The sequence below is a fragment of the Aquila chrysaetos genome, chromosome 18, assembly GCF_900496995.4.
Source record: "Aquila chrysaetos chrysaetos chromosome 18, bAquChr1.4, whole genome shotgun sequence".
NCBI lineage: Eukaryota > Metazoa > Chordata > Aves > Accipitriformes > Accipitridae > Aquila > Aquila chrysaetos.
This window is the reverse complement of record NC_044021.1, coordinates 221,324-365,502: the sequence shown is the minus strand read 5'-3', so window position 1 is coordinate 365,502 and position 144,179 is coordinate 221,324. Positions and strand designations below refer to the sequence as shown.

The 144,179-nt window shown below is 41.0% G+C and overlaps 1 protein-coding gene across 5 annotated transcripts; it reads right to left on the bottom strand.

Moving 5' to 3' along the window:
• Nucleotides 1–72,466: 72,466 nt before the first annotated feature.
• Nucleotides 72,467–135,072, bottom strand: TENT4A (terminal nucleotidyltransferase 4A). 5 transcript variants are annotated; one of them, XM_030041798.2, is made up of 12 exons: nucleotides 133,847–135,072; nucleotides 119,350–119,473; nucleotides 117,777–117,823; nucleotides 116,687–116,807; nucleotides 114,988–115,095; nucleotides 114,137–114,265; nucleotides 112,822–113,035; nucleotides 106,308–106,434; nucleotides 98,362–98,462; nucleotides 97,929–98,101; nucleotides 85,984–86,142; nucleotides 72,467–74,723 (listed from the first exon to the last, which is right to left on the bottom strand). In XM_030041798.2, exons 1-12 carry the CDS (start codon nucleotides 134,668–134,670, stop codon nucleotides 74,547–74,549), a joined length of 2,304 nt encoding a protein of 767 aa, XP_029897658.1. In that variant the 5' UTR covers nucleotides 134,671–135,072; the 3' UTR covers nucleotides 72,467–74,546. The 5 variants fall into 5 exon arrangements, with proteins under 5 accessions (XP_029897658.1, XP_029897657.1, XP_029897660.1 ...); XM_030041797.2 differs by having other exon boundaries at nucleotides 72,467–74,726; nucleotides 133,847–135,071; XM_030041802.2 differs by lacking the exon at nucleotides 72,467–74,723 and adding an exon at nucleotides 86,590–86,646.
• Between the last annotated feature and the right edge of the window lie 9,107 nt (nucleotides 135,073–144,179).

Below are 144,179 nucleotides of genomic sequence, written 5' to 3'. Positions count from 1 at the left end.
CCTATTACCTTTCAATATCAAAATGTTAGACATTGTTTAAAATGTGGTCTGTAGTGCTTTGATATTTCATCATTTTTCATCCGATTACATTATATTCCCATGCTTGGTTTTTTAGAAGTATTCAGAAAGCCTGTCAGTTCCCTGGAAGGACTGTTTTCTCTATCAGCTGGAAATACTTAAGATTTTTCAATTTAATTTTTGAAATAGATTTAAACATGTCCTTTTTATAGTTCCAAGTTTCCTTAATTTCTCGATCAGTTAACAGCCATGACAGAAAATGTATTTGAAACCTTATATTAACTTGATATTTCACATTTATCCAAATGCTTTAATTTAAATAACATTTGAAGGAATTTCATTTATCACTTGAAACTGTAAGCACAAACACTTCAAACATGAAAGAACCCCAAGGTCAAATCAAATGTTTTGAAGAAGTTAAATGGTGAAAAAATCATAGTCCTAGAGTTACATACAACTGCCTCAGAGGATGCTCCCATTATTATACACATTTTCATAAAACTGATACACCATTTTAGTAACTGAATTCCCATAATGATTTAAGATAGTTGCTTAAAACTGTCATTCCTCATGGTTAATTTAATCTATCAGGTTCCAAATTGTCTAGAATAGCAAAGAAACCAAAATATATGCTAAGCTATTTCTACCTAACTCAATTTCTATATTAATAAATCCCTCAGGTTTCAGTGCAATTACAAACACTCTGCAAAGATGTTCTTCCACAAAGGACAAAATCGTTTTGGAAAGATCACAAGAATACTTCTGTTTAAAGATTTAAAGAGAAGTATTAGCTTTAAACTGATTTTACCTAACACTTCACCAAGGGCATGACACCTACCAGAAAGTGATCAAGTTCACTTGCTCAGGAATTCATCGCCTGTCATCCAAGACTTCATAACAGGCTGTAAATCCATTTTTAGCTTATTTCAGCTGTGGTGCTCAACACATTGGCTTAAATCACTTTGGGTGCCTAAGGTTATGAACTGAATGTGGAATAAGAGAAGTCTGGGTGCATGAACAGCCAGTTACTGTCTGCCAGTTGAGGTATAGTGGCTTTGCTGAACTGCTGGAACCAGTTTTTATACTCTTTTGCTCTGTATTGCATTGCCTTGTATACATCAGTGTTTGTCACTTCAGTATCCATACAAGAAGCTTTCACAGATATGTTTTCTTGCTTTCACTGGCTATGGAGATCTCTCCTTACAGCTTGGTCATATTCTTACAACCTCCAGGTGATATAGATGTGCACATACTACAGTTTACTATTTTTTTGTCTCTCACTTCCCTGTGGGAGCCCCAGGAGTTCCTCTAAACCTATGCTGAGACTCCAAAGCATCTATGCTTCCCTGGGAGCTATGACATCTCATCTCAGAAAGGTCAGCTTTGCAGCAAGCCTTTCACCTTGTTCTGAAATTGTCTTTTCAGCAAGCTGACAAAAAGGGATTTTGCAAAAAGAAATATTATCCTTTTTCCTTCTGCCAAAGCAAAGTCTCTTCCAGAAGCCTACCCAGGTCTATAATACTCTACTGTTTGCAATTATTTCATTTTGAAAATGCACAGCTACAATGTGTAGTCAGGGGAGTCAGGAATTTTGCTATTTTGGGAGGCAGCTCTTGAAAGGTGTTGTGCTAGAGACGGCTGAGGGATGAGCTTGGTACTCATAATTGCTTTGTAATTAACACTGCTGATATTTTAAACTGGTGTACTAGTTATTATCTCATGTGAGAAAAGGCCCAGTCATGTCTCTGAGATAACAGACTGCTTCTGAATAAGAGCCTTCAAAAATGAATGGGCACTGCCACAGATTTCGGTGCTCAGTGAGCAAAGAATTTAATGAAGTGGTAATTTAGCACTTAAGAGGACTGGGTTTTGGAGATGTTACAAATCAAAAGCATTCCTCCTGGAACTAGCAGGGTACGTGGCGCAAAATTAAGCAGGGTGAATATTTTATCTTAGAAATCTGAGAAAGCAGATTTTATAGGAAGCTGATCTTAAAGAGAAGGCTAAAAATCAGCTTTGCTCTTCACCGATATGAAAAGTCCAGAAAGTTTTAAGACTTTCCTCTAAGAAAAAGCTACTTTGCAAAGATAATTATTTCAATATATGGGTAGTGATAATCCACAGAAATGAGTGCACAAATGAATAGAATGAGAAGTTTTAAGGGAAATGGTTCAATACCTATGGAAAACATGAAAAATTAATTAAATAATTCATTCATTTTCTCCCTTATTACCATTTAGATGAGCTCAAAGCAAGCAGTTAGCACAATAAAATGTGATTACTTTTTAAACTATTCAAAAAGATCTGAATAAAAGGCAGTGTCTAAGTATCATACCACAAAGTATTTAGAATGCCATTTTTGCTATGAATTTACTGAATATTATGTCTGAATAACAGCTGTTTTAATGATGAGAAAAGTGCTAAAGATCAATTTCCACTTTTGGTGAATGAGAAGTCTTACATTTCACTGGTACAGCAGTAGCAATGTCAGAACTCAGGCTTTCAAGCCAAGGCTGACCCCAGCAATGGTGGTAGTGCCTCTGGGAGAACAGACTTAAGAAGGGAAAAAAAACTGCTATACAACAGAAACTGCAGCTGGAGAGAGGAGTGAGCCTATGTGAGAGCCCCAGCCCTGCAGACCCCAGGGCAGTGCAGAAGGAGGATGAGGAGATGCTCCAGGCGCCGGAGCAGAGATTCCCCTGCAGCCCTTTGGGAAGACCATGGTGAGGCAGGCTGTCCCCCTGCAGCCCAGGGAGGTCCACGGTGGAGCAGATCTCCACCTGCAGCCCAGGGAGGACCCCACGCCGGAGCAGGGGGATGCCCAAAGGAGGCTGTGACCCCGTGGGAAGCCCGTGCTGGAGCAGGCTCCTGGCAGGACCTGTGGCTCTGTGGAGAGAGGAGCCCATGCTGGAGCAGGTTTTCTGGCAGGACTTGTGACCCCACAGGGGACCCACGCTGGAGCAGGCTGTGCCTGAAGGACTGCAGCCCGGGGAAGGGATCCATGCTGGAGCAGTTCGTGAAGAACTGCAGCCCGTGGGAAGGACCCACGTTGGAGAAGTTCGTAAAGGACCGTCTCACAACCCCACGCTGGAGCAGGGGAATAGCGAGGAGTCCTCCCCCTGAGGAGGAAGGAGCAACAGAGACAACGTGTGATGAACTGAGCCCAACCTCCATTCCCCGTCCCCCTGCGCTGCTGTCGGGGGAGGAGGTGGAGAAAACCGGGAGTGAAGCTGTGCCTGGGAAGGAGGGAGGGGTAGGAGGAGGGTGTTTTAAGATTTGGTTTTATTTCTCATTATCCTTCTCTGATTTGATTGGTAATAAATTAAACTAATTTCCCCAAGTCAAGTCTGTTTTGCCCATGACAGAAATTGGAGAGTGATCTCTCCCTGCCCTTACCTCGCCCCACGAGCCTTTCACTATATATTCTCTCCCCTGTCCAGCTGAGGGGGGGAGTGATAGAGCAGCTTTGGTGGGACCCTGGCATCCTGCCAGGGTCAACCCACCACACATCCTTCAGAAATGAGCTGATGATGTACAGGCTAGATAAGTATACAGCAAAGTGGACTGAAAACTGGCTGAACCACCAAGGTCAGAAGGGTTGTGATCAGGGGGGTGATGTTCAGCTGGAGACCAGTCACTAGTACTGTGCCCCAAGCACTGATAATGGGTCCAATCCTGTTTAGCATCTTCATTAATCACCTGGATCATAGGACAGAGGATACCCTCAGCAAGCTCGCAGACGATACAAACCTGGGGGGAGTGGCTGATACACCAGGCAGTTGTGCTGCCATTCAAAAGGACCTTGAGAGGCTGGAGAGATCTGCAAAGAGGAACCTCGTGCAGTTCAACAAAGGGAAGTGAAAGCCCTGCACATAGGGAGGAATAACCCCATGCACCAATACATGCTGGGAGCCAATTGGCTGGAAGGCAGCTTTGCCGAGAAGCCTTTCTTAAATAACTCTAGTAATTCTATAATTTGCAGATCTTATTTGGAATAGCAACATGGTTGGATACAAGCAGTGAAGGAAATTTTTGGTGTGTGTCAAGGATAACTTATTCACAGAAGCACTTGTTGGGGCAGACAAGAGTGATGCACGATTGGATCTGATATTCACTAACAAGGAAGTCTTGCTGACTGAGACAAATGTTTTATTCATAGCTGACAGATCCTAATGAGGAGGTCACCAAGAAGATGGAGCCAGGCTCTTCGTGGTGGTATATAGTAGGAGGACCAGAGACAATAAGCATAAGTTAAAATGAAAGAGTGGCTGGCTATAAGGAGAACTTTTTTCACCATGAGGACAGTCATGTAGTGAAACAGGTTTCCCAGAGAGCTTGTGTAGTCTCTGTCTCTGGAGATTTTCAAGGCCAGACTGGATAAAGCCCCAAGTAACCTAACCTCACCTTGTATAGCTGACCCTTCTTTGAGCTGGAGGTTCAACTAGATGACTTTCTGAGTTACCTTCCAGACTGAACTTTCCTATGGTCCTACCATCTCATTTTTCTATTATTTTTTTAACAAAATCCACACTTTACAAAGGAAGAGTAAAACTACAGATTTTTTTTTAAACTGATCTTGTTAATTAATACTCATTACATAAATCCCCCATACTAAGGGGGATACCCTGTGAAATACCTGTGATATACCTGTGAAATACCACTGTATTTCACAGACACCTCATTAGTCATTCATGCTAATTGATTTAAATAGCTTTAAAGAAAACAGTTGCTATCAGTGCTGACCTTGCAGAATGCATCATCTTTTAGATATCCTGTTCTGTTACATTTTTAAGAAATCAGTCAAACACTATGCAAATAACCTTGTGTTTCTGATTATTTAAAAACTCTCAGCTTTGAACTTGTTTTCCTGCTTTGCTTCAATTACAGTCTGTTGAAGAGGTTACTTCAGCCCTCAGAATTTTGTTCTCGGCTGCACATGATGCTTTTCAAACTTTAGGCTGAACCTACCCAATCTGGTTTTGAGTTGTTCAGTTAAACAAGACATTGCCTGTTGCATGTGCTCCTCAAAGTTATAAAAAAAAAAAGTGTTCTGAATAACTCCTGGTGGTGATCATTATTTGAAATGCAGAACAAGTAACATTTATTTTGCTGCTAACATTTCAGATTTCTTAAAAAGTTCACAAGAGAACTGAAAGGATGTACTTGAAGAGCTGGACTCTGTGGGACTTTCCTGTCACATTTGCAAGGTAGAGAAGGAATATCAGTAAGCATGGAAAACTTCATTTTGCAAATTTCCTTTTTTAAAATGGGGTTAATGATATTCTAGCCCAAACTTTACACCCAGTACTAAAAACATATGGGTTGGGGGTTTTTTGTTTTGTTTTGTTTTTAATTTTATTTGTTTGTTTCTCATACGGGGCATGGCATTTGAGGTTGAAATAAGGAAGTCTTAATGAGTGTCGGCTACTCTGCTTTGCCCTGGTTGGGTTTAGAATCACTGCTAGGCAGCATTAAGAGAATCAAGGGAAGCTGTTAGAAAGGGGGGGTACCATTGAGAAGACATGAGGTGGGAAGGGTAAGGATGATTATAATTTGGGAGACTTCCAAGGGAGTTCAGTGGGAAGCAGATGTCTGTTTCCTGAGAGAGTGCAAAAAAGGCACAGCACTTGCTCCCATTCTTAAAGCTTAGAAACCTCTTTAAAATGTCATCTTAGCCAGTGAAGACAGCCACACTGATCTGCCAGAGATGGGGGAAAAAAGGCATTCCCTGGGAAAGTGTCATAGTAAGCTTGGATGTATGGCATGCTCTTGTGTAACATACACTCTTAAATATCTGAACTGGAATTATAATTTTCAACCCCTTCCAGTTTAATAGCAAATACTGTTAATTATTTGAGATGGCAATCTAGAAATTGAGCAAGGCTTTTTTTGGTGAACATATGCTTCCAAGATATGCCAGCAGACTATTTTACTGTCATGACCAGTTTTGTTGCCTGTGCAGAAAGCAAACACAAAAGGGCAGCCTAAGGCACAGTTGGAAGGTCTCTTTAATTACTGCCTTTGGCAGAATTTATTTCCAGAAATGTTATCACAGAATTGGAAATAAAAATGTCTCCTGGCACCACAAGAGCATTTTCAGACATTAGTCTCAAATGCGACACTTCTGAGCAAGTTGGAGGAAAAAAGAGAGAATATTGTGCCCACTGACTTCTGACAAAATGTTATAACCCCAGAAAAACTCATTTTAAGAGACTTTCTGTATCATCAGCACTTACAGTACAGAAGCAAACCTTAATCCCTCAACAGCCCTGCTACACTACCATGGCACAGCCACGTTGATTCAGGTTCTGCTAGTTTATTACCTTTTTTTAATTTCTGCTGTTGGACATGGAGAGGGTTCTCAGGCTTCTCAGTACTAACCTGCTTAGCTTTTGTTTCTGTTGTGCACAGAGAAGACTTGAGTCCCTTTCAGACTTAGACTAAGAGCAGACATGGCCAATATCATGTAAGATATCAGGGGGGGTAAGGCCTAGAATGTAGAAGAAAGCATCTCTGGATGTGTTATGAGAATACACTTTTTCCCAATATGCTGCTGCAGTGATTACCTGCCCGTAAGTTGTTGATGGGTGAGGTCCCAGCTAGTGGTGCCTGACGTAATCCTGTCTGGTGTCTGCATTTCTGGCTCCGCATGTGGCACCAGCCGAGGCAGAACTTGCTGCGGGTGGGCAAGGAAGGCTTGGTGGGTGGGCTCCAGACTTCAAGGCAGAAGGTGAGGGTTTATAGTAGGAGGTGGTGAACCTAGGGTGGGATTCCTGGCTTGGACAGGCGAGACCTGTGACAAACAAGTGGGAGAAGTGGGGACAATGAGCCTGGGGTCCTATTTTAAGAAGACAGGTTCTTGTGGCTCCAGAAATGGGTTCTGGAGCTTCTGCTTCTGCTACATTAAGTAATGCTTGCCATGAAAGGTGGTCCCAGAGCACACCACATCGGAGAGTCCTGGGCTACAGAAGCATGACTCTTCTGCTCTAGGCTGATGCATTTCCCCCGCAGGGAGGCAACCAGACCTGGATCAGTGGTACATCAACTGAGAACCACAAGATCAGAGAAAGCATAACCAAATTTTTTCCATGCTGTAACTTTAAATTACAGAGATCTTAATCAAAAATTAGAGGAGAAAAGGAAAGAAAGAGGGAGAGACAAGTTTCTAACAGAGTACTGAGATCAGTGAAATACTTTATGGAAATACAGGCATGTTACCCACTCATTGCTGAGGTTATCCACTTACCATTCTCTTCACACAGAAGCTGGCAGTACCTGGGTTTGACAGGAGAAGGGAATAATGCTTTTGGACATTTTTAAATTCTCTCATTAGTCTAATTTTTGTCTGTTCTAGAAACCTTCTTTATAACTTAAGCTAATTACAAAATAGAGAGTCACAGCTATACAAATTGTGTATAAATAAGGGTCTTCACGCCTCTGTGTTTTTCATACAAAAAAAGCTTTTCTCTGCATCTCTATACATCAGGTAATATCCAAAGAAAGACCAGTAATGTGAGCATGTTTTTTCTGTTCTATTCAGTTACCTTCAGATCAGATGTCGACTGAATTTCTCATAGGTGAGAACACTTTTTTAGAAAATAACTGGAGAGATGTATAGTCTTCTCATATCTAAAACTATGGATACTATTCTGGAATAAAATGTACTGTCACAAATACATTAATTCTTCAGCATAAAATCTAGACTAAACTTTTCACTAGCTCTTAAGAATTACCTTTAGAAATTACTCTAACAAATTCAGAAATGCATTACTCAGTTGCCATTAGTTTTTGTAATGTCAGAAATTCTTTGTCAAAAGACTTTCAGAGGATCAAAGCCATTTATAATAGCTCAGTTTCAAATGTGATCCAATCTTATTGATAATGAAAATTATTATAACTAAGAAACGAGGAGATAGAGGATATATGATATGAACATAAAAGGAAACTGATAGAAGTCTTCCTCAGCATACATTTCCAGATCTGAAATAAGTTGAAAAGTTCTTGTCAATGCTTATGCTTTTATTATCTTTGATCAACACTGTGATCCATTCCAGACTGCATGTTACATTCCGATGCCATGAACCATTGATGTTTATTATAAAATTACAGTCATATTAGCTTACCTTTTACTGTAATCCTCTAAACCTGAAAGCAAATAAAACACCCCCTTAGAAGAAGAATGTGAAACCTGCTGGCTTTGCTAACCCAAGAGACCAACAGTGCTGCAGCAAGACATAACAGCTGCACGGCACGCTCAGAAAAACAATTCATACCAGTGAGCAGAATACTGCAGGCAGGGATGCCTTTGCAATTTCAAAACTATTGCTTGCATCTTATCTTTTAACAATCTTTTTTGCTGCACTGACTGTACTGCAAGTGTAGAAGAAAAAGGAGTGTATACTCCTTTCTGATTTTGAATACCAGCAAGACTCACTTTCATCACAGGGCATGGAGAGAGCTTTCCTGGAATTCTCAAAGGACGCTTGCCTACAGGCATCTAATTTGCACAGACAAGCAAAGAGAAAGAGATAGTTAGCAATAACATTTGATAGGATCTTACCACTGAATTGTTTATCTTAGTGTTCTGCTTTTCATGCTCACATCTACTACAGAGATCTGAAAAACTGAAATATTTAAGTAACTTTCTATCTAAAAGCACCTGGCATAATGTTTAGTGTCATAAATGCAAAAGGTGCTACAGGTAATCAGTTTGTATCTCAAAATGTAAATATCAGATTGCACCTTGCTTGGCATTATGGAGAAGCGAATGTCATAATTTTTCTATACAGCTAACTAGATACTGCTTTACCTTAATAAGTCACATCATGACTTCCCAATGCAGAAGATTCCACACACTGATCTGCAGTGTGTGAAATACTTCCATGTATTTCTGAACTCAGGAGCCATCCCTGTCACAGCATGCCCCCTCTCCTACTTCTTTTCAGGACTGAATGCAACACATTTTGCTGTTTGCTCCTCATGTACTCATGCAGTCCCATGCCTTTTCTCAGCAAAGTTGGTTATTAGTTCTGTTGGGTTTTGTTTACTTATCACTCAGTGGTATAACTGAGATCATTGGATAATAGAAGAACTTAAACTGGAAGGAACTCTGAATGTCTTCTGACTCAAGCACAAGTCCAAGCAAGACTGTCTTCAAAGATAATTCAGGTTGCTCAGGGTCCTGTCCACATGAGTTTTGAATATCTCCAAGGATGCCAATTCCACAACCTCCCTGAGCAACATATTTGAGTGATTGAATGCTCTCGTGGTGAAGAATTTTTTCCTTACATTTATTCAGAATTTCCCCTTTAAGTGCTGCCTCTTCCCTTTTCTCTGTTGTGCTTGTGAGAAGAGTCATGCCCCTGTTCTCTATAATCCCCCTTTAGGTGGTATAAGACCGGATCATTCATGCAGGGTGAAAACAAATATAGAAAAATATACTATTCTTGACAATAGGAGTCACTATTAGTACCATTAATTCTGATTTCACAGGTAAGAGTTGTTCTGCTAAAGATATTTTTGCTTATGAAAAAAATTAATGCAAACAATTATTAAAATAGCCCTGTCCCTTTCTCTTTTTCATTAAAATCTCTTGTCTCCCTGTACCTGTAATCTTTCTACAGGTCTTGCAAATCTCAGTGAATCTCTCATCCAGTTTTGTTGTTGCACCAAAGTCTACTAAATAGGAAGCTGGCAAAATTAATTCTTCTCCTTTGCATTCTGATAGTATTTTCTCAATGGAATAAAATAATTCAGAACATACATTTATATGCAGAATATTTGACTGTTCAAATGTCTGAAAGAAATCTATCATGAAAATGTGTGAGCTTGTCCAAATAAAAACATATCCATTTTCTCTAAAGCAATTATGCTATATTTTCCAAGTCCTGATATTCATTTTCTAAAAGGCTTTATGACTGTTTGGATACAAGGTACTAGAGACTTGCTTTTTAAGACTGTTAATTGCAGGACTACTCTGCAGAACACTTAACCGCAGTCTACTCTCAGAAGACAAGTACGAAATGTACATCATTTCCATGGAGACACCATATATTCTCCTGGCCCTGGTGGAAGAGTCCTCAACCCCACTGAGCTCACTTCAGCTAGGAATTTGCAGAACAAGACACATGACTTTACAGGGGAACTCAAGCTCATCTTCATCTAGGAAGAGTTTATCTAAGAGTTTTGAACTCCTTGATTTATTTCTCTTCTTTATTGAAGAAAAACTGTAAGAAAAGTCAAATTCCTAAGATAGCTTCTGTTTTTTCTTGGATAATCTGAAAGCATAGTCTGAATGCATATACTAAGACTGAGAATTATCAGCTAAGATTTGGAGATAGCAATATATCGTATCACAATATCTTCTCACTAATGAGAGTTCAGCATGAGAAGAACCTGCTGCTGAATCAAAAGTAAGTCTCTTCTTAGGAAGGAAAAAAAACAGGGCAGCAAGACAAAAAAAAGAGAGAGGCAAAGAGAGAGAAAGTTCCTTTAAGTGATAATTCGGTCTCCCTGGGCTTCTTTTGTGTTTGTTTTATCTAGCAGGCTGAGAAATATACTATTCTCTCCAGATGAAAAGGTGAAGATAGACTTCACTGGAATTGAAAGAGGTATTTAATGAACTCTGCTGATGATATCCCTGGTAGTAGAACAATGGATAGCAGTGAAATATCTGACTTGCTTTGTATTCATAGGAGTTCAACTTAATAGTAGAGCTTAATGTTCTACTAGTAGAAAATCAGGTTATCCATCCTGAAAGTGCTTTCTAAGTAATAGGAAGAATAAAACAAACAGGCAGGCAGTGAGGCAAAAATGTTTTGTTCTTGTGTTGATTTTTTTATTAATAAAGGAGCCGTACACAATGCTCAGCTTAGATGCAAATGCTGAAATGCTTTCTCTACAAAGTGATGTATGATACAACCTCCCCACAAAGTCTTGGAGCTACTCCCCTTCAGTATGCAAGAAGATGGAAAGTGTCATGGGGGAGTGGTATGACAACACATATGTTTCTCACCATTCCTTCACTGTACAGTTTAACAACTACATATCACAGGAGGCACTCTACCCCTCAAAGCCTTAAATGACATGTCCTGTCAAAGTCCTTAATGTAAACAATATGAACTATTTATATATGTCATAAAGGAACTGCTAACTCCCCTCCTCCTCATTCAGCTGTGCAGTTGCTCTGTGCCAGGAGGGGTGCAGGGTTCTTTCTGAATCTCGGTAGGAAAAGCACAGCAGCAAATGGTGTAACAAAACTGCTTTAATAACACCACCACCACAATAGAAATTGGAAGAGAAATATAGTTCATGAGTAAATCTTACATGTCTTCAGGTGCTGGGAACCCTACTCACCTGCATCATTGGAGAGGCCCCAGATGCAGAGCCGCCGCACGCTGCGCAGATCCCACCCGTGGCGAGGTTCACTACCATCCAGTACCGTGTCTCCTTATATCTAGTCTAGCAAACAAAACTATGTATCTTGTTTTGACAGGTCTCTTTCTTTATGCCCACCGGACCATGCCTCAGTAAACATATCTAGGAACTGTACCCAGTAGCGGTACATATTCAGAGCCTTCCAGCATGTTGCCCTCTATTGCTATATACCTGGGGTTACGCAGCAGTCGCTCATGCGAACATACAGGTATATCAAGCACAAGACCCAGTATGGCTGTCAGGGCTTGCTCAAGATCACTGGCTCCTCAAACAGAGTGTCTTCCATAAGACTCACAATGCAACAGTAGTTCTCGTTTGCTTCCCTTGGGGAGCTAAGACAGAAAAAGTTATGCAAGAGAGAGGAGCACAGACTGGAAACGAGACTGCGATGGGATGACAGCCTGTGGCAATTAGTGTATCTTTCCACTCTGGAAAGTCTAACGGTGCCTACAGTTCCCAGGTTTTATCATTCCTTTGCTGTCAACAAACATCTGTGGAATGAGGGCTGATTTAAATAGAAGCTAACACCAGCTGTTGATGTTAGTCTTTCCATTATCTCTAGTAACAAACAGGTGTGCAAGAGATCTTCTTACGATGGGCTCTGTGACTATCCCTTCTGTGACGGGATCTGTGCTCTTTTAGAACAGAAGAAAAGTTTACAAATGTCATACAAAGGAAATTATGAGTAGACTCAAGCACAAAAAATTCAGAAGCAAGAACATTAATATTCGCTGCAAAAATCCTCTTTTTTTCTCTTAAATATCTAATTCAGAACACTAGGTGTATCTGTCTTGTGGATGAAACAGGACAGTATAATAACAGAGGCAGTAGAACTGCCTGAGTTTGAAGGTATGGTGTGAGCAAGGCAGGGGGCCATGTGAGACCACATTGGTCTCCTGATCAAGGAAATTAAATGCTAATTAGTAGATTTAATATGCAGCCTTGCCTCTTCAATGTTCCTGTAAGGATGCTTGTTAAATTAGTAAATGAAGTTACCTGAAGGTAATAACTCACTTATGTTCCTCTATTCTTGGATTCCTTAACTGAGACTGTATTGCCTGATTTAAATTCATTTTTCTGATTTGTGACTGTAGCAAGTACTTGCAGCTTGAAATGAAATTAATAGTGTGGTTTCTCTGAATCTATGAGAGTTTCCTTCCCCTCAGGGGTACTGTGAAGGTACAATAACAATGGAACATGCATGCTCATAATATTGTGATGAGTTCTAGACAATGGTTTGTGAAGAAAATATTGGTTTTTTTCATCAGAGTGAGTTCTGAATGGTGTATAGTAAACAAGGTCTCATTGAAAAATAAGGAGAAAAAACAGATCATGAAGTGTGCTGGTTTTAGCTAGGAAAGAGTTAAATTTCTTCATAGTAGCTGGTATAGGGCTATGTTTTGGATTTGTACTGGAAACAGTGTTGATGATGGTTCAGAGATGTTTTTGTTATTGCTGAGCAGCGCCTGCCCAGAGCCAAGGGCTGTTCTGCTTCTCCCCCCACCCCACCAGCGAGGAGGCTGGGGGGGCACAAGGAGTCGGGGGGGGACACAGCCGGGACAGCTGACCCCGACCGACCCCAGGGATATCCCAGACCGTAGCACGTCATGCTCGGCAGATAAAGCTGGGGAAGGAGAAGGAAGGGGGACGTTGGGAGTGATGGCGTTTGTCTCCCAAGTCACCGTTCCTCAGCGTGCTGGAGCCCGGCTTTCCTGGAGGTGGCTGAACACCTGCCTGCCGGCGGGGAGTGGGGAACGGATTCCGGGTTTGCTTTGCTCGTGTGCGCGGCTTTTGATTTCCCTGTTAAACTGTCTTTATCTCAGCCCACAAGTTTTCTCTTCTTTTTCACTTTTACTCTTCTGATTCTCTCCCCCATCCTGCTGTGGGGTAGGGAGCGAGTGAGTGGCTGGATGGGGCTGAGTTGCTGACTGGGGTTAAACCATGACATGAAGAGGTAATAATTGCTTACATTAGCTCCAGCTAGTCTGTACACTGGAAGAGGTAAGATGACCATGGGAAACATCTAATGAAGTTCTAAGGCTCACAGTGGATTCAGAGGTAGTCAACTTCAGGGTCCAAAATCTCATTATCTTCTGTTTGTGTAATGTTAGTGACAGTCCTTGACAGTTGCAAAAAGTGTCAGAGCCCTGAGGGCACAAAGAGGCCTTGGTCAACCTCACCCATGGGCTCCATCCACCCCTTCTGCTCCAGGCCCATTTAAGCTCCATCCTGGGCTGTTAGTCCCTGTTAGTCTGACCTATGCTGTAGGTTTGCTTGTCTCTAGCTGTATCGTAGCATGTCTGTGCCCAGCCCTGAACCTGACTGCTGTGCCTGAGTTGTGGACTGACTACCTGGTTTGACCTCAGACTTGTCAACTGCCTTGAAACTGCTTGACTGGACCTGACAAAAAGCAGCATTAAATGATTTGGCTTACATTCATAGATGACTCCTTGTCTTGCTTCAAATATGGTCGTGGATTTTTGCTTTGATATTCAAGTCTGAGGAACGCACAGTTTTGTTGGGGCTTGGGAAAGAGCTACATATGAAAACAACATTAGGTCTCAAAAATGACTTGTGATCAAGTCCTCTTTGGATCACAATACTCTTTAGTGAGCTGGAGAGCAAAACACTCTTCCTTGAGAGATGCATCAGTCACATCAAATCTTCTGATAGTAGTCAAGAAATTCCAGCTTAGACTTTTGAAGATAATCAGAGGTCAGGGAGGGGGGGTTGTTTACTTTTGTGGCTTTGAAGGAGATTTTGAACACTGTATGAAAATGTGCTGTATGAAACCAGAGTGTGCTTCAGGCATAGAAAAAGCTCCAATCCACACTGATATTATTCAGTCACACTGCCATTTATGCCTCAATCCTTACAGAATCTAATTAGTTAAAATTAATGGATGGGGTTCTCGTTTTCTTAAATTTATACGAGCACTTACTCTATGTAATTTTTCACAGTTCACAACAGCTGCAAATCTAGTCAACAGGCAGTCCATACTTCAGCCAGCGTAGGATGTGTATTTCTTTCACTCTTTGACAGGTAACCTTGCTCTTATCAGATAGTTTGAACAGCGGACCATTAAGAATTTATTACTCCTTGCAGAAACTTGGCTGTGATAACAACAGAAGGCAAAACAGACAACTGCCATAGCCCACAGCTGAAATCTTTTTGTCTTTTCTTTATGCAGCTCATGTGAATCCTTCCTTATAAAAAACCAGATTCTTCAAACTGAGGAAGAAAATATTCTAGCTATTCTGTTATTCTAATCTTTTGTTTTTAGAAAAAAATAACAATAGCAAAAATATCATAAATTTTGCTAAAGAAAACAAGGTAGTTTCTATCTACGCATTCTGTGAAGGCAATAGTTACAGGCAGAATACTCCAAAGGATTCTTTAATGTGAACTGTATGTTGACACATGATTTCTCAGTTTAGGATGACATATCCTTTTTTTCAAAGTAGCAGTAAGTAATATTTATCTAGCATTTATGTAATATTTATCTACAGTTTCTCCCAACTTTCTTTGGCCAATACCAGAGAAAATTCTTAAGTAGGTCTGTGAGATATTATGTGATGATTTTCTACAAAGCTTAGAAAAGACGTTACCAGATACCTTCAGTTCACAGGATGCTATTCAAAGAATTATAGAATACTTTAGGTTGGAAGGGACCTCAGAAGGTCATCTAGTCCAGTCTTCTCCTCCAAACAGGACTAACTTCCATGTTGTATCAGGCTTTGTCTCATCACATTTCAGAAATCTCCAAAGATGGTTACTTCCAGGAGGAGTCTGGCTCTATCTTCTCTGCCACTCCCTTAGGTAAAGGAAGACTGCAGTGAGGTTTCCTCCCCCCAACTTTCTTTTCCCCAAACTTATAAACCCAGCTCCCTCAGCTCCTCCACATGCATCACATGGTCCAGCCTCCTAACCACCTCCCTCAATGAGACAGTTCACCTTTGTAGGCAATGGCAATCCAGGGTGGCTGCATGTCACTCTATCCTGAATAGCCAGCTCCTGATCCACCCTTGAATTGACTAGGAAGCCCTTCAGCACAAGAGCAGCTGAGAGGTGGGCCTCTGGATGCACAATAAACCAGAGCCAAGCTGCTGTCACAAACTGATAAAGAGCAAGCAAGGTAGTAATATATATATATATATATATATATATATATATATATATATATATATATATAAATTATTTTTTTTTACATATGGATACAGAATTTAATACCAAAATACCACTTTGCATTCAAAAAGCACAGAGTGCCTAGAAGCAAGAAATTAAAGTGAGCTGCTCTTAAAGTCTTAGCAAATTGGAGAAGATACTTTAAGGAGTATCCCATATCTAGCTTTGAAGTTAGCCCTGCTTGGAGCAGGAGGTTGGCCTAGAGGGTATCCAAAGGTTTCTTCCAAATTAAATTACTCTGTTTTTATTCTGCACTTTGAAGCACTCAAGAAAATTCTATACCATACTTAAAAGAACATTATCTGTAAAGACAAGAGCAACTGACTGACTGGATGAAGGAAAGAACTCTAAAAAACTTTTTAAAATTGAGATAAAAGAATACGTAGATACTTGAGTCCAACATTTAGAAAACACAGGATGTTCCTAAAATACCCACTAACCTGTTACTTAAAGCTACCAGTCTGTTTTCCCTGAGTTTTCACTCCAACCCCAGTATCTCAGGTTCATCCCTGCCTCGCTCACTCCACTGTGTCAGCACAAATGCCTGTGGAGTGACATAGTAAAAAGGGCATGTCTTCCAAAAGGACATCCCAAACCCTGCTATTTTATATCCTAGCTAAGAGCCCTGGCTCCCCTGCTCAAGCCCATTTTATTTGCTCTCTCCTTAGCGTGATGAGATCTATTTTGTGCAATACAGAACAGATTCAATAGGATAAAGTAAACAAAGACTTTTTAATCCTGTCTGAACTAGACTGGAAGTTGCGGTATTTTTCTGAACTGACTGAACCCAGAACGGAAGATGCAATGGTTATATGACTGGGAGAAGTATATGTGGGGAGGTGTCTCTCATTTTTGGTATGAAAGTGATGAACTACCACAAGTGACTTGTCAGGAAGAAAAGTAACTTTGAATCCTGACCACTAGACCAAGTGACACAGCTGGAAACATTAGGCAGATCTTGAACACAAAAGCCCTTCCCTAGGGCATTTATGAAACCTTGCTGCTAACCTGTAATAAGCCTCACAAACTCACTAAATTCAGCGGCACATTTCCAATGTACAAAATATAGCAAAGGGACCTAGACTGTGCAAGAAATCTGTTGCAAACAAACAAAATTTGTCAACAGAACACCACTAATACCATGATGTGAGAGAATCATCAGTATAAGGATGGCCACGTTGGGTCAAACCTAAAATATATCTTCTTGGTGCTGATTCCAATATTCTGCTTCTCCCGACCAGGAGCAGCTGGAGGGCTGAGCCTGCCCCCCTCACATTGCTCCATTTGTTTTTCAGCCACCTCAGAGCACCAAGCTGACATATGCATGGAAGCATCTTTTGTAACTGCAAATTCTCACTGCCAAGGGGTAACAGTCAGCTCAGAGCCATTCTTTTTATATGTGTAATTAGGATTATTCTTCCTCTCATGTACATTACTTCATGTTTGCTAACAAGAATTTCATGATTCACTGTGGTGCCCAGCCAGTACCATGATGAGTTTCTGCTGTAGTAAAAAAGCAAGCACTTTTTTACCACTCTGGTACCTCAGCATCAGCTGCGAACTTTGTCACCTCACTGTTTATTTCCCTTTCTAGCCTGTTGACAGATGTGTTGAATAGCACAAGCATAAGCCCAGATCCCCAAGGAACTCTCCCAGTGACCTTACTCCACTCGAAGATCTGACCTCTGCACACTTCACCCAGCACACCAAAAGCTCTCAGGAACTGTGGAGGTGAAAGTAAGCAGCCACTCTGAGTCGGAATTAAATCCGGTGGTAGTGTGTAAAGGATGAAACAGCCAGCCAGCAAGGAAATGCTTTGCACAGAACAAGCACTTCATCTCTCAGTCCTGATCCTCAAGGCAGACTTACAAACCACTGTGCACAGATGCACCTGGGAATTAAATGCATAACACTAGGACATCAAAACCCATGGATTCAATAGAGATGCTTTTTATGGTACATTATAGTCTCCTTCTTCCCCCTCCAACCTTTTTGTGCTCCACAGCATACAAAACCTCTCTCTCCCTCTTCCTTTCCCCCCTTGCACTAATATCCTATCTGCTCTGAAGACTCCAGACAACTTTCCTTGCAAAGTTAGTCTGATAAGTAACTGACCTCAGAGGACATAATCTGAATCCCTAATTATGTCTGATGTCTGCTGCTCCTGGAGAAGGGATTGCCTGCTCAAAAATTGTCTACTTTTCTCCTCATTATACCACTTCATCTGATAAGACATTGCTGCCTATAGGCCTTATCCAGATGATATCTTTAGACCATCATGTTTATAACAAAATGCAATACTTTATTTTGGTTTTGCTTGTTTGTCGTTGGTTTTTTACATTCACAGGGGATCCAGCTGGATTGTGAGATCTCCAGTCTTGAATACTGCCCTAATATTTCGCAAATATATTTACACTGGGCAATAGCCCAGTGCAGTGATTTCAGGCTACGCCAACTTAGTCTGACCTTGAACTTCTGAAATACTTCCAGCTGTCTTGTGTATGTATGTAAAAGTCATCAGCTAGCTTAAACCTTTGGCCGTCACTCAACACCAGAACCCAGACTGTCAGGTACCCAGAATGTGAATCTTCAGTAGAAGAATCCCTTGATTGTCTTTCATTCCCATGAAAATCTGACAGATAACAAGTGCAGGCATCCTGTTTCTCACAGACAGTGAATGAAAATGGAAAATGACACTCTTATTTGATATACTGAAAGGCACAATGGAACTGCAAGTTCCATATGTTCTTTATGCAGTTCATTTGTTTAATGGCTTACAAGGAACTGCAAAAGGAACATATGACACAAAAGATGCTGACCTTGCGTGTCCTTTTGAAAGAGGTCAGAGGTCGAACAAAGTTATTGTGCTTTTCCTTGCTTACCTTCACTCAGAACAAATGTGAATGCAATAAGCAGCCACAGCCACATTCAGGTTACACATCAGTGCTACAAGTGCCAGCCAGGAACTAAATTATGTACAGCAGCAACCCAAGTGCCTTCCAGATTCACAGGAAACTGCTGTCCAGACAAATACACATTTCCTAGCACAGTCTGAAACTAAACCAACTGTCATCAGGGAAGATAATATCGATATAGGAAGTATTCATGCATGAAAATTTCCCTCATAATATCATTTATTCATATCCTTTTAAATTGCTATTATGTTTGGGGATTTTAGGTTTTAATTTTAACAGTGACATGTAAACAGGTAACATGTTGCTCTTAAGCATTCAGAAATGCAGAAACTAAGGACAGATAGAAAGGAATGTTTAAAGATCTGTCATCCTCTCTAAGCAGAATTTCAAGAATGATGCAAAAAAAAAGGATGAATATTACATAGGTACTGGATGCACTTTTATCCTAAGCTAAAAATCTTTGCTGTATTGTATTTATGTTGTTTTACACTTTTTTACTCACTTAAATGGATTTATTTACTCTACATGCCCATGAAATGAAGCAAGAAAAACAGTCCTGTGTTAAGGTACTTCTCTCACAACTAAAACCAATACAAGATCTTCATTTTACTGGCACTGAGAGATTAAAGTAACAGTTTGGTTGTTTCCCACCTGTTTCACTTTTCAGCTTCAAATATAATTTATCTTCAACAGGCAAGTTTATTTGCAAATGACATCTTTTGTTTCCTCTCCTGTAAAAATAATTTTACACTTAAGTGCACTTTAAGACAATATTTAGACAACTAATAGCACTGATAACATAGAATATTGTAAAAAGCCACAGTCCTTGAACAAAATGCTGAAAACAGTTTCACTGGGGTGGGATCAAACTAATGTGGATTCAAGGGAACTAATTCCCCATTAGTCTGTTTCTTCTACACCACTGCCAAGTCCCTTGTTGCCAGAACAGAGCCACAACTTTCCGGCTTTCTGACCCCATGTAGTAGATACAGGGAGCTGGACCATATGTGTCTCTCACCAGTAACAGCCTGTAGCAGTTCGTATCAGGCATGGGAATAGTAACTATTGAGTTTAACCTTTAATACTAACATGCCTGGAATTCCCACCATAGGAAAGGTCTAGGGTTCAGAGAGTTTTTCCTTCTTTCCTGAGATGCCTCGAGGAGATAGAAGAAAAAGGAGGTGGAAAAGGACACAAAACTTTAGGAGAGAGGTGGACATGATATATCAGTACTTCCTCCCACAGCATCCTCATTTGAAAACTGAGAATTAGTGTAATGGACAAGACTGTTAGATGGGCTTAAAATTGTCTGGACTAACACACTTAGAAGGCCGTGATCAATGTCCAGCTGCAAGATGACAGTGAGTGAAGCGGAGATTCGTACTCATGCCCACGTGGTTCAACATTTTCATCAGTGGTCTGGATGGTGACCAGGTCCATCTTCAGCAAATCTGTAGAGGACACTGACTGCGGGGTATGGTTATGACTGTTAGGCTTTGCCAAGCCAGTAGCCTGGGAGAGAAACACTGCTGCAGCTCCAGGCCTCCAGGACCAACCAGGAGCAAGGCTACGCGTGTATCGGCCACAGGCACGCGCGAACAACACGTACGTACATACGCACACGTCCAGCCACACGCGTCAGTGCAGACAGACACACTCAGCCGAGGCTGAGGACGATTTGGCAAAGAGACTGGGAGGACTACAGGATCGCTGCCTGCGCTGCCTGAAGAGGCAACCACAAAGTCAAGGGGAAAAACCATTTCTCCGTAGCGCCAGGCAGTGTAAGGAGCAGCAGTAGCTGTGTTCGGCAGCTTGGGGGCTTCACCAGGAGGGCAAAGCCGCACCAGAGCAGGTCGCCCGGGGAGCGGTGGAGCACGCGCGGCTGTAGGCTTTCAAGCCGTGGCTTGGCAAAACCCAGGCTGACAGAACCTGGGGTTGTCCCGCTTGGGAGGAGGAGGGCGAGGAGGAGCGAGCCAAGCGCTGCCCTGCAGCCGTCAGGGCAGGGGCTCACCAGCCCACCAGCTCCCAGTCCCACAGCGTCCCAGCGGGGCGAGCGGGGCAGGCTGGGGGGGGACAGCCACGTTCAGCCAAGAGTCCAGGCAGGTCTGTAGCGGTGAGGCAGGTCCAAGGTCGAGCTGGGAGGACGGTCTGCAGGTCAGGGTCCGGGTGGGCATGAACATGGCTGGAGACGAGCACTCCTACAGCGGAGCTCAGGCAGGGGCTGAAGCCCCCAGGCTCAGCTTGAATTGGGGTTCCAGGGCCATGGGCAGGGTGGGGGGAGGCCCCAGGTGGGGCTGGTCAGGTCCGGGAGGCTCGGCAGTGCCCTCAGAGATCTGGTGGAACGCTGAGCTGGAACCCTCCGGAGGTCTCTGCCAAACAGCATTTCCATGGTTCTTCAGATGGTGCTCAGTTAACCGGGGGTGGCAGCCACATAACCTCCATCACCGTTCTCCTAATCTGTGTTACTGGACCCGTGGAGCAAGCCAGAGAACCGAATTTCTCTTCTCTTTTTCCCCTCCCCCAAGGTAAGCTGGGAAGAGCAGAGAACCTGCTTAATCTGATTTTCATAAAGTAAATCTGATTATGGAAATGGAGAGTGCTTGCTAATGCAATCAGCATTTCAAAATATGTATAATTTTAATGAACAAACCCGACAAAAGGTTCCTAATTTCGCTTCTAAGCATACCTTCATCTTCAACTTTCTATATTCCTATAGTGTCTGCCATGTATTTTCTACACCGATGTATGTATTTTCTGTTGTATTCCCTCTTGGCTGTTTCTGTGAACCGAAAGCCCTTGGTCATCCAGTAGGGAGAAAAGAAAGAAGTATCAATTTAATTGTTTTTACATATACAAGTAGCAACTAGGAAAAAAGAAGGACCAAGTAAACCATGTGAGGAAGTACACTTCAGTTTCAGCATTAAGACGGTATACACAAAGGCAAAATAAATACTTCTGAGTGATCAGCTACTCAAAATTATTGTGAAAGAGAAGGGATTGAAAACTAATTATGAGATGCGAAAGCCAGATCTGTAGTGGTGTGTGAAAAAACTTGCATAATGAGGGGCAGAAAGGGAAACATGATGAGAGGTAGGCAAGTTCAGCACTATGTGAAAAGGGAGGTGTATACGAGATATGCCAACAAAACCTTCTGTGCTGCAGAAAGGAACACATTCAATGAGAAGCAAAAAAGCAATGAGATGCAAAAGAGAAAAAATATTTTCTGAGGAGATACAGAATGAAAGGTGATATATAAAAACGAACATGTGTGTAAAAGTGAAAAGTAAAAGCTTTAAAAGTCATAGGTGTGTAGAAAAAGGCATGATGAAATGGAAAATCATAATGAAATGCAAGTATGTAAGAAGAGGAAAAGGTGAAAGAAATGCAGAAAGCATCGCAGACTGGTATGTAATAAAGAAAAAAGTGTAAACAGGAGGAAATGCAAATAAAAATATACATAATGTTATATAAAAAAAAGGAAACATAACAGCCTGTGGAAAAGAATATTCTTAATATTAAATAAAAGGTAAAAATGAAAAGCTGTAGTGTGATGCCTCAGTGGGATGGGGGAGAGAATCGGAAGGAAAAAGGTATAACTTGTGGGTTGAGAAGAACAGTTTAATAGAACAGAAAGGAAGAAACTAATAATGATAATAATAACAATAATAAAATAATTGGAATATACAAAACAAGTGATGCCCAATGCAATTGTTGACCACTTGCCAACCGATGCCCAGTTAGTTCCCGAGCGGAGATCCACCCCCCAGCCAAGTCCCCCAGTTTATATACTGGGCATGACGTCACACAGTATGGAATATCCCTTTGGCCAGTTTGGGTCAGCTGCCCTGGCTGCGTCCTCTCCCAACTTGTTGTGCCCCTTCTTCTGGCTGGGCATAAGAAGCTGAAAAATCCTTGACTTGTTATAAACACTACTTAGCAACAACTGAAAACATCAGTGTGTTGTCAATGTTATTCTCATACTAAATCCAAAACATAACACTATACCAGCAACTAGAAAGAAAATTAATTCTATCACAGCTGAAACCAGGGCAGTAAGCAATGCATAAGGACTTGTAAAATGGAAATGTGTAATGGCATTTTAAAGACAAATGGGGAACAAGATGTGAATAATGGAGCTGCATGATGAAATGTAGAATGGATATAAACATTAAAAGAGGAGACGCAAAAATCTGAAATAGGTATTGTTATACACTGAAGGAGGTAGTGTATAAGTTAAAAAATCAAATCAGGTGACTCATTCAGGAAAATTTCTAAGAAAAATTTAAGCTTTGTGAGAGACAAAAAGGAAAATTAATTCTGAAAAGGAAAACTCATAAGACAATGCAAAAATAAAAGTGCATAAATAAAGAAGAAAAGCATGAGAGTATTCAAAATTGGAAATGTGTCATGAGCTATAAAATATGAAACACATCATTAGAAATAAATCAAGCTGCATAATCACATGCATTAGGGAAAGTGCAGAAATAGTTCTGAAAAAGAAAACACAGAAAAAGATGCACAATCTGAAAAGGCAACATGGGAGGACTTGCAGATATGAAAATGTATGCTAAGAGATGCCACCACCCCCAAGTTTCAAAAAATACAAAAAAGGAAGTTCATTATGCATTTTGTAAATGAAAACCTAGTATGAGATACAAAAATGAAATTTGCAATGCGATACCATTCAAATGAGTAATGAGATATTAAAAGAATATGTTTATTGAGGTGCAAAAGAAAAACAGTTTACTCAGGTATAAAAAAAATGACAGATTTGAAAAATCATAGTAAGGTACTAGTAGGAATATATGAAAATTGTCATAAGATGTAAGAAGTTAACTGAAGAACATGAGGAAAGGAAAATGCATGGGGAAATCTGAAAGCTCATGCTCAGAATGCTATGCATAGTCTGTAATGGGCAACAAGAAGGAAATTGGCTAATAAGCGATGATACATGAAATTCCTAATTAGATCTAAAAGTACATAATGAGATGCTGAAGCAAAACCAAGCAGTGAAATAAAAATGAACAGGCACAGCAAAAACCGAAACTGGAAACTGGAAATGAGATGTAAAAAAGCATTCATATTGAGAGGCAGAATCAAAAAAGTGGGTAATGAGATGTGAAAAGGAAAACTCATAATAGCATTTGACATCAGAAATGCATAGGAAGTTGAAAAATTGTAATAAGCCATGAAATACAAAATCTGAAACACTAATGATAGGCAAGACCAGAAATGCACCTTTGAGATCGAAGAGGAAAAACTAAATAAGATGCAAAGTTAAGTAGTGAATCATGTGATGCAGTAGGGAAAATGCAGAATGAATTATGAAAGATTAAATGCATGATGAAATGCAGAAGGAAAAATCCATAACAAGTTGTGAAAAATCAGTATTTGACAGGAAGCAACCCCCCCCCAGTGTATGATGTAACATGAACACTGAAATCCACAGTGAAGGTCTGGAGAATGAGTAATGAGATGTGAAAACAGAAATAAAATGATTTGTGATAACGATCATCCATAATGACAAGCAAAAACAAGAATTGAAATGCTAATGCAGCATGGCATGTGAAATGCCAAAGGAGATATACAATAGCTGAGGTGCATAATGGAATATGGAAACAGAAATATATAATGAAGTGTGAAAAAAAACCCATGTACCAACACAGGAAATGTTCATAATAACACAGGCATTGCAAACCAGTTTGTCTTAGAAGGACTGAAGCACAAAAAGCAGCATGAAAATGGAACAGTATAGATGTTGAACTGTCAGAACTGAAACATTCAAGAGGTTCAGAGCAGGAATTTTACTTCAATATTTGAACAATGGGGTTAATTACAAAGTCACTAGATGTTCTGGGCTTATTTTACCCTTTTTTTCTTTTGAGCTTGCCCCACTTGCCTCAAGTCAGATAAAAGAAGGATCTGACCCTCTGTTCGCACATGAGTTCTTAACATCCAGTGATACGATATCGTAATGTGCCAGCTTCACTTTGTGTGGCATCGTGTCTTACCATGTCACAGCAATAGGCTACACTGGCAGATTACATAGGAGAAACAGCCTTTGGGAATTCTCCCTCAGGCATGTCAAGGCCACCAAGCAGCTTATTAATTGCCTTAAGGCATTTGTGCCCAGCCCCACCAGCAGAAATGTGGATGACTTGGTTAGGTCTACAGAGAATCAGACAATAGGTACACAGTGATTTTGAGCATGTTAATGGTCTATATAAACAATAGGCTTAAGTGCTTAAAGAGGAAGGCAAACAATTGCACTACATTTTTACTACCTCATGCTTTAGTTATGCCAGGCAATATATATACAAGGCTAAATTCCCCAAGCAGCAACAGCATACTTGGTCTTGAAGCACACTTGCAAGCCTTGTGAGGGTGCTGTGTTGAAATGCTGGGTCTGCTTGGCCCTGACAGTGCCTTCTGGGCTGTGTCCAGCCATTGGGCTGTGACCTTGACTTTCACCTGTGAATATTTAATGCTAAAGCATGTCTGTTCTCCAGTACACACCCCAAAGGCAACGTGACATTGGCATCATCTCATGTCCCCAGGATATTTCCATCCCACAGGTAATTCATTTTTGCAAAGACTCTGTAGCACAGGTAGGTTGCAGGTACTGCTCACACAGGAGGCTCATCACCCCGCGGAGTGTGCCTACGAACAGGGAAACCTCTGAATCACAGAGAGGAGCAAGATTTGGATCACGCAAGATGCGTGCCAGGGAGGCTTACACAGGCAGGTTGGGACCATGCTTCACCTTAACAAGGATGAGCAGAAGGCTCTCTGGGATAAAGGCGGGGATGCAGTAGCAGTAACCCCAGCTGACCCGTCCAGGGCCATCCTACCCCTAAGCCAAGTACTTCACAGGCTGGTCTGGGAACACACACCAGAAATGCGGTGTAGCACAGGCTGAGTCACCCCTGGTCTGTGGCCTCCTCAGGAGGGGTCACTGCACTGAACACGTGTTGCCTTACTTCTGTTGCCAGTTGTCCCTGCCACGGGCCATAAAAAAGGCACTGCTCAGAAAAGACCTGGTATCGAGGCCACCACTGCTCTTTCCATTTGGAGTAGCTTTTTGGAGAAAGGGTCTCAAATTCCTCCAGGGAGCTGGCTAAAGTAGGAGGGCGGTGCTGGCACTCACCTCTCTTCATGAAATCTCCCTGTCGTAAAAATATCATGGCATGCCATGGTATCCACCAGCTGAGTCATCAATTCTGACTGTACAAGGGATCAGCCTGGCGTGCTGGTGGTGCTAGAGCAGGGTCCCAGCTGCTGGGCAGAGAAAACCGCGAAGCCCTCGCATGGGATCCCTAGGGTATTTCCTTGTTTTAGTACCTGGCACTAACAAGAAGTGTTCCATCATCTTCGTAACTGCCCACTAAGATGTAGGGAGCAATTAGATCATCCATCAGCCTCATCTTTGTCAGAGCCCCTCAACATCATATGCTTCCTCAAGTCATATGTTACAGGTCTCTGATCATCTTTATCTGTGTATCGTCATATACGGACAGCTACTTTATCTTATGCTAAATGTTCTGCCTAGGATTACTGAAAGAGTTGCAAATAAATGACACACCTTTCTTCCTTGCAGTCACCTGAGGTCAGAGGAGCAGAGTACAACTGAGGCAGTTGTTCACTGTAACCATGACAAATATACATCAGAGAAAAGGCCTTTGCAGTCCTGCCTTGGACCATCTGCCAAAGGCAGCTCTGCCTCAGCTCCAGTCCGAACACAGGATAAGAGGCTGCTGGAGTTCTAGAAGTGGTGGCTGAGGAAGGACAGCTGCCAGGACAAGCGTGTCTGAGGACCCTGATCTCATACGGTGTTTCGCTTGAGAGATGCCTTGTGCTGTAAGGTCAGGACAACAGTCGTGGCTTGGGGGCTAACATGAAAGAAGAATGCAAAGTGGCCTTCTTGGTGGAGCTTTGCAATGGTTAGTATCAAATGTTTCGGCAGAAGTAGTTCAGGAGTTTCTTTCAAGGGAAATGGTTGGAGAGGGGTTTTTAATAGGGAGAGGCTTCTATCTCCTCACTCTTGATGCTTCTTTTCGTAGTGCCCACACAAATTCAATCCGACCCCTGCTTTCTTGAAAGGATCAACACCAGATTTGAAATGTCCGAGCTCTTTCATCTTATACCCATCCCTCAAAAATGAGAAACTCCTCATAGAAAGCTGAGTGTCATCTAAGATTAGGGGAAACTCCAGCTGACTGCAAGAAAATCAGGATTTCACCAATAACTCTACTTCAGAAACTCTGATCCTTCTAGTACAATAACCTGTAGAAATTGATCTGAGAAGAGGCAAAACCCTCAATGGCATTAAGCTTATTAGACTGATACAAAAGCTAAAGTAATACTGTGATTAGTGTACATTGCATGCATTAAGACTGTAATAAATAAGAATGCAATCAGTTGCCAGAAGCAGCTGGTAACTTGTCTTACGCTGTAGAGTCAATCCAAATTACTCACTGAATGGCAGAACACTTTAAAAATGGATAATGTTTTGGATGAGAAATAACACAGAAATACGGACTCTGATAGTACAGATAATAAAGTTAACAGCTGAATCGGATAGAGATACTGAATGCACATATAGACTCTATTATCTTTCCACAGCATGCTTCCCTTCTATATATCCGGAAGCCTCCATTTATACTGTCTGGTAAAAGGCTATTAAAACCATGCTCAGTCAGCTACAGAAAATGCTCACAGATTATTTTAAATAAATAAGCATTCAGCAGAACTCCACTTTAATGGTGCAAGAAGCATTTTGTCAGAGCTAAAGAGCAACATGAGGATTGTATATCTCTGATACAAAATTTAGCATACAGTTGATTAGTGAGTGTTCCACTTCATGAAAATGTTGAACAACTTATCTTTTTTGAGAAAATCAAAATGTCATTACAAAATAGTCTCCTTGTTTCAGTTAAATGTAAGCCATCTTTATGCATTCTCTGGGCACACATTATTCCTCCTATAAATAAAACAGGCCCAAATCTTGGAAAGGCACATGCACACCTCACCTAAACCTCCAAAATTTTAAGGGGTTGTTACCATAAACTTTGTTTGTAACTCCTCTCTAGCTCACCATTTTGTTTTTCTTCTGTATGATGCTTTTGTGGTTCTCCTCCAGGACATTGCTTGGGTGACATACTGCAGCACTGCAGTCAATTGAACCTGAACAGAAAGTTGCACCAAGGTTAGAAAATGCCTCAAAGAAAACTGGAGTCTTTGGCTGGGCATTCCTAAGTAAAACATATGAAATATGCTCTTGCCTTCTGTATTTTAAATTGTCATGTTACCATGAATCAAGGATGTGGATGAGAGGAGGCTAGTATTAAACCTCTTATCCTCTGATACATAGCCTAACAGTGTTCCAAGTGAGTTTACACTGGCTGGCAAAGACCACTTTGAATCTGATTTAAAATGAGTATGAGGGGTTCTCTAGAAGTGACACTGAACAGCACAAGTAAAAATTAGGGTTCATGTAGAAGTCATGACTCCCACATTGCACATTGAATGTATCCACTAGCACTTTATTGGAAGTAGGGGCAGGCTGACTTTTAAATTTTTCATGCTCATAAAGAAGTAACAAATTGAGTAGTTAGCATGTAGTTAATATTGAGTAACATTTTTTTGTTATAGAACTTGGTTTCTGCTAATGTCATGATTTAGCTGAAACCAGGATGGCTAATTACGATTTTGCGAACCTTAAGCTGTTCGGGCTTGAATTCTCTCATTTTTGTGCTTGCTGCAATTGACTGTTATCTTTTTAATTTTTAGCTCATGTAATACAGCTATTTCCAAGACAGATGTGCCAAAACACAATTTCTGAAAGTAATAAGTTAAAAAAAAAAAAGCCAGAAGAAAAAAATCCCTTCTTATAAATGTTTTTCTTAAAAGCTTTAGTACTTCTGCAGATGAAGGAGTTGCTACAGTCACTACCTATGTAACAAGAAGGCTTTTTTGGCTCTCAAGGCTGCCCAATTACATTCAAAAGATAATCATTTGGAAATGAGACATCGGAAGTTCACATACATTCAAAGGCTACAAAATTGTCTAAAGATGTGCCCTTCACTGAGTATGGTCCATCCCTTCACTGCTTTACATATCAAGCAAACAGCAACTGCTCAATGAGCCACAGAGCAGATCCGTACGTATCGCACTTCAGCGCTGGGCTGAAAGGACTTTGCCTGCTGATCCTCCTCCTGACTGACAAAACAGAAAGTCCCCCTTGGAGTTCCCAGTGCTTCCTCCTATGGCGAAGAGCACGAGGAGAGGCAGATTGCTCTTCTGCTGGTCCTTCTTGCAAAGGGAAAGGGAGTCCTAGAAGCAGAGACAGGAACAAATTCCCATCGTCTCTCTGCAGACATATGGGAATACCACCAGGAAAACATGTGTCTCTTTTTTTGTCACGGCAAGTTCATGTACAAGCATCCCTTTTAATGAAGGGATAGAGGACTGTGCTGTGGCTCTTCAGGCCCCCAGCCAGCCAGTGACTCATGCTTTAAGGAGGACTGAGTTCTTTTTAAGTATTTCCCACCAAATTCTAAGGCAAGAAGTCTAACTGCACTTTATACTTTAGCTCACTTACTTAGAAGAACAGCATGATTTGGAAATGGCTTTGTAGAACACATTTGAAAGCAACTGCTTTCCTGAATGCAAATGTATGAATTCCTCTAATTATATAACTGGGGAAAACGAAGTGTTTTTCAGACTGCCAATATCTGAAGAAACTGTGAAAGGACAGGACGGCTTCTCCCAGTATTCCTCTTTAGTATGTTTTCTATTCTAGTTCTAAATACAAATAACCAGTGAGATTGACAGCACTTTCTTTCTGTTATTTAGTAATTAGGTGTCACTCTTTAAAAAAAAATAAAACACAATTTAAGTTTCAGCTTGTCAATCCTAATTATGCAACATTGTCACACTGAAGTCTGGAGCCCCTAAACACCATCACATGGAGTTCAGAGAAGTAGAAGGAACATCTCCAGGACTTCCTATTACAAACCTTAACTTGTCTTTACCCTGACAGGTAAATAACATCCCTGTAGTAAGTACAGCATCTGATTGCATGAAAAAGCATGTAATAGGAAGTGTATTTTTAGTTTCTTTTAATGTAATTTCACAGCAGGAAACTTGAAAAACAAGCATCGTGACGGCATCTGAGCTCCTTTAGAATATGATTTAGAGACTAAAACAGATCCTACCCTCACTGCTTACAGGTAGGAGCATCATCAGGACTAAATCTAGAGACGTCTGCTCGGTTTTCCAGGGTGGGTACAAGTGGGGGGAACCACTGCAACTTTTATTTAAAACTCTGAAGGGAACGTTCAGCTGCAGTCAGTCAGTCCCCACCTATCTCACTGACCCTTCTGTTGACAGTATCAGGCAGAAAAAGATGGTCTGCATGTCTTTCCTAACTGCAGGAGCAGGTATGCCCTGTAGGTATTAAGAACTTGGTCTGAATGCGTATCATATGGGTACCGGCATATCAGAAGGAGATATCTATTCTTCTCATGATTGGCACTCGTGAGGAACCCCTGGTCTCTCGGCCAGTTCCCAAGGTGGCTGCCGTGGAAAGCTCAGGTACAGATGGGGTCTGAACAGCCCCTAAAGCAGCTGTCAGCCCTGCCCCTGCATCCTTATCTTCCAGCTGCCTCTCTTCCTATTATCACACTGTTTGCTGTCATCTGTGCGCTTGAACTCCCATTTAAACAGCCAGTCATCGAGATTTTCACAGCTGGAGACCAAGTCTCTTCAGGTTCCCACGTTAACCCTCTCTGATCCTGCTACCTCATTATTTTGTAGCCGATAGGACAGAAGGCAGAATAGTAAGAGGTTTGCTCTGCAGGTCAGCAGAGCTGTGCTTTCATGATAGGTGTGCTGGGATTTGTCGCAAGGATTTCTCAGCATGTAAGAGGTCTTCCCATAGAGCAGTTGGCTTGGATAAAGGAAAGTCATGTCTGCACCACTGTGTATAGACTTTGGTAAATTACTTTTTGCTCTATACTTGGCTTTCTTCCCCCAGCCACTGTTTGGCTTACTCTGAATTGGATGCAGAGGATGAGCTAATTTGCACTCAGGGGAGATAAGGAAAGGACCAGATATCTGGAACACCCCAAGCAGGTGAACTGACGGCACGGTGGCACCAGGAGCATGGGGCAATTCTGGTGAGTCCCAGAGGAGCTGTGGCAGGGGCAGCGCACAGGCACCGACAGGAGCTGCCAGATCTGGCAGCCCGACAGAGGCAAGGCAGCCACAGCTCCAGACCTCCTTGTCCAACAGCAGCAGGGCTGAGCCTGTGTTCGTCCCCAGCAGGCACATGCACAGCTCTGCGCTGGCCGCCACGGGGGTTACGGTCAGGTTCAGAGCAAAGCCGGGGTCAGATCCAGCCTGGAGACAAGCCCAGCAGCAGGGATCACATCGAGACAGACCCGTCTGCACCCCGGAGGTGCACTGATGGTGCTCATCCAGGGCAGACCTGGACTGTGGCTGGAGGGTCCCAGCTCCTTTGCAGTGTCCCCTGGGTTCAGCGACAGTCCCTAGCACCGCCGGGAGCATGGCCAGATTCCCTGCAGGGCAATCGCAGGGGCACGCTGCGGGCACTAGCAACAGTATTGACATGTACACTGTCTGCATCATTTACAGGGTAAAGTTCAGTCCACGGGTGGATATAGAGACACAGAAGTGAGGAGAGGGCTGAAAGCATCGAATTCTTCATAGGATGGTGAGGCTGAAATTTGTACATTTTGGCCCTCCTAAGGGCTCCTTGGTTTTCCTGTACAAATCGGAGCCCTGTTACCTGATTCCATGAATGTTGAAATTCTTTCTGTAAGTTGAGGAAATTGCTTTACAGCTGTTTATTTCCCATTGTAACTGGATTTCTCAAATTCTACTGGGCAGTTTGCAGAGAATCCTGTCTTAGCTTGTTCCTCTCAGGTCTCTATCTGCTTCATGGCTGTCACAGTTTAGATCTCCATTTGTGGTGGGCTACCTGCTTTCAAAAGACCCTGAAAATGTGCCTTTAAGTATACATTTTCTTCAAATAAACCAATTCCACCCACAAGAGCCAATTTATGTCTCATTTTTGACAGTAAGCTAGATTGTTCTCAATTCAATTACTTGAGTTGTCCCAGCATTTTCCCTCACAGTCATCTAAAGTTTTGGTGACTAGTTCTAGCACATGGGACACATTTGCAAAAGCATCAGTCCCTTCTACACATGGGAACTTTGCCTCGGTGATGGGCATCACCCCCAGACCATAGAGCAGAGTGTACTCCTGTGACAGCCCTGGGAGGACCTGGGGCAGGGGCTCTGTTTCCTTGCCATTGGCCTGTATATTGGGTGTAGATATCAAAATTTGGCAGCGGTGGGGCTGCGGGGGCACCTTCTGTGAGATGAGCCTCATTCGTCCCTGTGCTGCTCAGGGTGGGGGTAGAGGAGTAGGGAGTGAAGGAGTGAAATTGAGCCTGGGAAAATGGGGAGGAAAGGTGTTTTAATGTTATTTCCCTATCCCACTGAGTGCGGGAAGTAAGTGAGCAGCTGGGTGGGAGTTTGGCTGTTGGCTAGGGTCAACCCACCACAGCTTGTCAGTAACTTGCCTGTCATGTTACACCTGTGCTCCTACATGTTTGTGGAGATGCGCCTTTTACAGGCTGATTACTCTCCTGTGATAAGCCTGGGAGTAGTCTGGCAGGTATTATTTGGGTTCCCACCATCACCGTTGTTCCTTCGTGCACCTTTGTGTATGTGAAGACAAACTTTTTATAACATAACCTAGCACTTCCTAACTTGATATTCCCTAAAAGGCATGTCTTCCACATCCTGTGCTTCAAATCCTACAAGAACAAACATCTTAAAGTCAGTTGCCATAAGATATTCTCCAGTGTTTTTCTGTGTCTATTCTTAACATTCCCTTCTCTGCAAATAGATCCAGCAGCAAATTTCTCTTCTGCTGATTCACTACCCACTCCTGCACTCCAGTTAACTCAGCAATTGAGACTAAGACTCTGCCCCTTTCCTTAGTAGACAACACAGAATGGTAGATCATTTCAAATCTTCCAAGTCTTATTTTTCTAAGGAATAACCAAGATGTTTTCCTTCCTGGCCAAACATTCAGCACTGGATATTTAAGTTATGCAGTTAAGTCTGCATATCCTGCAAGATGCAGCTAGCTGAAAGTATTGGCCAGCTGCAATCCTCCAGTCCCTTTAGGACAGGCTATCCTCTTCCACTATCTGAAAGTCTTATTACCTTCCCATCTTCTTTAGATGTTTTTCATTGCAGACCAAATCTTTCTGGTCAAATAATAATATATACAGTTGGCCAGCTCCTTCATGCTTTCAAGGTGCATAGCCTCAGCAATCTTATACAGTGATCTGCCTCCTGGACATGAAGATGAGGGCACAGGCATGCAACTTTTTGTATGTTAACTGTTTCCTATAATTTCTGGTGTCTGGAAATTCATAAAGCCAAGGGAGGGCTGAAAAGCAAGAAACCATCATGGAAACATGTCTATCACATTGCAGCAGATAAACCATGCTACACTAATCCCAGTGACTGGTTCTGCACAGACCAGTGATCCTTGCTGCTCAAAAGTCTCTCCAACAATACCATACAACCATACAGTAGGTGGAAAACTGTTCCCTGTACTTGATCCCAGGTTCTGAGACAAGCATGTATGCATATCTATGTGTGGTTTATATACATATAGATATTGATTTTTATATATGAATGTGTGTATTATGTAATCTCACACGGCAATAGAAGTGCTCTAGCTCTACTTAAACATTTTTAATATTAACAGTTGTGGCACAAAATATCCTCTGGTCTGTTTATAGCTTCCTATCCTATTTTTCCCATTCATCTATAATGGTTCTTCTTATCATCTAAAAGTTGGTGGTGTATTAGACTAGAAAAGTAAGAAGGTACCATCTAGCCATTTCCTCTGTTGTTACCACAAAATCTGGATTTCCTCACCCTTCTCATCTGTCCTGTGAAGGAGGTAAAACCTCCCTCTTTCCTGCACACCAGATTTTTTCTGTTCCCATTAAAATATCATGAAACATTGTTGGTTAAGATGTATAAAATATACACACATATACAGATATATGTTGCTTCATCTCACATTAATAATGTTATGAACTTAGAACTCAAAACTCATCTTAAACATTAAGAAATACCACAACTGGATTTCAACCGCCAATTAGCAAGTCTCTCATTCTTCTTCTCATGCTTAAGCATAATTACCTGACTTTTAGCAAAATTAAGAGATCCAGATCTTGAAAGTAGAGAATAGAGGCCAATGGTGTGGTCTGTCAGTATAATAAAACAGCACAACAGAACATTTCAGAGCAAAACAGAACATTTCAGTGCAGTGTAGTATACATTCAGCTGCAATATTAATTACGAAGCCTTCAGATTAAGTTTGACTGTGGTGGAATCTGAAAACAAACAAACTATTGGACTTCTAGTCATGTGTTTAACTTCACTCCTGAGCACATAATTTAGGGACTTCATTCTCTGCTGTGGTTTGTAATTTGGGAATACTTTCCTCCTTCCTTCCCCCAATATCGACAATTAATTTTCCTGTGAATCAGCATAGCTATCACAATGCTATATACAGACTCCACCGACCCCTGTGAAAGTACCTTGTCAAACACAGAAGGAAGAATACTCATCCCAAACAACAAAGAGAGAGAAGAAAAGTCTATCTTACTACAGCTGCTTCTTTGTAAATCAGCCTCAAGAAATGGGAGGAACTCTGATGTCTTCTCATCATACCCATTGTAATTCTAATGCAAGATCCTTAATAGGAAAAGATGATGAGGGACATACAGGAGAGACTTCATCAGTGCTGGAGCTGGAGAAGCCTGGCCAGCAACCATTATTCCTCATACACAGTTAATAAAATTTCTCTGTGTATGAGTTAAACAGGTTGTCCAGTGTTTCATTTCTTAATGTGCAGAGTAGCGGTGTGTTGGTAGACATGTCTATGCCACAGCTTCTGTTAGAAGACACTACGCTCCTGGGAAAACGGAAAGTTTTGGAGCTATAAATTACCTCTTCGAAGTAGCTAAAAAGCAAATGCCCTCTCCAAACAAAAGGCATGTGGCAGTGTGGCTTGCACACCAAGATGCTTAAAGCTTATGCAAGGCAGCCAGAAAGCACTTTAAAATAAACAAGGTGATTGTGGCAGAGGTGGAGGCACAATGGCAGCCTTGGTGGATGTTCAACACTTTTCCAAACACAAGGAAGGCATTAAGTGCATTTCATGGTGACAGGTATATTATGCAGGCCACTACATAATAGCCAGGGCTATTTTAGAACAATTTTTACCAAGAGCACACCACCTCAGAAGTTACAGACTGAGCGGGAAAAGATGTTTTAAGCCATCTTCAAAAAAGCTTTTAAAGCTGTATAACATTCACCGCTTTGTTACTATTAATGAAGTAAAAACCTGTATCACAGAGCACTTTAACAGGGCACTCAGAACCAAGATGTGGAGATATTTTATAGCACACAACATTTTTTGCTACATTGATATATTATCAGGGTTTATAAGGAGCTATAAACATAGTTGCCTCAGAACTCTCCCAGCCACAGAGCCTGTGGAACTGAAATCTTTAAACTTTCTGGGGGTTTAAATTTAAAAATTTAAGTTAAATTTAAATTAAAGAATCTTCACCTTTCATCAAAAAAGGAAGTTGTGTAAGGGTGTCTGAAAGGAAAGAGAGATTTGAGAAGAGTTATAAGCATTCATGGATGAGATTTTCAAGGTAGCTAAAATTGTGAAAAGGGATACCCATGTACAACTCAATAGATCAGAGTCACAAAGCAACTAAAGGGACCTTTTACATGGAAGAACCTCAAAAAGTGAATCTAAATAAGGGCAGGCTCTACAAAATTGAGAAGGTCATCACTGCAAAAGGGAAAGGAAGGAAAAAGCAGGTGCTGGTGATGTGATGTGGCTCACCCCAGTTATTTAACAGTTGCATAGAAGCCTCCCAAGACCAGGACATCTAGTGATTGGGTTGGAGAGAGGAGAAAAGAAGGATGATGGACAGTGGTTTATACGTCTCAATACCCAGCAATGCCAGCACCAGAATTTTCCCACAGACCACAGTCTTAGACTTCATCATCCAGCTGGTGAGGTCCTTGGAGCTCATGTGAGTCAGAGATGGGGCTAGCAGAAGTACGATACCCACACAGCTGGAATAACATCAGTGAAAACATCACCTTTGAAATATCACTGCTGGGCAGTAGACATGGCACTATACCTTGCGGAAGGGTGGTCCGTTTTGGTGGAATATGTGAACCATCTCTCACAACAAGCCTTCAGCCATCCAGTCTCCAGCCATTGGCCTGGTCTGCAATCCTGTCATATGGAAAACAAAGCTTAAACCAGATGAAAATCCTTACACTTTTCCTGAAACTGGGATTTTAGCACATACTGGGGGGAGCTTTGCCAGGGGCTCCCGCAAAAAAAGTTCACTTTGTGGCAGGCATCACCAGAGGGTTTAGCTTCCTCTACCTCTACACACATCTTGTAGAGTACCAGCTTGTTGGGGACTTCTTGGTTGCATTATTGTGCTGTGTTCCAACCAGCAGTAATAACAAAGCGATCATTTCTGCAGTTGGGTGGTAAGCTGTACTGCCTGCCAGTATACTGCCTGCACATTGACACAATTGGGGTTGAAATAAAGACTAACCAGAACAAGCACCTCTTATTTTGCTTTAGAAAGTTGGTTGTAAAGTAACATCTGCAGCCCTGGAAGTCTGATATTTTAATAAACCCCACCAACATGGTAGAAGTAAATTGTTACAGGGACCCAGCCTTGTAAATGAATTATACAGTTGTCCTGGTTTCGGCTGGGTTAGAGTTAATTGTCTTCCTAGTAGCTGGTACAGTGCTATGTTTTGGGTTCAGTATACGAAGAATGTTGATAACACTGATGTTTTCAGTTGTTGCTAAGTAATGTTTAGTCTAAAGTCAAGGATTTTTCAGCTTCTCATGCCCAGCCAGCAAGAAAGCTGGAGGGCACAAGAAGTTGGCACAGGACAGAGCCAGGGCAGCTGACCCAAACTGGCCAACGGGGTATTCCATACCATGGGACGTCACACCTAGTATAGAAACTGGGGGGAGTGGGGGCGGGGGATCGCCGCTCGGGGACTAGCTGGGTGCCGGTCGGCGGGTGGTGAGCAATTGCATTGTGCATCATTTGTACATTCCAATCCTTTTATTATTACTGCTGTCACTTTATTAGTGTTATCACTATCATTATTAGTTTCTTCTTTTTATATTCTATTAAACCGTTCTTACCTCATCCCAGAAGTTTTACTTTTTTTTCCTGATTTTCTCCCCCATCCCACTGGGGGGCGGGGAGTGAGTGAGCGGCTGCGTGGTGCTTAGTTGCTGGCTGGGGTTGAACCACAACAACAGTCCAGGCTAGCAATGGTCTCCCTGATTTTCCAGGCTTTCTTGCTATGTACGCCACAAGTGTAGGTGGTATACTCTGTAGCCTGCCATATAATCCGTGTATGTAAGAAGAGGTACATTCCATATACTTCAGCTGCAGAAAGGCCAGACAACTTTTGAAAACGGGGTTGGAAATTGTTAAGTCACATGTTGAAAGCATGACTGAAGACATTGCTGAAAATATGTTTGGACACATTTCCAAGGCCATGCTCGGCAGGTTGGAAACACCAGCAAATCAAGGAGGGTTTGTGGCTTATTTACATTCAAAGAAAAAGTTTTAAAAGAAAAAGAGACATGTCATGCCTTCTGGCACAGGGACAGCCTGTGCCTGCCCTTTAAAAAGATGAGGACAGGAGGCAACAGACAGCAGTCTGGCTGCGGAGAAGAAAAGGAACAACCCAGGCCAAATGGTGCAAAAGAAATTGAAAGCCCAGGAAAAAAAAGGCGGCCTGTTCTATGACTATAAAAGGAGATATATTTTTAAAGGGATGGTTTACATTTAGAGCCTCTCAGAATAATATAGCAAATCAAAGCTGAATTTGTTTGAAGTGTCCCCAGCACAGACTAGCATTGAGAAAACCTGTTTGTGGAGGTGACTCCACTTTCCACCATGGCAGTCCGCACCTCTGGACTTTTTCATAGCCAGGACTGGTGAAGATTAGAGAGACCTGAACAACAAACTGCTGTACCTTTGCTGCAAAACTATGAAATCTGGGGGGTCCAACCTCAATGCCAGTGAAGCTGTGAGCCTTGTCAGCCTCTGTTTTCCATCAGTTACACTGGGAGACGGACTCATACACCAGAGCAACAACTGCTACCCCTCCTGCACACCAATTTTGTCACTCCCCAGTTACAGCAGCGACACTGTCCACGCATTTCTTCATGGGACTGTTCTGCAGAGACACAGCCAGGCATCAGAAAGCAGAAAACGGAAAGCAGTTGAGGCAACGCTCAGCTCTAATGGCCCAGAGTAGGAGGATTGAGCACTTGGGACCACTTCACTGTGAACTGTTCTTTCAAGACAAGCTTTTGCAGAACTGAGTGGATGTAAAAAATTAGGCTGATATGCAGCAAAGACAGCATTTATTTGATGGGCTCCCTGGCAACAGGGGCCTGCAAGCCACTTATTACCTATGGCTTGCTGTTTGCGAAGAGAGTGTGGGTGGCACAGAGGGTGCATTTGGGACACATTGAGTCTTTACACATGGCCAACACTAAATACCTGGTTGACCGGGTGGGCATGAAAGCATTCAGCATAACAGGCAGGCAGCCATGTCAGTGACCAGGAAAATTTGTTTCTGGGACAGCTGCCTGAGCTTGTTGTTATTGTGTTGACAGATAATGATGCTCTTAGCAGCATTTATGCTTAGAACCCTTTCAACTTTAAACACTAAGATATAAATTTTGTGGCTCTATATGTGGATGGTGAGCAAACCCTAGCAAAACCACTGCAGCTTGATTTTAGGAATGGCTGTTGTGTGAGAGAATACCTGCAGCTCACAGAGAGGATTGGCAACCATATGAAAGACCACATATGCTGTCAACCAACAGGGAAGAGTTCACCCCTGGCTATAACCTGTTTGCCTTCAACCTGTCTCCAGATCAGCAACATGCTGATCACTATTCCTTGATTAAACATGGAAAATTAAACACAAAACATGAGAGTAGAAATGCACTTTGCAGGGGCTTTGACCACCACTGTTAATATGATCGTGGACAGCATATTTGGCAATGTGATAGAAGTAAACCAGAGGAGGTATGTGCCTTTTGACTAAATGTGAAGATGGACACCAAACAGCTCTCCTGTTTTTTTTTTCAGCAAACCCCTATGCCAGAGAAACATTGCTAGGCATGTACCCAACTGACTGATGGCATAGCCCTGAGGGCACTAACAGATCAACACCTCCAGAAGATACAGGTCACTCATCAGACGGTGGGACATCATGCTCCTAAGCCTACCCTGATAGCAATGCAGGATGTTGGGTATTGAGAGGTATAAACCACTCATGCCCATGGCCCCGGGGCTCCATTTAAGCTCAGTCCTGGGCCTTCAGTCCATTCCTGAGGTATGTATTAGGTGTGCCTATCCCTAGACCTGTTCCTGGGGTAGTGTTTGGTTTCCTGGCTCGACCTTGGACCTATCTTGTTAACTTTGCCTACACCTATTGGTCACAACACAGATTTATGCCTGCTCAGGTCAACTGTTCCGTGGATCACTACCTTCTTAATGGACAATAGTCTTCTGGTTAGGTCCACTACAGTTACCCCAAACTGCGTACAAACCATGGGGGGAAAAAAAAGTTAAGGCTAATTACCAACCAAAATCAAGCTCCACTTCATATGGTACCTACATATGATTGTTATTGTTTGGAGGTGGAGTTGTTTGGAGACAGCAAGCACAAAGCACAGGAGAGAGCACCAGCATTTTCAGCCACTCTGCAGTGAAAAGGCCTGTGGACCAAGTGTAGTTTGTGGCTGTTGGAACATTGTGTTCACAGAGGATTTCCATTAAAATCAAACTGAGATCTAATTTCATGCTGGCCTGCAGCAGAGTGATGGCCAATGTCCTATAAAAAAAAAAAATCTCAGAGGCAAGTGCAGAAGCTGCCATAATTTTCATTAAATGAATTTGGGATAGTAATTTAGGAAAAAACTGTAGGAATATGGGAACCTATTAACTGATAATATATAATTCATATTGGGTGCAGAAAGAGCTAACATGGTGCTCAAGGTTTGCATGAGATTTAGTTCATTTTTTGTACAGGCTTTTTGGTAGCATTGTACACAAAAGTCACTTGAAATGAGAAAGGCCACAGTAACCTCACTGAACACCTTTCTCCTCAAATTTTGTCTTTAAATGTCCCTATGTACTTTAGCCCATTAGCACTACAGTCTTAGACTTGAGGTACCCAAACAGGACCATGAACATGCAGAGGCCAGCATCACTTTCCACACAGCAGTGCACTCACACATTTTCATCACTATCTTTCTTACAGCATGGGGGATGATCTTCATCATAGTCTCACTCCTGCAGCCTCTCAAAAGTTTCATGTTTTGTTGGCAATAAGTCAGTTCTTACAAGTCAAGAATTTTCTCCTTCATTGCTTTGTACCATTCCAAGAACTACTTTTTCAGCTCAGACAACGATCACTGGGCTGTATCTGATCCTGATGACCCTCACTAAACCTGACCCTGACCTGCAGGTTGGCTTCCTGACTTGACTTGGACCTGACTCATTTGACTTGACCCCTGGACCTGACTTGCCTTATGATCTGAACTCTCACTTCAACCTGGCTACCATCTTCAGGGCTGCCCTGCTCGTCTTGCTCAGATAGTGCAGGACTGTGAGTTGGACAGCGAGGCGCCAGCCCTGCTGACTCTCTTGTCTTGCTCAGCTCATCCTCCCTGAGGAAGCAGCTAGTCATCACTGTTCCCTGACACACATAATATTGACGTTGAGGAATGGATTGTATAATTTTGATTTTCAACAGTGTCAAAAAAAGGATGGGAGGAGGAACAACACTCGCAGGCCTAGGATTGCAGTGCTTGGGAAAGGCTGCTTAGTTTCATGAGTTAAAAATATCTGAAGATTCTAGGAAATGGATGTGGAGGCTGGGGACTTGCACGCACATGCGTTAGGGCACCTTATCCTTGTGCCCATCTTATCCTCACAGGTGCATGACAGGTAGAGCTAGCAGTAATATCGACAGCCTTAAACGTGTTTGTACAATGAATGACAAACCACAAAAATTTATTGACCCAAATGCCTTCCTGACACCCTAACCCTAACGCTCATTGTGTAAAAGGAGGAAATGGGCCCTGGGATATAAGAGATTGTCATCTGACAATGAGGACAGCCTGCCCCCATTTTTCCTCTCACACAAGGTGACGACCTATATTAACACGTACCAAATCCTCAAACAGTGGAATATCACTTAGCATGCCTTTCCAATTCATGGAAACCACTTTGTACCACTCAGAGAGTTCTGGGTCTGTCAGATCTGTCGCTGCTGTGAGACTACCAGCAAAACTGATATTACTGTCCCTGTTACTTAGATTACATAGCACTGCTCCTTGTCAATAATCTTAGAACTGAGGATAGACTGTATACAGCATCCCTAACACTTTTACAACAGTCAAAGAAGTCAAACACAAAGTGGATCCAAAAAACCCCCTCCCATTGAATATTCAGATTACTGACCCATTTTAAAAACGTCCCCTCGTTCATATTGCTTAGATTTATTGGGGAGCAATATAAAAAAAATCATGCATGCTGACATGATCAGGACAGAGCTGATCATAGACTTCATGCTCAAAGAATTAATGTAAGCAGTCAAAGATTTGAGGTATTCCCCCCCAATCACTTAAGCAGTGAAACAATACCTGACCATTACCAAATCTGTATCCTTCTAAATGTTCCCTACTCCTAAATTTCTGAACTGCCAATTCCCACTGCCACACATGTTCCATACCGACCATGAGCTGCACTCTCTTCCTCTTCCCTCCTGCATTTCGTGTGAGCAATAAATCTGGAGTGTATCTGATGTCTCCTTTTGGGGATCAGCCTCATTCTAACTCAGCAGGAGCATGGGCTACAGCTCTCCTGGTGGGAAAAACACCCTGCAAGTAACCACCATAGTGTGACAGGATCAAAAGAAAAATCAGATTCAAAAGAAATATGTGGTGGAATGAGGGGATCCATTAACCACTACCCTCTGGGCCCAAACTTCCAACCTGTTGTTTACCCCTCAAGTCATGTATCTATCCAGACTGTATCATACTGACTTGAATACTGTGGGAGACAGCACTGAGAGCTTTCCTGAAGTCACAACAGATGACATTCACTGCTCTTCCCCCATCCACAAACGCAGTCATTCAATCACAGCAGGCAAGCAGATGGGTCAAGCATAACTTACCCTTGGTAACTTACTCTTAACCCATAACTTAACCATGCTCACTGTTCCTAGTTACCTTCTTCTGCATGTGTGGAGAAGTGTGCTTCAAGATGACTCACTCCATGATTTTTCTAGACACCAACATGAGGCCCTATTTCCCTGAGTTGACTTTTTGTGTTTTTTTCAAGATGGGTGCAACTTTCTTCAGTTATATCAGGAATCCTCCCTGAGCCTTCAAAATGATGAAGCATGGTCATGCAAGGACATTGGCCAGCAGTCTTGGCACCCTCAGATACAGCCCACAGGCTTCCATGGACTTGTGGCAGTTGAGTTCTCACATATAATCCCCGACTCAGTCCTCACCTACTACTGATAGTTCCTCTCCTCCTTGAACTCTTTCACTAAGCACAGAGGCTGGGATATGTTGTTGGTGAAGACTGAGGCTTTGAGCACATCAGCCTGCGTCTACTTCATTAAATCCACTGACCCAGTAAGCAACTGGACCACGTTTTATTACTAAAGTAGCAGTAGAAGTTCTTGGTGCCTGTGATGTCCTTCACCAGTTTCAACTGCAGCTGAGCTTTGCCTTTTCTAAACCATCCCAACATTCCTGGACAATATTTCTAAAGCCCTCCTTTGTACCCTGTATCTGCTTCCTCTTCCTAGAGCTGCCTTTTTGCATTGAAACCACAAAGTGAACCTGGTCCTCCTGCTGGTGTCTAACGATTGTCAAGGAGAGGGGAAGAATGGCTTTCCTCACCTTACCAGCTCCACTCTAGCCCAGAGACCAGAGTCTGCTGGTAGTCACCTTTGCCACAACAGCACACCACTGACTAATGTTGGACCTGGGTTACCTATTTTGCAAAGCTGCTGCGCAGCCTGTGGGAGCCCAAACTTCCTTGCTGCATGGGGTGATGCCGTCCCTCGTGCAGGCACTGGCCTTTGCCTGTGCAGTTGATAAGGTTCATCTTGACTCATTCCCTCAATGTGAGGGCAGCCCTCCCTGCAGCATAGTGCCTGAGCTCCAGCTGGGTATCGTCCAGGAGCTTCCTGTGAGTGCCATCTGTCTCATCATCAGAGGATAATCCAGGCTGGAAGGGAAGACCGCGGTTCATCCAGTCCAATGTCCTGCTCAAAGTGGGACAGTTATAAGACCAGACTGCATTGCCTAGGGCTTGGTCTGATCTCCAACATCATCACAAAAACCTCCAAGGACAGAAACTGCACAGCCTTTCTGGGCTACCTTCTTCACTGCTTTTCTGTCCTCATGGTGAAAAAGCTCTTCCTTCTATGCAGTCCTATCCCTTTAAGGGTACTATTATTAATGAAGCTTTCCTGTATTCATTTGGACCGTAAGCATTATTGTGACTATAAGCAATATTGTAACTGGACTAATAATAATGTCTGTGGTATTTTTATTAGATTTTTAATTCCGGTAACAAATAAAGGTGAGCTCCTTTTTGTCTCTAACAATACCTCCAGTGGAACAACAAGAGGTGGGAAGGAGCCAGACAACCAGTGCTGTGAGAGGGTCACAGTGAGAAGGGTGCTTCTCTGCTTCACCTAAGGGGAGTGGGCCAGATCAAGCATCTGGTGGGGCTGCTGCACCTCGCTGTTTCACTCTACCCTGCGTGAGGAACTGAGAAGTGTCCATCTCACACTTCTGATGCAAACCTCCTCCCACAGCATGCAAGAGTCATACACAGACACTTCTGAGCCCAGAAAGGGCTGGCTGAAAAGTAGAGTGAGGGTACTGGTGGGCAGCAGGGATTTGAGGGACCTGCATGAGGAAGAAGCAGGTGAAAGCAGCTGAGGCTGCTGCCCAAGGCTGCCTTGGGACTATGCCAAAACTGTGAGTTGGCTTCCCTCTGGGTGTGAGAAGAGGGAGAGGGAGGGTATTTGCCATAGCTGTTCCTCCACTGGGTTGAAGTACCTCTATAGATCAGTCACAGAAGTTGCTTCTCGGAGCGTGGAGGTGAAACTTTGTTGTATGGCCAAGATACAAAACACCAGTTTGGGTGTTTTAGCTGTGTTTTATGTGCTGTGGCAGGGAAGGAGCTAGCTGGAGTGCATGGGCATGGGCAGCCATGTCAGTCTGGTTAGGAAGATAGCCATCTGAGCATCTTTACAGCTGCTGCACTATCATTTCTCAGGAGGCAACACTCCAGTCTGTGAAACAGCTGGCTCCTGTTCAGCCATAATCCCTGGCAGCTGCTGCTTTCCCTAGTATGGTTGCTGTAGGAGACTGTCATTTGAGGTGATGGTAGCTCTCCACCACCCTCAAAGGCATGTGCCAAGTTTCTGCATAGGTTGCCCAATATGACCAAGCATCTGATGTTAGAAAGGCTCCATATTCCACCCCAAGAGGAAGTGTAGAAACCCCATCAATGCTCACTGGAGTTCTCTTCTGGCCTGTAACCCACTGATGGTTGGGGATGCAACAGCAGTGGGTCTCTCCAGCATCATCTTCCCTAAGACTTTCACCCCACACACATACACACACTCCTGGTCCATCTTCCCACACAGGGTTCCCAAAATGGGCATCTTCATTTCTTCAGGATTCCACGTACCTCTGAGCCATTTCTCTTATCAAAGGCTTCAAAAAACAACAGCCTCTGCGAATAGGGTTTTCACAACATCATGCAAAGGCAGTTTTTTTCATGACATGCTGATCTACATGGGAGCACAAGACCTAATGGGAAAGAGACAGAGGACTGAACTGGAGGCATTCTTGCCAAGATGGCATGATGTCATTTATCCTGGGAACTAGGCACATTGCCTGGCCCAAACCATGCCTGGGAACATTTGTAGGCACAGTTTAATTCACTAGTATAGTCATAGCCTAAGTGTCTGTCCCCCAAAATTTATATTTAAACTCCCAGCAGAGATCAGTAGAGGGGCTTATCCTATTCAATATGTTTATCAACAATTTAGAGAAGGAAATGCACAACGAAATCTCTGAGTTTTTGAATGATACTAAACTCTTCAGAAGATCAGAGGCTGATTTAAGTGTTCAGGTTGCTTGTGATTATCCAAAAATGGCCACATGACCAGTGGTCATGTCTTGAAGGGGAGGACTTTACATCCAAAAGCCCTGCACTCATCCCAAGCTCACGGCACTGTCTTGTGTTGCTGTAGGACTGGCCTCCTGGGACCAAGATTCCTCCTCCACAGGGTCAGTGTCACCAGGGGCAACCACAGACTGATACTGTTGATGGGACCCCATGTCTCCTAGAGGGACGTGGGAGTGTCCATGTGCCCCTGCCCTCTCCCCATTCCCCCGACAACATGGCATGGATACCTGTTCGCTCCATTTTATGAGGTTGTTCTGGAGTTCCTTGCCATATGAACAGCCTTTGAATACCAAAATTCGTGTCGTTTGCAAACTTGGAAATTTCACTGTGCACTGCCATTTCCAAGTCAGTGATGAAGATGCTGGATAAATCTCAGTCTCGTAGTGATCCCTGGGATGCCACTGCTGATACTTCTCTACCCTGGAAAATGACCATCAATCCTACTTTTTCTTCCCTGTTCTTTAAACAAGCTTTCAAACCATAAGAGGATCTTTCCTCCAAACCTGTAGCAACTTGATCTCCATCTGTATAGGTTCCTCATACTCCATTTATCCTCTACAGAGACATAAAGAAACAGTCTTGAAAGCAAACCAGCCTCTGCTGGTTAGTGTTAGGTTTTAGGTAACATTCAGAGAGCCAGTGAGGATGGAGTGTTGTATCCCCTCTATCCACCAGAGCCAGAGTAGTTGCTACTACTGTCAGAGCACCCCGTTTTAAGTGTTTGCCTTGCCAAAAGGCCAACTAACTGGCATGCTGCAGAGTATTCTGGGGTGGCCAGCACAGCACTGCTGCTTCTGGCTCTGTTCCCGCTCTGTAGGGCAAAGAAGAGGGTAAGAAGGTCTCTGTAACCTTGTGGATATGTAAGGAGCACTGTCCAGCTCTGTTCCAAACTGCATTTAAATGTAGTGGGTTGCCTCCACTGAGGGACAGAGAACATAGTTCCATGTAACATATGAACTGCCAATTAAATAATCACTTCATGAGGTACAGCGGGAATGACAGCTCTTTCCATCTGTAACCACAGTAGAATACCTTTCAGAGAAAATGCTCAAAACACTGCCTCCCGGAGCATCATGTACAGTCATCCTCTTGACATCATACCATGAGTCTGCGAGGCAGGAACTCGTCCTGGAAAACAAGAGGGCTTTTTGAGGGTCCATCTCCGAAACAGGCCAAGAGCAATTTGTAATTCAGTTAGCCCAAAGCAGTGTCAGGGAGCAGCAAGAGTGGGGCTGCCCAGCGAGAGGGGACAAGCCAGGAACTGAGGGTGACCACAGCCCCAGCGGTGTCCTCACCGATGGGGCACAGTCCCACAGGGTTAGGACCCAAGCCCACAGGATCTGCAGACAGCGGGCAGGGCACTGGTAACGGCTCTGTCGTTACCTCAGACGAAGCAAAGCAATCATGGGGTTTGGGGGTCCGCTTATGACTGGCAGCAGACAGGGCCAGAGGCAGGAGTGGAAATAATGTTACCTGCTGCACATGTCCAAGGCCTGTCCCGAGGAGGAACTAGAGACCATCATGCCCACAACATAGCTCAAGCAAGGACTGAAGACCCAAGATTAAGCTTAAGTGAGGCCCCTGGGCCCACGGGCAGAAGGGGCGAGTGGAGTCCCCGGGTGAGGCTGGTGAGGGCCTTGAAGATCCAAGAGGTCAGATCTTCCTGTAGCAAGGAAAGTACCGTTTCCTCGTCAGTTTTATGCAACGTTTTCAGACAAAACTATTCTACACAAATTTCTGGTTATGTTTAGGTCTCTCAAACATGCATGTTTTAGCAAGTGAGCTGTTTAAAACCATCTTCAAAACTACTCAGTTCTGCCCTACATACAGACAGGACCTTTTGATGATGCTAGAGTTACCACAAAATTAGCTTGTTTTAATTCAATGAATTTTGACCACAACTCTTTAGAAGCTGAAAGCTGTTAGTGAGTGGTTCTACTTCCCTTGTACTTCAAGCTTGTTTCTTTTTAGAAGAGGTTATATGTACTTGCTGGTGAAATCTTTTTAATGAGGCTCCAGTTTGGAGGTTTGGGGTCATTTTTTGCAGCTCAGTCCCAACTGCTTGAAAAATTGAAGTATTAATTTTCCATTGTCTATAGCTGCACAGACAGCAACTGGATCATGAAAAAACAACTATTGCTTCTGACTTAATTTTCCAGGCATACATATCACCCACAAGGAAGCTTGGAGCTAAGTGCAGTAAGGCTAAGTTATTTGTCTTACTTCAGGGACATATGAACAAATGCACTGTGATTTATTACTACTGACAAATTAAATGAAAGAGATAGGGAATATCCATTCATGAGGTACTAACAAGTGCAGGAGCAATGCACCAATGTGTGAATAATAAAAATGATCTATCAAGATAGACTGCATGATATAAAGGCAATTTGTTATTCAGTACAGTTTAAAAAAATCTAAATATTTTCTTTCCTTTTTTTACAGATAGTTTTGCAGAGCAAAATATACAAAAATCAGCAAAGAAATTAGTCTTTGTCTTGATTATTATAATTTACATTTTTTGTTGTATTCTGTTCTGTTGAGCAATCCCATTCTTAGCCAAAGGTATAAGTTTTCAAAACAGTTCGCTAGATGGCATTGAATGATTTCTCTCCTGGTTCATCACTTTCAATATACTGTGAGTACTTCCTTCAGGTATTTCACATCTGTTCACATTTTTCATCTCTATTACCCTCGTCTCTTTCCTCTGTAGATGTATGCTTTGAAAAATCCGCAAGTCCTGGATGATGCTTTCAAAAAATATTTTTATGGTTTATTTGGTTCTTCATCTTTCCTGCCTGCCTATATCCAAAATCATCACAATGTGTGACTGCCTTTGGAATACACTCTAACTCTTTGCCAAGAAAATTTGGTGACTTTTATCCTTTTAAACATCTATTTTTCCTTTTCTAGCACACTCTAGCTGACATGTTGATCAAATAAAGTCTCTTCCTAATATTTCCCATGAGAAGGTGGTGACAGAGAAGCAAAGACACCCGAGAATCTGGAGCTATGAAGTTAATTCTTGCCCCGGAGGCTGCTTCCAGTCAACTCAGCCATGCACAGACCCTTTAGATGGCATCAGAGGCCACAAGAGGCAAGGCTACATGTTATGTTACGTAGACTTTGACTATAGAAACTGGATGTGTTTTGCCATGCTGGTGCAAAGAGCCCTGTGGGCTTGGACATATCACTGATTTGTTGTCTTTGATCCCTTTTATTTCTTCTTCTACCTACATTACCCCTGCCCTCTAATACCAGACCCCACCATCCCAAATTCTCTGAGCCTGTCCATGATGCTTAAGTCTTAGACTGGCTGCACTCTTGTTAAAGATTAGAAGAGAGAAGATTTCCAGGTGATATAACTCAGACATCCAAGTTGAACATTTTGTTTTAGAATTGAATAATACAGTTTCTCATTTCCCTGCTATTTTAAATGTTTATTACTACACAGTTTTTCATCTTCATCTGAATTAAAAAGTACAGTCTCTCAGCTGACAATTAAAATCTTACTTTGCTGCCAGCTTATTATACATAATCTCTTCCACCTATGTCATCTTCATAACTAATAGCATACATTTGGAATCCCTCAGGAAATTTAGGAAGTGAGTGTCAGAGTAGACACTGTTAAACAGTGTCCTCAAAATGAACCGTAGCTTTTTCATCAGATGTAAGGAATAATTTGTCCCTTGTGGATAAATAATAAAGAAAGGTAGACTAAGTCAATTTCTGGGCATTTTCTGTTTGTGAGCTGAACAGTTGGACCACTTCAACTTAGTAAAGTCATGGTTTAATAAAGTCATACCAACTGTAGTAAATTATTTGAGAGATACACAAAACAGCAAATGGAACAGCAGTGGAAACATATTCTAAATTTGAACTCCTCAACTGTGATTTCTCCTGAACTGTGATAAACTGGCAACAAGTTCATTTCTATTTTACATTCACATAAAACTTTAGGCTTAGTCTGGTGTCTAGTTCCAATTCACTAGAGGTATTTTTACCAGCTTTGTAGTCTTTTGACAGACAATCCATAGACAAATATTAATAATGTTGTAATTTCCATTCTTATTTCCCTAAATATAACTGCAAATTCTCCACATGTATTGAATTTTAGGAGGAAAAAAAGGTGATTTCTATTTCACTTCCTGACGGATAACCTTCATGGTGGCAAATATGAGTTGTGTCTATTTTAATGTATCTTCAGTCTTGATAGTTACTAAAGCTACCTCCTGTTCGGGCTTCCTAAGGTCAGCAATTTAAGAGTCTTCATTTTATAACCATCATTTGTCATACCGATCATTCCTAAATAGACAAACATTTGGTAATAACTTATCCCAGAAATAAATTGCCAGAACTACCGAAACACACACAAACCATCATAGAATCATATGGGTTGGAAAAGACCTTTAAGATCATCAAGTCCAACCATCATCCATGCCCACTAAACCACGTCCTGAAGTGCCTTGTCTATGTGCTTTTTGAATACCTCTAGAGATGGTGACTCAACCACTTCCCTGGGCAGCCTGTTCCAATAGCTGACAACCCTTTCCATAAAAAAATTTTTCCTAATATCCAATCTAAACCTTCCCTGCCGCAACTTGAGGCCATTTCCTCTCATCCTATCACTAGTTACCTGGGAAAAGAGACCAACCCCCACCTCCCACAACCTCCTTTCAGGTAGTTGTAGAGAGCGATAAGGTCTCCCCTCAGCCTCCTTTTTTCCAGACTGAACAGCCCCAGTTCCCTCAGCCGCTCCTCATAAGACTTGTGCTCCATCATTAGAACCTCTCTGCTCTATGTGTTGTCTGCCTCTGGGATCCTCTTTGTCTTTTCTTATATTGCTGTTTGTTACTCACAGCGCATCACCCAGAGGTCCCATTTGGTACCAGGGGTTTGTTATGCAGGATGCTGCGTATACATGGGAAGATAATGCCTCTGCCTCAAAGTCCACCCCACAGTCTGCTCTGCCCAGGCAGTGCAGGGGATGGCAGGAACGGTCCTTTCCAACATGCTTTCAGCAGACCTGTCTCCACCCATACCTCCTCGTCCCCTGCCACGTGGAGCTTGTACCCTTGGCATCATCCTGGGGAAGCAAGCTCAGAGACAGCAGCATCGTTACTCAAAGGAAGTAGGTGTGGGTCCTTGCAGCTGTCTATCTGAACGTCTCCCAGGCCTCAGAGGAAAGAGGAAGGAGAGAGATTTGTAATGTCAAATCACCATCAGCCTTGTACAAGGTGCTGGCTGTACGCACAAAAGCAAAGAGAGTGCACAGCACTATTTCAGATGCACATCTGCACGTGACAGAGGTGAATCAGAAATCTGGTGCTCTTTTCCCTACCCCTTCTGTTCCCTACCCAACTCTAGAAAATTCCCAGTTGCTCTCCAGTAACCACCCAGTCTGTGAGCAGGTCGCTGGGAGGTCAACAGCAACCTCAGGCAGGGGAGAGAGGAAGTTGCCCAGCTTACCTTGGGATGAGATGAACAGTGCTCACTTCCTTATATATAAATATATAGAAAAAGGCTGGAAAAACACAGCAAAGAACTGCCACACCACTCACTCTCTCCTGCAGTCCGCTTGCTACAGGCAATCACTGCAGCACCACTCTTCTCCCGCAGGTCAGAGACCACTTGCACCAGCGTTCCTGAAGTTCTCCTCCAAGTAGTCCTCTTCAGATATGGTCTGTAAAAGAGCAGTACAAAACTGGAAATAGTTATGCCTAAGTGTGCCAGGAGTAGCGGTCATCCTAGGGCAATGGTTTCTGACTTGAGGTTACAGAAGTCACAGGCTGACAAAAGGGAAGCAGATTGGTTTAGAAATCTGCTGTAAACTGTAAAGTAGTCACAGACTGTTGTGTAGGCTACAGTTAGAGTAGTTAAGACTGAGATAGCTCTCTCTCATGATTTAGAGACAAAATAATATATGTTCAAGCATCTCCTTTCTGCAGTACTGCAGACCCTCCAATTAGGAGCTGAAATAACAAGAAACTGTCAGGAAAACTGCAGCGTCAGCTAGAACAGCAAGCAGAGCAAGAAGCAGGTGTGGCTTGAAGAGCAAGCAATGAAGGAAAACAGCAGCAAAAATGGAGAGAAGAAGCTGCTCACAGCACAAGCTCTACAGCAGATCTTCAAGGCTTGACCATAAATCTGCCAATATAATTGTTGCAAAAAGAACAACCTTCTTTTGAACTGGTTCCTGCTAGCTTTAATAGTTTAGGCCTCTAGGTTTTGTACTGTAGAGCAGTGAACAGATTTGTAGACCCCTATTTTACCCCCCATCTTTGCTAGGCTGTAAAGTTACATGGTAGGTGAATGGATTTATGCAATGGAACAATGGCTTTTTTTTTTTCCTAAAAGTTCATATTTGGTTTGCTATTTGGATGATTCCTGGGCACTGAGCCAATGTCTTCATGGAATCACTTAGCATAACCCCACCATCTTGCCCCTGAACGGCACAGATCAGCTCTGAGCCCATCATGTTACAATTGAAGCTACGCATATCTTCCCCCAAAGTGCATCACTTTACAGTTACTCTGTTGAATTTCATGAGTAAGTTTATTACAAGACTGAGTGACTTGGAAATGTCCTTCAGTTCTTCATAGCCTGCTCTAAACCTTACTGCTATGAATAACTTTGCACTATCAGCAATTTTCTTAACCTGTTGCTCATCTCCTTTTCTGGTGAGCAGCACAACTCCTTGTAGATGTATTGGTGATTTCTCTTTAGCCAGACCTAACCATTTACTCTCTATTACTTACCTTTTTAACCAATGATATATTGATGCATGGGCCTTCTGTCCTATGTCATAGCTAGTTAGTTTCCTTGAAAGGTTTGGTGAGGGACTTTGTCCAAAGATACTGATCTCTTCTATTTATGTGTCCGTATTCTGGAAGCTCTGAAGGACCAGGTGCCCCAGCACATAAATCAGTCTGCTAATGAGGCTGGCCCACTAATAGGCTTCACGTAGTGAAAAGACTACTCAAACACAAGCAACAAACACAGCATTTAAGAAGCACCAACAGCAGCAACAGCTGATGCAACAAACACAGTAATGAACCGCAGGCTGTTGCAAAGTGAGGTAGACAAATGCTGAGCATAACACATCTTACATGCTAGTGTAAAACCTAGTGTGCAAAATCTGTAGGGCACATGCTGAGGCAAGGGTCTCTCTAAGTGCTACGCTATATGAACAAGGCCAGTCATTCATAGTGGGAAGCACTGGGGATAGATCCAAATCATGCTGACATAAGCCAGCCTCTGGCAAAGGGTCACTACGGTGTGATACAATGACTATAACTCTACATACGTGCGTGTGTGTGTGTATGTATGCATACATGTATATAAAATGATAGCAATATGTAGATAAACCCAATATGCATTTAAAATGTTTCTTTTAATATTCAAATATTGAATAATATTAAAACATTACTTATTAATTGAATCATGAGTTATTGATTAATAAGTAATTACTATTGAGTGATTAAATATTTACATATTTCTTTTTAAATTACTACATTTTTTAGATAATTTAAGAATTTCTCTGTCAGGAACTTCCATACCCTTTCATATCTAACTTGCACCCCTTACAGGAACTGTCAAGAATCCCAATATCATATGAATATTACAGGTGCAAATGCAGGAAGAAAATCTACAGCCAGACAGATGCTTTTCAGATACGACTGAATCTAGAAAACCCAAGAGATTAATTCCTGTTGCTACCCTTCTAAATCCAACTGCCTTGAAGGTCCCGGATTTTGGAATTCAGGACAGCCACAGGTACCACTGTGATGGATGTGATGAAAGAATCGGAAAAGGGAAACTTTGTTGTGGGGGATTACCCAGCTTCTCACATATTTTATAGTAAAATTAGATTTGTTGAAAGAAAAGCAATGCCTTGAAGGAAACTGTTTTAACAGTGCAGTTCAGGTCACATGTTTTTTCTAAATAAGGATTTGGAGGCAAATTTTCCTCCAACTAGCATTTTGCAAACTACATTTCAGATCTACTTTCCTTGAGTATAGGAATACACTGTATGTAATGACATAAGACTGACAGACACTGTACCAAAACTTAGCAAGCAAGATTTAAAATAGATCCCTGAGAATACGTGAAGAGGGAAATATCATAGTCATAAACATTGAACCAAGAATCTCCTTGGATGCAGAAATGCAACATAATGAAAATTTCAGAAATTTGGTCATTGTTCTCAACATACTATTGCAAGAGAAGATCTTTTGCTAGCAAAATACTTTATGCGAGACTTTTCATATCTCTTTCTTTTATGAAAGGCAGCAAGAGATTTTGGAAGAACTTTGTTGTCATTACCAACACTGTGAAGAAGTAGTAGGTAAAGCTTTGCTTTCAACATGATGAGTGCACATCACAATACACTAAGTCAGGCAGAGCTGTTCTGGTTTCATAACCAGAGAGCCAGTGTCATGCTAGCTTTTCTTTCTATAGGCAGTGCTGGGACACTTTGCTCAGGTATGCCTGCATAAATTGCTGGTGTGATACAGTACTAAAAAAACCCAAGAATAAAATCATAAAATCTGTCAGCAGAGGTATTCCCAGTAGACGGAAAATTGCTCCTGTGAGCCACCATCTCAGTAGTGGATCCAAGTTTGATGACCTATACTCAAGAAAGATTAATCTTAAAAGGCATCTGGAGAAGGCCTACCTGAAAGTTGAAAAGAGAAGGGGGGCTGTTTTAAGAGAAACTGTGAGAAAGTATTTGCTCTTTGGTTCCAAGCAATCCTCCTCTGAAAGGCAAAAATTATTCTGGCATGTATACCTATACACATAATAGCAGATATTTGAGTTAACATCAGGGAAGAAAATGAACTATTATCCATGAGAACAAATGATTCTTAATGAGCCATAAATAAATATCCATTTGAAATGAGAAGAGGATATCTAGACCATTCACACAATCACGTTCTGAAATGGGATTTTGAGAAGAAGAGCAGGATAAAAAAAAAAACCTCAAACAGTTTAAAGATGGGTCTTAGTATATTCATGCTTGCAATACATCTGAACTGATTTGGCCACCCAGGAGCTGTTCACAAGTTCCATTGAACAGTGGCAATCACAGTTTGGGTAGGACCATAAGCATATTGCATGGCTGTCTCCCTATCTGTAAATTACTGTGAAGTTGAAAATTAAATCATTTAAACCCATGAGAATGGCCTTTGTGAAGTGGGAAATTAAAGAGCTGTACTAAAGAAAACTCTCAGAAAATTGAGTCTTCTATTTGTGTTTTAAAAACTATTTAACTATCTTTATATTTGAAGTCTTATTCTTTTTATAGGCCTCTGCATCTAAATTCATATTAAAACTGCATCTTAAACAACTGCTAGTGGTAGTTTTCTATTCCTAGCCAGCCTCATCCTTGTTCTTAACTGACAGATTTCTATTCAGGTCCACAACCAGGTGCAGCAGGCACACTCAGACCTTCCCAGCAGTCTCCTGAAGGTTAGGTCTTTAATGAAAATTAATTGACTGACATGATATTGAAACATTCAAAGCCTATTGAAGAATACCCGTGAGAATAGTTCTTCCTGTAGACAAAATTAAGAGTAAATATGCAGTGGCTAAAAAGTACAGATAAACTGAAAGGCAATGAAAATGCAAACACTGGAGAGCTCACCTGCACTCATCTTAACCTGGTATATAGAAAGGGCAAAAAAGACACAAGAGAGAGATAACAGAGGCAATTGGAATGCTGACACTAAGAGCACTATGAACCCATGGTCTCAAAAGTAGTAAGGCAAGAAGCTTCCTTCAGTTTATATAGGTGAGATATTTTTCAGCCTATAGGGAAGAATAGGCTGAACTAAAAGCACTTCAGAGTGTTTAAACAGTCTAAGTACAGAAAGTACTGCTATGGTCCAAGAACTATATCATTTGCTTCTTAAAGAGCTCGTGCTATATATGGCGTTTCCTGGAGCCTGACATCATGGCCATTAAACCGAACAGGCTAGTTCATTGCGATAGAAATAGTGCAGCATCCAAAAAGTGACGATGTTTGTTAGAAGCCAACAAGTTACTATACTTAGGAACTCCTGTTTCTTATGCATAATTCATGTAGGAGGAACAACAGTTCTGAAGACAATTAACTAAATCCCAACTTATTAACTGATACAAATCTAGAAAATCTGGAATCAAATTATTAATAGTTTGAACATGGAGCCCTGTAATACAGTTTTCTATGGCTAGAGACAGGCCATAAGCTTTGTAATGTTTAAAAGGCACCAGACCTGAAGCTTCTCAGACCTGTTCTGTCTCAACTTTCTTTGACCTGCCTGCAAATTTGCTTTACTTGGTTGTTCTAAATCAGTTTGCCTGGTTACCACACGTCCATGGTTAATGTGTTTTACTTGTGTTTATTTTTGTGTTGTGCAACCATAGCTTTATATAGATAGCAGTAGTAGTAAATTATTCTATGCAGAATGAGATATTTACACCTCTAAAAGAATGATAAAGTATAGAGAAACATAGGCCTGGTAAGATAGCAGAACAATAATACATTTCTTAATAGTAATACATAAAAGACACCAGATATGGAAAATTTTGATGTAACAGGGCTGGAGACAAGTGAGGAAAGGGCAAAGGTGTAAAAGTGTGTTAGAAAGCATACGGAAATGACCCAAAGTGGATCCTATAAGGAGGAAGACAAAATTATCAACATGAACATCATATTCCTCCTGGCAAAGCACACCAGGTGCTGACAACTCACTGTAGTGCCTACCACCACCACTAGAATGAAACCACAGAGAGTAGGATCCAGAGGAGCAGGGAAAGGGTGAGCATAACATCAGGAAACGAAGTAATTAATGATCTGGATGATGGGGCAGAGCGCTCCCTCAGCAAGTTTGCAGATGACCTAAAGCTGGGGGAAGTGGCTGATATGCCAGAAACTCGTGCTGCCATCCAGAGGGACGTTGACAGGCTGGAGTAACGGGCCGACAGGAACCTCTCATGAAGTTCAACAAGAGGAGAAGTGGGATCCATCCAATCCTCCCTCAAGCCCTTCCCTGTCAGTGGCTGGATTGAGGAGAAAACCGCCTGGGTCTCCATGTACGTGACCCTGGACACCAGAGACATGCAGTCACTCTTGAGACACTTGAGGTCTCCCCAGCAGTATCACTGGTGCCCACATGGAAAAGCAGCAGGGGGGAATAGTGTGAGTCTTTCCACAGCACCCTGGATCCAAGCCCCCAGCAAGCAGAAACCTCCCTAGACAGCAAATCAGCTCACAAGTGGGGGCTTCTGTTTGCTGCAGGAGGGAGTCTCCCAGTACTGCCGGGGGTTGCTTCCTCCCGGTGCTGTCACACGGCTCAGGCTTGGCCAGCTCTGATACCTGGTGTCCAGCCCCTCGCCTGCTGCCACGGCACTGAACTTATTCTGCAGGTGGGAGAAGGAACTGCCCTCCTGCTGCCTGAAGTCACCAGCCTCCAGCCTTCGACTCAAATCAAATCAAATCACAGTCATGGGACCCTCCATTTGCCACCCCGATGAGCACGAGGTCTGGCTGCTCCAAGAGTCCAGGCTCCTGTTTCTGCAGTGACTGGGTCCTGTCTGGACCCTGCCAACCTGTTTCTCATCACCCCTGATGCTGTGCTACGTGCCACCCTCCTCCCACAGCTCCTTAACTTGAAGGCAAACCTCCTCAACCAGCACACACCTCCTGTGAGATGGACATCCTCTCCCTCGGCACCAGCCTCAGGCAGCGGCGCCAGGCACTCCCCGCAGCTCCGGACCGGGAAAGCGGCCGCCTCTGGAGCTGCCCCGAGCAGGCACCTCCGATATTCCCAGGGCAGTTGCTCTGGCCCGTGCTGGAACGGGCAGCGCCCTGTGGCATCACGTTGCTGTCACATATGCCATCTCATTCTGGGATTAGTGAAAACTATGCCCTTCCGAGGAAAATACATGTCTACCATGACTTAAATTCTAGGGCAGAGCTATACGTAGTAACAATTTATCACACACAGTAAACTAACAATAGGCAAATTGGGGGGGGGGGGGGGGGGGGGGGGAGTGGAATAAAAACCTCCTTGCTGATGTTACCTGAAATAATTACCACAGTCTTTTTTTCTCTCCTTTCCTGTTAGCCTTTAGAGCCAACCCAGTACAGTACTGATAATATTTAATTAGCTTCTTGTTTATAAATTATTGTTCCTTTCAGAAAGTGTATTTTTCAACCATTCAATATGTTCTGTAAATATTCTGGTTATTTAAATATGTTATGAGCAGTTAAAGCTGGTCTTTCAGTATATTCTCACAGCTAAGTCAAACTTAAAACATAAATTTTCCACTTGTAAAAAGAAAACAATTTGTCTAGCCTAAATCTCACAAATCTAATGGATTGGTTCCTTCCCCCACCTCTTTTCCCTGAAACTCTTTTGATGCCCACATACTGTCCAAACTAATAATCTTCCTTGTTTGGCTGTTTTTCTCCCAGTCTTACCTAAAGTTGGAGTCCAGGATTTTATGAATAGTAGAAAGCCAGTTGTTTTCTGAACCTGTTTAAGCTCTTGACTTCATAACGTGCCTCAAGGGAAAAGATTTCCACTGGTTAATGATGCAAAAGAAATATTTCAATCATATCACAGATGTAACAAGCTGTCTTCAGAAACAGTCCTGATTTTTAAAAATAAAGTCCCATCAACTGTTTTGCATCCAGAATAACCCTATCAGGACATAAAAAAGCCACAGTGGTGCATAGAAAGGGGATCCAGCAGTCACCACACCTCAGAAGGCTTAAGACAGGGTAGCAGATTTGTATACAAAAAGATAATCTCAAGGAGAAAGCCTAAGTCAGTCTCCTAGGCTTTTTCCACATTGAAATGATGCAAACTGGCAAGAAATATGGGGAGTATTCCTGATCACCTAAGCTGATTCCTTCCTTTCGTGGTTTGGGAACATTTTCAAGAATGGTTGTAAAAGAAAAAAGGCCCTGTAAGATGTCAGTCTACAAGACAGTAAACACTCCTACTAAGGGAATGAATTATTAGAAGAGGATTAAACTTTAAACCAATAGCTATTTTATAAATAGCAGGATTAAGAAACTAAAGACAAATTATATTACTAAATATTAGAACTGTTAAATAGATAGGAACAGAGATGTTTAAGTTCCTTGAAACCCCTTGCAAGAGAAACTGAAATACCAAAGCATAAACAGCTTGCTTCAGCTCATCTTGCACAGCAGTTCTGTTTTAACAGGAGAGTTTTCCTCACTTCCCTTGACCTGCTATGGGTGTAGGATGTGATGTAGGAAAGGCTTCCTTCCCAAGTATTACAGGCTTGCTGTGATGGAGAGAAACATTTTTGTACCTATTTTTATCGTAAGCAAAATGAAACTTTTTTTAAGGGAGCAGGAGGGGCAAAAATGTAAAAGCAATCTCTGTTTGTGCAATTCCCTGTATATTTCATGCAGCTGTCTCATGAGGTCGACCAAACTGGACAGAGAAATCAGATCACAGAATAGCTCAGATTGGAAGGGACTTCAGCCTCCGAAGGTCATCTAAGACAACCTGCTGCTCAAAGCAGGATCAGCAAAACATTGCCCAAGGTTTTATCCAACCTGGTCTTGAGTATTTCCAACGATGGAGACCTCACAACCTCTCTGGGCACCTTGGTCCACTGTTTGACTGTCATCATGGTTAAGAAGTTTCTCCTTACAACCAGGCAGAACCTCTCACGTTTCAATTTATACCTGTAGGCTCCTGCCGTCCCACCAGGAACCACTGCGAAGAGCTGGGCTCCAGCTTCTCGACGACATCCTTGTAGGTCCTCGCAGCCCACCAGCTGCCCTGACCCTTCTCTCCTCCACGCGCAGCCAGCCCCAGTCCCTCAGCCGCTCCTCGCAGAGCACATGCTGCGCGATCCCTGCGGTAACACACTTTCTACAGTTTTCCCGAAAATCTGCAACTGGGTGAAGGGGAGGCACAAGTACGCGAGCATCCTGACACCAAAGTGCGGTCATAGCTCAGAGGGTGTGCTGTCCATACAACCGTGGTCAGCAGGAAAGCTACAGCTCCAGGCTAGCTACAGGCTTCTGCCCAGCAGCGATAGCACAGGAGACACGTGAGGCACTGGGATTGAGGGTAGGAGGCAGAAACAGTAAAAACAGAAGAGACTGAAATTCATTGGTTCTGCTGCTCATAAACCAGCCTCCTTCTATCAGGTTTTGTTTTCTTCAGATGCAAAATTCAATCAAACTCATTATGTAAGATTTGTATTTGCTGTAGCCCTTTGAGCATGTTGCTTCTGCATAGATATTATGATTATATCTATTCATTGTTCTCTTCTTTATAGTTAAAAATGGAGCATGAAGCAAACAGAGTTCAGCTTGAACAATTGTATTCCGCATTGTTCAACTCAATCCAAATCTTCAATATGTGACTTTTTCAGAATGATAACCATTTTCCAGTTTTTGAGAATAAAAGTAACTTTTACAAACTGAAAAGAATTTATAAAAAATGAAAATAGCTTGAATTGTTTCCACTGAATGGATATACAGTAGTTATTCCTCATAAATTACAATCCTGTACGTGGACATGTTACTTTCTGGGGCTCCCTGAGGTGAGCTATATTTTTTTAAGACTATCATCTCAAATAGTGAACAACTTAATTAGCAGCAGGATTTACATTCTAAGAATACACAGAATGTACCTGCAGCAACAAAGGAGACAAATTTAATCAAAATGTTCTCTGCTTCCAAATCTTGATATCTGTCACACATGAAAAACTGTAGTTCAGTGGGATGCAAGGCTGATGAATAGGTCTAGAAGACCATATTTTTAGGTAGGTTTCCTAAGAAAATGAAGCTTATGCAATTCCATTTTCCCACCTACAGGTCTTCTATTAGAAGATCTGACTCTGTTGGCCAACTTCAATCGGGCTTGAAAGGGGTGAATATCAGGAAGATGACTGAGTTACTCTAAGTCACATGAATGTTAGCAGCTTGGTAGGTAGAGGACACTGAATCACAGCAGCATACCTGAGGAGGGAAAGTTGCAGAATTCGGCTTCTACGCACTCCATTTATCAACCACTGAAGATGCTGACATTTGAGTCTTAATAGCACTGTCTCAGATTTTTATAAGCACTTATTAATTATTTCAGTATTTTACACTTCTCAAGACATTTTACAAACATTAAATCCTGCATTATATTAAAACTCTTGAGAGCATTTTCTTAGCTGCTCTAAATCAGTTAATTCCGCAGCGGTATTCTGACATGCACCAACAGAGGAAGCATCCCCACAGAAAATAAAGTAATACTGGATTGCAGCTAAGGAGAAAAGAATTACCCTGATGCATTATACAGTCTGCATGATCTACTTTTTCTTTCCATATGGGGGCATACTAAATGTTTTTATAATGAAGTAATAAAAGTCATCTAGATTTCACCTCCCAAAGTCCATGTATAAATGGAGTAATTATGGAGTAAAAATGGAGTCATTCCCTGCATGTGAAATCACTGAATTTTCAGGAAGGAAAGTGTTTTAGTGTTAGACATTGTTAAGTATAGGGATTAAGAGTATTCCTGCATACCTCTAGTAAACACTGTGTAGTATGAATTAAATACATAGAGAAAGAGGACATATTTAGTTTAAAAAAAGCTCTTTAAAAGCATGACCAAGGGATTCCCACACATGTTACAGCAGCTCTCAGGCTGCCCTAACCTATACCCAACCAGAACTGCCAAGAGTCCAAACCAGAGGGCAGACGCCACAGGCAACACTCAGAAACTTGGTGCAATTAAAATAATCAGTGGAACATGGAAATAGTAAGGTACAGATTACATACAAAAGAGGTTTCTACACATTAAAGAAAGCTTGATTTCATGTATGTGAGTACATTAGCCTTACTAGTATTTACCACAGACTCCACTGGCCTGAATGGCACGTGTGGGTATGAGCAGAGCCATATCAGAAACGCCATCGGCCACCCAACAGAGTGGTGGCAGCGACAGGCTGAGATAAATCAGAGAAGTGGCAGATGGCAGAAAAGACAACAATAACTGGAGGCTCTAGTACCACACGGTATTACATGGGTAGATGGGTAAGTGCTGCAGTAGGGAACAGTGGACAAAGAAAGCATTAAGGCCCCCTAAATGGCTGCAAATTTTCTCTCTTGTTTATTTTTCCTTTTCCCTCACCTGCCACAGGTCCCACTGATCTCTCCCTCCACTCCCCCTCTCTGGCACCTCTGTGCAATTAGCTTACTCATCATTTTCTCCTCTCTTTAAAGCCCTTTACCCCTCTCCACTATCCTGTACAGTTGGAGAAGCCAGTATCACCAGCCCCTTTTAATGCAATTTTCTTTAATTTCATCATCTTATGCCTTTTCCCAGATCCTTTTCATTGCAGAAACTCTTTTTCTCTTCTGGCCCTTTCCTCCTCCACACAAACCACTCTCAGCTTACCTCACCCTGGAGCCAGCCAAAGCTCTGGAAACGGCTGCCTGCCTCTGAATGGGGATAAAAAGAGATGTAGCAGGAGAGAGATGCCATCATCTGGACCACACAGCTCCCTTTTCCAAACCAACCCCTTTGCAGCTCTGGTGGTTGCCTCCAGAGGTGCTACCCTCACATTTAATAGCCCCAAACGGGTTTCTTTTCTTGGGATTTGTCCAACTACTTTTCAAACTCAAATAAGATTTCACATACAAAATCTTTCAGGAGGAAATTCTGCAGCTAAACCCGCAGTTACAAAAATTGGTCCCTTTGCTCCCTTTCAACCTACACCTACATGATTTGTTTGATGCTGTTCAACTATTATTAGAAGAGACTGGCAATGATTCCCTCACCTGATATTTTAGACCTTTGTCGTGTCCATCTTCACTTATCTTTTGTCAAAGGTGAAAAGTCCTAATCTGTGTAGTCTTATTCTATTCCTAATTCTATGTAGTCTTATATGGAAACTATACCGTTTACATAGAAACTAAACAGGACATTACTCTCAGCCCCTCCAAATCTGGCCATACTTTGAATAGACGGCTCAGATTCTTAAATTAATCCTAACTGAGGCATGCATGTAATGACCAAGAGCTATGCAGACGCAACTTATGTGGAAAAAAAAGACATATGGGCTAGGCTGCATTGCTGAGAGCTTTTTTTAGATGTATGTTGAATTCAAAGTAAGAAATACAATACCAAACCAGAAATCTAAAATATTTGATCAACCTCCAGCAGACAAAGGTTTGGCAAAACACAAAAGGTTTGATACACAGTAGTGACAAACCATGATTTTTTTTCTGAAAGACTACTCATTGTACAGCCTAGGAAGTAGCTGGAGAGAGAAACAGGCTCTAGGAAAGATTTCCTTTTGGAAGAAAATTCAGACCCTTCCACTACAGTAGAGCAAATGCTTACTTCTGACAGTGAAAGCCAAGAAGCTCTGGTAAAACCACACATTTCTCACAGTGTCAATATAAACACAAGACAATGAAAGTCTTAGATGCTCTTACAGAATGTTAGTCTAAATGGAGGCAGTACCCCAGCAAAAAGGTACAAGATGAGAAACAGATGTTAGCACCCTTATCTGCAGTAACTTGAAGTAAGAAGTGGGGGTGGAATATATGAAAGAAAAGTTTGGGGGGGAACCCAAATGTAAAACAACACCCAAACCCAGAGTGAAGTAACTCTAATTCTGAGGCAAGGAAAGATAACCTTGTGAACAACTACACTTGTGTTTAGAAGCTCTTTAATTGAATGTAAGAGCCTACTTAAATAGAAGGTCTTCTGATTCAGCTTGTTTCACTTGCAATTCCAATTCCTCTTTAAAAGCACAAAATTAACTCCTAAACTGATGGTAAGACAGACTCCCTGCATACAGCCTGGACTGCACAGAAGAACTGAATGAAGTTCTGGCTTGCACATGTCTTTGCTCTATGTTAGAAGTCCTATTCCTATTTATTCTTCCCCATGAACATTCAGTGAACACAAAATTATTTGCCATGTGTCCTGGTTTCAGCTGGGATAGAGCTAATTTTCTTTGTAGTTGCTGGTATAGAGTCATTTTGGGTTCAGTATGAGAAGAATGTTGATAACACTGATGTTTTTAGTTGTTGCCAAGTAGTGTTTATACCAAGTCAAGGATTTTTTAGCTTCTGATGCCCAGCCAGCAAGAAGGTTGGAGGGGCACAAGGAGTTGGGAGGGGACACAGCCAGGAACGCTGGCCCAAACTGGCCAAAGGGATACTCCATACCATGTGACGTCATGCCCAGTATATAAACTGGGGGGAGTTGGCCCGGGGGGATCACTGCTCAGGAACTAACTGGGCATCGGTCAGCAGGTGGTGAGCAACTGCATTGTGCATCACTTGTTTTGTATATACCAATTCTTTTATTATTAGTATTGTCATTTTATTACATTTTATTATTATCATCATCATTATTATTATTGTTTTCTTCCTTTCTGTCCTATTAAACTGTCTTTATCTCAACCCACGAGTTTTACTTGTTTTCGATTCTCTCCCCCATCCCACTGGGTGGGGGGAGTGAGTGAGTGGCTGCATGGGGCTGAGTTGCTGGCTGGGGTTAAACCAGGACACCAGGGTGATTGCTGATATTATGTTACTGACTGAAGATTTCACTCTATCAACTCTTTAATCTTAAGAAAATAGTATTAATGGTAAATTGACTACTGAACTAAAGCTGGATAACACAAGGAACCTTAGTTCCTGTTTGTGCAAATCAAAGAATCCCCAATCTGGATGATGTTTGGAGCTATTCTCAAGAGTGTCTTTTATATCCATGCTGAGAATATCCTATTTTCAGCTGACATCTTAAACTTGAAGGGAGAAAAAAAAAAAAAAAAGAAAATGGCCATTTCAGGCTAGCTAGAGAAAACCTGTCAGTGTCCCAGTTCCATTCCCAAGAGCACTTAGCAAAAAAGAAAAATCTCTTCTGCATGCTAAAACAATTAGGAGCTCATGCACCTGAGCTGGATGTGCATAGTTAAGGGACTGAGAGATCCCTAAGAAGGAAACAACAATTTAACATCTGGAATTATGAAACATTATGCTAGCGGTACAGCAGCACAGCACAAATTGAACATAGGGTTTCCCAGGTACAATTTTGATAGAAAAACAACTACCTTGGTCAGCGATCCCTTACTGAATGCAAATAAAGTGTTCTGAGTACTACCCAATGAAACAAAATGAAATGACGCTTAAAGCTACCCTGTGCCTCGGGGGAGGTTTTATCCGTCAGGGCAGCATCCCCTCCAACCTGCGCCGTTGGGCTGCTCATTTCGCGATGTGACATGAGCGCGGTGCAAGAGCGCACCCTCCCTGCAGCCAGGGCAAATTGAATTTAGCAAATTTCATTTACCGTATTGACAGCAGAAAGTCTTGTAATACCCTGTAAGGAGATAAGTAAAAAAATCCTGTGCTTGAGTCAGTTTAAAGTCTTATTGCTAGATGAGCAACATTCAGTTCCAGGACTCCACGGGGACTTCCACTTGAAATAAAAAAATAAAATTAAAAAAAAAAAAAAAAAAAAAAAAAAACTCTGCCAAATGCACAGGAAAAAAGCTCTTTTTTCTCCACATTCAATATCGACCTGGCAAGAAATAAGGATAAGCTAATTGTGAAGTAATTACTGACAGCAACCTGCTTATACAATGCTGAAAAAATTAATTCATGTTCACCACAATCCTATTCATAAAACATCTTTAGAAAGATCCTGCTGAGCTCTTTCTACCTCATGCGCATCAAAAGGGCCTCTGAAATTTAAATGCATAATGAATAGCTCGTTTTGCCTTGGTAATTTAAATAGCATTCATGCCTGGAGGATTACAGTCCTCACAATCCCAGATGCCCCCCGCCCCTCCTCCCCCACGGCCCTCTCTCCTCTCAGGAGTTCATGAGAGACAGAAAGCACAGATTTTTAGTTCCTACAAAAGACAAAGGCCTATAGGGAAAAAGAGAAGATAGCTGTGAGAGGAATGAACAGGTGGATCATTTTGAGAAGTGTTTATTCGCCTTTTCTTTCTCTGAGGTTTGGTTGACATGACTGTTTATACCCTTGGATACTCCTGGCAGCATCCTACATCATCTTAGGGTCTGTCCGGGCATTTCTGAGTCTTCCAAGCAAATAACAATCTTAGCACTGCTCTGCAAAACACTGCTGTACACTTGGATGTCTCAACAGAGCCATGCTGTTTGATGAAGATACACGTGGACATCCCATCTAGCTGTTCTGAACACATCGGAGGTGGAGACATGTCTGAGCAAAGCTCCATGTGTGGCTTATACCATGGTGAAACATGCTCTGATCACTAAGGCGCATCTTGTCGTTACTGCATGATCATGGAGCAGACTCTTAACAGGATCTAACGTGCCCCATCAGCTTGAATGACAATTGCACAGTCAGGGTTGGTCCCAAAATCCTGTCTGCTGTAGGCACAGTATTGGGACTAAGGCTTAGTGCCGTGGGCATCTCCTAGATGTCAAGAAAACTTAAAAAATTCCTCTGGCCTGGAAGCCTCTGATCTGAGAAAATAAACCAATAAATTAATTTCCTAATCCAAAATGTACTTTAGAGAAAGCTGCATCAGATACTTGAAAGGACTAAAAATAGGAAACTAGCAAGGATAAAGATTCAACAAGGTCAAATCTGTTGTTAAGTCCTGAACCTTGACTCTTCCCAGCAGATGGGTAACAACTGCCAATTCTGTTGTATAAAGCTATAAGACCATGCTATCATCTAAGGGCATGTTCACAGCAGACTTTTTTTAAGCATCAAATTTAGAGCTGCAGGGAGTGTACAGAGGAAAAAAACAACTATATGCTACATAAATCTGAGAACATTGATATTAAGAATATTGTAGAGCAAGTAACAGGTAAAATCAGATTAATATTTCTCCCCTTTGGGACAGTCTAAACTATCCATATGAAGTTAAAGCAAATACACTAAAATAGTGGAGAAGAAAATTCTTTCAGGTCACCAAGACCTGACTGCACAAGTAGATGAGAGAGGGACTTGGGGAGGGGACAGAGAAATTTATTGCATGTAGACACAACAATCCTGTAGTAGATCTCTCCTTCCCTACAGGAGGACCCTTCTTGCTGATGAAGAACTAGCTTTTTTTCAAGTCATTGCAGACAGCCAGGAGCCATGCAACGAGAATTTAAATAGCTTACATGCCTGCAGGATTATATTCCTTACAATCTCAGATGCCTCCCCACCCCTCCTCTCCCACAATTTTGAGTTTGGACCTATCTGTATCAGTAGGTCAATGAACAGGAATGGGAAGCAAGAGCCATCAGGGACTGAGCTAGGTCTTGGATGCCAGGCTAGGTCAAAGGGTGTCATGAAATTCCCACCTCATTTTGTCCACTGAAGTTCTCAGGGTTATTGGAGGGGCCTGGGATGTTTTGTGCCTTTTTCTTCCAGATACCACAAAAGCATCTGACAGGAAACCCAGCTTAAAACCATTTCTCCACCAAAATTGAGAAAGGAGGGCTGGCTACCTCAGTCATACCACATTCCCTAGACTGATTACATCCAGTCAGATCTTCTACTTATCATCCATAGATCTGAAATGACAGTCAGCAGTATGTTCAGCATCCCCAGGAGGCAAGTCACTCCTACATCAAAGCCAGAGATCAAAAGTTTGTCAATGCAAGAATGGTGCAAATGGATGCAAAAAGCTGGGTGATGGTATCTGTCATTCCTAGTACTTCACATCATTTTGACGTGACATCATAAAAGCTAACCTGAGCTGTGATGAATCTCCAGAAGTAGATCCTCAGGTGTCAGAAGATTCTTTAAACCTGAGTCTGTAGCTCCTTCCATGACTGGAAGAGGATTACACTTCTTTTCTTTTTGTCCTTTTTTCTCCTTTTTTTTCCCTGAAATGAGGAAACCCACAGGTAATTTCACCAGTAAAACTCTGGACTTGTAATAAAAGATAATCACTAACACTACTGGAAATACTTCATCTGATATGTCTTAGGTTCACATATTATCTTTATGAGACAGGTTGGTGAATTCAGTCATACTGTCAAGAAATATGCCCAGGTCTCTCTCCTCTTTATCGTTTCTAACCCATAAGCTTTCACTGTTTGGACATAGCAATAAATTCTTAATTTCCAGCCTTGTGCTTTGTATTTCATCCCACCTCTAACACTCAGTACTAAAAAACTCTTAACGCTGTGTATTGGCCACACTTCCCACATTTGCCACATCAGCAAACTCAGCCGGTACGTGGCAGTCCTTGTGTCACGATCATTAGCAAACACAGTCAAAATCATCGGTTTCCCAAACGAATCCTGAACCCAATGCACGGCCTTGGCCCAAAAATTTGCTCCCAGCGCCATCTATTGATACCCTCCCGCCGAAGTGGAAGGCAACACCCTCGCTCAGTCACCGCACGCCCATCAACTGTATCGTACACACTTTACCGAACAAGTTATATATATTTTTATTATTATTATTATTATTCAATAGCAGCAACACTGGGTTAGGCATTACAAAACATTTGATGAATTAGTGTTAAATTTTGCCTCAGTTTCTAATTAGCCCTAGTCTGCTTTCCCACAGAAATAAAGATGAAATACTGATGGGAGTTGCCCGGATGATGACTTTTGCCGTTTCTTAGCGATTCTGGTATCTTAGAGATCCTGGAGCTCTTCTCCATACATCATACTAGCCCTAGAGGGTTATTTGCTGGTGGGTTTAAGTCCTTATTAGTAGATCTGCAGCTTGGCATGTCACAATTCCCATTCTGCTGGGATGGTTATTTTATCTTTCAATTTAAGATCATTCAGCGCTTAGATTTTGCTTCCTTTTTCTTTGTGGAAATTCCTTTTCTATATACCCACTCCTGATGAACATTCTTCTCTCCCTGATTTCTACAATGCAAAGGAAAGGATAGCTCTGATCTAGACAGATATGATCTAGAGGTATTTAGGCAAAACTTGGACTAACGGCAGCTTCCAAATCTTACCTTTAAAAAAGCCTTTTCATGATGTTTTCAGCTCCATCAGTGCTGCTGTTCTACCTTTCAGGCAGCATTACTGTAAGTAATCTACCTATTCCTGTACTGCAGAATAAATGCAAACAAGCAGATTTTAATTATCAAAAGTTTCCATGATGTATCTACGCAACTCTCATCAGGGAGAAAAGGTGAAGGACTTCGCATTTTGGAGTATTTTGCTGATGTCCTACACAAATCACTACTCCCACACATCTTCAGTGTGTTACCATTGCAAATGCAAGCTGACTGAAATCAGAAGAGACAAAATATGTGTTTATCAATAATACTAATAAAACAAAGAATACAAACAAAAATGCACTTTAGTCAGGAAAATTTATTGATTTACTTCCTGATCAGTAATCTGTGTTTGGGGACCATGCATTTCCAGGGATTAACTTCAGAAGTTAGTCTGTTCTTACCTGTTTCAACCTGTTGGTCCCAGAATTTGCAGATACATTTTGTCAAGTGCAGAACAAAGCAAAAAATGAACAATTCCTGCCTGTCTTCTGTCCCCATTAAAACACTTCATAAACCCAACAGAGATAAAGTAAAATCAAAAAATAGTTATTCTTTTTTGTGATATAGAAAAATTCAGATTAGGAGGAGCCATACAGAGGTCATGTGTCCCGACCTCCTGGCCCAGCAGGACTGCCTTTGACATTAGATTGGGTTACCCGGGGCCTTGTCCAGGCAAGTTTTTAAAATTTCAAAGGATGGAAATTTCACCACCAGTCTAGAGGATTTGCATTCAGTGCTTAACCACTTATGATTTCCAACATTCACACTCACAAAGTGCATGGAACTCGCATGTACTTTACTTTCCCTGACCGCTCCTTTTTAACGGAGGAGTGGGAGGAAATGGCAAGTAATTTTGTTCAACCGCTACATCAGGAGCTAGTCAGAAAACTGTTGCACAGATCTACTCTTGAGCAGAAGTGGCAGCATTTCCTCCTAATCTGAGGGGGAGACAGATCTACTGGGCTGACTTTGCCCCCCCCCCCCCCCCCCCCCCAAGGTCCTTGTAAGGACAGCAGAACAAATCTTGCACTTGCAGCTGAGAACCGCAACTCTGCTCTGGTCATCCGCAGAAAACTGCACTCACATATATGAATTACTAATAGATTAATCTTACTCCCCGTTACTCCATCTCCTACGAAATTTCCATGAGAGAGCAGAGATAATTTGATGATCTCGCCCATGATTATGCAGTAAGTGGTACTCAAGCCGTCTGTTATCACCTGGACAGGCAACTCTTGACAAGGGTGAGATTTCACCTACTCATCTTGGCTTCTCAAATTAGCCAGATGGATCCAACAGTAATCCTGAAGCGGTGGATGTAGCCCATCAGAAGATTCAGCTTTTCCTCTCTGGAAAGGAGGAGCAAGAAGTAAGGAATCTTCTTGCAAACATTTTCTCAACAGAACATCCCCAAGGGGATCAGTGCCAAAGTTTTCACTGATAGAAAGTGGTAATTTTAGCACAGATGTTATGGACTTCCAGATTAAACACTGCTTTCATCCTCTCACACAGAAAATCCTGTAATAGGACCTCCTAAATCCTGCTTGGTTTAGGTTTAAAAATGAGTCAGTGAGGCATTTATCTGGAACCCATTTTTTTAGTAAGACAGTAAATAAACCTACTACTGTTCAACTCTTGCAAGTTACTGAAGCAGGAAACAGCTTGCTGCACAGCTAAGAATTCACAGCAGAAAAACACTTCGCATCAGCGGGTAAGGGGAAAGCAGCTGGGGTGGGACAAGATGCCCTTTGCACCCACAATCCTAGTATCAGAGGCACTGGCACAAAGGCCATTAGAAGTAACTCAGCAGAAAATTCTCCTGGTCTCAAGTGTAGACATGTATCAACAGTATGAGCATGCATATGGGCTATTCCCTGAAGGAAAAAATACCTCCATTCATAATTTCTCTTTATGTTTATGCATCAATCCCTCAATTAAAAAAAAAAACTTATAAAAAAAGCAAATGGTTGGAGAATCCCTAATTGATTTGAAACTGAAAGGCTGCTGTGCCACAGGCAACATTCTGTGCCAAAACTTTTGCAGTAGCATAACACTGAGAAGAACTTGACCAGAGCTTTAGGCAGCATTTTGCATGTTTTGGGTACAAAGATGTTCTACAAGAGGCATCCCTATCATCCTTTCACTGAAACACAACTGTAGCCTGTGACCACTACTTTAACCAATTGTAACAGAAACATATGGCTGATCATCTAGCAAGAATCCTTCATTAAAAAGTTAAAAACATTTTGCCTAATAAATCTCTCACAGACACAAGTTGTCCATAGGTTTCCTTAAGTGATCTCCTACTGCCAAGAATAAATGAAGGACTTCTGTCATCCAAAATAGCCAAGGCACCTCCAGGACCGAAACCTACACAATGTGTTGGAAGGAAGTAAAAGACAACAAACCAAATTTAATACAAGTTAATAACCTGGTTGAAAAGAAAGCCTAAAGCCATCAGAAGAAGATTTTGGGATACGTCAGCTACAGCAGTCTTCTGGCTGTGAATGTGAGGTTCAGTAAATGGTCAGTATTGTCATTCTGACACCATTTTTTGTTACAGGTGAATTAAAGTAAACAACAACCTGTACTGGGTCTGAATACTGGTGTTTATTTACAAACCAACAAGATTTGAGCTTTTACCCCAGCTGATTATTCCACACACTCATCCACTCACGCCCCCAAAGCATTACGTTTGCTGGGGTCTCAACTCCCTTCCCAGCAGGGAGGTTTGCAGCCAGTGTGTTAAGGTCAGGCAGAAAACCATGTCCATGTCCCTTCACGCTGTACAGCTACCCACAGTTACCGGTCCGGGGCTGTATCAGTCAAGGTCCCAGGGCATCCCCCGGTGTTCTTCTCCACGTACCTTCCTCATCTCCAGGATCTTTTTTTTTTTCAGGTTTCCCTTCCTTCTAAGGCTACCTCCAAAATCCTTCTTTTTGGCACAACATCTACTTTCCAGAACACTCCAAGCCCCAATCAAAACAGTCTACATGCAGAAGTACAAGTCATGATCAGCCACCTCATCAATGGTTCTGTCATGTCTCATAACTGGAGAATTCAGAACAAAAATTTGGTTTAGTTCAGGTGTTATTAAATTTATAACCAGACTATATTGGCAGCAGCTAGCAAGTAGAAGGCTTGTTGTCCTGGAAAGCTCAGCCGCTGACCCATTCACCCCCACACACGTATACACTGAGTTATCTGTTGTCTGTCAGCATTTGCAAGTTAAGCTTTTCTTTTTGCCCACAAATGATAAAGAGGTCACATTGCTTGAAGGTCTACTATATTCCAACACTGCTCTTCGACAGACTGCTGCTGTGCCCACTCTCAAGATGTTGTCCCACAGCTGTTCCCGTGGAAAGACAGACTGCTGAACCAACAACGCTGTATCAGCAGTCACACTTCTGTCTTCTTGCGCTGCCTCCGTGACAAAATAGTCAGTAGGGATGGGGAAAAGATCAGGTGGGTATCCGAGATTATTGTCAGACAACAGGGGTTCAAAGGAACCAAGTGAGACTCCTAATGCATTAGAAGGAGACTACTAAAAAGGATAAATAGTTGGGCAGAATCTGTGGGAAGAATAAAGCAAAGTCATCATCTGGACAGGAAAAGGGAAAAGGTGGAGCCCAGGAAAACTGAAGTTCCAAGACCAATGCTGCTGCACTAAATCTTCGTCTGCAGAGATAATATATATCCCTCTGTCAGTCATGTCCCACTGACTAACTGACCCTGACAGAAGTAAAATTGTTATTATCCCAGCTATTACTGAGTGCGTATTATTTGCCCTTCCCACCACTTCTCTATTTTTCTCCAGTGGATACTCATTAAGACTGACCAAGTACCACAGACCTCTCTGACTCTGAATCCCTAGCCCTGCATTACTATTTATTAAAAATACTTTGGTTTCCTTTCTTGGAGCTCACGGATTTACACAAGTTCCTTCCAAAGACTCAATTTCTGAAATTTTGAATTTGAGTCAGGTATTGACATTTCAGAGTCCTCTCACAGGGTTAATAGAAGTCAACAAAAAAGACAAGCTATGTCCAATCTTTGAGGAGGCTGAAAACTGGACAAATATTTTGAAAGGAATTCAGAAACTACAAGGAGGGACTAAAAAAATTATATGGAAACTTAAAGTATCCCAAGGGATCATTTAGTCAATCTCCCCTTTTAAGAATATTGTTGGGAACTGCCTCCAGCTCCTTTGCTCTCTCATTATTAAGGGATCAAATCCACAGCTACAAAACCAACAGCCATGTTAGTTACTCCCTTTATAAACACATCACAAACATTTGTGGAGGGCATCCATCCACCTTCCAAGCTCATTCTGAAGGTGTTCAGCATGAACAATTTAAAGCAGACATTCAAAGCGTATTTCAAACAACGGGGTAAGGTCAAGTATTATTTCATCCATTAAATTTTCCATAAAAATGTACAGAAGAGTGACTGGTCTCCAAAGTTTATTAAAAATCAAAGAATAGAAAACTTTACATAAAAATATGTCAATTTTAGCTTCCACATAGTTGTCCACACAAAAAATTTAAACATGATTTTTTTTTAAACCTGTAGCACATAACCACAGTGATAGCCAGGCCAATTTATTTGGTTCACCATGACTGAAGTGTTACATGATACCACTTTTCAAATGAGTTTTGCTTTAAAATGGACGCTAGTATAAGACACCAACTAAAGCCTTTGAAGGCTCCTTAATGTAGTTATGCTCAATATTGCTAGTGTGTGAAGACTAAGCAGTACAGGCTCATGTAACAGCCCTTAGATATTATTTATGAATCAGCTCACAATTTTTAAAACTTTTTTTTTTTAAATTGTGATGAGTCTGGAGCATTAAGACAAACTTTTTGCAAACAGATATGCACTACTCTACTTTGGAATGTTGCCCTCTCTCCCCTCAAGGACCTGTTTGTGTTTGACAGATTCAGTAATAACATGAACTACTTCTGCTTCAAAGGCATACAGCATATTAAAAAGCTTCATGCTTGACACCTCATTTTAATATTCAGATATCAGTTTTAAAACCTTCTATATCTGTACACAGTATAGATGTCCTGTTAACAGGATTCTTCAGCTTTCTCTGCTAGTGGACTTACATAACTGATCTGTAGTTTTCTGTATAGCTTAAGAACTCTCATTAAAAAAAACAGGAAGTCAGAGGGCATGAGATGTGACCTACTCCCAGGACAACTGTGGTGCTTTAAAAACTCAGGGTTAGGCAGGATGTACATTTTTCAAAAAGTTAAAGACAGTGTTTGTCATGGCAATACACACTTGCATAGTATACCTGTATGCATCTGTAAATTAAGTGCCAGCCACTCATACTGTGTACAACACTGGGCTGTGCTCTCCTGCAATACATTAAAAGATACTTCTCATAATGCTTAGAGCAGCTGAAGTACTTTTTATATATTTGCTCTTAACAGAACTAATGCATACTGCTATACAGATTCCTTAATGGAATCAACATATTTCCTTTCTCCACATTCCTTAAGCCGGGTACCTCTGTTTAATAATGTTGTTTGAACCCAAACATTAACAGGTTACGTTACTAAAATGCATCAAAGCGTGTAGTTCACAGCTTTTTAATTTCACATCAGGACTTGAACCAACCTTTTTCCCCTCCCTCTCAAAAGTTTTACTCCTGGTACTACAAATGCTGGATTTGTTGTCTAGTTAAAGGAATAAAATTAAAACTCATTGGTCAGAGCAAGACGACTGATAGAGGCCAGACAATGAGCTAAAAAACACAGGGTCAAAATGCTTTGGAGCTTAATACCTTCTTAAAACCGTAAGCCAAATCGCACTTTCATTGTGAATCAAGAAGCCTCAAATATTACCAAATGTCATGTTTGTAACACTGCTCAGACAACCTGCCAAAACTATGAACCCAACTTAGATAATGCAACCTGGGAAAGGATCTGTAAATTAAAAAACCTCTTCCCCTTAAATATAACTTACATGACAATATGAAATTAAATTAAAAATTCCAAGTTATTGCACAAATTATACTTCCAATATTTACAGAGCAAAAAATTCTGAACTTCGAAACAAAAACAGGAGAGCAGCAAATTTACTTTTATGAATTCCGAACCTGATTTGCTGCAAAGAAAAAAAAAAAAAAAAAAAAGAATTCCAAGGGGCTGAAGTTTCCTTCACTTCTAAAATAAAAGAAAACAGAACCCACAAAGGAACAGATGTAGCCACAGCAAAAAAGCCACAGCATTTGTAAATGTCCTTGCAGTTCTAGTGTCAGAGCTGCTTCGGCACTGTATGAACCATTGTGGGAAGGCAGAAAACAAACTTCCACATTTAATAAGGCTTCACAGATAAGCACAACTACTTCTTGAAGATGGACTGAACCACCACACAAAGAAACATGCAAAGAAGTCAGCTGCAGATATTTGGCAACACCAATAAAACGATGTGCTGGACGCTGGTCTCCATCCCTCAAGTCGAGTGGCACTCACTCCATTTGTCTGAACAGGGAAGGTCATTTTGGCATCTGCCATTATCTGCTCAGACTAATGGGCAAACTGTCTCTGTGTTTTTTTCTTCTCCATATATTACGATTGTACTGGTGGTGTCCTCGGTTACCAACTGGTTGTCTCATGCCTCCACTGCTGACAGGGCTGTAGCTGTTGCCTTGGTTATGAGTTCCTTTCATGGAAAACTTCATTCCACTGTGCTGCTAAAAAAACACAAGATAAGCACTCAGTTTAGGCATACAAACAACTGAAACAAGGTACATATTACCAGTGGTATCTCCTCAACATACAAGTCATTCCCACAGAACACTGCTTGAAGCAACTAGTCCTTCCGTGCTTGTCTAATTTTAGCTGTGCAAGTCCAATGGCACTAACAGCTTAAAGAGGTGTTTTCTGAAGTAGATGTCCTGCAAATGAAATGGTGTAGATTTCAAAGCATCCTTAAAACCCTTGGATCTCAGTATGGAACACACTCCCTACACATCACCCTTATAAAAACAAAGACCTTCCACATTAAATACTGTGACAGTCATGTCTATTTTAGAGGATCTTAGCAAGAGCATGACCAAGTGAGATACTCAGTAAGACTTTCAGAAACATCATGGATAAATGTAAGGGCATGATCATATGTACTGATACATGCAAAGCACGAGTCTGCTCTGCCCATAATCTCACTCAGCTACAGGTAAACCAGTTGTGGCTTGTAAGGAGCTTGTAAATCCTACTGGTCTGATCGTACAGCTAGACAGCTCCTATACCATACCGCACATCCAGACTGAGGCAAAACAACTGAATGATCAGGAACATAGCATGACACTTGTTCTGGGGGAATCTCCAATAACTTGGAACAGAAACTGCCAAAAAGGTTTAGTGGCAGCCTGAGTAAACCTACCATACCATAAGGTACTACAGGCATCCCTATCACTTAGTGGCATACAGTAAGTTGGTTTAATGTGTATGTATTTAAAATGGGTGAAAGAGTTTCAAAAGATTAAATTGAAACAGACTTCCCAAATACTGATAACTTCAATACAAGCAACCTGACACCTGACAGCAATAACTTTAAGACAGACAACTGACTGCCTTTAACAAAGCTAATACATCTTTTTTGTCAACCCTAAGTGGTTAAACAGGAACACCATAAAGCTGACATTTGAGACAACTGTTTAGAATGTGAAATATCTGCAGCTACTTTAGTAACCTGTATTTCCAAACAAGTTTGGAGTAGAAAGAAATATGAGAACACCAAGCCATCATTACAGCAGTGTGCACAAAACCAAAACAGTTATTGAAGGCATAATTCCATAAGCAACATTTTACTGTCAAATTATAATTAGAAGAGACACTGAGCATACAGTAAAACAAACTGGTGAAGACTAGTATTAAGGGATAATTAAAGTTAACTGCAGGGTGGCAAAAAACCCTTAAACTGTTTTTTAATTTGTAAAGTGTGTCCTACAGCAACCTAATCAACCTTCAACATGCACCTTCTAGACTCCCAAGACAGAGATGCTAAGTGTAGACTACCAATGGTAAAATATTCAAGGACATACAGAAAAAGGGAATGCAAGCTGAGAATCCCTCATTCTTAAGAGACGCAACTACCCAAACCTTATTTATTGACATATGTTGCTAAAACATCTACTGGAAGCTATTTATGAAAGTCAACAACATGAGACTAAAAAAAATTTAGAGAATGTTTTATATTTTTGGCAAGTGGTCCTTCAAGCAAACACACCATCTTGTCACATCCTTGTGCAGCAAAGTCTTCTAGTTCAGGAAGTGTATATCTGACTCTCAATTATATAAGCAGACAATTAAGCATCTACATTAAATGAGGTCAAAATACTAAAAATGATCCTTCAACAGTCAAAACAGTCAAAACAGCCAGTCATTACAGTTACCCTCAACTATATGCTGAAAAAAAGACAGAGGAAAACTAGTTTTGCCACTGTACAACCAGAACAAAATTCTGACCAAGGAGCATACAAAGTCTCAGCAAGCCTATCCTCTTCAGCTGGAAACGTGAAAAATCTGGCAACTTCATCCTCATTTTGGCAATTCAGAAAGAAAATTACTGGGGGCAGGAAGGCAGGTCACCACAAGATCAGACAAGCCCCACAGCAAGTATGACAATTAAACATATCTACCTGTATCCTAAAAGAAGTTGTATTCCTGGTTTGTTCAGAAGGTAATCAAACTTCCAAAGAATGATTAATAAGCTAGCCAGAAAGCAATCTCTAGCTTGTCATGAAGCATCTAGCACTGTTTTTTAGGCCATCAAGATAAAGACTGTCAAACTGTCAAGAGCAGAATCTGAATCCATCTGTCTTACAACTCATCAGCAGACAGCAGGTACTTAAGGAAGTTGACTCAGGGACCTCTTAAGTCAGAGATGTTGCCTTTGTATTTACTAGTTCTCAACTAGATATTGTTTGCTCATTTGTTCAGATTTTTTAAGCCATAAGCTTTTAGCATCCTGCATCTTGTGCTATGGCATTTCACAGCTTAAATGAGCATCATGTTTAATTTGAACCTACTATCTGATGATTTTTTTCAGTTCTTGGAGTATTTAATTTCTTGTCATTCTGACTTTTCCATATACTGCCAATGACTACACAGACCTAGATCATATACCTCCTTATTTTATACTCCAGGTTAAAGAATCATTCATTCTTCACACAGAAGCAATTTCATATGTTTGACCACTGTTGCCATCCTTCCCTATTCTTCTCCCATTTGTATTATAACTTTCTTCTGATGTAGAAGGCAAAATTGTACTCACTGTTCATGATGAGGGACATACATGGATTTTTACATGATGTTTTCATTACTGCTCTTTATTCCTAATAATGTCTGAAATTTGGTTTGACACTCAATTCTCAGTAGGAAATCAAGAAAGCATTATCAAAGCAGTTTTCTGCAAAAACATCAAGATCTCATCTTTGCAAGAAACTGTCAGCCCAGGGCCTACCGCTCTTTACAAAGTTTAAAGTATTTCTCTCCCTCCTGACGCATCGCCTTGAAAGGTCCTGCACCCCTTCTCAGTTGGCCCTTAAGGAACTTAACACCACAAGCAAACTTCGCCACCCTTCATTCATTGCCTTTCAGATGTTAGGGAGCATGAGGCCCAGCACAAACTCCTGCAGGGCTTTCCTGGTGAGCTCCATTTACTACAAAAACTGAATCTTTGTTTCTAACTAGTTAATTCTTTACAAGAGGGCACACATCTTTCACTTAATTTCTTTCAGAATCTTTGGTAAAATAAGTTTTCTTCATATCTTTTGGAAATCCCAAGACGCTGTATCAAACAGCTGTCTCTGGTCCACACACTTCTGGATATTCACATGCTCAGGACTCACATAATCACCAAGAAATGGTAAGTCTAATCTGATGACGGCTGGAAAGAGATCAGATAATCAAAAAAGAAAGCCCTTCATCTGTGATACGACAGACAAATCTCTAGATGTTTTGACTTCTTTGGATCTATTTCTCTTGATAATCTCTCCCGTCATAGGGCTATTGATTCAACAACTGAATGACAGAACTGGATTGGTTTTGGTTTTTGTTTTGACAAGTCTGTTGAATTTGACCCTCTGCTAGATCTGGAGGGAAAATTTTTTTAAAAAAAATGCATTTAGACAAGCCCAGGGGTGGCAGGGAAGGGTGGAATTCTGTCACATAACAGATTAGAACGATTTCCAGAAATTTTAAGAAATTTAAGAAAAGGATGTTCCTGGCCTTTACCCCAAACACCACAAACCTGGTGGAAATTGAAATGCCAAGAAATTATTTACTATGGAAACGAAACTTTTATTCTTAAGTACTGGCAAATTTACTATACAAAACTGCTAACATTCAAAGACTGCCATTGTTAGAAAACAAAATTTATTGCCAAAAATAAATCACCTACACTTTGAAATAACACAAGTAACATAAGAGAGCTGAAGTCTAAACATAAACAGGGTTTCTGAATTGGTTTGGTGTTTGGGTTTTTTTGCCTGTTAGCATCTCTAAAGAAAGAAGAAAAAAAGCAGAGAAGTGTTAGCAATGAAAATGAAGTATCAGTACTCTAAAAGAAAAGAGTTTATACATACAGCACTCAAAAATAATTGGTAAGGACCTACAAAGCTAAAGAAAAAGTTTAGAAAAGGCACAAGACAGTTTAGAAAGAACACATACTTACTATTTTGTTGTTAAGACTACAGGATTAATGGCCATGATTGAATCTAGTCTGCAGTTGATCGGAATTGTAATCAAACTCATACTTGAAAATCATTCCATGTGAAATATTATGGAGTAGTATTCAGAAGAACTTTAATGCACCATTAACATTTTAAGTATCCATTTAAATAACTTAACATACATCCTCAAAATATTTCAAAGTTCTTTTCAATTTCTCACCATATTTCCACATTCTCTATTTTAGGCGTGTAGCAAAAAAAAAAAAAACAAAAAAAAACCCAAACAAACAAAAAAAAAAACCCAAGCAAAACCCAAAAACATAAAGAACCCTTTTTTAAAGGATTTGTTTATTTTCCCACCTTGAGCATAATATCTGGAAATATACTAAAAAAAATGTATTTTGCATGTAAGTAAAATTTAACTTCTTGTTCTTTATGAAATAAATTCACTGTTTTGCAGAGAAACAATGGGCAATGACCTAAGCAACATTTTAGTCATTACTGCATGAGCAATAAATCAAGTATTAAGCAATGGTTCAACCTGGCCTCATTACTTTACGTTAGCTAACAGGATTCTACAAGATATTTGCACCAGCCACCTGGGCATACTCTTAATCTGGTAGGATTTACAAGTGGTTTAGATTTCTAAGCTGAAGTATAGCAAAACCAAATTCTTACTCAACTTGTTTAAAACTGGTGGTCTGGGGAAATAAGGCCCAAAGTACTGCAAACTTTAAAGACACTTCCTCTCCTTTTGGGCCCCTTGTTCAGACCTACTGGCTACTTTCAGCTACAACTGACAAGATCTTGAGTCCTGAACAGATTTTATAAAATGAACCAAAACCCATTTCTGCTCCCATTAAAAGAAGAAAACAGCATTTATGCAACCAGCTGTGAGAGCAGCAAAGAAAAAAAAATCAACATGGAGATTAGAAAGAGCTCAGAAGCAAGAAAAGTTTTAGATGTTTCTTATCTTCTAACACTAGAGACTGAAAGACTCAAAGCCACAAGGGAGCAGGTTATATCGGTCCTTCGTATCCTATTTTACTTTGTGCGGTAGCTCTGCCAGTAGCCTGTAACAAAGGGAAGCTTTTGGTTCTCTTCACCTTTAACAACAGGCTAGGCAAACTACTGTTTGAGAGACCAGAGGGCCTAGTCCCCGGAATGAGTGACTGACAGTAGATACTACCATCATAGTCTGAGCATATTTTGAACTACCTTGTAGTAAAGAAAGTAGAATCTGACACACAAAATAAATACCCTTTTTGATCTTGTCACCAGTCAAGTTGCAAAAGTGAGGGGGGAGAGTCAAAACAACACTACCAGAAGACAGAACTCATACTGCAACTTTGCTGCTGTTGTGACATGGGCCATGAAATGTTATCTGCATACTTGTCATTAAGGAGAATGAGATAACAGCTTCTCTAGCATAAAGCTGACAATTTTAGACCTTAAAGAGAAATCTTACCTCACGGAGATTTCTCACCTTTTTATTTGGAACAGAAAGGTATTATTACTGTGAGCAGACCCAAAACACTTTCCGAATGATAAGCTGGTATCAATACAGTACATGTGAAAGAGTCAGTAGAGGAAATGCTTCTGTGAATATTCAATCTCAGTTTGGAAGCAACAATCTGATCACAGTGACACTGGAAGATAAAGGTGTACTACGCAAACAAAAATCAGGTATTACTTCTACATTTCTGTAAGTCTATCTTTTATTTATGGTAGGTTTATTTATGTTCCTAGAAACTACTATTTAGACTTTTTGTCTTTCCTGCAACTCAAAAAGCACTCAGGAAACAACCAAGGTGGCCAGAGACTTTCATACAGTCATATAAACATCTAGGCTGGATGTTTATATGGAGACCTCTGGAGACCTGGATGTCTATATGGAAACCTCTGGAGATCATTTAGTCTGACCTTCTGTTGTAAGCAGAGTCAGGTTAGGTTATCCAGGGTCTAGTCAAGCTAAGTCAGTTTCCCTATGCAGAAGGAGATCACCACATAAAGACTGTCCATGTAAATATATGAGAATCTAAGATGAAAAGTATCTTGAGTACTGTTTTCAGCTGAACAGCCTCTGAAATTCAGACACAGTTTTTTCTTCTCTCCATTCTTTGGGAAATAAAACATCATCTTTTCCTAATTTTGCTTGTATTAAATAAAAAAACAAGCAATGATCTGTCATACACAGAAGATGGGAGTCTGACATTTAGAATCAAAACTGTTTCCAAAGTAGACAGTAGCATCCTCCTTTTGCCTAACAAAATGCACGGACACCAAAAAAAGTATTCCACCCTAAATGAGAGAGCTCTAAATAAAAGATAAGAAAAATGCCATTTGGCTGAAGAAACCTTCAGTACCTAAACAGCTTAATAATGCCATTGAAGAAACAAGCCAAGTCACTTCTAAACTGAAGTTAACATACTAAAAACTCCGAAGCGTCACACTACACTAAGGGAATTTAGCATATTTGTACATCTGACTAGTTGATGACACCTGCATTCTCAGAAATATTTGGTAAAGTGGACTAGCATTCAGTCTTGACATGAATTAATTTATCTTTACAAATGTATCTTTTGTCAAAGTGAACTACACTTAACCTGCCTTCGTTCATCTAAAAGAAATACATTTTTGACTCAAGTCCCTGGCCAATGTTATTTTTGTTTCCAATGCTGCTAACTTTTGAGGAATCACTCCAGACATACTAGCAGTATCAGCATTACTAGTCAGACAAAGCAACACCATTAACAATTGTTCTGGATAAGAGCAAACTGAAGTATTTTGCCCAGTGAAGTGCCTGTAAAGCAATATAAACAAGGAGTTTATAAGTTTAAGTGTCTGGCCTTATATAGCCAAACACAAAAGAATCTGAAAAACAAACTACTTCTACAAGTTCTTCTAAGACTGTGGTATTTCAGCACTGACATTAAGGTTTCATTCCTAGTTGTCTCCTGTGCTTCAGAACTGAGCCAGTGAATGCTGCTATGAAATTTTCAATTAACATATTCACGATCAGACACCACTCATCTAAAGGGTCTTCAGTGGAGGTTTTCTTAGCCAGCACAGCAGAAGGACTGGTGCTTACTGGCTTTAGATACTTTTGAATCAAAAGACTGCTCTTTGAGGAAAAAAAACCACAAAGTAAAAGAAAGGAGTTCTTCTGACCTAAGCAACACAAAGTTTCTTCTGTCTTCACTGGTGATGAAGTGACCAGCAATCCAAGAACAAACTGAATTTATTTCATCCCAAAATAACAAGGAAAGTAGTCCTTTCTTCTCCATGGGAAGTCACCAAGCAATTTCTGCCCCCTCCATTCATCTGGACATGCATGCCAATATCTGTTTTTCTGCTTATTCCAGTGGGCAGCACTGCTTCATAAACTGTTCTGCTCTCCCAAGTAAAATTTCAAACTGCTTGTCAGCAAAGTAGAAGAATGATTACCTTGGAAAAATGACGATGATGATCCCAAAAAGCATGCAGACCTTTATCAGGAGCTTAATTAGTCCCTGAACTACCTGGAAATTCTCCAATTAATTATGCAGTATGTAAATAGAATTGGTAATCACACTAAAACTATTTCAAAAAAAGTATTAGGAAGCTCTAATGGCAGAGAATTTGCCTAGAAGGTTGCAAGTTGTTCAAAGTACAGTTAGTGCTCTTGACATTGGCACCTCCTGCTTTTGAGGGTAGTACTGGAAACCTAGGTACAGCTTCCAAGCTAAACAGGCAGAGAAAGTTGCCAGAGAAAAGACTGAAGACACCATGCAGACAAATGACTCCCTTTCAAAGACTTTTTGAATATGAAAGAACACTCACTGTTAAGAAAAAGGCTTGCACATGTTCAAGTCTATCAGGATAGGAGTCCTCTGAGCTAGTAAAATGTGCCCCTTAAAAGTTATAAACTAGCATGGTCTTAAGTTACATCAACTGCAAAAGGAAAGCCATCAACCTAATCTAGCTCAGTCATGCTCCAGAAAGTTGCAAATGAAAAGGAGACATTTACAGTATTCTGGATTAGAATGATTTCATTTCCCACTTCTGACTTGGTCATAATTCTTATGAAAAAAGAACACTTCTACCTCACAATACATAAGCTTTTGGTAAATTCAATGCAGAAAAGCCATCATCCCATTTCTGAACTGTAGATAGCAAGAAATTCCTCTGATTTAACATTAATCTCAAAGGCACATCTTTGTCAAGCAAAAGCCACAGAAAAATTCCCAATTTTAAACATAAGTATTGTACAAACTACTAAAAGAACAGTTAACAAGTGTTGGAAAGGACAGCCAAGTAACAGAAAGCCAGAAAAAGTGCTACAAAGCAGTTGTTTTCCAAGATTCAAAATGCCAACAGAGATCCAAAATTCATGCAACACATTGCCTCTTCACAACTGAGGCAAAAAACTCTGGATGCCAACTTGTTTTGTACCAACAACTGCATGCCTCAAAACCGGATTCTTTTTTTTGTGTAACTTTGATGAAGTTAAGCTCCAGAGTACCTGTTCAGAAAAGCCAAGTTGTTAAGGAAAAGAATAAACTCAACTAAGTTTGTATTTTAGATGAAGTTTAACTTCAAATAGCTCTCCAGTTTTATTTTAAACAAACTTCAAAAGTTTCAGACTGTACACTAGCGTGTGAATACTCAATTGCAGGCACTAAAAAGCAATATATTGTTCTCTCAGCTTCTCACTAATAGACAACATTTCCTGTGCAGATAAGCTGGTTTTGCCTAGGTAAGATTCAGCAGTAAGGGAGGACAAATAAAAGGGGGGAAGAGGCAGGGAGGAATCTGTGTCATCACTTAGAAGATCAAAACAAAAGGCATACCTCGAGATACAAGTGGGGCTTTGTAGATGACTGAGGATTATGGAGGTAGCTGGGAAGAGCATGTGATAACAGCTTTCAAAGACGGTACCCTTTCTACACTAACCTGCCTGCAAGGAAACAGTGGAACACCTGCAGTATGCAAAGGGAAAGCAGCCTGGTCTAAATGAAAAAGAGGGTGAAAACCATTTCAGTGACGTGCCTAAAACAAGCACTGGCATAGTAACTATGAAGAATTTGGGCATCAAGCTATAACATACCCTAACTCAATGCTGATATTACTGAACATTGAAAATGCTGTCCAGATGAAATTTCTTCATTGTTCATCTAAAAAGTTTCAACATTTAAAGCACTATCTGATTGTTATTTTTTTTTTCTGTAGTAAGCAGCAGTTACCATCTCTAGACATATAAATCAAATTCACAAGCTGAATGAGAAGTATTCCCTTACATGCCTGGCTCAAAGTATTTTCATCAGCAGCACGCAGTCCAGCTGGAGGTCAGCAGCTAGTGGTATATCCCAAGAGCTGATACTAGGACCAACACTAGTTAACATCTTTGTTAATGACCTGGATGATGGGAGAGAGTGACCCTCAGCACAGTTACAGATGATACAAAATTGGAAGAAGTGGCTGATACATAAGATGGTTGTGCTGTCATAGAGGGACCTTATCAGGCTGGAGAAATGGGCTGATGGGAATCTCATGAAGTTTGAAAAAGTGAAATGCTAAACTGCCCTTGGGAAGGAATAATCCCCCACACCAGTACGCACTGGTACCAACTGGAAAGCAGCTTGGCATAAAGTGACCAGGGATTCCCAGTGTTGCATCAAGGAAGGCCAACAGCATCCTGGGCTACATTAGCAAAAGTATCTCTAGCAGGTCAAGGAAGGTGACCCCTTCCTTACCCCTCTACTCAGCACTGGTGAGGCCACACATGGAGTGCTGGGCCCAAGTCTGGGTTCCCCAGTAACAGAGAGACATGGACATACAGGAATGAGTCCAATGAAGGTCCAAGAAGATAAATAAGGGACTGAAACATTTGTCATACATGGAAATTATGACAGAGCTAGGACTGTTTAATCTCAAGAGAGCTCGGGAAGGATCTTACTGATGGGTCTCACTAATGAGAGGGTGTAAAGAAGATGGAGCCAGGCTCTTCTCACTCGTGCCCAGTAAAAGGACAAGAAGCAATGGGCATAAGCTGAAATACAGAAACCACCATTTAAATTTAAGAAAAAACTTTTTTACTGGAACAAGTTGCCCAGAGCAGTTGGAGAGTCTCCATCCCTGGAGATACTCAAAACCCTGACTGGACAAGGCCTTGAGCAACCTGCTGTAGCTGACCCTGTTTTGGGCAGGAGAGTTGGACTAGGTGACTTTCAGAGGACACTTCCAGCCTCAACTACTCTGCGATTCTGCAAAATACTTGAACAATCTCAAAGCAGAATCTGAAGCAAATACATCTTGTGTCATGCCAGTGCTGAATCAAATTAAAAAACACAAGGTCATTAAGTTGAAAATATCCTGGCCCTAGATTCCCAAGAACTGCGATAGAAAGACTGAGAAAAGAAAAACCTTGTAAGAACCTGACCAAAACTAGGTTTCAAAGAAACCAGCTCATTATTTTGTTATCATAGGCAACCTACAACACACAGCTTGCATTAAAGCTCACGTGAGCCAGCTGTTCTGACTAATAGTTTTAATAATCAAGATTGAGGGAATATTTTCCTACAGATAGAGGCACTAAGGCTGTAAGAAAAAAACTTTTTTTTCCCCTGTGTACTATAACAGATACACTAGCTAAAATACTTCAGGCTAGTTGAGTAACATACCGTTTCCCTGCACGTTCACCTCCCAGGATATTTATTTATTTTTGGTAAAAATTCTTGTACACATGCCCATAATTAATTTTCTGTTCTCTATCTTTAAAATGTATTACAGAAAGTTACAAGTGTAGTCAGATCTGTTCTACTAATGCAAAATCAAGACAACTAAACAAGCCTAGAGAGGTCAGTACTATTTCTTCAGATTCAAAAACTAGCTTACAGATACACCACCTACATGAAGCTTCTATTTTAAGAACAGGAAGTTAAATAGCCTAAAGATCTGCAAATATCCCACTGGTTAGGCACCAGGAGCCTCAAATACAAATTAAGAAGTCAGACATCTGACACTCTCCCTTCAACTTATTCCTAGGCATCAGTGTGCTGTGGAAGGGCTCTTACATTCAGAGATGCATCTCAAACACCGAACCCTTTCCCACCCATTCTTCTCCCCACACTTCTGACATGGCAGATAAGTACTTTTATGATTACACGAAGTTTAGCACATGCTATATGAAGGTTATCTTCAGATGTTTTTAGACTGACAGCACAGCAAAAATGATCTACACTTCCGATTTGATCGCTTTCTCATGAAAAAGTTGCTCCATTTAGTTGGCTCATACCTGATTACTGGCGGCCATTATCAAGGTTCTCGTAGGCGCAGATTGGGGTTTACCACTTGGCATAGGCAATGCGGGTGGTAAACTGGCCATAAGCTGAGTCGGTGCTTGCAGACTGAACTGGTAAACATTAGGAGCTGTGCAAGGTGGTGTATCAGAATCCTTTTGGCAGAGAAAAAGGGGAAAAGAAAAGCAACTTTACAGAAAGTACAGTATATACAGGCTATGCATGTGAAAATGCACCCAAATATCAACTCATGTGAATACTGTAAAATTTAATAATTTTTTTCAATGGTAAAAAATATAATATAATATAAGCAAGCACTATGTTTATTTTACACATCTAGCAAAAGTTTAATTGAACCTGCATCAAGGAGACAATGTCAACAGGTCTATGGCAATCACAGGTCAGTTCCAGTCAGCTCAAAAGCCAAAGTTATATCTCTACCAAATGCGCATTAAAAGATGGGAACTAAGGTTGGGAAAAAAACAGAACAAGAACAGCAACACTGTTAGTGATACAAGGGCTAGAATTTTAGATATCATGACAGAATCAGTCCTCTGAACAGTGTTCTGGATTGTACTTATCCGTACGGCAAAGTTACTCACTGTAATTGTTATAGTCTTCTCCCATTCTACCCAGCAACAGCAAAGTTAGGGCTCCACCTACCAAGAAACAAGGAGACGGTCTGCCAGTCAAGACTAGTATACGCACACCAGTCCCCACTTCACTGCTAGTTAGGAGTTCTGTTCCCCTCACTTTCCAACGGAAATCTGAGTGATAATTCTTCAGGGGAAGCAAGATGGATGTACGTTTACAGAAAAAAAGATACTATAATGGAACTGGTATTACTGATTACTATTCATCTTCCTTCCAGCCTGACCAACAGGAATTACAGATGCATCATAAGTAGTCATAGTGGTGATGTTAAAACACTGTGTGCCTGGAGCACTTAACAGACAACAAGCAAGGAGGCAAGCACAGATGTAGGGGTTTATAGGAATTACTGAAGCCTGAAAACACCCAACTTACTGCCTCAATTCTTAAATGACCAATTATTTTCTAGGTTGACAAAGTTGAAAGGCAAGCTACAGCCTTTTGAAACAACTTTGAACACAGACCTTGTAAAACTTATTTTTCAGCCATAACACAATGGCAACAGATAAGTACCCTTCCCTACATTTTACTGCTGCTTTTTACCTCACCCTTAATTCCAACGTGTTCTGAACTTGAAAATAATGGAAAAACCTATTCTTTATCCCAAAACACTAGTGTTTTTTCCATTCCCAGCCATCTGGCTCCAAGTATAGCAAGAGATGGGACTTGGCCAATTAGCAGTTTAGGAGTTACCATATTAAAAGACATTATTGGCTCAGATTATCAAGGATCTTTACTGTTAAAGTAATTACTGAAATATTCTATTGCTCTTTCTCTAAAAATTAATTGCCTGGAAGCAAAGACTCTTCACTTACACCAAGCAAACTTTAAATAGACCTCCAGTGCTACTACTTGCCCTCACATGGCCGTGCTTTCCAAATTAGATTCTTCAGTTAGAGAATAGGCTGTCTAGGAAAATGTTTTCAAGAACAGAAACAAAAAAATATTTTAAAGATTTTCTTGGGGAAAGGAGAAGGTCACTTAAGACAGACAGTTGTGAATACTGAGCAGCCTAAGCAATGAAGTACTAGAAAGCAAAATTTGCATCCCAGCTGAAGTGAATACCCACAGTAGAAACAGTCCTCAATAAAACTGTCAGCTTTTAGAACAATCACTCCTAAGTTGTGCTTACTAAAAAATAAGTTCTAGAAAGAAAGGAGCCGCTCTCCTACTAGGTCAACTAGTGGTAAAAGTTACAGAATGCCTTTGCAAAGCAGCTTCAGATATTTGCATCATTAATTCACTAGAGACAGATCGTACTGGTACCAAGAATCTGTGCAGAAACTTAAGTTTTATTCATGAGATCAGATGTTTACCATTTAATAAATACGTTCACAGTGGGCATGTTGTAGCACTGATCAAAAAATTAAGCTTAGTTGTATGCACGTGCAAAGCTGACTGCCTGAATGAGATGGCATTTTTCTCCTTTGCCCAATCTTAGAATATTAGCCATGGGAACAGGCTACGGTCTCTACAAAGATGAAGCTGATACTTTCTTAACTAAGTAGGTGGTAGAGTCAGGTACAGGGGCAAAAACCTGGATTTCTAAGCTGAGGTTTCTTTAGACACTATTGGTCATGGAATTATTAAAAAGCTTATAAAAAGAGAAAAAAATAAAGAAGGAGTAGTCATGTTTGAACACACAACTTCTGCGCATGCTCACAAGTAACCATGAGCAGGCAGATGGGAAGGAAAAGGGGATCTTAACCATCTATCCAAACCAATGCATTATCTTCTCTGATGCAACCTTCACAAACCTGACCAAGGAATAGTTTTAGTCTCTCCACTCTTTCTCATCTGCTTAGATACAATTAGACCCCCTGAAGATTCACATACCTAACCTAGATGGGACACTTGCCATTTACAAGATTTCTAAGGGGTTTTATGTAATAAAAAGTTAACTCCAGTATGGAAGCAGCACCAGATGGAAAAGAAAAGGAAGTCATATGGTTTAACTGAGACTAGATAAATTTCAGCACAAGGAAGCTTGTGCTGCTTTATTTTAATTTTGTAACAGGTATGTTCTTCTGCCTCAATGTTATTTACTGATACATGTCTCATACAAGTAGATTTTATCTCTCTTCTGAGGTCATCCTGGATTGCTAACAGGATTACTGTGTGGAATTGATACGTTGACTTCTCATCAGCATCAAAATCCTTTTGTGAAGAGCATTACCTTTCTTACTCAAACTGAAAGGTTAACCTCAGTGACCAGAAAATTGAGCCCAATGTGAACAAAACTGGTTTTCCACAAGCACTGCCTACACTGAGGGATTAAGTCTTATTTGGTCTTCTGGACAGGATTCTTAAGTGTAATGTGCAAGCTTGAAGCATTACAGAAGTTCAGAAGACCTACAAGTAAGTAAATGCACACAGGTAATACTCTGACACTTTAGATCCGTATCTGGAAGACAAAAGCTCTGACCCTTATTAGGGTAAGGGCTACAGACATCACACTGCAAAAAGATGAATGTAAAATAAAGGGGTAAGATCACTCAATTTTAGCAAATAATCTAGGGATAAAGCTACAATGACTGCACTAAGAGCCAAGATAAGTTCCCAATCTCTTGAATACTACTACTATGAATGCAAACCATACAGAGTCCCTCATCCTGCAAGGAAAATATCTTCTAAAGAGATGCTTTTGGAAACAAACAGAGACTGCCAGATACAGGTTTATCCTACCAGTAAGTTTCCGTTTTAAAACGTACTCTTTAAACCACTTTCAACTTCCTGACACAGAACTTAGTACCTGGAAGGAAGATTTCTATTATTCATAGCCTTGATTATTGAGGACTCTTTAATTTACCTTAATGTTAGAAAGAAGATAGAGTATGGAAGAGACCTAGAAACTCAAGTGTTAACGATGAACTCTCATCTAACTGCAAATTTTGCTTGAGAAGTGAGATCCCCTAGCCTTCTGTCTAGACAGAAACAGTGAAACACTGCAGTTCTATGAAAGATGAAGAGCTGAAGCAATCTTACAATCCAAACTTCTCTTCCTGACATCAGGAAAGAACAAAAAATCCTTTACTCCTCTGCAAAATGCACCTCCCATTATAAAAAGTCCCAGGACCCCATCAGCAAAACAATATTTACTTACCAGAAGCTCCTTACTAACTAGGTCTGGCTGTAAGAGCTTATTCCATTCCATTAATAACTCAAGGCTTAAGATACAAGGTAAACTGTACTGGTACATTCATCCATCAAGACAGCAGTTCAGTTTCCATGAATTTCATGTGCACTCGATTACACTCATATGCTTGCTTTCCATGATTCTAAATGCATGAAAAAGTGGTGCCTTCTGCTTTGTTTCATAATGTAGTCAGTTGAGAAGTTTCAACTGACTGACAACAGCTTCCATTTCAGAGCTTTCAATTTCCAAGACAATATTTTTTTTAAAAGCTGGAATGGCCTAAGAAGATTAATTCAGTCTCAGTCTGTTTAAGTTTTGGCCCAGCGGTAAAAGAGTCTAACTATCCTAGAAGTCAGTATTCAGAAATCAAAACTTAAACAATAGAATGCAAATTTCTTGCTTATGTGACAGATTTGGGTTCTTACACCCTAATGCCCACCTCCCAAGAATGAACTACAGAGGTCTTGGCAAGAAGGTTCTTACTGTTTCTATTCTCCAAACTTCTGCCACTAATTAAACAATTTTTTCCTCTTTCCCACAACATTCAGGAGCTGGAAGCTGACAGAACAATGACCACTTCAGTAAAAATTGTGTTCCATCTTTGAAAGCAAAGAACTGAAAATAGTGAGAAAATTGGTGTTTATAGTTAACACTTTACACAGATTTTTTTCATGTGCTCCTCTCTTTTCTTAGAATTAAAGTGATTTAACAGCTAACTGCTGCCAGTCTTACTCCTTTTGCCTCTTTTCCCATTCTGGCCTTCTCCATTATACTTGCCTTAGCATTTGACATTATTGAGCCAATTCACAGAGGTGAACCACAGAAATAGTAATCCCCTTTTTACTAGCTTCACCTTCTGAATCAGCTCACCATAGGATTAGGTGAACACCAGGGCAGAAAAGCAGGACCAGCTAGTGAACAGAAACATCCCTAGCAAGAACATCTAACTACTGGATTGGCTTAGTAAAAGTGTAAAACCACGCTCCTTGGAGCATAAAGCAACACCAGAAAACTTCAGACATTTCACAGTTTGGGGCCACGTGCAAGAGCAGAACTTCAGTGCATGTTCTCACTTGAATGGTTTTAGCCCCAGCATACTTAACTCTGCTCGATAAATCAACATGCTTCCAAAGTGATTACACCCCTCCTCCATCTCATTTCTTCTGCATCACCTTGTGCCATTTCCCTTTTTGGTAGGTGGAGCCATAACTTTAACTATGGTGTAAATACAGTAGAACTGAAAGGAACAAAATTTCTCCTTCTATGGGAGGTCACAAGGTAGAGAATTTACATCAATGCAGTTGTACCATTTCCATTTGCCAGCCTATAAACAATACAAACAGTCTTGAGTAAGATACAGTTGGTTGATTTTTCTGCCTTTAGGTCAACTGCATTACAAAAGGAAAATATCTGGGTCATTGTGCTTACAGGAGGGGAAAGTGAAAGAAGAGATACAGAATACACAAGCAAAATGAAAAATATGCATCCTCCAAAAGCATTAGTGTTAATTTTACAGAAAGACAACTAAAAATGTAATCTAATTAGTATCTACCAAGATTAAATACAAGCACAGTACCCCTTTAACCTCACCTCATATCCTGCCAGGCCTGACTGTGGGCTTATTCCATGTTTTATCAATACTCACTGTATTTCAGATAAGCCATCTTAAATTAAAAAAGGTCCCAGAAGTGCATCATTTCAAATTTCCTTTGTTACCCCTAATGCTTTCATTTCACAGGCTTTCAATTGGTCTGTATTGTTAAGAGTACAGTAATATTTCATGTTTTTCAAGTTAAGCACTCAATTATAGGACTCATTATGCAAGCTGAACATATACCATACTAGAATATAAATACTGAATTTAGGTTTTCTTCCATCCTAAAATGGCTTAGGTACCTCTGGTTTTTTTCAGGGGAGGGAATATTAAGATATGGCAAGAACAGGACTAGCCTTTGGCATCAGAAAGTAGTCTGAGCTTGACTGTTACAAAACTGTGTGCTTCTCTCCTTGCCTCACTGACATTATAGCAGTAAAATCCAATTTTACTTGCTGATGTACACATTCCTTCTATACCCTTTGCTGCTTAGAGTACTTGTTATTAAATAAAATTACTTTATAATTTTGTGCTCAAAATTGTGCCTCCTGCAGCTTTGCAGAAATTTATACTTACTTCAAGTGGATACAGATAAAAGACTGCTCAAGCAACTGAGACAGAAGAACTGAAGGAGAGCATAAGACAGTATAAAACAGCACATGGTCAGAGATATGGGTTAGAAACACAAAAAGAAATGTGGGACTACATGGTGAAAAATAGGCAAAAGCAGCACTGGAAAAATTTGTTCCCCTCTGGTCCACAGAAACTGTCAGTAATCTGCACAACAATAATAGGAGAAAAGAGTAGAGTTTTAAAGGATTTGGGGCTTAAACTCTTAAATGCCCCAAATCAGTCAAATGCTTTTCCCTGGTAACACCAGGTTGTCTGTGTCTGTGTGCTCAGAGTTGCCCACTGCTTTATTTGGAGACAAGCTGGCTGCAAGTCACTTCATCTTTAGTCTTTAAAGAAAGATGTAAGAGGCCTACTTATTAAAGTTCTTGCCTCTTATTTGTTCAGGAAGGGGAAAAGAGTAAGATAATATGTGCATTCTTCTACAAAAAGATGATCAGCTATCCATACACATATTTGAATTATTACTTTGGTTAGGACATGAGAATATTCAGGCATGTAGAAAGAAGGGAGAAAATCTTGCTCTCAGACTGAGAATTTTGTTAGGCCACCCCCTTCTGCCCCCTCTCCCTACACACACAATTTCAACTGGAACTCTACAAATTAATCATAACCATTAAGACAGATTTAACAAGACTACAGGAAGTGCTGTTACAGTAACTATTATGTAGTGTCTGTCCCTCTGCTGCAGATAAACACATGCCTTACACCTGCAAATTTAATTGCTTTAAAAAAAAGCAACATTTATCAGGACAAGATATGTCATATACTCTATCACCTCTATCTGTGAATAGGGAAGTACAACAGTTCCTTCTAATAAGCTGAAATTTCACAGTCTTTGACTAATAGGAAAGAAGGAGAGATGGTGATAACTTCATTAAGCATGTTGAGTTCAAGTACTAACCCACAATTACTGCAGAGCAAGTAACAGTTCCAAAGTCAGTGTGGATCCTGTATGCATTCAGCAGAATGATAGGAATAATGAGTATTAGTCTTATCAGTCATATTTGTATACTACTCTCACAATGTAAGCATCCAATCAAAGTACTGAATATGTAATACTTGAAGACAGTGAAAAGATGTGTTCCACGAAACACTTAAGACGCTGCTCAGCATATCCCCTAGCTGATGGGGGCAGAACAGCAGGCAGATCAAGCACTGACGTTCTGATGAAAGGTTGTTATAAAGCCTCAACAGCAATAGCGACAGCTAAAATTTCAAGAACAGTCTGAAAAAGCATAGTATAAATGCTAAAAAGTAAAATAGAGGCAAGGATTGTGTTCTCCCCCAAACTAGACTACACAGGTACCTTGTTCACTGAAACTTCAACTACCTTGACATGACTGCATGGTCTTGAGAACTCAGAACTCTTCACAAAATAATCTTGTCATAGAAGCCCAAAGAACATTATCACCAGAAACACTAAGATAAGGTGTATGAAATTTCTTAGATCCAAACTTCTAACAGACAACTTTGAGATTCTGTGCTGGACTGGATATGAGATTATATATCCAGAAAAGAGCTTTAAAACTTTCCTATGAGCCATTACATCTGTTACTGATATGGAGGTATCACTGTCACGTAAAATGCTATGCTTTATTTGGCATAACAGCCTCAAAACTGTGGAGGATACTTAGCACCAGGAATTATACCAGACGAAAATGAGACTGCAAAACCATACCTAGGACTATTTTTTACTTGGCAGAGACCGTTGATCAGGCAGCAGATATTCTCCAGCACTACTTTAGGACTTCCTGAGCTAATAAAAAGCAGCTTTCCACAATGCTTAAGCAACAAGAAATCCAGGTCACCAGTTCAGAGTGCAGGTCCAAAACAAAAAAGCAGCCGGGGGGGGGGTAGAAATAAAAAGGCATTTTCAAGAGGAATTTGGTCACTGCTTAAATTCAGACAGACATCTGCAACTAGCCAGAGCAAGCACAGAGCTGGGGGCAAACATAGCTCATTTCATCTGGTTTCAGATTTTCATAACAATCACTTAACTCAGTATGAAGGTTAAAGTGAGATTTCCTAATGCCAAAGGCTTATTTTCTATTGTGGAACAGTATGACTCTTGCTCCCATAGTGTAAAAACTCACACACTTTGCACTGTCCTTGATGGCAAAGATATTTATAAAGCATCTTCCATTATTCACTTCAACATTTGTTGGATCATTTTGGAATGCATGGCATTTTGCAACTTACCTGTTGGCATGAGTAAGTGAAGAATACATACTGCCTTTTTGTCAGGGCAGCATATGGCATTTTAAATACTTGCACAGCAGAATACTTCATTGAGAAAAGACTTACTACATAGATCAGTTTGATAATTAACAGAATCCAGAGAGATGTATGTGCAGTCAAATACGTTCTGATGATCAGATTCCTTGCATCCATAAGTTTATTTCTATGTGTTCCTCAGTTTGCTCCTGATCACTAATATTTATATGCTTCACAGAGCTGAGGTAACAGGGCAGGAACTTTAGTACTTGGTATTTTGCAAGGAACTACACAGAAGTGCCAGTGGAAGAGTCAGAGCTCTGTATTGACATGTACAGTAAGACAAACCCATAAACTGAACAGCTATCTCAATAATAATAACAGTGATACCAGAAGACAGATTTCTCTTCTACACAGTCTTTGATCTGAAATTTACTGGTCCTTACGAAAACTTTCTTTTGTGACTAAGATTTCACAGTTTGCTAGGACACTTACGAAAGACAGCACAACTACAATTTCATCAGCCAGATAGTGCTAGCATAAGGCATTTTGCAAATAGCTTTGCTGCCTTGGAAAACCCATAAAAGGGTACTTCTTGTACAAATTATGATTTAGTCCCATTAGATCCAGTTCTTACTTTTGGGCTGCGCAGACAGTGGCCCAGAAGTGTGTTCCCCTGCAAGCTAGTCCTGGACATGCAGAGATGAAAGCAATCATCCTCCTGAATTTGAGGCGGTATACTGAGGAAAAGCGTATACATCTAAAACATACGGGGAAAGACAAGGCTGTCCTTGAAGGAGGCAGTTCTCTTGTTCCTCAGTGGTACACAAGTTCTCATCTTCAGAAGGTTACCATCAGCATGGTCCCCGAAGGAAGGAAAGCAGTAGCAGGAACGGGAAGAACTCAGGGTAGTAACTTTAAGCTCTTATATCCCTACACTTCCATTTTTCTGAGTATGTACAAGAGTCAAGAGGCTGACTTCTAAGTGTTATCTCTGGTTTATGCCAATCCGGTCTCCAGAAAAACCTGCTGCTTTTTTATTGTTCTGTTCTGACACCTGTTCTCTGGCTGCTGGAACAAGTCTATAACCATTGCTATCTCTGAAGTGCCCCTAAGTCCAAGACACCAGGAGCCTTGTCTATTCAGCTGCTAAGCCATATTTACAGAACAAGGCAAAATCTGTAATGCTGCTAGAACTTCAAGGAAGCTGTATTACAACCAACTAAACTAACTACTGTTACAAGCAACTATTAAACTATAGGGTTTAGTAAAAATTCTAGGATCCCTATGAGCAATACTGCACTGCTTTGATAATGCTTGCATACTTAATATATACTGCCAATATTGCTTCCAGGACACACTGACAAATATACGCAAGGCCTCGAGACTTATGGCTGGTGTACAGTGATGTGATGACTTCAGAATATAGCTAACTCCGTGCTAGAGTGGACGGCTGGAATACTTTAACTTCAGTAGAAGCCCATTTCCTCTTCCTCAACATATGTAAGTTGACTTCTGTTATATTGATAGGCAGATCTCTGAAAGGTCAAGGTGCAGCTGATCACTATTACCAGTGAAACTTTAGCAGTAAATTGAAAAGCAAATACACTATCCAGTCCCTCTAGTTTGACAGCTAGGATCTTGCAGTTGATACACAGCAAAAGATATTCTGCTGTCATGCAAAATGCATCTCCAGAAACAGTGTCTTGACGCAGACCTTGTGCTTAAGGTTAACAGTGACATCATAGGGATAAATATTTTGCTATTAAAATAAAACCTTAATTATTTGGGAAGAGATCAGCAAACTGTCAATCTAGGATCTCCCTGTCTCCTGCATTTTCTTTATAATCTATACCTTGCTTTCAAGTCTTCAGTATCAGAGAAGTTCAGAAGATTTAACTTTAAACAAATACAGAATCATTCCTGAACAATCCTTCCACAAGATCAGAGCTAACACTACATATAACTCTACAGTGATGAGATGTGCCATATTCATATTCCCTTGTTCTGAAGCTGGTACCCAAGTTCGCTGCATCATACCCATTTGCAGTGCACCAGCAGTTTTTGCACAAATACCAGTTGTCACACATGCTAGATGTTCCTCTGCTGGAAACTGGGCATCGTATTATGCCAGATCACGCCACAGATAGCCTCTTCGACTCAACCAGGACTGCTCAACCAGAACTTGCTCATCCTCACATATCCAAGTGTGATTAGGATGAACTCATCAGTTATTTGTCAGAAACATGCCATTCCATTCCAAATTAAGATAACATGCTGGCAAGTCTACTAAGGACATAATACCAATAAATGACCAGGGCTTAAACTAGGGTCTGTCACAGGCACATGGGCATAAGGCTTTATTTTGTTAAAAAGGGTAGCATTTCCATTTACTTCGTGGATGCCCAAACTGATTGCAGGTCTTTCTTTTTGAGAGCTTCCTTTTAACTTTTCATTAATTTCTCTGGCATCAGGCAATGAAGTTTCATCTTCAACGCCAGGCAAAAAGGGACTAAGGGGAGGTCATAACTACTCACCACCCATTACGTTGGGAGTGCACAATATTAAGCAAACACTTGCATTATCTCATAAAACTTACTACAGCAAAATCTTTCTGACATACTCAAACCAGGAGCATGGCTAGTAGTATCACTGGCAAGCATCATGCTGTTCTTTTTCCATTGGCCAGATGGTGCAACTAAAGCATTTACCATATTTACTGAAGGTGGAGTGAAAAGACAATTCAACACAGGAAATTCAGTAATGTAAAGGAATTACAGAAAGCAACCAGAACATATAAAGAAAGCGCTTGTATTCAATAAAAAATTAATGAGGGACAATTCCCAACTTTTAATTCCATATTTGACTAGTTTTTGAAAGCAGCCAAGAAACAGGTACTTGGACCTCTCTTGGCATCATCCAGTTATTCATTATTGTAGTTAACTGGTTATTACATCTTGTTCCAGTCAATACCTCTACCTAGCACAGAATGCTTCAGTAGATTTATAATGAGCACCTCTTGCCATGCAATGCAGTTTTGTGCTTCATAATCTGCACTGCCCAATTTCATGTCAATTTAACTCCATACCAAAACAAAAACACCTTATAGAATCTTAAGAGTCTGGGAACATACCTAAAGAAACTACAGCTTCCTCTTCCAAGAAGTTACAATAAAGCCCAGCAATTACTTTCAAACTGCACTTTCAAACAAGGAAGCTGACAGCAAGGACTTTAACATATGAGGGCCCCATTACCATTAAAACATTAACTGACTGCTTGGCTGAAAATAGTAAGGAAAATTATTCACCTTCACAGCACAATATGATGTTCCATGTTCAATTTGGGGGGGGGGGGGGTGGGGGGGGGGGTAGGACCAGAATTTGACAATGGGAGATTTTGCTTGATGGGAAGATTTATGAATATATGTTTCTATTCTTCTACTTAATTAGCTACTGTTAACTTGGGTTTTTATATTTTATTACATCTAACTACTACCACAAAGAGTACCAAAGATTTAGGATGGAATTAAGACCCATTTAATTTAATGAAAAAATATTTGATTTCAGTAATTTTTCTGAGCAGGGGAAGCTATTAATTTGCTGTAGCAGCTTAGGGATAGTATCACATTAACTGCTGTTGTATCATTTGAGGCTTTGAAGAGTATGACAAACTCTGCCTCTTATTAGTTTAACCCATGAAAAGAAAAAGCTTACAATGTCACTGCCGGAGAGTGATGATACAGAAGAGGCAGATGAGCCAGAGGATAACTGTTGTGTACTAGCCAATGACAAAGCCAAGCGTTGGTTGTAAGATGGTTCAGAGTCTCTGTTCTGTTGCTGTTCTCCATTGCACGGAGCTATCTGGTCTCTCATTTTCAACCTATTATCTGTTAACAGAAAACATAAGTATCATTTAAGAGCGCAGAATACAAACACATGGGCCTTGAAGTCAAAGAAGAGCTGCAGTTTAACAAGCTAATTGAAAAACAGGCTCAGAGAAAACTAGTCTTGGGTTAGAAAGTTACAAATTCCTTTTATTTTTTCGTACATTTCTGAAAGTGATTAATTTCAAGGCATGAGTATTTTGAATTACATCAAATTCAAGAAAAAAATTTAAGTTGGTTTCAAAGATTCCTGCTATACCTACCAAGTTCAGGTGATAAATTAATTTTGCTCCCCCACTTCTTTTTAATCCAGGCCCTGTAGTCAATCACTTCTTGGGTCACTTTGATGATTCTACCTAATGTGCTAAAAAAATTTTTCAGTTAAGTATTAAACAAAGACTGTTGGTTACATATTTGCAAGCATTTCAACCAGCAATCAAATTATGCTAAAAGTCAGTTTAAGATATCCCTAACCAAAGAATCCTTTTGAACTTTCATTTCCTTAGCACACCATTTAATCCACTGATGCGTCACAATTTTTAAATTAGTGTATTACTTATCTTCTACCATACTAACATGCAAGCACTGACACATAAGTAAGATTTTTACTCTGTGTTTCTAAATGGAGTGCTTCTTAATTATCAAGAACATACATGCAGATACCAGTGTGCTTGATAAAAGCAATTTCCAGGTTCTTGCATTTCTCCATACAGAAAATATTTTTCCACAGAATCTGGATTTCAACAGTTATGGGATGCACCGAACACATTAATATCCCAGCCCCCAGGCTGACTTTCACACTGAAGACAGAGACCTTCACTAGTCCTTGCTTACAGATTTACAAGACAACTTAAAAGGTGTAAGATCCCACAATTATAAAGGAAGTACCATGGATCGTGAGTTAGTGGAAACAAGAAACAGACTGGCTCCAAAACCAGAATAAGTTAGAATTTAAGAAAATTCATAACAGTAAGTAATTCAGAGAAAAAGCCTACCTGGTCCTGGTGAACAGCTACCAGTTACCAACAAGTACAAAGTAATATTTTTCCAACATACCTTCCCAACATCCAGCTACTTGAATTGTACTACTTCTTGAGCAGGAGTTGTGTCCTTGTTTAAGAGCTAAACTTTCAAGCTTTCCTTTCATCAGGGACTAGTGGCTGAAACACTAACTATAAACTCCATGCTCAAGATACATGAAGGACTGACTATTGTACAAATATGGGCTGTGAAAAGTTATCATCTTGGAGAAAGCAAGTTATTTTAGTTTTGAAAATCTTCAATGGTTACAATAAAGCTTATTTTGTATTTCACATCATAAAGGTACATTGTACCTGTACTGGAATTTTCTTTTGGTTTAGGTGTATAATGGGAAGGGAGGACATACATGAAGGTATTTAGACTACCTTTATTAGGTCATTTCATAGTAACACTTTAAAAAGGAGCAATAATTCTCCTACTAGCTTACGGATTACTATTTCATGCAAGACCAAATACCACATGTTCCATGTTTAGTCTTCCAACTTCAAAGACATGTCAGTGTGTTAGTACTGAAAAAGGCAGTCCAGCATTTTAAGCAAACATTGAGCCACATAATATCATCTAAGTTGTAAGTCCAATAGCTGCAGAAGGGCCTCACAGACAGAATGAATGTCATCCACCATTCTATTTATGTAATGTGGACAAAATGATGCATGTTGGAAAATAAAATGTTGAATTTTACATGCAGAATTAAAAGCGCAATTGTCACCACTCAGCAACTAAAGATCTGGGTTATAATAGGTAATTCTTTGGAAACCACAGTTCAATAGCTAAGTAGAGCACATTAAGAAAGGAATAAATAAAACAGAGAACAGTATTTTGTCAATGTACACTCCCATCACAACAGCATTTTAAACACTCGATGCAGTTTTGGTTTCTCAATCTCAAAAAGGAGGTTAAGCCAGAGGAGACAGAATGAAGACATGGATGACCAATACTGCAGAGAATCAGTGGCCCTGAAGTTGCAGTTTCCAAGACAGCAATGCCAGTATAGGACTCAAACATACACATGCTGGGTCTCTTCAGCACTAGGACAGAGGAGATCTTGCAGCTAAAAAGTTTCATCTGAGAATGCCTTCAGAAAGATTTGAGCTTTTCCTCCAGGATAGCACAAACTTCACAACTACTACTAGCTGTGGTCTTAGAACCAGAAAATGAACACGGACTGAGTAACAGAAGCTCTTATGGAGAAGGAATTTGTCAAGTCTGAAGCTTCTTAGAGTACTTTTCCAGAAGCAAATCAATCAATAGTCATGCCTTCATAGACCAGAAGGAAAATGAATTATATAGGATGGTATTTTTATCAGCCTGGGTGACTGATATACCAAAAATGCCTGCTATCAAATAGGTGTAAAGGAAGAAACTACTGCTACACCAACAGTTATGGCAGAGTTGCACATACAGAACCTGGGAATCTCTTCTCTCACTAGCTCCTTTCACAGAGAATAGAGATCAAAGCCCCACACTCTCATTCTTGGTAGGAATGTAGGGGGGGAAAAAAAAAAAAAAAAAAAAAAAAAGAAATCCACTAAGTTATCAGGTCAGGAGTTCAAAGGCAGATCCACACCACATTGCTTGTACACCAAAATTAAAAACATTCATTTTGAGACATCAGAAACTGAAAGGTGATTAAGGCTATACCGCCATATATTTAAACATAGCAGCAAAGAAAGAAGCATGATCAAACTAGATAATGCTCTCAGAGAACACCATTTCATATGTATAGGACTCAAGCACATACACGGGATCAGAGAACAATTTAAAATAAACATTTAAAAATTGTGCTTATATCTGTTTTCAACACTGAAAATGCTTAGGAACAAAATACTATTAATCTGCCCTGCCTTTAGTATGAGGAAGTCCCATGCTTTGGGGTTTCTTTTTGGCTGAGGCCAGAATTTCTACAGATATAAGGTGCTCCCACAATTCTTCAATGATGCTTGTTTGGAAGACATGGAAAAAGCCACAGTTAACTGGTTAATAAAATTAGACAGCTCTCCTATGAAAGATGACCCTTTAAGGTTTTTCCCTTAATATCACCATATAGTAAAACCAGGAATAAGCTAATTACATACCTGATTTATTTTATGATAGGCGCTTAGAAGCTCCTCTTTTTACACACTGCAAGCCCCCAGTTCACCGGGACACTTTCTAGCTGTCATTATAGCACAACTACAGTGCAAATAAATCTTAAGATTACTCTTAAAAGGCTCAGATTGCTGACATAAGATTCAGTAAAATCAAATATCTAAAGCTCCAGCCAAGCTCCACATGAATGAGTGAGTACCAAAGCAGGAAAAAACATCAAGTCTGTGAAAGAACAGCCAAAATAACTGTTCAGTAGGCCTTAACTGAACTTATGAAATATCCCCCTGGTTTTAAAAGGGCAATATAATCTAAAAGCAGAGTAAGGAGCACCTGACCTGAGAAGGATCTGCTTGAGCATGAGGATTAAAAAAAACCCCAAAAATAAAAACCTTTACCCAGACAAATACTCTGTGTAGGAAAAGCTGATACTGCTGACACCTCTTAAGAGACAGCATGCATTCTAGTGACAGACACCCACCATTTGAGATGTGAAGCAAAGGAAGGACTGTTTCAGACAGCACGTTTCTGCTGTGTCAGCACATCTAGCAGGCAAATTTAACATTCCCTTTGACAGCCCCTAGAGCTCCCAGGACTATCTCAGCCAACCAGGGGCAACCCAAATCTAACATACAGACCTATCAGCAGTTAGATCAGTTGAACTGTACACTAGGAAGAGACCAAAGAGCTTTCAAGCACAGAGATGGAAAGATCACTTTATATATTGTTGAAGATTATCACCTGTAAATGACAACTGCAGACATGCAGTAGCAAAACCCTGCCAAGGCTTCCTCAAACTCTGAACTCGGGCCTGTTGGCATGACAGTCCCCTTCCCTCATCCACCTGCACTTGTCTGGCACCCATAAGGAGGAATCTGTTGCCAATCTGCAATTTTAGGAACTGAAGGTTTCAAAAGTCTTAGTTATACTGGAAGGGCACATCATAGCAGAACCAGTCTTCACTCCCCATTTCATATGACCTCGTCTGCCTCCCAAATGTGGCTAACGCTGCTGTTCAGAGATGCAGACTGAGCACACATTCATATGTGAACCATGCAACAGGTCAATATGCAAGCCAACATCCTGACCTAGAGACATAAATATTAACCTAAGGATGCATCTTTGTCACATCCAGATCAGCATAACTTATGGCTGTCAAATGGTACAGTACCACTCTCTCCAACTTCCCCCAAACACGAACTCCTGCTGCTTCTCTTGCTTCCGGTCTGCCCATCATGCAGCCACAAGCTGGATCAAATTCTTGATATGACAGGAGTGTTGATGTATTTGCTTTCAGTCAGACCAGAGAGTTCATCTGACTCACCTTCTGACTGCAGGATCGCTAGATCTTATCCAAGGCAAGAGTCAGGAATATACAGACTGAGAAGGAAGAAAAAGGGCACCTGACAGGAGATAGCCCACAGATAGTTAGGCTAGACAAGGTATAATGTGGAATTGCACCTTAATAAAGAAACCATGGACAGGGCAGTTACAAATAGTCCACTATTTCAAAGAACATGAATCAATGAGCAAGAGCTTGTTGCCAAACATCTGCTAAGGTTTCCTGTGGTTTACCAAGAAACAGAATAAAACTGGCAAAATGGTCACTAGCTTGAAACTTTGTATCCAAAGAAGAGCAACAAAACTGGTGAAGGGTCTCATGAACAAGTCTTATGAGGAACAACTGAGGGAACTGGGTTTGTTTAACCTGGAGAAAAGGAGGCTGAGGGGAGACATTATCGCTCTCTACAACTACTTGAAAGGAGGTTGTAGTGAGGTGGGGGTCAGTCTCTTCTCCCAAGTAAGAAGCAATAGGACAAGAGGAAATGTCCTCAAGCTGCACCAAGGGAGGTTTACGTTGGATATTAGGAAAAATTTCTTCACCGAAAGGGTTATCAGGCACTGGAACAGGGTGACCAGGGATGTGGTTGAGTCACCATCCCTGGAGGGATTTAAAAAACATACAGACATGATGCTTAGGGACATGGTTTAGCAGTGGACTTGGCAGTGTTAAGTTAATGGTTGGACTCCATGATCTTAAAGGTCTTTTCCTTTCCTTTCCATGATTCTATGAAAATATCACTCCTTACAGACTTCTTTAGTTAGCTCACTTAAGATGACACACTCTAGTGACAGGCTATGGCCAAAGACCATACTAAAGCTGTTCAAAGCACATACTGACATTGACCCTTAAGCAGGAGCTATCCTGTCCATAACTATATTTTACAGCTAGACTTATGTCCCCAAGGGCCCAAATATTAAGAAAACAATCGTTATTTTCAATCATCTTGGCTGAAGTCACAACACCAAACTTTACGTTGCATACAAGTCGTGCAGATTCAAAATAGATCAGTCTCCTCCTTTTTCTACTAGAAAAAACCCTCCTTCCAAGATAATGGGAATCTGTTTGCTCTAACAAAATATACTCAACCGTCTACTAACCTTTCCTGAGCTGTTCTTGAAAGAGGATGGGTGAGAGAGACCAGGGACAACACAGTGTTAGGGTAATTTCTGTAGCTGCAAGAATTACCTTCAGGACTCAGCTGACTACTGTCTCCACTCAGAAGATAGTTTTCAACCCTCACTACACTCCAGATGTTATATTTGGAAGCTTGAATGAAGATGCTGGTAAGAGTTATTTGAGTCTACCCCTTATTATTCTGTGGGACTTGTTACTACAGAACATGGACAAGAAAAAGGCCTATGCTGAAGGTCCAAAATCTGACTCTTTTTTCACACTGGGAATATCAGAAGCAGCAGCTGGCTAGAAAGCCTTAGATTAACTTAGGTTTGTGCTCCTTTGAGTTGGACTGACCCTGAAAAAGAGCAGTAACAACAATCACCCAGAAAGATTTGAAATCTGAGATAGTCATCTACAAAATAGGACTCTGTACACAGAAATTTTCCCTGGAAAAAGCTGATATGAATTCAAACACACTAGGTAGTTCAAGAACAAACTGTTCCACTTAGGGGAAAGCTAGCCCCAATTATGAAAAAAAAAAAATTAATCAACTCAAGTCAGCCTGGGGAGTTCAGCCTCCTGCAAGTTCCTACCCTTTCAAGTGCTCTTCATTTAGTCTCTGTTAATCCTTCTAGTAGAATGTCATATAGCTGGTCTTAAAGGGAGCCCATTGTTTACAGTTTAACCCCCTACCAACAAGCCTAAAAGAAGGAAAAAGATTGATCAGTACAAAGGGCTCCTGGATGGCTAAGGCTTTAAGTCAGGCCACCAGAAAAGTCTGCATACAGTCTGGACCATTCTGCCTAACAGGTAGAAGAAGGATCTGAAATACACCTAGATTGCCCAGGCACATCAGGTTTAACTAAAAAACTGAGACTGAATATGGACTGCTGTTGACGGTCTGCAACAAACTTGCTACCAAACAGCTCATCATCCACCTACAGGTCCTTTGGCATTGACAAGACTGGTGCTAGGGGAATTACTTGCATACAGGACTTTGTTGAATGCTGTTCCTTTTGCCACACCACTCCCTTTGACAGAATGGCAAGCCACTGGCATGACGAGTTCTGAGACTCAGACATCACTGGCACAGATAGCCCAGAACTAGCAGAAAGACGGGTCAGATGTATGATACCTGAACACTGCTGCGGGGAACTTCTCCCCAGGTTTGAAGTTGTGACAAAATTCAAACATTTTCCCAAATACAATGAGAAGTGTACATGTGAAGTGCACATACTGATGACATCTGAGCCTGTGTCCTGGTTTTAGCATTAAATGCGTTTACAAATATACTTTTTGCTGTCTGTAATAAATACAGGTACCTCATAAGAGAATGACTATATCCGTTGGAGAACCACAGAGAAGTTAATGAAGGCCAGGACCCAAGACACAAGCAAAATTTCAGGAATCCCTAAGTTGTTTTATCTATACTTATGTAAGAATGAAGTTTCATTCAGCAACAAGAATTGTCAGCCAATACACACTTAACAGATACACCTTTGCTGTTTTACGATGGATTAGTCTCAAATGTCAGTGTGTAACACTATATACCACTCTTCCTATACCTCCATCACAGGCACAAGTGCGGTCTCAACCTCTGTGAATTTAATACCACAGAAAACCTAGAGATTCACAGGCACCATTAAAATACTGTCAGTTGTAAATCCACAAGTGAAAGACTGCATCTACTTTGTGGTAAACTTACTATAGGAGAACTATTTCATCTTCCAATGACATTAACGCTGGAAGTTAACAGCTTGACTAGAGTTTGAAATTTTATCTAGATAGTTTATGTGACTTGTTACAGCCACCCCCCCCGCAATTAGCTAGGAAGCTCAAAGCCATTGAGATTCTAGGGAACTCTCAAGGAAGAGACATCCTCCGATCTAGCCCCAATTTGTACTGAGGTTTAGAATAACAGATGCTAGAGCAGATATATGAATGAAAATACAACGTCGGACGTGTTTTCATTTTCTTTCTCCTCCCCCTTTCAAAAAACAGAAAACTTCCAAAGGTCAGAGCTGAGAAAGTACTAGCCATACAGTGTTTCTATGAGACATTAAGAACTGCATTAAAAATGACACATCTAGAAGTATGCTACTTTTAATGGCAGTTCTGACATTACAGCCAAACTGAACTGATTCTTTTAATAGCTTAATTATATATCAAGCCTTTTAAAACAGCTTATCGGAGCATGTATTAAGGAACTAGGGAAATTTCTAGCCTTGTTGTCTAGTTTTGTGTCTAAACAAGCAGTCTGATCACACACATTTCTTTCTGCCATAGTACAGACATACATCATATCAAACATTAAACCAGCAGACCTTCCTTTGAAATACTTTAAGCAGAATGTTTGAGGGAAGACCAATTATCTTCTGGCTCCCTTCCACACTAAAAGAACCTCACATTGGACTCATCCTGCGTTTTGTCATGCTGTCTTCATTTCAGTCCTACACATTGAGGTATTACACTCTCATACCACTGGGCAGCCTAAATTTCTCGGCAGATTTCAATACAGCTGCAGTTAAACAATAAATAACAATATTCCTTTTATTGATTTAGACCCAAACATTCCTAATTGATTACACAGACAAATGGATATTCAAAAAGTGGACTAATTACCTCTCAGAATCTCTATTTGGATATGATCTTGCAAGTGGTGATACTGCATGGCTAAGAACAATGTAGGCATAATCAAAAACTTGTTTCACTTGCATGGCACCGTAAGAACTTCTGCCAACGTCGTTTCCTGAAATAATGTGACAGTCATCAGATCATCTTTTTTTAATATCAGTAACCAGAAAATTATTCATACTTAAAGCTCAGAAGCCTTAACAATACAGCTTAACTCTGTTTAAATTGGTTAGCCCATCCTACTCATATCAGGAACAACTTAGGTGTGCCTATCTCAATAAAAGAAGCTAACCTTAAGAATGACACTTAACATAAAGCATTCAATTTACCACTTATAAAATACCGATGTACCAGCTCCTGAAAGAAACAGAGAATAGAGATCAGCTTAAAGCTCTTACAGCTGTCTTTTAAGAGGGAACCTACCAAGCTTAAAGCATCATGTCTCACTTACCAGTAGAGTTTCTGCAGGCCAAATTCAGCTTAAAATTCCACTTGTGCAACCACATTATCTTCACAGGGCCAGGCATACTTACATCAACCCCTACTTAACCTTATCAAAACTACAGATTAATAAATGAGCTCATACAGATTACTTATCTCCACAGGATAAACCAGTTTGTCAAACTCTATCATAGAGGATTCCAGAAGTTTGTACAGCATTGTTTTTTGATCAAGTTAGTGGCACTTCTTGACTGCCCCTTTTTAAGCATGAGTGACATTTATAGCAGAACTCCTTCCAAATCCAGTGCCACATGCACGAACTGCAGAAGTTAAGAACATGCTAAAGCTTCTGTATCAGGGACAATGTACAAGCATTGGTCTCCCATTTGACACCTATAAAGATCTTGCTATTACTAGCAAGAAGAAACATTTGGGGTTTTTTTGTAGATTTATTTGGCACCAGACACCAAAGGTTCACTGTCACCACTCAATTTAAGAAACAAAGAAAACTTCCTTCAAATTGCATGTCTAAAATAGCAACTAGATCTTGAGTGGGTAGAAAGCTGCTTACAGTAAAAGGTTCCCTTCTTCAGGGATGTGAGATGCTGTGAGAACACTGGAAAGGGATGAACCACCAAACACGTTTATTTTAAGCTTGAAATTCAGATCAGGGCCTATGAACAGGTTTTAATGAAAAATCTGCTTTGAAAATTGGTGGGTAAAGGACAGAATCTATCCTTTGGAGGACCGAATCCAATGAGGCTAAATCTGACTTTAGAGGAACCCTTCACTCGCTGAAGTATTTTGTCCAGCAAGCTGTTATAGACAAACATGCTGAGGTCTGCCATGCAGGGGAAAAAAAAACAGCCTTGGCTTTACTACTTGACAACATGTTTTAGTCCTTCAAGATTCTCCAACCATAATGCCACTTTAACAGAAAAGCATAATCAATGAGAACACACTGGGAACATAAGAGCATTTTGGGAACAGAGAATTTGTTCAGTAATTTATATGGTCAAATAAAAACTGATCAAGAAATACTTCCTGTTCACTGAAGTAACTGAGTATCTTGTTCTGAATGCACCACTGCAGTATCCCACGGCTACTAGGCTCAAAATTACAGAAGCCTCTCTAAATAGCATATTTGCAATTGGACTCTATCCTGAAGTAGAAGCAGAGACCAATGTGGGCCTAGGACAGTGAATCTAGGAAGAAACACATTGTAATTAAGTTCAGAGCTGCACTACAAAGTAGCAGAGGACTTCACAAAGGACTTAGTCCAAAGGCAGCTGAATAGAGACCAAGGTATTTCAGTGGTCAAGAAATCAGAACACAAAAATGTTAATTCTACTAGAAAAACAATGATTAATTCAGTACACATTTCCCAGGGGCAGGACACATTGTTGTGTCCTGCAACAATGCCATCTTCCACATAATGACATGCTAAACAAATATACAAAAGAGAATTCAATTGAAAAGCAATACAGAAATGGAATATATACAAGTGGCTAAACACACACAATTGCACCTACCACTAAATTCAAGTCCATCTACAGTTGGACTCAATGATCTTAAGGCTCTTTTTCAACATAAATGATTCTATAAATTCACATAAATTAAGAATACGCACTCAAATTGCATTAGTTTAGTGTAATGTGGTGCTAAGGCAGTTACATTTGATATGCACCCTGCATGGAGTTACACCAAAATGAAGACACTGCTGCTATAAACTGTTGGTTACTCCTTTCATCAGTTGTTGCCACCTCCACTGTTGTGCCACCAAAAGAAATCATAAGCCTTCCCTAATCCACTTACAGCAAACTCAGGCAGTTTAGTTTAAACCACCAACGAAGTTGTGTATGAGTCTTGATTGAAGCAGATTTGGGAACAGAGGCAGGATAGCTCATGCCATAGCATGCCTAGGTTCCTGGATTGCCTCATTCTGCACCTGTAATTAGTTCATAAAAATGTCTGAATAAATACATCTTATTCAATTATACAGTCTGCAGAGCTTCTGACTTGCACTCCAGCTGAAAAGCAGGTATGGAAGCCAAAGCTACTACGTGAGCTACTGTGAAGTGTACCAGTCAAGTCTGTGTAGAAGTGGCACTACCCAATCTAGAAAGGAACATATTAAAGCAGCCAGAAGATCACGTATTTGCATTTGCTGTCCCAAATAGATTTTCTTCTGAGAGATTGTTCTCATTAGCAGATCATGTCTTACATACCTGACTGAGCATCCTTCTTCCATCACAATCTACAGACTGATCAGTAAAAGCACGTAACCCATATGCTCTCACTCTTTAAAAAACATATAGACTTCAAACCTCAGATGTACATTAGTAGATAACAATGGTGTGTGATTTCATGTATAATTCAATCCTCATACTTTCTTACAAAGCCTTCATCCCTAAAGGAGCATGTCTAAGATTTCCATCACTCGCTATCAGTATTAGCACTGTCAGGTAGCCTTCCATTACCTGAAGCAGTTTTAAGAACATGGCCTGAAAAGGTAAAGGTAAGACCATGAGCTAGGACTGAAGCAGATCCATTTATGTTACTCTATTATCTATTAAGTACCTTTTTGCAATATTCAGCGTTGAAGGGTTTTTTTCAGATGCTAACTTCAATCTATTTGTGTATTTTTATAAATGCATATATTTTATATACACACACATATATTTGCATGTTCTAATAACAAATAACATAGATTGAAAAGCTGCAATGAATAACTTTGGGCAGTCACTAAGGCTAGAACAGATAATCCCAATAGTTCTTGCCAATCTCAAATCTAATTACTTCCTCTATCTGTGACCTATCAAGATGCAGAAGCAAGCAACATGAAGCATAATTAGTCCTGCAAGTTAAAGAGTCTCTTTTCAAAGAAAATGCACTGAACTTAAAGTTTAGAACTTTTGTTAGTGCCCATAGCAACTCAGAATGAAGAACAACCTATCTCATTAAGGGAGCAGCACAGGTGGAACTCCAAGTCTTAAACCATGATTTAGCTACTCTTGCCACTACCAATCTGAACAAAGATCAAAATCAATCCTGTTCTGAGCATCAGAAATGACTGAAGGACTTTGGTAATCACCTGATTCACAAAGGCATAAAATAATAAGCTTCCCTAACAACCTGCTGAATAAACGCCAAGTTTGTTTTACAACCACAGACTAAAAGATTTGTCACCTGCAACCAGCGTCATGTCTTCCAAGACAGGATACTGCTAGACCAACTCCACACAAACGTCTTCTAGGACAATATCATCTACCCTGCTCCAACACGTTCCTGTTAACAGACTTCCGAGTGCCTGGCTTTGCAGTTGTCCTAAATTAATGCTTTCACTTTTTACACATCAAAGAAAGGACAACTGCTTTGAGAAACTGAAATGGTGGCAGCTACAAGGTGTTTATAGGAACTCCCTTCTTTGGATGATGCTAAGGGAAAGATTTTCATCTCATTACCCTGTCCTAGGACCCAGGAGAATCTGAGCAAAACCCACTATGACCAAAACAGCAACACAACAGGTTGATCCCTGTTCCTTCCAAATCTAGGAACTAACAGAAGGTACTGAGCAGGTAGAACTGAGGTATCATATCCTTCCGATTACATCACTTATCTGTTAGCCAGACATCACCATTTCTCACTGAAGAAAAAACAGTTCCTCCAACTTAAAAAAACTAATCCCACTGAACTTAATCCTGTCCTCTACAAGACTGTCTAAAGCTATTCTTATGAGTTACACCTTTCAGCATCCTATTGCTGAACTACTGCATACACTCATAGGAGGGACTTTTACACTACTTAAATAATCTTGAGAAATTTAAAGCCTTTTTTTCATCCCTGTATTTTTCTATCTGATTTCTGGATTAAGAAGTCATCTTTGGAACTCTTCTTCCAAGGCTCAACCAGAACTTTAGAGAAAGCTGTGAGCAGGCTAAAAAAGGATCACAAAAAAAGATTAAAAACTTGTGCATACAGTGCAAAAACAGGTTTGAGGAAAAAACTCTACAGCAGCTTATGCTAACTTAAGTCAAGAAACATCTGTGTCCACTCTTTACCAAAATACTTGTTCCAATGTCCTCCACAGTACTGGCACTGACCCTCATGGAGTTAGAAATTGAGTGGATCTGACCACAAACTAATCAAGCAGAGATGACGACTTGTCAACTGTGGGCAAGGACCTGAACCCCTGGAACAGTTTTTTGTACTGAGACACAAGCAATAACAGAACTAAACTAATTAACAAAATTCTAGACATTATCTACATACACTTGACAGGTATTTTTAGATACTGTAGGAATATGCAATTAAGTCTAGATCTAAGGAGGCTGTATTCGTGAGATCCAATTCAAAGAGCCATCCCATATGTTCTATATAATATTCCTCCTAGTTCCATCAGGTAAGTTCTGAAACTCTGTGGTAGCTGCCAGAAAATATCCCTATGGGACATAGTGGTCAGGTAACCAAGCTATTGTCAGCTTTCATTTCCCTTACCAAAACACTTTACTGTAAGAATTACATTACCTCATTACTTACATTAGCCCATATAACCTCATCTAAAATTTAATTCTTATCAACTCTTTGACAGCATATAAGTATCTTTCTTCTAAACTACATTTCTTTGCTTCTGCAAGATTTGTGCTAGGAGGAACAGTTCAGAGCCCCTACTAGACTTGTGATTTATCTTTTTTTCTTCTCTGAAGAGTCATTGAAGAAAAAATTCCAAAGCACTATTAGCAGTGATTAAAATACTGTGCAGTGTATATAATTTCTTCTCTTTCAGTCCTCAGCAGATAGGAAGGAACAGAACTGGAGGACAGTAAAGGTTTTTGAAGAAATGCAGCTCGTGCTGCCACTCAAACAGGTCTTCAGGCAAGTAAGTACACAGCTACTGAAGGAAATCTCAATAACACAGTGAAAGTTCTGCATAATCACACCTATGCCTGGCCGAGTGCAGAGTCATGATGGACACAAACTCAGAGCTAGAAACATATCAGAGATGTGGTTAGACAAACAAGTATCTTAGCTTGCAACCTGTTCTAGAAAACTATGAACATTCAGCATATTGAATATTTAGAAAGGTGCCAGACTTCAGCTACTGATCCATGGTATTTGCTTTAAAAGTGCCATACATAAGCAGTCTACCCACAAGACGTGACAGTATGGAGTTTGAGTGCCAATTACATTATAGAAATATAAATGCTGAAGTCCGAATTAACTGAAAATTGACTTTGTTAAAAAGCTGTTTTGGAATTTCAGCTACTTGTGACAGTCTAACTAGAATCCAAACAGAGTACTATAAAGCTGGAAAATTTTTTCAGGAGCTCAGCTAAAATTAATCTTGATTACTTTGAAGATTACTGAATCAAAACCAAATCGTAAAGAAAAAAAAATATTTTAAGGTAGCTACTTTCAAAAGTACATGCAACTATAACTGGCATTCTCTGAAGCTCCCTGTGCAGCACAGAAGCCAGTTATGCAAACCACTCTTCACACCAACACCATAATACAGCTGCTGCCTTACTACACATTCATGGATATACACCCATGTTTCTGTGCAGTCTCTACTGTACCGCCCTGCAGAAGAGGTACCTCATCTGGGGCATTTCTTTACCGTATGGTATAATTTATCTGAAGTATGGCACCACAAACTGTGGCAGGAAAAGCTACACCTTCCATTCGCATTCTCTCATAATGAACAATGGAGAGCTGTTCCTACTAACAAACCTCCTTCCGGGATTTCCGAGACCTCTTTCTTTCACTACCCCTCAGCGCTGTTAGAGAATCTTATTATACACTCAACACAGTTCCGAATCTCCAATGCATTATGTATCTGCGCTGTTTGCATGCAATCCAATTTACTCCGGCTATGAATCTCGGGAAACTTCAGGTCGTTATCTCTTAGCCCATCTCCATAACTGCACCTTGACACCAGCAACAGTGTCTTCTCAGTGCAGCTTCTTAACTCATTTGACAGACTTCAGGGGTTCTAACATAAGCTGTGAGAGTACAACTTGAGCCAGAGCTCCAGAATATTGCAAGAAGTGTACAATCTTACCAGGCAGGAGAGGATCTTCAATACATAGCATAGATGGTCTGTATCCATTAGTCATGACTTTCATGATTTCTTCTTTGGCAATATAGGCACCTCCATTTTTTATTCTAATACCAGTTTTCAAGTAGTTAAAATTCCTTCCATAGAGTTCAAAAAATTCTATCAGAAGCATTCCAAGGTTTTCATCAGCTCTTCTGGCATCAATTCTTGGATGCAGCTGTGACACAGAACAGTTGTTAATTATTAAAAATTAATGCTTTTCAGACCTAACAGTGCAACAAAAACCTCTCATTTAAACAGCGGAGTATAATCTCTTTACACAAATCTGAATTGAGTCATTAATTCTTCATGCACTTAAACTACTTTCACATAACCAAGAGGGGGCAGCACTTCAGCAGTATCTGGCAGCCAAAGAATTCTTCCCTCCTCTTCCAGCTTTTTGAGGATTAGTAAATTCTTTTCCCTAAGCCAAAAGCAATAAAGAAGTACTGCATGCTACATTACGGCTTAATTAGTAACAGAGCAATACCTGATTTTTCACAGAAAAATCCACCAGTCTTAATGTTTTCAGAAGCAGGGAGGGAATCTATTTACCCCAATTGAAATGCAGTTCTTTTCTCAATCTCCCCATATTCTATACAGTATGTAAAATCTATACTAATGTTTCAATTAATCATTAACAGCAACAGAATATGTAGGTTTTCCCTCTATCACAGCTGCTGAGAGACACTAACATTGTACCTCATTGTACTCATACAAAGCTTACTATCACAAAAATTTATTAGAAACAGTTATAACTCATTAGCTATTTCATCAGTTACCTACAATATCTGCCAGTTTTAAGTATGTCAAAACCTAACCAACATATAATTAAAGACCAACTTGACTGTTTGATTTCATAATTTTAATAAACACTGAAATCAACTACTCTGCACATTCAGTATCAGTAGTCTAGGAAGCAACAAACTTAAACTGCATACTGGCAGATCTACAAAACACCAGCAAGATGATTCAGGTACCAGACTAGGCTGCCCAGGAAGGTAGCATAATCCACATCAGAGGCCCTGGTATAGAACACAATGCACAGCCTCTATGCCGCTCACAAGGCTCCTGCTGCTGTTTCAGTTCACACAGTGAACAGAAGTTCTTTGAGGTTTGAGAGGTAATCCATAGGAGCTGCCAGTGATCAAACACCTGGAGCTGTAACAGTAAACCTGTGCATTGCTATGGGAGTCAAAGAAACAGCACCATAACAGGGCATAAGTACAGAAAACAAAATATTTTCAAGAACACAGAAACAAGTAAGGAACAGACTTACCTGCAGGAAACTAATTGCCATTAAAATTAGGCTGTAAGAACTAATTCCACCAGTAAAAACTTCATTCAAGTCCCTCTGAAGGAGGAACTGTTTTAATACTAAAATCAAGTAAGGCAGCAAAGAATATTTCTGCAAAGCAAAATAAGTCTTATAAATTACAATGTCAACATTCCAAAACAAATAACTACACAATCTCAACACAAGAAGATTCATCCTCTAATACAAAAATGTTATTCAGTAGTGTGCTATAAAGTGTTTCCACAGGAAGAACTGAAACATGCTTTTTTTTTTTAATTCTAGAAACAGATTAATAGACTTCAACTCTTATTTAATCAAACAGCTTACATATCAAATTTATTGCTTCCCCCTAAACAGGAAGATTTTTATATCCTTCTTTGAATGCCAGTGTCACTCCTAGTCAAAGCTTTCCATCTGAACAGTATTTTTACTGCAGAGCATAAAAGTAAACCTTATTTTATGTAGCTACAGAAAAATTGGTTTTAGACGTTGTTTAGCAAGATAGTATTCATAATCAAGCATCACTTAAATTCAAGGTAAGCAAAACTTGAACAGACTTGCTTTAGAAGCAAAGTTTAGTACCTATCTGCAGACCTAGATATGATTGTAGAAGTCCTTTCAGTGTATAGCTTTATCCACACAAACATATCACTCGAAGGCAACACTGAATAGATACCAGTAGAAAATAAATTAAATATCCATGTTTAATTAGTAATAATGAAAATAGCCTTAAGCAATAAATTTTCAAAAGTCTTAAGCCATACCAAAAAAGGTTAGCTAAGCATTTAGCACATCCTTGGTAAGTAGTATAACATTCATTATATAGCTGATACCTTCATGTATTCCTTGATAAATCGAGCTGCCTTCACACCAGTTTCTACATTAAAACTGATGTCAACTTTCACTTCTGTCTCCTGGTCAGTAAGTTTTATTATTGGTACCTGAAAAGGTTAAAACAAGGTTTTATAAATCCCCAGAAATGCAACACTGGTGCTATTCTCCAGCTTACTCACTGAAGCCACATGGACACTATGAGTCCAAATGAATGCAACTATCAAGACAAGGAAATGTGGTTTTGAGAAAAGATAACAATCTTAACTTGACTGACAAGCGAATACTTTTTAGTGAGGTGACTAAAAACACAGGCATGTATGAACACATTAACTTATGATCACTCATGTACACTCCCATAGCTATTCGATATCTGCCTTCATAGCTGCAATATGAATGTTTTGTAAGACAACTAAATTTACTTAATTTAATGACTCACTGCTGTTAATAGGAGACATTCTACTCTCACAAGCTGTGGCAACTGCATTCATCTGACCCAGCACTGCACCATTCACTTGCTAAACTGACAGAAGACTAGCCTAGCAGAAAAAATAAAGCACTGTGTGTTGGTTTATCAGGCTGAACTGGTTCACTGCAGAGTCAAACGAAAGCCAGAATGGATAAAAGCAAAGCAGGAGTAGCAATACTTCCTCTTCTGGCAGCAAGAAATTATTACAGAACTACTGAATATGTAGTTCAGTCTCACACCACCACCTTGAAGACAGTGTCCTACAAAATCGTCTTACAATCATAACCTGAACTTCAGCTGATAACATTTATTTTAAATTGAATTTCTTGTCTTTTTAATCTGAAATGGAAAACAAAAAAGATCATTTTATACCAACAGCAGAGGGAATAAAATAAGAAAGGCTAGTAGAATTGATAAGCCTAGCCTAGTGCCATTTTCCATCACTAACTGGTACCACTGATTCTGAAAATCCCACCCATTCTCAGGTAAACCAAAGATTACCAGAGCTACTGTTAATGTACTGCTACTCCAATGCAAGCCACAGGAATCTTCTGGACCTAAAAGAGTCACCCTATTTAAGAGACCACAAAACATAACAGCTTGCTAACAGAAGTTTGGAATACTTTGCTTAGTCTCCTGGGGAAAACACCACTTGCTCAGTAACATAAAATTCTTATAGTATAAGTTTTTAGCATATTCAATGCGATCCCTTAGGCTTACAAGACAGATGCAAGAGATACTACACATCAGTTTCACAAATGAAATAAAGCTCTTAAGTAGCATATTTTGGAAGGGAAAAAACAAATGTTGGGTTTGGAACACTTCACTATGCCATCAGAAACAAGACAACCTGAAAAATCAGGGTTTCAAGGTGGACAGCTCTAGTTACTGGCCCCTGGCTAAACAAAGTCCTCTCAAAGGTCAGTGGAAAAACATTATACAAATAGTTAATTTATTTTACTAGATATTTTGCAAATACTTTCAGATCTTTATTGACAACATAAGCAAAAAGTATGGCCTTCCAGTAGATATAGTACAGAGAATTACCACTGTCCATGTAAAAAACTGTGTGCTATTGCTAAGTACATACACATTCTACTAAAATTTTGCAGAGCAAAACATTGTGCTTAAGACAATATCATTTGCTTCATGACTTAAGAACACTATTTATCACCAACATCTTAAGTGGTCTGAAAGCTTTTCAGTTCAGTATTCCAAAGACTATTACTTACCGTAGCTTTATCAAGTACTTTAATGGAATATGGCTCAGCCACATTGTGTTTTCGTAGTGCTTGCTCCAGCAGCTGTAAAGGGGGCCGTTCCCATTTCCCAAAAACAACTAGATCAATATCACTAGACAAAAAGAACACAGCATGAGATCCTGAACTCTCAAGCATAATACTCCACCAAAAAAAAAAAAAAAAAAAAATGGTACAATTGGCATTCTACATATTACAAGTCCTCCAGGGTGACCATTTTGTAACTTTTCATCTAGGCTCCCAATAAGCTTCCTTTAGCAATGTTAAGTAAGAGATGGTCTAGTGTGCTTTAGGACCCAAAGTAGTATTCTAGTTTCTTGCTTTCAGTTCTCTGATGAGTTCTTTGAGCTCCTCTCCCTTTTACCTTTCTTGCTCGCTCCCCTCTGACTTCCACAGCCCAATCCCATGCCTCATCTACCCAGGCTGACAGGCATGTCAATACTCCAAACAATTTTTATCAGTTATTGTTATTCATAGAAATGAAATTTCCAGTGCTTTCCTACTGAAAATGGAATTGATATAAAGACAACATAGTCTTTAAGACACAGCTACACGGGTTTTCTACATCCATCTCTTGAACCGTTAAGCAATATAAAACACTGAATTAAATAAGACATTTTGCTCTCCAAAAAAAATGGAGAAACACAGCTGCGATGACTCCTCTGACTTTGCACAGTAACTCTGTGGTAAGTGATACACTCTTAGAAATTCACCTTATTTAACAAAACACAATCTTTACACAGGAAATATTAAACATTCAATTTCACTGTATCTTGAAAACAAAGAGCCAAAGACTAACCCCAGACACAAGGAAAAGGTAATTCACCAAAGGGTCAGTAAGTACCTAAAGCAGTACAATGATATATCAAAGCAGTACAATGATATATCAAATATTTCTCAGATCTGTAAGTTCAAAAGCTCTTCCCTTTGTCATATGGGGAATTAGGCAAAAATTTTACTGGAAGTTTGATAGGTTTACACATTCCAGTCTAAATTCGCCTTTGAAATTTACCATTACTCTAAAAGACGACAAGCTTCTATATAAAAGTAAATTATTACTTACCTAGTTGGAAGATAAAGCCCTGTACTAAAGCTGCCAAATATCTGGACCTGAAAAAAACCAACACCAGTGAAATATCTTGTAATTATGAATGCTCACTTCATTTACTTTCACAAGACTTAAGATTTTTCTGGACTTATTAAGGATATAGCCCAGGACAAAAGTTATTGAAGTTACTTTACTACATACTCTGTTAAGCCTGTACAAATACACTTTCTTTTATAGATGCAACTTTAGAAGCAATTGAGGTTTTTTAACATGAAATGACTATCAATCCTGCTAGCAGCAGAGCACAAGCATTTGAAACAAGTCCTTTTCACGATTTATTTCCAGTTCGACAGAAGTATAAGCTGTTACATATTTCCTTCCTTCCTGCTCCCTTCTTTCCTCACAGAACAGCTTTACAGAAATTGGAAGAGTTTAAGGGAAACATTTTTCCAAATTTTTAGGTTTAAAAAACAGCAAGTGCTTCTAAACATATAATTCAGATAAACATGAATACTCCAGATTTTACTGTAAAGATGACTATGAAATTGTGGTAGTGTTTGTGTGTGGATAAGAAGGCATGCTGAAGAGACATTCATGGTTCACATCAAATACTTTACTATGCTTCCAGTCTAGAGAATTGAAAGGTTCTTCCTCTGCTACAGCAAAGCACAATCTACAAGTTCACTTCTTTGAAGTGACCTATGTAAAGGCTGGGCAACTCTGGGCCATTTCAGTGTTAATATCTGTTCCCACAAGCCAAAAAAATGTTATTACTAAGGGAAATCACAGGTGAGGATGAAGTAGATGAGATTTATAGTATCTTTAGCTCAGTACTGTGGCCACAGCCCTCACTCTTTGTCATGGAAGGCTATGAAATCAGTGGTTTGAATTGTTTTTCTGCTCATTAATGACAATGCTACTATCTGGTAATCAGAAAGGTGATGCTAGAGATACAGTTTACATTACATTCCTTTTGGATGTTTTTTTGTTTGGAGGAAACTTACTCTTGGGGTAATAAACTGTTACCCCAACCAGGGGTTTGAAACTACAACAACTTTAGTTGCAAGATACCTCAGGAAGTCAAGTCCAACCTTCCCACTAAAGCAGGGCTAAAGTAATTCCCTGAATGTCAAATTTGTGAGTAGTACAAAAAAAATATGGGTTTTTTAACGGTTCTTTTGTAAAATATTTGTATTTACAAATATCCAGAGAGTCAGGACTCCTTGCAGAAATGGATACATAGGTAGTCAGCCTCACTTTAACATTAAAAATGAAGTTATGCAGAGAGAATCAATTTAATAAGCCTTTAAGAAATACACTTCTTAAAGTGGAGAGTTCTTCACATCCCCAGTTCTCAAAATGAAAAAATTATCAATAGCCTTCATTAACCTGAAATCTAGGTTTTAAATTTCCTCCACTTTTTAAAATAAACTGCCAAGTACTGCAAGAGCTGTGATATTAAGTCAATTGCCTTAAGTTTGAAGTCTTATCTGTTCACTTCTAAAACACAGACAGATAATAGCAAGGTTAAGTGAACCGAGCTCTACAATTTACTAGAGTATCAAATCAACACTTAAATTACACTCACATCAGCTGTAGGCCAAAGATCTTTGATGACCGTTTCTATTCTTTTCACCACTTCTCTTCTCATAGCTGCTTCTTCAGGACGAGGGGACATGAAGTCATAGAAGTCAATTATTTCTTCATGTAGTCTAAAGTAGAAAGTAGCATCAGTTATAATGACCATTTAACTATTACAATAAATTTCAACAAAAACAGGCCATAGGCTTTATTAAATATCATCATTTAACCAAAACCAGCAGTACTTTCAAGAAAGGTGAATACGACAACAATTAGGCTTTCATATGGGAAACTGGAGGGTTTATGATCTGGGATTTGGGACAGATATATTCATACTTGATTTTCATGGCAGCACCTCACAGTAACCTCAGCAATACCTACATATCTGCCCTCATCACATTACCTAAATGCTAAAGATGTCAAAAGACACAGGACACAAACGCTAGTAGACATTTACTAACCTTCTTACTGGCTCAACAGTGAAGGTCAGATTCAATTCCTGATTCCCAAAGATTATTTTCTTTAAAAAACAAAGCATAGTCTTAAAAACTACACAATGATCCAAATGTGAAGCAGCACAAGAACAATTAAAATCTTCAAGGAAGTTTGTTCTTCCAGGGGTTCTTTCTTCTGTGTACATGGAAGTTTACATGGACTTGGAAACACGCCACTGGCATTAATGAGTTTTTGTAGATGGTGATAAAAGGGACATTTTAGTATTCCTTGATGTGAAAATGCCCACTTTGACAAACAGTGATTCCTTTGACCACTCAAGCCCTTTATTAGCCATTCATTCATATAGGAAGTGACATTCCAACTGAACTACTCAAAGTGAGAAGCGTTAAATATATTCTCAAGTGTAAAGTACATTAATACCAGTGTTACATGAGGAGTTCTGACACTGGATCTTTATACACCTGTGAAGTCCTTTTGTTTCCCATCTCATGATACTATAGCACACTTGCTGCCAAATTTGAAAGAAGATCAATCTAAATTTTCAGGTGAACGTCATGTTTGCTTTCAATGGAAAAGCACCGAGACATGCAAGGAAAAAAAAAAAAAAAAGCAGGTAACTACTGCTGTGATATTTTACAAAAACCTCTTTTTGATGTTGACATATTTCTAAGATTTCTCTCTAATTCAAGAAACATATCAGTTCAACGTTGTAGTGAAATCAAAATACTGTCCGTCCCACTCCAAAAAAAAGTCAGGTTCAATCCTTAGTCAACATACTTGGCCCTCCAAAAGGAAAATTTTATACATCTCTGGGAGAATTCTTAACTCTTCCCCTGAGACTTTCGTAACTCATTTTACTAGAGAATTCCCACTCTAAGAGATAGTCTCCAAAAGACCATATGCCTAATTTTTAAGTGTCAGGATTCCTTTCTATCCACATTCTATTCAGATTTTAGCACCAAAGCACAAAGATACTTCTAAAAGCATACAGATTTAGAATTACAGTTTGCCCTTTCTCTTATCTTAAACTGGGCCTGGATCCACAATTGAACATTTAACTATGCAGCAGACTTAAATATTTCAATTTGTTGACAAATCTACTTGATTTCAAAACTTCAGAGCAAGACAGAAAATACAAACTAACATGCTCCTATTTTATTTTGTTTCTAGAAAGTATGCTTTTCCTGCCCCCCTTTCCAAAATGACAAAACCAATGAAGAAAATACTTGAATACACCTAACAGCAGTGGGGCCAAACTAAAGACCTCCCACTGTCCTGCTTACAAAAATCAGCAGTAGGCAGATACAAGGTGAAAGCAAGAAAAGACAAAGCAGTTATCCAAACCCCTTGCAGCAATCCTTCCAAGCCTCCAATAATTTCATTTGGCATACTTTTGGGGTAGATCCCAACCATAATGTGTATTAGCTCAAAGGACTTTTCTTCCACTGATTTTTCCAGGTATTTTTAGTCCATTTATGCTTTTGTTATTCGTGGCATACTATGAGAATTTAAGTATGCATTAGAATAAAAAAGTGCTTTATTTTACATTGTCGCCTGTTAATGATCTTATCTGATGCTCTTTTTCTTGGAGGGGCGGGGAGGGGGGGGAAGTTATTACTGGCAGTTCATCTCCAAATGTAACACTTCTCTGGCTCTCAATTCATATCTACTTGTCTCTATCCACCAGTTCTTTTTCAAGCTAGCAATCCTCATCTGTTTTTCCCTCCTTACACAAGAACAGGTCCAAAGTTTGATCACTGCTAACTTTCTTCAGCTTTTCAGCTGCACCATGTTTTCTGACAGGTGGCCAGAAATGCACACAGAGCCAATATATAATTATGCCATTCAATCCATGACACACACCTGTTTTCATTTTATTGTCCGTATCTTTGCAAGGATTGCTGCTAACTGCTATTTGAGGATATCTGAGCATACCCCTGCTCTTTAAAAGAAACCATTACAAAGGAGCTTCAAAGTGTTTTCTGAACAATAACCACCGACATAAAGCCCACCCACTGGGTATATTCAGCCTGAATTATTTTTCTTCAGATTCATGATTCCATATTTACTAGAATTTAATTTTATCAGCAATTTTATAACCTAATGAACAATGAACTCCCACTGCGACTGTTTGCAGTCAGTCCTAGCTTTCTGTCATCCTTTCTATCCTTTTCTCAATCATTTCTTCCCTCCAGGTATTTATGAATATATCAAGCAACAGAGTCTTCATTAATTCCACTGGTAACTTTCCCTTATTATAAAGTAATTAATCCATTCACAGCAAACCTGTGACTCTTCAGTTTTTAGTCTTCAAAAAAGAATCTCATAAACATTCTTCCAAAAAAAAAAAAAAACCCAACAGTTCTGTGTTATCAGACTGACCACACGAATAAGGATTAACAATGAAGCCTCCAAGGAAATGAGACCTGTGAGGCACAACTAACTTTATCAAAGTATGCACTAGCTCCTTTCTTTATGTTTACTCACACAAATAAGTTCTGTTTTGTTATCAAACCCCATCCAACCACTCCAGGAGATCCAGACATTCCTGAAAAAAATGCATTTAACAGTAGCCATCCCATATTAGAGAAGGAGGAGAATAAAAGCAGTCTCAGTTCCCCTACGCACTGCAGCCTCTACCATGCATGGTGTAGTCTTTCAAAAGCAGCCCCTAGTGTGTCAGCAAGGTCAGAAAAATAGCAAGCACACAAGCACTCTCACTTCACTGCCCCACTGAGCTTCTGTTCAGATGACATACACTGTCACAATTCTTAATTATATCACAAAAGACTCCAGAGAATATCAGCCATTACTAGTCTACATTTACTTCCCTGATCTACTTTTTAAGAAGTCACCTTCATATTTTCTACCTTGCACTGGCAAGGCAACACTTCATTTAATGCTTCAGTTTGCATGGGACAACAGCACAAGAGCTAGATAAAACTCATTTAAAGTTCAAACCATACGCTGTGGTTTCATGGTTAAGTTCCTCCAGAATTCTTCAGCATATATCACCAGACAGCGTTGTAAAAGTTATCATTCTGCTGATGGATTTAGATGCTCCTTACTGAAATTTAACATGACAGTTGCCTGGAGTCAACGAAAGTTCTGGTGAGAAGTCTCTTAAGCCCTTCTCTAACAAAAAGCAATGCAATTAGTTCACTTAGTTTTTACTACATGATCTGACTTCTCTTGGGTGCTCTTTCATGCCTCTCTGAGCCCTAGTGACTCTGGCAAGTTTCTTGCTTTCGATGTGCAAGGTTTTCAGGTTTTAATGCACTTAGCAAAGCAGTTCTCAAACCCTCTGTCTTAACAGACTTCTATTTTGTTTGCTCTTTCCAGTTTTCCTTAATTCAACAGCTTCTACTTCTCAGATAACATCATATTCCTGGCCTACATCCTCCTGGATAAGAGTCAATGCTATCTTCACAGTCAGCATATGACAACACAACCATCTTAATACAGCATTTTCAAGCATTTTACCCTTTTGGCTTCCTCCTGAAGAAGCTTCTCAAAACCAAGATACTTTTTTAAAATGTAATGTTACTATAGCTTACATTTCTCTAAACATCTTTGCTCAGACAAGGTTATTGGAACACAGTCACAAAAAAGCAGCTCTGATATACATAAAACAAGATGCTGTATGCTGCTTAGGACTAATCTCAGAGTAACTTCTCTATTAGCTGAAGGAATAATTCGGTGTCTGAAAAAACAGATCACAACAGGATATTCACACAACAGTATTTTGCTGATGTAGCCTCTACAACCTTCATAAGCGCTTGTTACTTCTTAAGTAAGCGTACTGTGACTTAAGTAAGATACTGTGACAGTATCTTAAACATTAGGAACAGAATTACAATTTGCAGCACATGATGTACACACAGATATAAGTAACATCTTAACTTTTTTTTTTTTTTAAAGATAGAACTTCTTTCTTTCAACATATAGCATGAGTCAATTTTCTCAATCTCCTTCTGGTGTCTTAAAAAATTTGGGCTCCAGCAGCATCCCAGCACCTAGCTATCTTCTATCACATTTTAAGATGCCTATTACACTACTTTCCTAGCAAAGATAGGCATTTTAATTGACTTTTTCACAAGGCAGTTTCGCTATATTTATAGAAACACTGGGAACAAAACTTGTTGGTGAGATCTAACTGTACTCTTAATGCAAGGTGGAGAAGATTAGAACGCAGGGATGCAGAAGAGAGGCTACTTGTACTTGCTACACTATTCAGCTTGCTAATTTTAACAGCCTGGAGGAACCTACCATTCACTAATGCTATTACTGCTAAGCACAGTAAACATCTGCTGCTTTCAGGCTGAACTATGCAACAGAATTGACACCTTTTGTTTACCAAAAATTTATCCCTTTTACTGTTTTAGGAAAGGCAGACACACTTCTAGTCTTCAGGTTAAAATAATACTCAGGAGACATTCTCAGACTTCTGTAATGTTTTTCCTTAAAGGCAGGTTTCTAAGAAAGGAGATCATTTACTTCACTCATCATTTACTGTACTGTTACAACTATTATTATATATGACATTGACTTGTTACTTCAAGGGCTAACTTCAATGCAGTAAAATTAAATTCTCAAACATCAACAAACTAGAAGGTGAATGAAAAGCTACAGCAACTTTTTTCCCTCAAGTAAGCATCATGTTTCTTTTCAACATCATGTCTACACTACTAAGCACATTAATTTATTCTAAAGAAACAGACAGAACTATGACTGCATCATTTACATGGAACAACTGATCCTTTTTAAAAACATACTCATTCCAGTAAGTAAAGAATATTTTTCTAACTGAAAAGTCTAACACATCAGCCAAGAATCCCTATAAAAGGAAAGAATAGATGTCACAGTTAAAGCATGTGGGTGTAACACCAGGGGTGAGTAGGAAAGGGAGGTAAAGAAATGGGGAGGCATAGGCAGCATTTCAACAGAAGCTTTGTTGAAATAAAGGTTACTAATAATAGGATAAGTTCTTTCATAAAAATGTGAACTCAGAAACATGCCCAAGGACTTTGCTGTCTCAAGATTAAATGGCAAAAGGCCCAGCAGCCACTGTGCATATTTCAGAAATCTGTTGAACTATACCTTCACCTACAACTACTGCAAAGCACAAGTGCATTCTCATGGAAATGCAGGTGAAATCTTACACTACAACAATCAAATGCATTCAATAGTTGAAATCAGTGTTACAGTCTAAAACTCAGGAACAGTTTAGTGAAATAAAGGAGAATATATATATGATTGAAAGCAATAGTATATTCTGAGATACAGAAGTTTTCCAATATTATCTAAGATTAAGACATCTGCAAAAGTAGCAAAAATAGAACTATGACCAAGAAGATGAGGTGAACTTACAATTCCCATCCCACTCACAACACCCATCAGGTGCCTTTACTTTTTTATACCAGTCCTCCTCACTACCAGTAACACTCAGGTAATAGTACTCTATGCCCCATGCAATGTTCTAGGCTTACAGATGAGAGAAACTATGAAGACATAGTGCTACGTTCACAGACTGTACTGCCGCACCAAATCAGTCTCATATTACTACGTAATTCAGACAGCAGTTACCTTTGTCACTGTAATTGTATGGAAGGCAGCAAACTCAAAGACTGGTATAAAAAAAAAAAACTCAACTGTATAGAACTTAGAAATGTTTTACAGGTAGGTACCCTAAATACTAAACTCAAAGAAGAATCAAGCTTACTTTGCATGTTAGCTACTAAGGAGAGAATGGAAAAAAAAAGTACTTCTGTTCTCATCCACAGAACAAAGAGTAGTTTATAACATATATTGTACCTTTTCCACAAGAGATCATATTGTTCTTATTTCCCCTCTAAGCCTTCTCTTTGCCCCACATTCTTGCAAGTTAGAGCCAGTCCTAATTTTATATTGAGTTTCTTGTCAATTAAATTTTACCTCTTAAGAGCACTTTGACAGCTCACACACTCAAGAAACTAAGCTTGTTGGACTGATTTACACTGCAAATTTCCAGACTTAAGTAACAGAATTTGTTTGCGTTTTGGAAAAGAAAAAGAATCAAAAACTAACCTATTTTTGCAAAGTATGTCAATCCAATAAAACTCAACCAATTACCTTTCAATGGCTGGACGTACTTTGAAAAAGCTGCATTATAAAAATCTGGAAAAGAAACTGATATATCTGCAAGTTAATACATGGCAAAATAGATCTGCTACATAAGCTTCTGAACAGCTGTACATTACTCCTGACTTAGGCTGCTGGACTTACCACCACCACCAAGAAAACATCACATAATTATTTTGTTGCATCAGTGAAGGAGCATACCATATGTTAAACCTTGGAACTGAATCAGCAAGCTCACTATGCCAATAAATAGAACCGCTAAACACTGAAATTCCTGTCTTAATACTATTCTTTTCCAAATGCCCAAAGATAGCAAGCGATTAACATCCCAGACAAGTCAGAAAGGTTGCAACAGCAAAAACACATTAGTGATGAGAGACTAATTATGCCCATGTAGATCAGGTATGCATTACACCAGGTTAGCCACTGAAACATTTAAAAGCAGCAGCAACTCTTGATATAATCTCAAGCAGCAGAGTCTAATTCAAAATGCATCCATCAAAGCACCACTAGCAGCAAACCCTGCACATTCAAAGTCAGTATCTCTGCAAGGCAACGAAAGCTAGAAAAGCCTCTTCTGGATTTAAGTACTGCTGCAGTTCACCATATAAAAGAGCTTCTTAATTTAAGAATCTCAACCAAAAGAATAAGGTGTTCCAGTATTAAAGATACCACACCGGTTGTTTAGCAAAATCATGCATCACTAATCAGATTTTAGGGAAAAAAAGAGCTTCCACTACCTTGTCACAGGATTCCATCAGAAGATGTCTTCAGAAATCCTGAAGTCATGTATAAAGCAGGAAAAGAGGATTGGAAGATTAAGGATATTAAAAAGGATTATGAGGAACAACTTAATGAGATGCAAACCTATGCTTGAGAAAGGATAAACTAGCTCAGGAGCCCAAAAACCTGCTTCTGTTAAGTGAATTAAGTGATCAGAACAGAGAAAGTTAAGTGATCACAATGCATGACAAGTAGAGAAGCTAGTTTTTATTTTTTCTTTTTTTTTTTTTTTTATCCCTCAGAGGTTTCCCTGATCCCTAACTATACAGGGAGAACTTGTCTCAAGCCAACTTTTTAGTAGAAAATACTTCACAGCAAAATCTATTCCTGATAATTTGGTATTCACCAAAAGCAGCACTCACTTGATACTGCATTTGTATCAGAAGAACATTAAGCAGCCATCTTTCTTTTTTTAATTTAAAAGCATTAGTTTTGCTATTCATAATAGTCAAACTAGTCAAAAGTAGAATCAATGCAACACATGAATAGTTATGACTGTATCAAGATGTCAACATAGCTTTCGTAAATGGAGTAGCATCTTAAAACCATTAGGAATTATTTTCAAGAATCATTGAACCACAAAGGAAATCCTGTTATCTACTTGGATTTCCAAATGGCATTTGATAATGGTCGCACATGTCTTTATGAAGACTTATGAAGAAACTAAGCTGACATGGGATGAGAGGGAAGACCCTCATGTAGATCAAGAACTGTTTTAAAGAGAAAACAAGCAGCTGGAACTCTTAGTTTCCATATTAAACAAAGGTCACTAGTGAAGCCCGGAAGCGCCCTATGCTAGTCAACATCCTCCAAAGTGATCTGGCATTGGGACAAATAGTAAAGAAGTCCGAGGCTGCAAGGTTATCTAGAATAAGCCAGCTCAAGAACTGCAGATGGACTTTAAAATACAGAGTGCATAATGAAGTAGCAGGCAGAATTTGAAATGGGATAAATATAAGCACAACAGAGGCATATGAGAAAATTCTATCTTTACAAAGATGCAATGAGGGGCTCTACACCAGCTCTAAACACTGATAATCAAGATCTTGAAATAAGAATTCTGTTAAAAGGTCCCTTCAATACTCAGTAAGCAAAAAGAACAGGCAAGTCCCGTGGTAGTAATCAGGAAACAAAGTACAAGCCAGAACAAGATAGCCTAAGATGTAGGAATACTGTGACACTATCACACACAGGTCTGGTTCATCCAAGTCCCTAAGATACAACAGAACTGTAAAGCATACACAGGTGATAAAAATCTAGAGGCAGGAATCAGCTTCAAATACAAGGAATGATTAAATAGACTAGAAAACAGACAACTGTCAGGTTATTCAACTTTTCCCTTCCCTCTTTCAAGTCAGCCACAAAGAGCATTCATGGACTGCCTCATTAATGCACAGACCTGTGGCTGCCAGCACCTACAACCCTAGTGACAGCCTCAGGACAAAAAAAAAAAACACATATGGATCTTTACATAACGCATAGCTCAACCGAGGAACACCTTGCCACAGGACGCTGCTGATCCCAGAAGCTCATACCAGCTCAAGATGAGATGAGACAAATTCATACATAAAATCCACAAGTTTAACAATGCACTGCCTGTAGCCCAGGTAGTCCAAGAACCATAGATCATTTAAAATCTGAGAGATTATTCCAGGAAATAGCACCACAGGCTCCTGTTGATATATTCTTCTCCCAACATTTGGCACTGGCCTCTAATGGTCTCACCCGGTACAGCTGTTTATGTTCTTAGTGCCAATTATCTCTACTGCCAAAGCCTAACAACTGTGAAAAGTATCATGAAGCCAATGCCAGGATTAAACTGCTCCAAACATGTCCCATTCTCCTCTACACACAGATGTGAGCACCTGTCATGCGAAGCCTTCTCATGTTTTACTACTGTAGCTCAGCCTTTCCAACCTCTAATACTATGTTCTCTCTCAAGTCTACTGCTGCCAAAATATTCCTTTCATTCCCTTACCGAAGCATCAGAGCCTAACTCTACGCTAGGCAGCCACTTTGCAAGGAAACTTTGAGCTTTACCTACTCTAGTCAACTTAGTCGACCGCAAAAAAGAGATGTTATGTTCTTTTGACAATTCATCCAGCAGCTACCCTTGAACTCTGCTGCGTGCCAACCTTTAGGCATGAAAACAATCCTTTCAACCACATCACGATGCTCTCTCAAGTCTCTGTCCAGAAATTTACTATGACTAACAGGCCCTAGCTACCCCTGCCCTCCTCCTTGCATACTACAGTATATACTGCCTAGTTCTGCCCTGATCCTAAAGCCAGATGAAACAAGAATCGAGTGTACATTGCCAGCACTGCCCGCCTTTTACATTAAGACCTTCACTACAGGTAACCACTGAACATTGCAGATAACAGACACTAATGATTTAACAGTAGTGTGGATGAAGTATAGCCCACTGTGTTGATTCTTTATTAGAAGGTATTAGAGCAAGACAGCACTGTTAAGTACAGGACGGAGTTAGAGTAACAGCCTTGGGAATCCCTTTAAAGCCCTTACAAGTGCTGGACACCCCAGCGTAGACAGCAAAGGCTTCACAGAGTTTCCAAAGTCTGCATTTTTCCAGCTCAGCCAAAGTACAAGAAAATAAAATTTGCAAAAGGGGCTGACAATGTGGCATCCCTACACATTAATTTGCATTGTCCAGCTCTGACAGCAGCATAATAAGAAGTGAGGATTGATAAACATGGAACTAGAGTTCTGGAAGGCCCTGAATGCAATGCATTTTTAACAGTGCATTGCACAAAACCCAGTAATTGAATTTATCTTGGTCACCGAAGTTCAGCAATATATCATAAAAGCAAAAAACCCAGTAAGACTGGAATTAGAAACACTTCAGCATACAGGTGAAGAAATAAACAAAACCTAATACACACTTAGTATATAGTAACACCACCACATCCGAGTAGCTACAGAAATTAATCTCTGGACATCACGTTTGGTACACATTATCCTTCAGCTCCAAACTAGTGAACACTGAAACACATCTTCTGGGGAAGCATCATCATAAGCTTACCTTTCTTATGAGGACTCTTCCCAGGCATCTGCTATGGTCACCAGACAACACTGGCCTGAATCTTCCTTCAGCCTAACCAAATGTGGAGGTGTTTGCGCTGTTGTACTCTACAACAGAACTTTTGTGTCATTATCAAGAAATAGTTAAAGACAACAGGTATGGAGGGGGAAATATGAATGCAGTAAGTAGACAGATGCTATCCAACGCTAATTAGTCTAGGCAGAGCACCATTCCAATGTATCATAACACTTCTGGTATCCACACTAATCCTCAACAAGCCAGTTCTTTTGTTTCTGCACAGCACTATAATGTACCAAGCAGATATGCCAGGTATTTCAGCACTGATCTCATTCAAAATCTACAATTTATCTGAATATGTAGTTGAAGGTATTAAGCAAAACAGGCTCATATTGTTAAAAATGCTTTAATTCTTTAGTTACTTTGTTAAATTCCTATTACGCAGCAGAATAATTAAATCAGATACGATTTTATACTATTCATAAGCTATCAGCTACATCTGAAGAGATAAATGCCCTATTATCTGTGTACCCAAGCAACGTAAACCTAGCAGTAGAGACCTTAGTAAAAAGTTTAGAATAGCTTGATTCTATATTTTGAAATAAAATTCCAGCACTTTTAAACTCTCTGGATGCTTAAATTAGTCAGATATATTTAAGATACTGACTTTACAGAAACAGAAGGTATTACTTTGATGTACAAAGGCGGCAGACCCTAAGATGCTAGATGTAGTTTCAAACCACTCGAGAGGATACTTTACAGCATCCTCTTGTACAGAGGAAACTTTACAGCAAGAAACCATATATAGTTCTGAACATCAGTCTTAACAGTTTGAGCTAACCTCACAATATTAAAGGACAGTTATCTGCATTGCATATGAAACCAATCATTTTGTCATCAGTACTCCTAACCTAAACCCAGGCATTTAAGAATTTACACTGTTTCTATATTAATCATTCTGTTGAAGCACTGGAATAAATATGGCTTCATTCTCCTCACTCCTTACCTTCAAAAAATCTGGAAAAAGATGACACAGGCCAATCTAGGGCATCCTAAGGCATAGCTTTAGGATGAAATCTAATCAAGCATGGCTATTCACACTTGTGTTTTATGAGAGGGAGAATTTCCTTTACAATACAAAAGATTGGCATGCTGCTGTCAGAAGGTGGTAAAAGCAATAGGTACAAGTCCACCGAAAAAAGGAATGCTGTACGTAAAACAGAGCAAAACACAGCCTTTACAACATAAAGCATTCCTAAACATCACCACACCTACCATCACAAAGCCACTGAATATGATCCATTTGAAAAAAACAGTGACAACTTGCACTGCTACAGACCATCTCCAGCTCTGAATGAGAAAGCAGAGAGAGCACAATGCTATTTCAAAGCATGCAGGCATTTCATCAAAAGTACTACTGCAGCCTGGGAGAGGACAGAGATTACCCTTCTTAGTCTGTTACCAAAAGACAATACAATAACACTGTGAGCTACTGCACATCACTTGGAAATTCCAGCGTGTTGTAGAAAAATCTTCTGCAGAGAACAATACTCATGGCAGAGTAAGCTCTAACATTCATGCACAATATGAGTGTAAGAGCATCTATGATCAAGTCCTTCTTCCTATAATCTATGTCCAAAGCAGACTGCAACTGAAGATCATAAGGATCACATTTTTTGACAGTTGCATACACCAGTTTGACACCACTGAAGATGCTCTGTCAGTAGACCATCACAGTTATGGAAGTGTGCCTTAAGACTGGGCTGACAGTTCCAGGTAACACCAGGCAACAAATCGGGAACATAAAGGATCCAGAAGAAACTTCTGTAGGGATCTGTTCCAACCCCAGTCTTTTCAGTGCATTTTTATTTGAATAGCCAATTAATACACCAGCCCTGGCTTCAGGAAAATTAAGTTAAACTCACCAGTAGTCAGGAATTACTGCAGCAGATAAGACACCTAAAGCCACTCCATCAGTGACAGTATTTTTGTTATTTCAATCATGTAAGTACTTCATAAAAAAGATTTCTAACACCAATCAGAAAATTGTTTTAGAATACACACTTGTCCAAAATTCACCTTGGGTAACAGAACTCCAAGTTTAAGGCAGAAACTGCTTCTCATATTTAAGTCTATGGTTTCAACTTCCATGCTCTCCTTCAGCACTAGTTCCCTGCTACTCTAAGGAAAGCTGGACCTACGGGATCACACATGCTGTAGTTACCAGTGTCCCACTCCTAGCACCAGATTTCACTGTAGTAATAGATCCGTGACAGAAGATCAGGAAACACAGCTTCCACTTTCAAAGATATTTAGCCAAGAACTTGTCATTAACACATCAGCAAAAGAACAACCTGTATTATGGAACTGAACAGCGCAACTGAAGCTTGGCTAAACAATTTTCTTGTGTATGGATTCTCTATAAACTTATACTTGAAAAGTGGCATAAGCTTTATTAAGGGAAAGCCAACAGAAAACAAAAGGGCAGAAGGTGAAAGATAAGGATATGTGATTGGCATAGGTGGTGCCGCCTAACAGCTAGAGGACAGAACCTGCAGCGCTTGGATTCGATTCCCAGGTTTGCTATAGACCTGCTGGGTGACCCCAGGCACTCCCTCATCTGCCTGCCTGGAGATCTACCTCAGTGACACTGACTTGCCTTACACAGATAAATTAAAATGTTAACTTGGTGTTCTACTGCATCTCTATGGAAATAAAACAAAGAAATTCAGACTATTTTTAAGATACTATTGGAATTTTAGACACACCTCTTATTAGTACAGGACCCAAAGCTCCCAGCATGACACCTCTTAAGCATCCAAATCTTAGCTTCCTGTAAGCAATTTTCATTTTCAGTCTCAGTTTGGAATTAAAAAGCAGTAGTCTTAAGTCTTGTCCTCCCCAGGAGAGGGTACGATTTGCAAAAACAGAACTTTGAAAACATCTTTTAAAACTTCTGGATAACTTTAATGTACCTGACGCCTGACAATACCATGCAAAAGAGAAAAGGAAGATGCTGTCCTTAAGTTAAATCTCCCGAATTTCTCCAGCTCTGAAAGCGCACCCTGTTATCCACCTCCCTCTACAAACATGCAGTGCCTTTACTCCATGGGCATCCAAGGGTCTTGGATTTTAGGAGTTCCAAGAAACTATTTTTGAAATGACATCAGAAATCTGCTATGGTCAATCAATGCAGCCAGCACTTTTTCCATGAATAAAATAACCTTAACATTAGAAAGTAACACTTTCCCTTGACTGAGTGAAATTTGGCAGCTGAAATACAGAAATCTCACGGAGCACCCCAGAGGCACTTTGCTGAAGTTTAGTCCCTTCTACACACCAATCGGACCAAACCGAATACTCTGCCTTACTAACTACCCATTTATATGAGAAAGTTACAGCCACAGAATAGGATAAGCTTCATAAAAGCGATCTCTTTAGAAAGCCAAGTTTTAAGTTCAGATATTGGCTGGCTCAATCTATTCTAGAGCTAGAACACTTCCCCCAAAAACGTCCTAAGACCACATTGACTTTCATGCTTACTTCAGCCAGAATTGGGCACTTCCCTTTCAACTGAGGTTCCTAACACTCCCCGAAGTAATCAGCCTGCTACACCCTAAGCAGAGGCACTTAAAAATGAGTGCAAGGGTTTTCTCTGAGCCTTCCATTTCCCCCTTGTGCTCTGAATTGACCCCTAGGAGCTTTGACAAGCATCCCCCACCCATCTTTGCTTTGATTATTGTAGGTGTCGTTTGACGGTGGCCTGGCAACTTCACCTCTCAACCTACTACAAGGCAAGGCCTAACACCGTGCATCTGCGGGTTCCCAGGCCCTGCCCGCGTCACCACTTCGGCCAGGAGCCACCCAGCCAGCACAGGCCAAGGCGATTTATGAAAGAACACAGTTTTGTGCCCCGCCATCCTCCATCATCGACCTCACTGCCACAGCCAGCTCTGGAGGAATTTGTGTGACCCCAACCCACACCCCACGCCCCCCGCCCGTGCCCGGCGGGGCCGCAGGAGAGGCCGCCGAGGTCCCCCTTTCCTCTGGGGCTGCAGCAGCCCCAGGGGCCCCGGCTGCTCACCCCTGCACGCCCGGGCTGTATTTCCTGGTCTTCCAGGGTGTGCCGGGGCTCTGCAGTGCTGGCTGAGGCGGCTGCCGCTGCTGGTGGGGGGAGTTGTTGATGGCGACGCCACGGCTGCCGGAGAGCAGGTAATTCATCCCATAGGTGCTGGCTTTATTCTCTCGTTTCCTACGGCCCGGGTGGTACTGGTGCTGCTGGGGAGAGGCCGGCGGCGGCGGGTGGGGGCTGCGCGCCAGGTGCGGGGGCTGGTGGTGCCCGTTCACACCGTTCACTTTGTTCTCGTGGAAGTTAAAAAACTCCCCGGGTCCGGCCCCGCTGCCCAGCAGCCCGGGAGGAGCCACCGCCGCCGCCCGGGGGCCGCAGGAGGAAGAGGAGGAGCCGCCGCCTCCGCCGCCGCTGCACGATCCCGAGGAGGAGAAGCCGGGGCTCTCGGTGCCGGACTCCACCGACGAGCAGGAGGACGAGGAAGACACGGAAGGCGACTTCTGCAGCCGCCGCCCTCCCTCGCCGCCGCCGTTGACCGCCGCGGGGCCGCCGCCGGCGGGAACCAGTCCGGTCAGCAGGGCCGGAGGGGAAGGCGAAGGCGAAGGCGGCGAGGAGGAGGAGCAGCAGGCGCCGCCGCCGGGCGCCCCGAGCCGCAGGCAGCTGTGGCCGCGGGGCGGGGAGGCGGCGGAGTCCAGCGCCGGGGAGTTCAGGCAGAGGTAGTGCGGGAAGCTGGCGCCGCCCCGGCCCCCCACGCCCTGCGAGGTCTCCCAGATCTGCATCCACAGCGCATTCGCGGGGCCTTTCTGCTCGGGCTGGATCCAGGCCACGCGGGGATCCATCCACGCCCGCCCGCCTCCGACCCTCACGGCCCGGCCAGAGCGCCGCGCCGCGCCGCCGCCCGCTCCCTCGCCTCAGCGCGCCGGGCCCGGCAGCGGCGCTTAGACGCGGGCCGGCAGCGGCGGCATGTGTCGCGGGGAGGAGGGCGGGAGGGCGGCCGGAGAAGCGGGGGGGAGCAGAGCCGGGCGAGGCGAGCGCGGCTCGGGAGGAGCGGAGACGGCGCGAACTGTACCCGGCCCGGCGCTGCCCGCAGCGGCTCCCCCTCGCCGTTCCAATGTGGCGTCCCCCTCGCCAGGGCCAGAACCAGCACTGCGCATGCCCCGCAGATTTTAAACCTTCACTGGAGACGGCCGCCCTGGCAACCGCACATGCGCGCTGGCCGCCCCGGGGGGGCGGGGCCAGGCCCGCCGAGAGCGGTGGGAAGGCGGGTGGGGCGGGGCGCGAAGGGCGTTGGGCGGGCTTCCCCCGCTCCGGCGCGCTCGTCCTCCCGCGCATGCGCGCCCGGGAATTGGGGGGACGCCGGGAGGAGGGGGCAGCTCCTCGGGCGGGAGGAGGGGGCTCGGCGGGCGCCGCGCCTGCGCAGAGCGGCCCCGCCGGCCTCCCGCCCTCCGCCCGGGCGGCCGGCGGCGGCTGCGGGCTGGGCTCTGCTGGCGGGAGCCTGTGTGAGGCCGCGGCCGGAGCAGCAGGCAGCCGCGGCCCAGCGGCCGTGTGTCCCCAAGCACCGCGTTGTGGTCTCCTCCGTGCCGGGGCTGGTCCCTTCGGAGAGGCGTAGCCCTGTTCCCACAGAAATAAAAGGGTGAACTTTGAGGAGTAACCGAGATGAGGAGCGGGCGGGGGCAGGCCTCAGGGCCGGGGGCTGAGCAGGGCCGTGCAGGCTCGCGGGGGGACGGGGAGGCCCAGGAGCGGAGGGGCCTGCCTACGGGCAGGAGCAGGCAGTCCGTGAGCAAGGGGAGGCTCTCCGGCTTGGCTGTCTAGCACCGAGGAACCGCCGAGAAGTACTCCGCTTCCGCTGGGTACTTCGGCTGTTACCGGGCTGGAGGGTCGGGGGGTCCGTCTCTGCAGTGGATGGGGCTCATTGTCCGGAGATGGCTGGTAAAATTGCATGTGGCTGCTGGAGTAGGATCGAGGGTGGGTACGCCATGTCTTCTGCGGTCTGAAGATCTGCTTTGAGAGCCAGCCTTCCAAAATTATGTGCGTAACTGTTCTCCTAATGCAGCGGTTTGGCCTTTTCCTTGAGCAGCTTCAGCTCGCATATGGATCAGGTGTCCTCTCCCTGGGGTACCCCAGAGCCTCCGGTGGTCCCGGAGTCGCCGGTCGGTCGGATACAGCCCGTACCTGACTGCAGAACAGCAGAGAGAAGGGTTGTAGGCACATAATGACAAACACTGTTGGGGAATCCCAGTTACAACAGCCCTCCCGTGCAGTTGTGTGGCACGTCTTAGGTGATCTAACAACTTACTGCCACAGAAGAGGAGAAAAGGAGAGGTCCCGCTCTCCCTAATCCTGCTACTCCCTTTCCCTTTTCCCTTGCACAAGCCCTGATACTGATCAGTGAGCCAGTTTAACTTGTTAATTCAGCAGAAAACTGCACTAGGAAGAAGAGTAATAGTTTTCAGCAGTTGATCTTGAATGAGCTTACTTAGTGATCGGAGCTGGCACTAAGGAGGGGGTGGAGAGAGGACGAGAGATCTGGACTGTCATCTGTTAGCAGAGGGCAGTTGTATTTGATGCAGCTGTATTCTCTAACTATACCCTTAGACTACAGAGCAAGAGAAACTGATTTGAGGGTGACAGCCTAATGTTTATTGTTGGAAGTCACTCAGAAAGAGCAAGTAATTCATTTGTTTTTGTTAAGAAGCAGATCTGCTTTCAGGAATAACAGCCAAACTACACATAAAAGTACGCAATAAATTAACCAAAACCAAACCTCATGAAAGAGCCATTAAGCTTGTCTCATATAAAAGCATGTTCACCAGAATTTCCATCTGATGAAACCAAAGCGCCCTTCTAACTTGCATGGTCAACTAGGTATACAGATCTTCAGCACAGACTTCAGCCACTTGAGGTACTGATAGCAGCCCTTGGTTTTACAGTTTATCTTCCCAAAGGATTTGGGGTATTTTTGTTTTGTTTTTAATTGAACTTGAATGGAGACAAATAAACAGGTCCCTCAACTCTGTTTTTATATAAATGCCATAAGAAATAAACTACAGAATTATACTGTCTCTTTCTTCTTTTAGCCCTGAATACATTGCATTCTTGCCTCTATGGTAGCACAGGTTCAGCAAGGAGCGGTGAGGATTGGCAGTATTTCCGCAAGCCGAGCTGGTGTGGTATGCTGGTGGTTAGAATGATTACTTTGTAGATCCACTTAGAAGTACTGGGAAGGCTGAGGAGGCCGTGGAGCCCAGATCTCAACCTTTTTAGTTCCATGTTTTGACTTTTCACACAACAGGTGAAGATGACATCTTCAAGCTGCTGAGTTAAAAATCTTAATAAAGAACTACTGATCAGTGTTTTGTGGGGGGAAAAAAAAGAAAAAAAAAGACACAAGGACTGATCCTATGGAGGCAATTCCAAGCTCTGTAGTTTCATGACCTGTTTTCCTATTTCCTTCCCTGCCGTGCTGCCATCTTTTAAAAGTCATCACTTTCAGGAGAGCCTCATTTCCCACTTTGCTAAAATTATCTCCAACTTCATTTTCAGGTCTAGCTGGTAGAGAGTGCTGCCTTGTAAAAGGCAATAACTCAAAAGCAGCTTTTGAGGAGAGACACAGTATTTTTGAGACTCTCACCAATCCCAGCACTGTCTTGGAAGGGCCCTGGGTGTTTCCTGAAGTAGCTGCAGTCTTAGAAGGGGTTGCCTCTCACTGACTTAAACTGTGTTCTCATAGACAGAATTTCTGAAGCTACAATAGTGCTTTGTCAGTTCTTTCTATGGGGTCAAGGCAGCAAATACCGTGTGAGTGTAATAGCATGGGATGGAAGTTTTGGGCACCACCTACTCAGGGGTCCACATTTTAAGGACACAGAGAAGAAGGAAGTCTCCTCTGAGAAATCTGTAAGTAAGTGATGGTTTGTTAATACACCAGTTCACTCAGGTATCCCACGATGATTCATTGAAGCTTGCGGCAAGTCACTGAAATACCTCTACAGAAAAGGAGACATTACGTGTTTCCTTTGTAAGTGTGTATAACATGAAGAAATAACACCTAGTGGCCTGTTGTGGCACAAGGACAAGAAAAATGACCATCTTCTAACATCAGCCCTTACTGTCCTCTGTTTCTAGCATCTCCATCAAGAAATCTAAATAAAGCATATTTCTAATCTTGTCTCCTTAAGGTGAGAATTTCCCTCTAAAGGTAGTGAGAATTTCCTTTGCAAGAACTGATTTTTTTAAAAGACTGGTTGATTTTAATTCAGTTGTCCTTTACTGAATGAAACTACTTACTGAAGGTAAGACTCTCAGAAAGTTTGAAAGTCAAATATAGTTCTGATCATCAGAAAAATTTTCTTTCTTTTCAAAAGAGCCTCTTTCCCACTGGTGAACTTGCGAGGGTGCAGATAATGAAAAGATCCTAACCTCAGGAGACACCATGCCTTGTTTGCTGTGGGGAAGTTCAAATGCTCGATTCAAATTATTAATGTCATATTAAAATGCCTCATACTAGCATTGGCTGTTTTATGCCAGTAACACAATGTCCTTGTGTCTACTCATTTTTCTTGACTTTCTTTAAGATGGTATTTAACTTCGAAGTTATAGAACTGATGACTAAAAATGTAGTTTCATTACTCCTGAGGTCATTTAATTAACTGTTATAAAGTGTTTTAATCTGGCTGCTTGTCGCAGAGAACACAACCACAGCTCCCTCTTGGATGAAGATTATATTTCAGTTTCAGCTTCAGCCAAATACATCTTTGATTTGGCAACAGTGACAGTGCTGGAGTCTTTGGTAACCTTGTAGTTGATGACTCTGACATCCTGATGACTGCAGTTTCAATTCTGTGAATAGTTCATATGTTTTGGTAAATAATGGCAATTGAGTTGAATACCTAAGTGGGATATATACAGGGCAGTGTTGCCCAATGCTTGCTATTAATCTTTTTTTTTTTTTTTTTAACGAACCCTCTGAACTCATTAATGCAGATAAAGGCAGATAGTGTCTCATACCTTTCATGTGGCTCAGTTTACACCCCTGGAAATGATGAGATGCAAATACAGCATACCCATGTGATGCAACCTTGGTTCTGTTCTCTGAAGCTGGGAATTGCCACGGGTATGATTCCACCAGGGTGACACAGCAGCCAAGAGGCGACCAACAGGTTCTCCAACAGTTCACACTCTCCGGGACGTCTCCAGGATTTTGTCCCATATGACCTTCATTCTGGTCACCCACAACCTCGCTGCAAGCCTCTGGTGCATTACCTTCTTCACGCTCACCAGCTCTGATCTCCTTCTTCACAGCCTTTGTGGCCCATAGGATGGATGGAGAAGGCACAGAGAGGAGGGTTCAGCAGTATATCTGACCAGACTTGTGTCTGCTGAAGGCGGCAAGAAAGAACTGAACAAACCACAGTCTTGAGCTCGATGGGGCTGTGAGAGAAAGGCTGTCCAGCCAAGAAGGTGCATCTCTAACGAGTGACCTTCAGAGTGTGCTGGTCACCAGGAGACAGTGTTGGGGAGGGGGTAAAGGGGAGACAGTTTTCTTAGCTGCACTCTTGTCATTTTATTTTCAGTAAATACATTCCTGGATAGGAGAGCAGAGATACAGTTTTCATCTCTCAAACGGAGCTGATCACAATGGGGAGACGAGCAGAAGCCCAGAACAGGAGTTTCTGGTTCTTACAAGGCATGATTTGGAGCATTCGTGTAATCTGTCCTCTGGAAACACGGGCTTTTGCCTTCTTCAGAACGGCTTCTCTTTCCCATTAAAGAAGGCCTGGCATGAGTAACCCTGAACAGGCTAAAATCATGTTATCTTTTCCTCCTTAAATCTTCCACTTTGCTCAGTCCTTCTTCTCTTTGTGGCTCTACATCCTCTTCTGATGAATACTGAGCACTAGCCAAATTTAGGGTGTTGAGGCATATTCAGAGCCAATTAAAGTGCAGGGGCTGAAACAGCTGTCAGCCACCAGCCGTCTCCTCTTCCCACTCAGTCTTCCCCCACTCCTAGAAGGGTTGCCAGCCCTGTGTCGGAGAAGCTGAACAGATGATAAATCAACAGCTGAACAGCTGCAGCTTCCAGCCAGGCATGTTCGTACGCACGAAAATCCTTTTCTAGCTGCCTACACAACACAGCTGGGTGGTAAATGGAGAAAGCGTGGGAGGCGGTTCACAAGCCATTCCTTAAGTTACGCTTGCAGTCAGGATGGCAGCTTGGAGGGGAGAGCCTGCGTGGACAGCCAGGTGTGATTCTTGCTTCACACTGCTGGGTGCGTGTCAACGCTTGTGGCGGGAACTCTGTCTTGGAGACCTTTCGTCGCTGTGTACGTTGTAGAGATGTGCAGTACTACAACTGGAGCAAGATAAACCAGTCACCGTGATATACCCATGTTCTGTTTCCATTGATATATTTGGGGGTCTGATCGGGATTGCTTTCAAAATGCTACTTTATTATGAATATTTACCTTGGCTTATTACAAAGCAATTAAATACTTAACACAGCATGTTTTTACAGTTTTCCGTGACATAAAACAAATTAATATTTAATTGTTCTGCATCAAGGATGGTCTATGCAAATTTTTAACTTGTTCTTGCGTTCTATTTTGTTTCTTTTCCTCATCTAGAGAAAGTTTGGAAGGATACAGATTTTGGAAGGTTTGTTTTTTAACTCAGAGATTAGGAATTTCTGCCTTAAAGACTTGTCAGTTTTCTTAAGAGACAATATATGCTGCCAGCACTAACACCTAATTGAAGGCAATTAAATCTTACTGACTTTCTTTCTTCAGAGGCTTATTTAGACATGGAAATCAAATTGTGATAACAAGCAGAGAGAGGGTTTTAAGAATAATTTTAGGTGTAGAAAATAATCTGTGAGAGAGATCATAAGCAAGTGAAGTTTATGTTAAATATCTATAAAGCTCTTGAAAGTGTTTTTCTAGGTGGGATCTCAAGATTTGTGTGAAAACGGGTGCTCTGTCCTCTTGTCCTGGTTAATGCAGAACCCTGCAGACCGTTGCTTTTGTAAGAAGGATCACTTGCTTTTGAATGAGAGGTTGAGAGAATACATTATGAGACTCTCATGAAAGTTCATGGGAATGAACTGGTCAGGATTCCTCCCTTACTCATGTCTGCAGTCTAGGAGGTGCCAGGATCATCTTTAAGTTGTCGTTCTCCAGGCTATTGTGTAGAGGGCAGCTGAGGGCATACAGAACCTGCTATGTGAATCCTGGCAAGGGGAAGGGATCTCGGCTCATGGTGTGGTTGCACATGGTCTAAAATGGAAGGAAAATGTAGATCTGGCTAGACCTTCTGCTAGGAAAAGAATCTGTCATTAATGCATTGTTCCTCCTAGGAACAATATGACAATAAAAATGCTTTCATTCAGATCTGTTGAATGTAAGCTTTCTGCTGAGGAGAGCAAGATACTATTAAAAAAAAAAACAAAACAGGATAAAAAAGTGCTAAGGCATACGGGACAAGCCGTGAGAGAGCTGATGTAAAATTTGCTTAGTGGGGATGTGCCCTGGAGCCCTCATCTGCCATGTTAACATGGCATCAGATAGAGCACCAGCTGCTTCTGTGCTAAACCTGGAAGAATCATTTATGCACAGCAGAATGACTGTGGATAGAATTAAAAGAAAGTTACATCAGGTGTCCACAAAGACTATCATGGTGAAAGATGTAGCTCACTTTTATTAGCTTCCAAGCTAGATCAAAGCCATGTTTGATCTTGTACAGATATCTAGAAGCTAACTTATCTTGCGTGGTCAGCTGCCTAGGTATTTTTTGTTGGTTCATCCTGCCCACTGGTCCTCATCTATAGGCAGCACATGCGCATACCTATACGTACTTGCTCTTTAAATAGAAACTGCACTCTGTTGCAATGCACCTCCCCCTCCTTAAGTATGTCTATGTTCTGCATCTCCACCTTCAAAGCTATTATTTTTAACTGTTCTTGGGCCACAACTAAATCACTTGGACATCTCAGGAAGGAGATTTCCAGAAGAGAAACAGCTTGATGCCAGTATAGAAGTGCTGACCTGAGCCATATTCACATTGGCCCATGGATAAGTGAGCGAAGGAGTACAGAAGATCAAAGGAGAGCAAGATTTTTTGGCAGGGTTTCTAGGTAACACTAATGTGCAGCAGCTGTAGGATAGATTAGATAGGGACTGATAGGAAAGAATAATACAGTTCAGCAGGTCCTTTAGAATGCGGATAGGAGCAAGGAAGGGAAGAGTGTGAGTCACTAAGAGAGCATGGCTGAACATTTAGTCTAATGTAGAGAAAGACCTGGGCTAGGAATAAGGAAAACAGAGGAGGGGACAGATGCGGGTGTTGGTCGGGGGGGCAGGAAAACTGGCAGAGCGCTGACTCATCCGCCAGCACACACATTTGCTGTTTGCCCTCTGAAGGAGCTAAAGTCAAGGCCAGGGACCCGCAGAACAGTCTTCAGACGCCTCTCGCACAGACTTTCTACCGGCACTCCAACTTTCTTGCACCAAATCCTCCTAGGTCAATACTGGAACCGTATAGCACTTTACAGCTTCCTCTGCCTCCCTTGAGACATAGTAAACAGCCTCGCCATCGGTGCTTTCCAGTGCATGGACAGACTGTGGACAGAGATCAGCTGGGACTTCCCCAGAACTTCGTCAGTTTGTCAGTACCATTTCGAAAATCTTGGGACCTTACGCACATGCAGTGGAACAGACATGCCTTTGGGATCCTGAAGACTGTAAATGAACAGACCATACCTGAAGATCTGAAAGGCCCCTTGTGATGGCAGTGCCTGTATCTCCTGTCTGTGGGTATCGGCAGGGAACGTGACAGTTATCTGCAATGGCAGTGAGAGGTCTGACTGCCCTGCAGCCAGGAGCCTGCCTTCGAACAGTCTGGCCTCCAGTATTACAATTCTAACGAGAAGCTGTTTGTTTGTTTGTCATAGTTGCTGCTGGATGAAGCTCACGATGGGATACTCTTTTCTTGCAGAGTCTCTGGCAGAGCTCGTGGTGTGGTATTGACTGATGCCATGGAGCAGGTAGATGGAGCGCTCGTTCTGTTCACAGAAACACAGAACTTGCTCAGCTGTCTTTTTCTTTCGGTGTGGTGGCAAGGATGCATAGTCCTCCTTCTCGTTGGAAACAAGTTAATTTGGACATAAGACAGATGCGCTTGTGGCTCTAGAGCTGCCTAGTGGGACCTGGAGAGCCTCTTTTCGTCACCAGGCTGTAGCTGTTTTCTCATTCAGAGCTGCCTGGTGAGATCGATCTATGAAGTTTATCCCATGTGGTTCCTCATGAGGTGGTGACAGACATGGTTCATGACACCTGTTTTTGCTGGACAGAAATAATCTCTTGAGCATGTACTCAGAAGGTGACAGACATTAACACAATCTAAACCTCAAGGTTTTTTGGATTGTGCAAAATTCTCAGAACCCAGCTAAGCCATGTGGCTACCGGTGTGGCGAGTTAAGATCCATGCCGCCAATGAGTCTTGCGTGGTGGAAGAAAACTGTAGAACAAAATGCATTGAATTAATAACTCTTGTGCAGTCTCTGCCTCTTATTCGCTCAGTTTATCTACCATAAATTAGGAGACATTCAGTGCGACTGGCCATGCAGACAACTCCACAGAAGTGATTCTGAGCATAAAGCCAGGCTACTGCCCTTTCCAACTGTACACATATATCGCTCACTGGTTGAAAAGTGCTTCTCTGACAACATCATTGCCATGTTTTTTAAATGCTTCTGTTGATTCCTTCCCTTGTTGATGGTCTAGGTCATGCTGTCCAGAGACTATCCCTTCTGACAGTGGTGTTCTCATGGGATGCTGTGTCAGGGACTCAGCCAATTCCTACATGATACATTCATCCTCCTCTAGCTCCTTGTTCGTATAGATTGACCAGTCCCTCTGCACCTCTAGTGAGGACTCTCTCTTGGCCGTTCTCTTTCTTAACTTACCTGTGAGAACAATACACAGTACCAGTCTATACCCCATACTGTCCAGTGGGATGCTTCAAGAGTGCCATCGCATAAATCTATGGGATCTGTCTACAACTGCTGTCCTGAGGATGTGGAAGCTGCCTCTTTCACCTTTTGCCCTGTATTTCTTCCTGCTGTTTTCTACATTCTGCATCCTTGTGACAAGGGAAATCTGTCCCCTGCCCTGAGTGTGATATGTTTCCTGTCAACAACAGGTTACAGTGCATAAGGCACCACTTTTAACCTGGCCATAAGGATCCTATTGCCTGGTGCTGGCAATGGCTCTGGCATAGGGCTAGGAGACAGGGTGGAAGTGGTTTGACATTGATTGTGCCATTTATGGGATAGACAGCTCTGCCTCGGCTTTCT

Excerpts from the sequence above, each read along its gene's own strand:
- TENT4A (XM_030041797.2), bottom strand. The coding sequence starts at position 134,670 with ATGGATCCCCGCGTGGCCTGGATCCAGCCCGAGCAGAAAGGCCCCGCG. Across the intron at positions 116,808-117,776 it reads GGGCTTTATCTTCCAACTAG|TGATATTGATCTAGTTGTTT; the intron begins GTAAGTAATAAT and ends CTTTTTGTCTAG. Across the intron at positions 74,727-85,983 it reads TAATGGCCGCCAGTAATCAG|CAGCACAGTGGAATGAAGTT; the intron begins GTATGAGCCAAC and ends GTGTTTTTTTAG.